Below are 144,179 nucleotides of genomic sequence, written 5' to 3' on the forward strand. Positions count from 1 at the left end.
TAATGGTTGTCTGTTATACTTTGTAATCGAATGTTGCTGTCGCAATAAACTTCTTTAACAAAGAATGAGCCTCCAGACTCGCCACATTGTGACCCCGACGTGATCCAGCCGATCACCTACCATGGGTGAACAAGACGCCTCGTCTTCGGTTCCTACGCCGCGTCTCCCGCCATTTCTCCAAAAGCCCGCCAAAAGGATCCGCACAAGCGCGGCTGGTGTCATTACCATCTATGATGGGGTGGAGAAGCCCGCAACTGCCGCTCACCTTGCACCTTCTCAGGAAATGCCTCGGCCGATTGTACATAGAGGCGGTCGCGATTGGCCAGAACCGATGCCTCTACGTCCGAGATCGATTCACGGACACGGAATTTTTGGTTGACACGGGAGCCATAGTCAGCATCGTGCCGCCGACCGACCTCGAAACCCGATCGGGTAAGAAAGGGTTAAAGGCAGCCCCATCCGCACGTACGGTACACGGACAATGTCTCTGGCTTTCGGCACCCGCACGTACGAATGGCCATTCATCATCGCGGAAGGCGGTCAGGCGATCCTGGGCGCAGAATTCCTCTGGGCCTTTTCACTAGTCCCCGATGTCCGCGGTAACGGCCTTCGACCCTCCGCCAGCAGCGATGAGCCCGCCGCTCCACCGGCCGCCACCCCGCCCAGCTCGACTGTCCAGGCCGTCGTCGCGGCCCCCGACCCGTATGCTGCAGTCCTGGCGGAGTTTCCGGAACTGCTCGTTCAGCGATTCGACGCCCCTTCTGCCCAGCACGACGTGGTCCACCACATCAGCACCAAGGGACCTCCCGTCTTCGCTCGGGCCAGGAGGTTACCGCCCGACAAACTGGTGGTGGCGCGGGCAGAATTCCGGAAAATGGAACAAATGGGCATTGTCCGTCAGTCCGACAGCCCGTGGGCCTCTCCGTTGCATATGGTCTCCAAAGCATCTGGGGGGTGGAGACCATGAGGCGATTACCGGCGCCTCAATGCCGTCACCACGGCCGACCGCTACCCCATACCGCACCTCCAAGACTTCTCGTCTGGGCTGGAAGGTGCCGTGGTTTTCTCCCAAATCGATTTGGTGCGGGGTACCACCAGATCCCTGTGCGCCCGGAGGACATACCAAAGACTGCCATGATCACTCCGTTCAGGTTGTTCGAATGGTTGCGTATGCCTTTCGGTTTGAAGAACGCGGCACAGGCTTTTCAGCGACTCATGGACCATGTTGGTCGAGATTTGCCTTTCGTTTTCATTTATTTAGATGATATCCTGGTCGCCAGCCGCTCGGAGCAGGAACACCTGGCCCATTTGCGGACCGTGTTCCGGCGGCTCCAAGACCACGGGCTCATCATCCAACCCTCCAAGTGTCAATTTGACCTCCATTCTATTGATTTCTTAGGACACCGAATCACCCCCACCGGCGCCACCCCTTTGCCCGAGAAGGTGGAGGCTGTCCGTGCATTCCCGCGGCCCACCACAGTGAAGGGGTTGCAGGAGTTCGTGGGCATGGTGAACTTCTACCATAGGTTCGTCCCGGCAGCGGCACGGGTCATGCGTCCGCTCTTCCAGTGTCTCGCGGGCAAACCTGTGGAGTTAGAATGGTCCGCGGCCGCTGAGACGGCCTTTGAGGCAGCTAAAGCGGCTCTGGCAGACGCCACCATGCTCGTCCACCCGAGCGCCTCCGCCCCCACGGCCGTGACGGTCGATGCGTCGAACGTGGCGGTGGGAGGGGTTTTGGAACAGCAGGTGGGTGGTCTTTGGCAGCCCTTGGCGTTTTTCAGCCGACAGCTGAGTTCGGCTGAGCTGAATTATAGCGCCTTTGACCGAGAACTTCTGGCTCTCTATTTAGCTGTCCGTCACTTTAGGTATTTCCTAGAAGGCCGCCCATTTGTGGCCTTTACGGACCACAAACCGTTGACTTTTGCTTCTTCCAAATTGTCCGACCCATGGTCGGCCCGCCAGCAGCGGCACCTGACTGCCATCTCAGAGTTTTCCACCAATGTCCGTCATGTCGCAGGTAAGCTTAATGCCGTTGCGACGCCCTGTCCCGGCCAGCCATTTCCCCCATTTCAGCTTGCGGAGGCACAGCGCCTGGCAGACACCGCCTCAGCATACCAGTCCGCCACTTCGGGGTTGAAGTTGGCCCAGGTGGCCTGCGGGCCTGCGAGTATAAAAGTCTGATGTGACGTTTCCCTTCCCCGCCCCAGGCCGGTGGTGCCGGCCTCCCTCCAGCGCCGGGTGTTTGATGCCATTCACGGGCTGGCGCACCCGTCCATCCGCTCCACCTCTGCCTTAGTGGCCGCTCGGTTTGTGTGGCATGGCCTGCGAAAGCAGGTAGCCGCTTGGGCCCGTTCCTGCGTTCCCTGCCAGACCGCTAAAGTTCACCGCCATGTTCAACCCCCGGTGCAAGAGTTCGCGGTTCCTGCGGTCCGTTTTTCCATATTCATGTTGATTTAGTTGGGCCTTTACCTTCCTCCCAGGCTACACTCATCTGCTCACGGTGGTTGACCGATTCACCCGGTGGCCGGAGGCTTTCCCGTTGTCCGATACCTCCGCTGCCTCTTGTGCCCGGGCCCTGGCCCTCCATTGGGTGGCCCGTTTCGGTGTTCCATCCGTCATTACCACAGACAGGGGATTCCAGTTCACCTCTACCCTTTGGGCCACGCTGGCGGAGCTGTACAGCTCCCAGTTGCAGCAGACTACGGCGTACCACCCACAGGGTAATGGGCTCGTGGAGAGGTTTCACCGGCAACTTAAGGCGGCCCTCAGTGCGCGGATGGAAGACCCGGACTGGGTAGACCAACTTCCCTGGGTCCTTTTGGGAATCCAGACTGCTCCTAAGCAGGATCTCGGTGCTTCGTCCGCGGAACTGGTATATGGCTCGCCACTTCGAGTGCCCGGGGATTTCCTGCCGGAGTCCTCTGGTCAGCAGCCCTCGGTTCTGTCGGTTTTGGCATCACTCCGGGCGCGAGTGGGTTCCTTGGCTCCGGTTCCTACTTCGCATCATGGGTGTTTCAGGGTGCATGAAAAGCCTGCCTTGAAGGACTGTGAGTTTGTGTTTCTGCGTAGGGATGCCCATCGTTCCCCGTTGCAGAGGGTCTATGAAGGCCCATTCCGCGTGTTGCGTAAAGGGACGGTCACCTTCATCTTGGATGTGGGCGGCAGGAGTGAGCTCGTCTCGGTGTCCAGGCTGTAAGGGGTTTCTGCGCCGAGCTTTCGCCCGACCTAAGGTCCCCGTGCCTTGCTCTGATCCCTTGACCAGGCCGCGCACACTGGTTCCCCGTGAGTGGTTCGACCCACTCACCCCCTACGGTTCTAGACACTGGACTTAGATGCAGGAGCGTTGATAGTGCAGAAAAAAACCTCAACCAGACCAGATTTGAAGACCAGGGTTTAAATGGAAAAGGCTTTTATTGAGCACTTGGGACTATTGTCCATGAATACTTATACACAGTTCTAAACGACATATGCATAACCACACGAATACTTAGACACAGTTCTAAACGACATATGCACAACCACACGAATACTTAGACACAGTTCTATCAGACATATTCTTGACTGTAAGATGGGGAACGTACGACACATCGCAAAATTGACCAACACATATTCCTTTAGACACCCACGTTTATTAAAGCCACCCTCCCCTCTACACTAAACTATGTCCAGGATATGCAGGATCGGGGTACATGCTCACCATGGGGCTATTACTGGGGTTACTGGCTGTTCGTGCTGCTTCTCCGCTGCTTTCCGTGAGGGTCGTGCTTGTCCCCTGAGTTTCTTCCTTCCGTTTCTTGCGTTCCTTGCAGGTTTTCTTGCAGTATTTCTTCTCGAGTTGCGTGCCGGTTCCTCTCTCTTGCACTTTGCTTCTTCTTGCCTGTCTTTTCTTCCTCCTGCATCCGTTTGACTTGCCAGGTTTTCTTGCAGTATTTCTTCTTGAGTTTAAAACCCAAAAGTCGTGGCCAGTTATACTATTCTGACCCGTCTTATCTCCCGCCAGATCTCGGGATCTCTTTGTTTAAAAGATATGTATTGAGTTTTCCCTTTGATCTGCGCTTATGTCCGGGGGTACCGGGGATGGCCAGACGGTGTTAATTGGTATTTCGTTGCGAGGTGATGGGTTTAACTGGTTTCCCATCACCTACCAGGTAGTTTTCTATGGGCTATTGTGCCCCCTTAACGAGATTAACTGTGTAGGTCGGCTTGGGGCATTGTGAGTATGCTGATGTCAGTGCCCCAGTGTCTGGACTTCGACCTGGTTTTGCAGGTTTCTGCATGGCCAATATCCATCCATTGTTCTGGCCGTGGCTTTGCAGAAACCTAGAGACTGGGCTGTAAGGTTTTTGCTCTTGTGGCTGGTCACGAGGTCCTGCGGCCATTTTAGGACCCACAGATTGTGACATCCCCTGGTAAACTGACCGCAGCCTTTCTCCGCTATCAGCCCCAGTCTCCCGTTTAAAATGTCCAAACTGCAGCTCTTTGGTTTGGTGTTGCTTTCAGAATGAGGGAAAACTTCTCAAATCTTACAGGCTCAAACCTGCGCACTTGGATCCGGACAGCCCTGTCCTGGTCGGCCAATCGCCTCGGCGGGGCCGTCCTCCTGCAGTTCCACCCGATCCAGGACCCCCCGCTCCTGTGGTTCCGGCAGCCCCTCTCCTTACTCGTTCTGGTCGTGAAATCCGGCTCCCTGCTAGGTTCCGTACCTCGGGTTCTGGGGGGGTCATGTAGCGACCATAGAGAGTAGTCCTGGGAGTCGAACCCTCAGATTGGCCAGCAAGGTCACGTGTGAGTGCGACCGTAGGGATTGGTCCAGGGAGTTGAGCCCGCTGATTGGACAGCGTCGTCACGTGTGGTTTTGGCGCCCAAAACCAGTGAGTTAGGAGAGTTCTTCGAAGTGAACAGTTAGAATTAATGGTTGTCTGTAATCTCGTTCGTTATACTTTGTAATCGAATGTTGCTGTCGCAATAAACTTCTTTAACAAAGAACAAGCCTCCAGACTCGCCATACTATTTAAGTTATATGAAAAATGAAATAAATTGACAAAAAGCGTGTTCACATTGTGAGCGGAGTGCGGGCGGTCTTGCCCGCCTCAGTCACCAGCATTTATTCACAAAATGCTGGAGTAACTCAGCAGGTCAGGCAGCATCTCAGGAGAGAAGGAATGGGCGACGTTTCGGGTCGAGACCCTTCTTCAGACTGATGTCAGGGGGGGGGTCGGGACAAAGGAAAGATATAGTGCCACAGTGAGTCCCACCGGAAATTGGAGGAACAGCACCTCATATTTCGCCTGGGCAGCTTGCAGCCCAGTGCTATTACTTCGACTTCAGTCACCAGCATGTGCAGAGTCAGTGGAACTCCGTCCATGGTTCTCATCAATCTTCATCTTGTGAGAACGGGTAGAGCTCTGGGATATTTCATTACTGCCATGTGGGGTTTGAGCCGCAACCTTCAAGGATTTTAATAAAATAGGCGCTGTTGGTTGCAAGATTCTTTCTGTTTGTACACATGATAAAGGCTTATTGCTACTGATTTCTGACAGCCAAACCCTTTTTTGCCATTGTAGGTTCCAAGATAGCCAAATACTATTACCCCCCCCCCCCCCCCCTCCCTTTAAATACACAACTGACACAGCGGGGAATGTGATCCATCGGCTGTCAGCTCAGCAGTGGTATGAGCTACATCAATAAACAACACTTGACTTCATCGCTCGCTCCTTGCAATTGTGCAAGTAAATCTGTTGGATGGAAACCAATTTAGGGTCAGGGTTAGATGAGCAGGGACTCCCCAGCTGTCTGAGTAGTTCATAGTGCAAATACACATCGAGACTTTAACAAATAGGTCTGTAGAAATATCGTGGCTGGTGCTTTGGTCAACAGTCGTTAATTATTGACTATTTGGACTATAAACGGAACTGTAGATGTTGGTTTAAACCGAAGATAGACACAAAAAGCTGGAGTAACTTAGCGGGTCAGACAGCAACTCTGGAGAAAAGGAATAGCTGACGTTTCAGATCGAGGAGGAGAATCACAACCCGAAACGTCACCTGTTCCTTTTCTCCAGAGATGCTGTTATTCCAGCTTTTCTTGTCTATCTTGAGAATAACAGTTACATGTTTAGAATTAAACCGAGTTGTAAGTTATTGTACCACATTATCCTGACGAATATACTTATGGAACAAAATGCCACTATTCCATTTATCCCCAAAATATAAAAGAGGGAGAAATATCAAGCAGGATTTCATTTATTCACTGAGCTATATATTTAAAGACATTTGATGCATTCTGATCTAATCACCAACTATTGTAGTTACAATCCAATGGTATGAACATTGATTTTTTTAAATTTGAGGTAATCTAGAACCCCATTCCTGACCTGGACTACTTGCACCAATTCTTTCCACTGGTTTCACAATTCTTCAATCCTTTTATCACACAACTTTTGTTTTTTCACCTCTGGCCTTTGTCCAACGATCTGATTCCCCCTCACCTGTGTCCACATATTACCTGGCACGCTTTATCCTGCCTCTTCTCTCTTCCACGTTTACCACCCGCCATAATCTGCTTGGAGGGTTCCGACGTGAAACATCATCTATCAATGTTCTCCAGAGATGCTGTCAGACCCACTGAGTTACTCCAGCACTTTGTGCGTCCTTTATTGTAAACCAGCATCTGCAGTTCCTTGTTTCTACATTGCACAAATTGACATTCTAGATGCACAGCCTGCACATTAGAATAAAATCATTCAGCCATGATTATGGATAGCAATGCAATGAGCAAGCTTATAGATAAATTATTTAGATTTATAAACCCAATGCCAATTGTGGTCAATGGATGTTTTAAGGCAGAGATCGACAGCTTCTTGATCAGTACAGGGGTTATGGGGTGAAGGTAGGAGAATGGGGTTGAGGGGGAGAGATAGATCAGTCATGATTGAATGGCAGAGTTGACTTGATGGGCTAAATGTCCTAATCCTGCTCCTAGAATTTATGAATTAGTCAAGAGCAGTGATTTGAAATTAGGAGACATTGGAAGCAGAGGAGGCAGTTCATTAGTTAGGAACAGTGGCAAGTACATTAATTTTGAACAGAAAGCAGAAGTGACTAAATTATATTTAAACATCCAAGAACAAAGTAGAAAAGTGTAGGAATCCAAGTATGATTCCGGAAAATTCTGCATTATCTTGCATCCAGCAGTGTGTGTCCGGTGCTTTAGCAGTACGCAAACCCAGAGAACATCGGACCCAGAGCACCTTGTTCCCTCTGAATTCTGATGGGACGAGTGGACCAATGTTCCATGGGTGCTGGGAAACGTTCAGCATCTTGCTAGTCATGTGTGAACTTCAATGGCAGCTTATCCACCACATTGGCAGGAAGGGAGCAGGAGTAGAGTTCTAGCTTTCATTTACCACTTGAAGTTGAATCACAATCACAATAATACTTTATTAAATTTTGGGGATAAATGGAATAGTGGCATTTTGTTCCCTAAGTATATTCGTCAGGATAATGTGGTACAATAACTTACAACTCGGTTTAATTCTAAATTACCAAGTACATTTTGTAATATAGGAGGAACTTCATTTACCATACAGTCATAACAATAAAAAGTAACAGGACACACAAAATACATTTGAACATGAACATTCACCACAGTGACTCCTCTGCATTCCCCACTGTGATGGAAGGCGGAAAAAAAGTTCAACCTCTCCCTTCTTTGTCCTCCAGCGATCGGGGGCCTCTAACCTTTCTGTTGACGGGACGATCTTGACTCCCGTAGCCGGCGGCAGGCTTACCTCATCGGGGCGATCAAGCTCCTGCATTGAGGGGGGGGAATCTCAGCTCCCCGCGCCGGGCGATCTACCCCGGGTCAGGGCTATCGAACCTCCTGCGGCTTTTGGAGCTCCCGACCGGTCTCACCCCAAGACGGCGAGCTCCGCGATGTTAAAGTCTGCAGGCCACGGTTGGAGCATTGATCCCAGGTAAGGGATCGCACACTCAGATTGTACGTCCGCGCCCCTTTGTAGTTGATTCACTACAAAGAGCGCAATGATAATTTTAGGATTTCATCTTCCCATCCCCATTCTGGACTTCCTTCACCTTCGCATTTTTTTCTATTCAGTAACATGATTGGTTAAATTGGTGCGATTTTAATATCTGCAATATGCAAAAGTACCATTTACGTGATGTTGAACCTTCTTTGGCATCGATCCCCCTCTGGGACACTGGGCGTCCCACGCTGACCCCAACAGGGACACTGGGCGTCCCACGCTGCCCCAGCAGGGACATCCCACACTGACCCCAGCAGGGACCTGGGACATCCCACGCTGACCCCAGCAGGGACATCCCACGCTGCCCCAGCAGGGACATCCCACGTTGACCTCAGCAGGGACATGGGACATCCCACGCTGACCCCAGCAGGGACATCCCACACTGACCCCAGCAGGGACATGGGACGTCCCACGCTGACCCCAGCAGGGACATCCCACGCTGACCCCCTCTGGGACACTGGGCGTCCCACTCTGACCCCAGCAGGGACATGGGTCGTCCCACGCAGTCCGCTGCAGGGGACAACGTTGGTGCATTTTGTTTTACAGGGGTACGCATCACAAATTCAGATTCTTTGAACTGTGCATTAAGTTTAAAAAGCAAGATATATACTTGTAGTTTTGTTTCGAGATACTTTAGAGATACAGCACGGAACAGGCCCTTCGTCTCACCGAGTCCACACCGACCAGCGATCCACGCACATTCACACTATCCTCGGGACAACTTTTCATTTATACCAAGCCAATTAACCTACAAACCTGTATGACTTGAGTGTGGGAAGAAACCAAAGATCCCGGAGAAAACCCACGCAGGTCACAGGGAGAACGTACAAACTCCGTACAGACAGCAGCCGTAGTCAGGATCGGGTCTCTGCCACTGTATATATTATTTACAATATATAAAACTTGCCTATATAAAATCCATTTGCCACAACTTTATCCAGTCATTTCATCCATTTCTATTTGATTGTATTTGTTTTACAATAGAAAGGTCATAAACCGGGAGAACCCAACACCACCTGTCAAGGACAACACCTGCAGTACATACACAGCTGTTATGTAACAAGGTGCGGCTAATTGAACTTGTGCTGTGGTCTTTCGAACCCATGTACTTTAGGGTGCTGACCCACAATGTTAACACGTTGTGGTTGAATCTTCATATTCTGAAACTGCATGCCGGCCCGTTCTTAACATGTTTTAAGGTAATTAAGAACACAGTAAAAGATGCATTCATACCAGGACTGCCCACATCCTAGGAACAAAAATCTCAATTTTGTCCTGATCTCATATTCGTACCAGCATCCTTGCAACCAAAATCGGCATTTGTTGGTTATTTAGTCTCCCTCCAGCTTAATGGTCCTTAATCCAGTTGACAAGTTGATTTCAACTGAGAATGCAGCTCAGGCAATGTATCTGGTAACCTCTTGTTTGTGCTTCTTTGGGTGAGACACCATCAATACAAGGCCCATTGTGCTGCAAGTGCAGCAGTCTGGGCCCCAAGCCTCGACCAGAGTTGGGCAGAGGACAGAGCCTCCGGGTTGTAAGATTTGAGAAGTTTTCCCTCATTCTGCAAGCAACACCAAACCAAAGAGCTGCAGTTTGGACATTTTAAACGGGAGACTGGGGCTGATAGCGGAGAAAGGCTGCGGTCAGTTTACCAGGGGATGTCACAATCCGTGGGGCCTAAGATGGCCGCAGGACCTCGTGACCAGCTAAGTCCAGTGTCTAGAACCGTAAGGGGTGAGTGGGTCTAACCACTCGCGGAGAACCAGTGTGCGCAGCCTGGTCGAGGGACCAGAGCAAGGCACGGGGACCTTAGGTCGGGCGAAAGCTCGGCGCAGAAAACCCCTTACAGATAATGGCGACCACGAAGGGACACTGGCAGCAGGATGATAGTGTACCAGAAAAAGATTTTAAAACTAGTGATGTAATGGACGAGCGCATTGCGGACTATGTTTTTAGCAAGGTGAATATCACCAAACAATGGATATGTGGTTTGTTAGAGGACAAGCGCCCACTAGATGCAGCGATCCGGTGGACGGCCAGTAAAGCCCACAAGAAATCTGTAGAGAAGGCGGTCTGGCTGACCTGCTATAAAAAGCAGGTCCCGCTTTTGGACCACGTGGTTGTGGCACAGGCAGCCCAGATCAAGGACCTTCAGGAGGAGGTAGAGGAGAAGGCTGCGGGTGGGAACCAATTGATCGAGGCTCTGGACTCTTTAAACATGGAGCGCTGGGTCGTGACCAACCGCCACGAAGCCAGGGTAGAGCTGATGGAGTGTCAGATCACTGAGGCTATCCTCAGTGAGGGCAGGCTCCGGGAGCAGTGCGCTTCCCTGAGCCACCAGCTGGAGACCCAGGAAGAGAACCTTAAGGGAGTTAGGGCAGCCTATAAAATGGTTTTGGAGGACAGGTCGGAAGGGGCCGACCACGCGGCCTGCCTGCAGGAGATAGAGGGTCTGCGGGGTGCTTTAAATAAAGCAAACGGGCTGGTCTGTTTGATGAACCCCCCCGCGGGCCAGTCACTAGCGGGTGCGAAGGTCCCGGTTCCGGTCCCTAGAAAAACCATGGTGGCTTCAGCCCCCAGACTCCGCGATCCCCCTAGCTACGAGGCATCCTGGAAAAGGGGTAGTGTAGGGGAGAGAGAGAGAGGGGAGCTCCCGGTCGAGGACTCGGCACCGGCGCCCATGTGCCCGGCGCTGAATGGGGACGCCGGACCCATTCAGAGCAAGATCGTGGTGCCCCACAGCTCCCAGCAGTTAAGAGCTATGATCGGGCATGTAATTAAATTGTCCGAATCAGGGGACCCTTCGCTGCATTTTAGGGAGATCGAGCAAACCGCCGCAATCAACGATTGCGACGAGGGAGAACGGGCAAAATTGTTGCTGTTCTCCCTGGACAGCTCGATCCTCCAATGCCTCTCAGATGAGAGTAAAAGAGGGACCAGGACCTACAATCTCCTGCGGGACGAGGTCCTGGAAGTCTTGGGGATGGGCGATGAGGGTCCATTTGCCTGATTAGGGAAGACCCTCCAGATGGAGGGAGAACCCACAAGGGTTTTTGCGGCGCGACTGTGGACAGTGTATCAGAGCAGTTGCCCGCACGTCCCCGCGCGGGATGTCCTGGTCGGGAATGGGAGAGCCCAGTGGCTCCGATGCTTGGTGTCAAACAGCATGGCAGCCATCAGGGAGCAGGCGAAAGCCTGGTTTGATCCCACAAATAGCACGGAGGAGGCAGTTTTAGACCGTCTCACGGTAGGGTATAGAAACACCCGGAGTACGTCTACCTGACAAGTAAAAGGGAAGGTGCACGTAGCGGAGGCTACTGCACCGGCCCAAAAGGGGTGGCGACAGGAGGGTAACCCTACCGCACAGATTAGGGAAGACCCCCCAGTTTTAGGTGCAGTAAGGTGGGGCACTGGCGGAAGGATTGCAGGGTCCACACCAAGGAAGATAGGGTTGGCACCACCCTGCGCGCCAATGTCCCAGTTAAGCCCGAGATCATCGAAACGATGATCGAGGTGATGCGGTCCCTCATGACCGCACAGGGGAAGGTGGCAGTCGCTACCGGCACCCCGGGTGCGGAGGGGGCACTGAACATTCCCCAATGACATCAGCCCGCGCAGCCCGCCTACCTGTGTCCTCTCCGCTACGATGCATGGAAGAGGCCGCTTGTGGAGATGGTGGTGGAGAGGCAAAGGAGCAATTATCTGTTGGACACGGGGGCTTCATGCACCGTGGTCCACACAGAGGAAACCTTTGACTCTCCCCTGTCCACAGGGGTCCCTTTCGCATTGGCGGGGTTCACAGGGAAGGAACAGGCTGGCGCACGTTCCATCCCGCTGTCCGTTCATTTGGGAGCACTCCGCACCACATGGGAGTGTATCCTGATGAAGTGGACAGAAGGGGGTGGAAAGGGGATCATTGGATCCGATTTTTTGGTAAGCCATGGGATCCTCATGGACTTACGGAACCACTGCCTTTGGGTGGACAAGGGCGGTAAGGGTGAGATAATAGTGATTAGGGGAAAGGAGGGGAAAGGGACTCTGTGCACCATGAAGCCGCCCGAGGGTTACGACCTCGAGTGCATGGTGGCAGAGGTCCCGGCCGAACTACAAGAGTGTGTGGGGAGCAACCTGAACGCGTTTGCGACCCACAAACACGATTGTGGTAGGGTAGTGGGGTTCGAGGTCAGCATAGACGGGGACCCCATGACCAGACCCCAGAGGCAGTACAATTTCCCCAAGGAGGCGGAACCCGATTTGGAGATAGCCATATCGTCATTGGTGCATTAGGGCGTGCTGAGGCCGATAGCCACACACTCTCCATTGTGGCCGGTTAGGAAACCGGATAACTCATGGAGGGCCACGGTGGACTACCGGGTCCTCAGCAGACGCCCTGGCCAAGGAGGGCGCCCGCAGTGGCATTTTCTGGGACCCCTATGGGCACAGGCAGATAGCAGCGATCCAGGGTAAGGAGGGTAACGTCGGGACCCCAAAGGTTACATTGCCTCTGGACCTGAGGATTGTCCAAGCTCAGGATCCTGCTTTAAAAGCCGTCCTCAGAGCTGTAAGTGAGGGCGAGCAGGTAGAGGGTCTCTACGGTAAGGTGGCTCTCTCCGTAAAAGAAGGCATGCTCTTCCATGCCGAACAGTGGGTTGTGCCACAGCAGCACAGGAGGGAGTTCCTCCAGCTGGCACATGAGGGTCCAGGGGCAGGACACCCCGGACCGGAGGTTACGTGGCAGCGGGTAGAGCAGGCGGGATGGTGGCCGGGGCGTAGGGACGAGGTCCGTGAGTTCTGTGCCAGCTGCCTCGTCTGTGCTGCCAATAACCCAGACCCCCAGAAAAGGAAAGCGCCCATGGGACACGTCAGGAGGGTGGAGGGACCATGGCAGTCGATCCAGATCGACTACATCGGGCCCTTGCCCACCACCCAAGGAGGCTATAAGTACTGCCTCGTCCTCATTGACGTGTTCACAAAGTGGGTGGAGGCTTTCCACCGGAAAAGCAGCTACGGCACTGGGTACTGCTAAGATCCTGGTCCGGGAGGTGTTCTCACGGTGGGGGCTCCCTCGTTTTGTGGAGTCCGACCAAGGGAGTCATTTCACTGGACAGGTAATGCAGAACACCCTCATGCTCCTGGGCATTGAGGGGAAGTGGCCCACAATCCCCAGTCATCAGGGATTGTGGAACGCATGAACCGGACACTGAAAGAAAGGTTGAGGAAGGAGGCTATGGGCTCGCCCCAAAAATGGGCGGAGGTCCTGCCCCTAGTCCTCATGGGGATCAGGGCCAGCCAGTCTAAGAGCACGGGATATTCCCCGTACGAGCTGATGACTGGCAGGGTTATGCGCACTCCCACCCATGTTCTGGCCCCGGTGTTCACGGAGGGTCAGCTCGAAGAGGTTAAGAGGGACAGGTTTGTCCAGAACCTCTTCGAGCATCTGAAGCAGGTCCACGGGCAGGCGGCTGGGAACATGGGAAGGCAGCACCTGGGCAACAAGCTGTTGCTGGAGCCGCGCAAGCTGCAGGAGTGGGAGGTAGAACTGGTAATGGTTCGGAACTACGCTAGGGTAGGTAGTTTCAAACCACTCTACACGGGGCCCTGCAGCATTGTAGATAAAGCCAGCCCCATGGTCTACGCCGTGAAGATGCCCCGGCGGATTAAGTGGTTCCATATCAATCAATGTAAATTGTACAGGCCGGGAGCACAGGAGTCAACCACAGGGGCCAGCCCTGTGAGTGGGGACTCACAGCCAAGGATGAGGCAGGTCACGCAGGCAGGCAAGGTTGCCTGCGTGAGGGGGAAGACATTCTCCAGGAATGGAGGGTCTCGCGTTTTGGGTGGGATTCAGATGAGGAAGGGCCTGATCAGCTCGACCAGGGGCTGGATCCCATTACGGAGGAAGAGGAGTCGGAGGGGGACGACAGTAACGTCCCCGACTCAAGCACCAGGAAGGCGAGGGTAGCGGGCGAAGGCTCACCACCTGTAGGTACAGGCAGGGTGAGGCCGGATGCCGCCAGTATACCCAGCACCAAGGGGACAGAGCTGGATGAGGAGGGGCCAGGGTCGGCAGCTGCGGGGGCTACCCGAGCTGCGGCACGGCAGGAACCGGTCCTCAGCCAGGCTGTCCAGGGGGCAGTGCCTAAGGTGATTCTCCGTAGGTCCAGCAGGAAACCCCAACGTAGAAACTTTGGCCAGAGGTTAATCACGCCCCGAGGTACGGGAGCCAAGTGAGGAGGAGGGAGCTAACGTTTCAAAGGAGGCCTAGCCCCCGCCAGGCAGCGACGGATCAAAGGTGGGAGACAGCGCGGTGCAGCCGCAGGAAACGACCCGCTGCAGCCCTGACAGGGATTGGCTGAGCCGCCCTGGGAAGGCGGCGCTGTATTATATTTTAGGTAATATAGATAAGGATTAGGTAATATAGATAAGGATAAGTAATTTAGATAAGGATAAGTATTTTAGATAAGTTTTGTGGGGATAGTTAGTTGTAAATAAAGTTGATGTGTCCAGGATGTGTGGGTGTGGGGTGCAGGCTGGGGGTCAAGAGACCCGCCCGCAGAGGCGTTAACACAGCCAAGCGCTCCCTAAGAGGCTGGCTATACCATTTTTCTTTATCTGTTTTCTGGAGTGGAAGGAGGCACTCGTATGGTGGATCGTTGCCACGGCGATCGGATGTGGGTGGGCCTATCGGGCCGCACCAAGGACATCATCATTTACGGCTGCTCCGGGGACACGGTTCCCATCGCGACCGATGGGACTGGAAGGAGAGAAGCGGAGGAGACCGGTGGCTGGGATCGAACTCTTCAGAGTATTCCAGCGCCCCAGGCTTTGCTTATCGGGACACTTCGTTATTGTGCCCGAGAGTCAAGATCATCGCCCAAAAGATCAGCGCCACCGTTGGCAAAAGGATCTGCCTGGTATGCACGGGGAAGGTCCCCGCGAGCAGGCGGTGTTGGCCGAGGAAAACGAGCAGGACAATGGCCAACTCCACTGTTGAGTGGGAGAGACTTGACAACAACACTCACAGAACTATTTCTGGGACTAATGAAGAGTGTGTGTTGGGACAAATGGTGGGAACCGGATGAGGGGATTTATATGTGTATGTGGGGTTCGAGGTATCGCTGCCCCACGGGCAACAGCGTATTTTTCCAGAGACAGTGGCAGGATGACGGTAAGGGGATGAGGTGGGATGTTAGCTCGCGGGCTTGTGGGGTCCCCCTTTCCCCGATCCCGGTAAACGCCACTGAACTCATCACACGACCACGCCTGACACCTCCCACAGTTCCGCTGGCAGTAGCACAGGAGGGTGAGTGCCCTAAAACCACTAAGGGACCCGGGAATGGCCTGGTACTGATACCGACTGACCAGGTATTGTACCAGGGGGTGCACTACGCGGTAGCCTCAGTGATTTTAAACCTCACCGAGGTGCGGTTGCCGGAGTGGTGCCCCAGGGAAACTGAAAGACTAACTGGGTATATCAAGGAGAATGGAGAGATCGTTACGTGCGGGTGGGCGAGCAGGACCCAGCCGCAAGCTGCTAGAAGGACGGGCCTCCTCCGCACCGAGTGAACTGTGTTTTGCATTGTCCTTTTTCAAAATTCTATATTAGTGATTATGAAGGAATGTACAAAATGTAAACGTTGTAATATAGTTTTGCCCGGGACACGGGCAGTAAAGGTCAGCCTAAAAGATGGGGACTGTACGTTCGCAATGGAACACTAGTTAGTTAAAACCTCAGGGGTCTGGATGTGGAGAATCGGGAAAACATTGCTCAACAACATTATTTAATTGATTCGATAAGCTGGGGTTATGCAAATCAACAGGAGGGACTGTAAGATTTGAGAAGTTTTCCCTCATTCTGCAAGCAACACCAAACCAAAGAGCTGCAGTTTGGACATTTTAAACGGGAGACTGGGGCTGATAGCGGAGAAAGGCTGCGGTCAGTTTACCAGGGGATGTCACAATCCGTGGGTCCTAAGATGGCCGCAGGACCTCGTGATAAGCCACAAAAAGCAAAAACCTTACAGCCCAGTCTCTAGGTTTCTGCAAAGCCACGGCCAGAACAATGGATGGATATTGGCCATGCAGAAACCTGCGAAACCAGGTCGAAGTCCAGACACTGGGGCACTGACATCAGCATACTCACAATGCCCCAAGCCGACCTACACAGTTAATCTCGTTAAGGGGGCACAATAGCCCATAGAAAACTACCTGGTAGGTGATGGGAAACCAGTTAAACCCATCACCTCGCAACGAAATACCAATTAACACCGTCTGGCCATCCCCGGTACCCCCGGACATAAGCGCAGATCAAAGGGAAAACTCAATACATATCTTTTAAACAAAGAGATCCCGAGATCTGGCGGGAGATAGGACGGGTCAGAATAGTATAACTGGCCACAACTTTTGGGTTTTAAACTCAAGAAGAAATACTGCAAGAAAACCTGGCAAGTCAAACGGATGCAGGAGGAAGAAAAGACAGGCAAGAAGAAGCGAAGTGCAAGAGAGAGGAACCGGCACGCAACTCGAGAAGAAATACTGCAAGAAAACCTGCAAGGAACGCAAGAAACGGAAGGAAGAAACTCAGGGGACAAGCACGACCCTCACGGAAAGCAGCGGAGAAACAGCCAGTAACCCCAGTAATAGCCCCATGGTGAGCATGTACCCCAATCCTGCATATCCTGGACATAGTTTAGTGTAGAGGGGAGGGTGGTTTGAATAAACGTGGGTGTCTAAAGGAATATGTGTTGGTCAATTTTGCGATGTGTCGTACGTTCGTGTATATGTCTTGTAGAACTGTGCGTTTTATGATTCATAGTCAAAAGTATTCATGTAATTCGATATGTGTCTTATAGATATGTCTTATAGAACTGTATAAGTATTCATGGACAATAGTCCCAAGCGCTCAATAAAAGCCTTTTCCATTTAAACCCTGGTCTTCAAATCTAGTCTGGTTGATGTTTTTTCTGCACTATAAACGCTCCTGCATCTAAGTCCAGTGTCTAGAACCGTAAGGGATGAGTGGGTTGAACCACTCACGGGGAACCAGTGTGCGCGGCCTGGTCGAGGGACCAGAGCAAGGCACGGGGACCTTAGGTCGGGCGAATGCTCGGCGCAGAAAACCCCTTACAGGGTCGAGACACGAGAATAAAGGGGGACCCAGACTGGAGGGGCCGCCGAGAATATAGGGGGACCAGGAGTAGGAGGCCGAAGAAGGGGCGAGTACTTTTTTCTAACTTTATTGGCGCTTCTTTTGTGTACTTTGTATGCAAAAACAAAGAATTTTACTGCACCTAGCGAGGTACAAGTGATAATAAAGTATCATCATCATCAAGAGGAACATCTGCATCAAATGAAAACAGTACTAGCAATGGTGCTGAGAAACTGGTTTTATTTACACATATCCATCGGGTGGAGAAGATTCACCTTTTCATTCCACAGGAACATTTTACATAACTGGTTGCCACAACACAGGTTTAAAATAAAGGGAAATGGCTATCAGCAGTCAAAATGCTTGATAATAAATAGATTTACATTTGTTATTTTACAAAGATCCAACAACCAAAGACATTAAAATAAGATGCCAATATAGGGTTCAGTTTGTGTGCATGCCCAAGAATAACTGTAGTTGACGAGCAAAAGTGCCTAAATGGTCATGAAACATTTCCACAGATGGCAATAATTTGTCCTTTTGTATACTACAAATGGAATAAAAGTGACTTCTGAAACATCAAATCTTTGGCAGCCCAGATTCATACTTCTAATAACACGTGGCCATGCATCCCATTGAGTTGATGCTGCTCTCAAGAGTATTCCCATCAGAAACACTCATCAACTTATTTCCCAACAACTTATTTTCTCTTACATGCCCATCAGCTCCCCTCTAATTTTCCACTACCTATTTACACTCGGGGTAATCTACAGGAGACATTTCACCTATGGCCCAGGATATTGTTGGGATGCAGGGGCCACAGGGAGAACATGCAAACCCCAGACAGGCAGCATCCATGTTCAGGTTTGAACCCAGGTTGCCAGGAGGTGCAAGCCAGCAGAGCTAATTGCTGCACCATTGCATTTGCCCCTCCTGTTGAACGCATCGCACAGCAAACACCAGATTGCACACTGCAGCTTCTTATTTTCCCAAGTGGACATTGTGGCCAAAAATATTCTAACCTGTGTAGGAAGGAACTGCAGATGCCGGTTTACACTGAAGGTAGACACAAAATGCTGGAGTAACTCAGGGGAAGAGGCAGCATCTCTGGATAGAAGGAGACCATCACCCGTCACACCTCTGCCTATCCCGCTGAGGTACACCAGCATTTTGTGTGAATATTCTAACCTCGTCTGCTTATTGCAATTCAATCAGTTGCTTCCTACACGGGATTCTCCAAGCAAAGCCTGTGACCTTTCCACCAATCATGACCGCCTGGATTGCATTTGGGAAACAAGGGGCAATAAGCACAGGACTGAGTGAGTTCTATAATATTCAGAGCAAAGAGATATATTGTAAATAACAATGACCTTGAATAGGATTTTTTTTTAAAACCACTATCAAAAGAATGCAAAGGATGAAATTCTTTTGAATTATCCCACTAAAATTCAGTGATGAATTAGTGTTGATGCAGTGTGAAGATGGTTAAAGTACAGTCTATACATAGAATTGACGGCGTCAAATATTGAAAAGCAGTCAGTGTCTTTGGTAGCAACAATCTGTTTTTGTAAACACAAAGTGGAACAATGGCATTGCACCCAGTTAAATATTTGGTAATTGTCAACTGGAAAACAGAGTTACAACCAACCTGAGAAGTGGTACGTTTGTTTTTTCTTCTGGAAACTCAGTAATGTTAGTGAGACTTCCCTATGGATGGGGTTTTAGTTACCAGCAGGTGGCTTCTGACAACAGCCCGAACAGTATATGAGCACGTTGCTCAACGTTTATCACCACTTGGCCTCTCGACGGTTTTCCAGAGGTGGCACTGAACGCAGAGGAGTGGTGCCACAGTGCGGGCAACCTGCGCTCAGTACCGGTGGTCAGTACAACCGCTGGGAAAAGCATCACAGCCGACACCAGGCCTCTCGTGCTCAGTACATCACTTCCAGCGGGGATCAGCAGGTAACATTCAAAAGCTGGTCATCTTTTTTTTTGCTTCTCAACCCAAAAGATACTTGTGTAACATAACAACCAGCTCAGAAATGCAACGCAATGAGCCGTTTAAAACCAGAAACTCAAAACATTCACTAGAACATCACAATGAATTGTCTACCTCATCCTCTCATTTACAAACATTAAATAAAGGACTAGGCATAATGTACAGCAGTTTACAGCAAGTGATTCACCACAAACATTTTGAAATAGATTGTATATATGGATGTTCAGAATGCCACTCTAAAGAATCAGCTTTCAGAAAGATACACCCTCACATACTTTATTTTATACCTGGATATATATATAAAAAAACATTGAATCATACTGCTGTTTTACTAGTCCCTGACCTATTTCATTCCAATGTGCAATTATAAATTTCCAACATTTAAATTTCATGAAACATTTTACATCAGCTACTCCTTAAAGAGGGTTAAAGACTCCTTAGAGGATGGGCAAAGAAGGGTTACATTCACTGATGAACCAAACAGCAATGGACAATGCCTGGGTGGGGTTTATAGTGGGCTCAATTACAATTAGTGGCTAAAATCTTATCAATGCTGTTCAGAAATGTGGCTCATTAAACGGATGCCAAATATTTAATTCTTGGCATGAATCGTCTCTGGAGCAATCTCAGTGAAAACCTACTGCTGGTGAATTGGCTTTAACATCACCCGAAGCAGAAAATTATATATTGAAGAATGCCAACCACAAAACCAGACGCCGGTAGTATTCTTTTAGAAATGTTAAAGGCAGCAAGGATATATTTGTAAAACACACAACTTTTATGGAGCTCACAACACTAAGAAACTATTTTGTAACTGGGGTTTTCCTCCCTTTCCCACATCGTTTCCCGCAAATCTACCATTGGAGAAACAATGGTTGTTGTGTCAAAGTTTCATTTCCTTAGTGTGTAACTAAAGGGAGGGGAGCAACGAATTTTCGTGACTATGTCTGACATGAATGGGAACAACAGATATAAAATTCACAGCATTGTGAGCAAACTGCCAGAGCATTTCAGGGGCAAAGCAGCAAGCCAGATGCAAGAAAGGACATTTGTTTTCACAAATGTTTTCCCATGTCACTACACTCTGCATAGCAAGGATATGCTAGCTTAGCAATGAAATGCGTTAATCACTTGACATAGGGGCGCTTCCTGAGGGATGACTTGTTCTCAGATAATGCTCCATGGATGCCAGTGGCTTCTTCAAGTGGGAACTGAAGATCGGGAAGCAGGCTGTATGAAAAGGGGGGAAGCATGGTGTGCACATGCAGCTTCCTCAGTGTCTACCAGTGCCGAACTATCAGCCAGCCAGCTTCTACTAATCCGCTCATTTTCTTTTAATAGGGGATTTTTTAAAACATAGAGAATCAATTGGTAATGTGTTGGTGCAAATCACATTTCTAAAGTAAACAATCGTGTGGCTCAAGTGACATAACTGAATCCAGAGATGGCATCAGATGCCAACAATGCGTTTTGTAGCTAGGTGACCTATGTATTCAAAGAATTATGTGCAAAAACATCCAGCAATGTTTTCTGTGGACCGGACGGATTGTGGTGCTGCAAGAACACAGGAAGATACCAAGGTAGTTGGGGCACAAATCTGCCAGATGAAGGAAGATCAGTGGGTATCTGGTTATTGCAGTGTTGTAAACTGCACCAGCAGAAATATCATGAAGGGAACTAAAGCCGTTGACTGTTTGAATAAATGTTTATCTGGGTCCTATTAAAAAAAAAATGCCTCTGGTTATTGACTGGCTTTTTTTTTTGTAGTCCTAACAAAAAAAATTACATTTCTTTTGTAGTTCTAAGTGAAATCCTTCTTCGGCAAAGTTCTATACATTCACACGATAGTTATAGTGCAAACATCACATCAAAATAAAACCATCTAACTAGGGGACTTCAGGAGATCAAGATGCAATCCAAAAAGTGTTTTGTCCGTCTTTGAGAATGTTTAAAAGGAAATGATTGAAGTTTTATTTTCACCCCAAAAATATATATTTACACCAATAATTATCTCAAAACTTGCCTCTGCCTCCAGCACACATGGTATAATCAGTGGTCCTTATTTAACGACAAGCACGAGAATGTAATAAATAAAAAGGTTCAAAAGCCAACACGCAAAAGGACAATGATCACCAGCAGAAGGCAGGTACAACCTGACCAATTGCTTGATAAGACTGAATACATTGGGGAATAACAATTAACTAGAGCATTGTCCTTTTGGTTCAATTAATGTTTAAAGTGGGTCATTTATTCACTGGCTTTTAAATTATAGGTACACTACTCGGCAGGCACCAGAAAAGGATCATCGAAGCGTTTGGAGGGTCTACTTCCCTCCATACATCCTCTCAATGTCATTGAGGTAGTGGTTCTTTAGTTCCTTCCGTTTTAGCTTGAAGGCATCCGTTACCAGCCCTGTTTCAGGTGTCCATGGCTCTGGGCTCAAACGCACCTTGATGGGGACTTCAAACTTCTCCAGTTTACCTGAGTGCAAAAAATTAGCAAAATCATGTTATTCCCTTATCGTGTATCATCTAGACACTGTTAATGGCTCGATTGTAATCATGTATTGTCTTTCCACTGACTGCATAGCATGCAACAAAAGCTTTTTGCTGTACCTCAGCACACATGACAATAAACTAAACTCAACTGACCTAAACTAATGGGTGTTTAATTCTCCATCCTTTCAAATTCTCCCCGAAACCGACAATCACCAACTTGCACTTGAAGCAAGGGTTGTCACACCACTGATCACCTTTCTCTTGCCCATCTTGAAATAACTCATGAAAAAGTTGCATCATCAGCAGTCATGTTTGCTGACATCCTTCCTCTATTTACATTCTGAGCATTTACATTTATATTCTGAGCAGGGCATTAAATGCCAAAAGGCCACAAAGTGGGCATCTTAATTTTGACGTAATTATTATCCCAATCACAATGACAGTCATGTAAAGTTAGACGTTCATGCTGGTTGTGCCACCTGCATCGTAGGAGGTGATGACCAAACATGTGGAACAATCACATTGCTGCTTCTTTTGAGTTCACTATAAAATATTGATTGCGAATTCAAATTAAAAGCAAGTTTAAAAAAACAGACCAATAACCAGAAGACATAGGATTAGACCACTCGGCCCATCATGTCTGCTCTGCCATTTGAGCACGGCGGATCTATTTTTTCCTCTCAACCCCATTCTGTTGCCTTCTTCCCGTAACCGTTCCCGGCTTTCACTGCACGGGCAGCACTGCGGCTTCTCCAGTAACCGAGAGCCCGGCAGCCGCTGTACTCACTGGATGCCGATGCCTCTTTGATCTCCCGGAGCACCTCCGCCTCCATCTTGCTGTCGTTACAAATATCCTCCCAGGTTCCCTGAACTCGTTTCTGCTCCGCCAGAGCAGTCAGTTTCTTCTGGTTGGGCACCACAAAACTGATCACGTAGGACTGCTCGCTGTGAGGGAAGCAAGAACGTGACTTTGCGTTCAATGATAAGGGCTGGAAATCAGAATTTGATTCCCACGACGCACTTTTAATGCCCCCCCCCCCCCCCCCCCCTTGATACTCTCTGTAAGAGTTATAGAGTGATACAGCATGGAAACAGGCCCTTTGGCCAACTTGCCCACACCGGCCAACAGGTCCCAGCTACACTAGTCCCACCTGCCCGCGTTTGGTCCATATCTCTCCAAACCTGTCCTATTCATGTAAGAGTGGCATGCTGTAGGTGGTGGAAGCAGATCCAAAGTGTAGGAGCAAAATGGAAAGGCCACGCGGAATTGGTGTTTGTGTTTCAAGTAATGGGGCGCAACCGGTTTAATAAATCGCCCGATACTTTAAACACCAACCGCATGGCCTTTCCATTTTGCCCCGACACATATCAACAGTTAAGAGGCACTAAAATAGACACATGACCAGGAAGGGAATCAAGGAATACAGATCACATGCATGCAGATGGAATTAGTTTGGATTGGCATCATGGTCAGTGCACAGGTGGACCTGTTGTAACAGTGTACTGTTCCATGTTCTAATGGAGTGATTGAGAGATTTACTAGCGGGTTAAAATTCCTACCAACTAGCATAAACATGGCCTCCTGTGTCTTGCGATTGCTAAAATCTTTACAACTTCAAAAGGATTCTTCCACTAACTGGTGATGGGAACATGTTGCTTTGAATCATCCTCAGGATAATGAATAACCAGGAAGCAGGCCTCATTCAACACCACTAAAAATAGGCAACCAGGTGGCAAAACTCTCCACCTCCTGCACTATTCTTAGGTGGTACAGCTTAAATTAAACATTTTGCAAATGTAAGCAGGTATTCTATTCTGGTTGTCAAAATTAATTGGACACTACAGAGATGCCAAAGACACAAATGACCCGAGGTAACCTTTCAAATCCTACTTAACCCAGCGATCAGGCAAAGTACTCCAACATAATACCGATAATATGTGCTAATTAAACAAAACTTTAATGATCCTGGCAAAAGTTGCAAAAACTCTCATTACATAGCGGGAGATGGCAAGAGTGTCAATGGTGCTTTAAAGTAATTCTAATGATGAAATCATAGACCTACACGAGTTGTGTATCTGAAGAAAAAGCTGGGGTAGACACAAACTGTTGGAATAACTCAGCGGGACAGGCAGCATCTCTGGAGAGAAGGAATAGGTGACGTTTCTGGTCGAGACCCTTCTTCAGACTGATGTCAGGGGAGAGGGAGATACGTAGATCAGGAAGTGTAAGGTGTGAAAATAGGACAAAGGTAATGGAGATCAAAGAAAAAGCTGAGCAGGTAGCATTCACTGGCTTCCATCTGTTTCCCTTTCCAGAGATACCATCGGACCTGCTAGCATTTCATGTAATTTTCTAAATTGATTTCATATTTCCAGTAGCTGTAAGTTTTTTGATTTTTATAGATTGTATATCCAACAGTAAAGGAAGCTGTCGGTATCCAGGTTAGATTCCGCCTGGTTACAGGAATGATTCAGCTGGAAGTTGCTGTGAAAAGCCACCAGAATTGCACAAAACTGACGGCATTTCTTAGCAAGTGGGCCATAGATCTCCACACCTCATAAAGTTGTTGCATGTTTTTAGGTCTGGCTCAGAGATACAGCGTGGAAACAGGCCCTTCGGTCCACCGAGTCCGTGCCAACCAGCAATCACCGAACACGAGCACTATCCTACACACACTAGGGATCATTTATAATTTTAACTACACCAATTAACCTACAGACCTGTATGTCTTTGGAGTGCGAGAGGAAACCAGAACTGGTTTACAAAAGACACAAAGTGCGCGAGTAACTCGGTGGGTCAGGCAGCATCTCTGGAGAACATGGATAAGTGATCTTTCAGATTAGGACCCTACAATCAGTCAGAAGGGCCCCGACCTGAAATGTCACCTATCCATGTTCCCCAGAGATGCTGCCTGACTCGCTGAGATACTCCAGCACTTTGTATCTTTTGAACGTTGTTGTTCTGATCACTTATTCCGAATGTCTATTCCCCTGTATGAACACTTTTATATGCCAGTTTGCTTCTGAAACCCATGTGTAGCTTGTCTCAAAATTTAGCACTTTCTTGATTTTCTCCCAAATTCATATCTATAACAATTCTTTCTTGCTTTCCACTTAAAAATTGTCATTAATTTTCCTGCAGTATACCATCCTTTTGTATCTCCTTACACTGGAATGAATTCCCAGAATCTACGTGGTTACTCTGGAAAACGTGGAGACTTGGTGAGGGTCCAGGAGAGGTTCTCCAGAACAGTGGTTGGATTGGAGACTATTAGTTGGAAGGAGGCTGGGCATACTTGGATTGCTTTAACTGGAACATCAGAGGCTAGGGGAGGCCTGATGGAAGCATGTTCGGTTGCAAGAGGCATAGATAAGGCAGATAGTCCGTCTTTCTACGGGTGGATTTATCATATCATATCATATATATACAGCCGGAAACAGGCCTTTTCGGCCCACCAAGTCCGTGCCGCCCAGCGATCCCCGCACATTAACACTATCCTACACCCACTAGGGACAATTTTTACATTTACCCAGCCAATTAACCTACATACCTGTACGTCTTTGGAGTGTGGGAGGAAACCGAAGATCTCGGAGAAAACCCACGCAGGTCACGGGGACAACGTACAAACTCCTTACAGTGCAGCACCCGTAGTCAGGATCGAACCTGAGTCTCCGGCGCTGCATTCGCTGTAAAGCAGCAACTCTACCGCTGCGCTACCGTGCCGCCCATTGCTAAATATTAGAGGGCATAACTTCAAGGTGAGATGGTGAAAGGTTTAAGGAGATATGAGAGGCAAATTTGATTTTTAAAAAATGTTTGGATGGGAGTGCACTGCCAGTAGAGGCGACAGATAAGACAGCAACATTTAAGAGGGTTTTAGACAGACACATGCACAGGCAGGGAATAGTGGGTTACAGATCATGTGCAGGCAGATGAGATTAGTTCTTGTATGTTCTGTATGAATGACCATATTTAACATTTCCCTTTATTTTCATTAAACCCATTTTATATTAACCCCTTAATTACATTTACTAATCAGTCAATCTTCAAAAATACAAACAAAATTATGGAAATCTTCATATCAATTTATTCACAAAATGCTGGAGTAACTCAGCAGGTCAGGCAGCATCTCGGGAGAGAAGGAATGGGTGACGTTTCGGGTCGAGACCCTTCTTCAGACCCTTCTTCAGCCCGCCCGAGGGAAAACAAAACATTCTACATTATCATTACAGACGATAGTTCGCACGGTTACTGATTGCAATGGAAATGTGACCCTACCTGTTTGCATATGCACATATATTGTCAATGAGGGAACAGCTCTTCAAGGCTGATTCAACTTTGCCCAAAGACACATATTCTCCAGCTTGTAGTTTCACTAAGTCTTTCTTTCGATCTAGAAAATAGTTACATTATCCAAGAATTAGTTCAAGTAATGAAAGAGTACAAAGTGATGGATTAGGATAATAGAAGTGGAAAGAAGATATCCAGGCAGTTATCTCTTACAGGAAGAAATATGATATTCAAACAGAAGAGCAAACATCAAATAGTCATACGGCATGGAAATAGGCCTTTCGGCCCAACTTGCCCATATGTCCCATCTACACTAGTCCCACCAGCCTGTTAGTTTGTTCCTGAACTACAGCCAAAACGGTACACAATAGCGTGACAATTTTAGGCCCACCTTACTCACCGTCGTCCCTTTGGTGCTAATGGAAGACGTTTCATTGAAATCGGTGTTATATTTTTTAAGTTATTCACATTTTAAAGTTTAAATCTATCTCCTAGGGAGGGAGGGAGGTGGAAGGATGATGGAGGGGGGAGGATAAGGGGGGGGGGGGGGGGGTTGAGGGTGATGGAGTGGGGGGCGGGGAAGGGGAGGGGAGAGGGGGGAGGTGAGAGGGGGGAGGAGAGGTTGCTGCACCAATACACCCACCACCCTTTGCAATAAAAAGTTACCCCTCAGGTTCCTATTAAATCTTTCCCCCCTCACTTTAAAACTATGTCCTCTGGTTCACGATTCCCCTACTCTGGGCAAGAGACTCTGCATCTACCCGATCTATTCCTCTCACGATTTTGTACACCTCTATAAGATCACCCCTCATCCTCTGAATTATCTGAATCTCGGGACAAGTTTACTGCTTTGGAAAGAAACCTTTTTAAATACTTCATTAAAAGATCAAATTGAACATCTCTTGATGGTGTCTTCTGTGGCTCAACTTGTGGTTCTGGGGATTCACGTCCCATTCCAGAGAATTGAGCACAATATTCTAGGAGGACATTTCACTACAGTTATCGAAACGTATAAGATTATTAAGGGGTTGGACACGTTAGAGGCAGGAAACATGTTCCCAATGTTGGGGGAGTCCAGAACAAGGGGCCACAGTTTAAGAATAAGGGGTAGGCCATTTAGAACTGAGATGAGGAAAAACTTTTTCAGTCAGAGAGTTGTGAATCTGTGGAATTCTCTGCCTCAGAAGGCAGTGGAGGCCAATTCTCTGAATGAATTCAAGAGAGAGCTAGATAGAGCTCTTAAGGACAGCGGAGTCAGGGGGTATGGGGAGAAGGCAGGAACAGGGTCCTGATTGAGAATGATCAGCCAGGATCACATTGAATGGAGGTGCTGGCTCGAAGGGCCGAATGGCCTCCTCCTGCACCTATTGTCTATTATCTATATTGTCTATTGTGCTGTCTGAATTATTTCAAATGTGCCATCTTTATCCTTATCTTTATATTTATTTATAATGAATGCCTCTTACTTTCAACTTTGCTGCTGTAACACTGCAAATTTCCCCGGTGTGGGACAAATAAAGGAATATATTATTATTATTATATTATCTTTCAGGCGTGACATTATACTGTGGCCCTTCCTATTCCCTCAGGCATATATAAAAGATCCAATTACAATATTGCAAATTAGGACAACGAAAATATGCTGAGTTTGGTGGCTACTATTTATCCTCCAACATCACTACATGTAAATCATCTGGTTTCAGTCACATTGCTGTTTATGGCCATCTGCTATGTGCTGACAGGTTGCAAAATGCCTGAATATACAAACTTGCAGCAATACACTTTGCGATATCCCAGTCAGTGAAAGACTCTTCTCAAATACAAAAATCTTTACTCTAACGAGCGACTGGTGTCAGAGCAACCACCTTGCTCTCAATGTCAGGAAAATCACAGAACTGATTGTTGACTTTGCAAGAGGAAGGCATAGGATCTACAAACCTGTCTTCAACGACAGGACAACAGAAGAGTGTCAAAAACGTCACATTCCTAGGCGTGTATTTCTCTGAAAGTCCTGTACCGTGCACATTAATGCAAAAGCAAAGAAAGCCCATCAATGCCTCTACTTCTGTTGAAGATTCAGATGTTAACAAATACTCTTGAACGTCTACAGGTGTACAGTGGAGAGCATATTGACTGGTTGCATCACGGCCTGCTTCAGCAACTCGAATGCCCAGGAATAACGAAGATTGTATAAAGTAGTGAACGCTGCCCGGTCCATCAGGGATACTGACCTCCCCACCATCCATGGGATCTACTGGAGTCGCAGCATCAAAAAGGCAGCCAGCATCATCAGAGCACAGACCACCCTGGCCACACACTCATTTCACTTCTGCCATCGGGCAGGTGGTATAGGAGCTTGAAAACTAACGTTCAGGTTCTGAAACAGCTTCTTCCCTACAACCATCATGCTCTTTATAAACTACAACCTCCAAATACGCTCTGAACTGCATCGAATTGAGGGAAATGTTTTTGTCTATGCATTACTGTTGTGCATTTTTATAGTATACTCGCCGGGCCCGGCAACCCTGCCCTAACTGACGACACTCACCCACTCCACCCCCCCTCAAAACTCCCTCGGGGCCGGGGGCGGGGGGGGAGAGGGAGCCACTCACCCCGGCCCCAGGTAGCCCTCACTGCGGCCAGCAGCAGGAGAGCTCTCCTCACCCACCCCTCATTGGCCGCCACTCCCGTCACTCGGGCAGGTCCCGCCCCCGACGGCCATCTTGGACACCCCCCTCCCCTCACTGGCCGCCACTCCCATCACCCGGGCAGGTCCCGCCCCCGGCGGCCATCTTGGACACCCCCCTCCCCTCACTGGCCGCCACACGGGCGGGTCCCGCCCCCGGCAGGGCAAGTGGAAAAGGGATTTTTTAAAGTTTAAAAAGTGATTTTTAAAGTTTAAAAAGTGATTTTTAAAGTTTAAAAAGTGATTTTTAAAGTTTAAAAAGTGATTTTTAAAGTTTAAAAAGTGAATAACTTTTAAAATATACCAACCATTTGAACCGCAGGCCAATGGTAAGTAAGGTTGGCCTAAAATTGTTGCACTATCATGTACCGTTTTGGTTGTATTTCGGGTACATACAATCAAACTAACAAAGTGAGTATAGGAGCAAAGAGGTCCTTCTACAGTTGTACCGGGCCCTGGTGAGACCGCACCTGGAGTACTGTGTGCAGTTTTGGTCTCCAAATTTGAGGAAGGATATTCTTGCTATTGAGGGCGTGCAGCGTAGGTTCACTAGGTTAATTCCCGGAATGGCGGGACTGTCGTATGTTGAAAGGCTGGAGCAATTAGGCTTGTATACACTGGAATTTAGAAGGATGAGGGGGGATCTTATTGAAACATATAAGATAATTAGGGGATTGGACACATTAGAGGCAGGAAACATGTTCCCAATGTTGGGGGAGTCCAGAACAAGGGGCCACAGTTTAAGAATAAGGGGTAGGCCATTTAGAACGGAGATGAGGAAGAACTTTTTCAGTCGGAGAGTGGTGAAGGTGTGGAATTCTCTGCCTCAGAAGGCAGTGGAGGCCAGTTCGTTGGATGCTTTCAAGAGAGAGCTGGATAGAGCTCTTAAGGATAGCGGAGTGAGGGGGTATGGGGAGAAGGCAGGAACGGGGTACTGATTGAGAGTGATCAGCCATGATCGCATTGAATGGCGGTGCTGGCTCGAAGGGCTGAATGGCCTATTGTCTATTGACAAACAAACAAGATGAGAGTTTTAGTAATATATAGATATTATGTGTTTATGATGGTATTTTCAGAGTACTATGTTTACATATCTGTTGTGCCGCTGCAAGTAAGAATTTCATTGTTCCATTTCAGGACATATAACAATAAAACACTCTGGAGTCCTGATAAGCACTTTACAGTATATGTGAAAATCCAACCAATATTTTTGCTCCTAAAGGTGGTTACTGAAAGGCTCCATGAGGGATTAACAACAAGTGCTCTCCTGAGTCATTTAGATAACAGCAGCAGGCAGGGATGCAATGGAGAGGGTATTGTGATCTCATGCAGATTGTGTGTTCACCAAGGGGCCAGAAATATGACACAGGTTATCGATCAACAGAAGACACTGCTGGCTGTTCTCCCTCCTGCTCCTATTGTAGCTCAGGGGAAACCAATTAATTAGCAAATAGCAAGGATTGAATTTGAAACCCTGACCTTCTGGGTGTTTCAGTTTCCACACACTGTGGACTAATCAAAAGGACCACAACAGATATCATCAGTTATTCTGTCAGAAGGTTGCCTGCATCAGTCTACATCTCACATTTCTTGGGACGCATAATGTGCACAAAGTGCTAAGAGTTTGAAGATGGACCTTGACCCAAAACCTCATTTACAGAAATGCTGCCTGACTGGTTGAGTTACTCCAGTGATGTGGGCCTTTTTAAAAATGAACCGGCATCTGCCATTCCTTGCACCTGCCTTTCTTCAGCACAACCCAAGTTCATTCTTTCAGATGATCCCTGACCAGCCTCACCTACTCTCTGCTACCAATTAATTCAAGTCTAGTGACTCAGTTGGTGCACAAAACTCAGGCCTGCAAAAGTGTGACCTGATCTGGACGTGGCTTTGCTCAGAGTGGAGACTTCAGTGCGCAAGGGGAACAGCGAAGTCAGGGCAATGGTAGGCAGAGAGGACTAGACAGTGGCATGGGATATAAAATGTGGGGGGGCCATGAAACAGAAGGCAAGGAACTGTTTGGAGAGCACCTGCTGGATCTACTTTATACGTTATTTATAAAGTGAGGCAGGGGAGGACAGCTCAGCCAAGCGAAACGTGCATCCTGTGGTATGTAGGTTAATTGGCTGAGTAAATGTAAAAAAAAATAAAAAAATTGTCCCTAGTGGGTGTAGGATAGTGTTAATGTACGGGGATCACTGGGCGGCACGGACTTGGTGGGCCGAAAAGGCCTGTTTCCGGCTGTATATATATGATATGATATGATGATACTTGAGGGGAGTGGTGGACGCTGCCACTATGTCTAATTGTCTCCAGCTCCCAGCATTGGCAATGGGGCCACTGGCTGGTGTCACGATGGTGCATCCACCAGGCTGAGGATTCTGATAGTCGTCCTTCAGGGAGGCAGCCACACCACAGATGAACTGGCGTGAATGGATGATCGATGGTCAGCGTTGACTCGGGTATGTAAAAGGGAAAAGACCGAGGGTACATGTGGGTTCTTTATAGACAGACATGGGAGAATTTATAAACGGAGAATAAGGAATTGCCAGAGAAACTAAACAATTACTGGGTGCCGAGGAAAGAACTGCAGATGCCGGTTTAAAGCGAAGGTGGACACAAAATGAGGAAAAACTTTTTCAGTCAGAGAGTTGTGAATCTGTGGAATTCTCTGCCTCAGAAGGCAGTGGAGGCCAATTCTCTGAATGCATTCAAGAGAGAGCTAGATAGAGCTCTTAAGGATAGCGGAGTCAGGGGGTATGGGGAGAAGGCAGGAACGGGGTACTGATTGAGAATGATCAGCCATGATCACATTGAATGGCGGTGCTGGCTCGAAGGGTCGAATGGCCTCCTCCTGCACCTATTGTCTATTGTCTAAAAAATGCTGGAGTAACTCAACGGGACAGGCAGCATCTCTGGAGAGAAGGAATGGGTGACAGATACTTGGTTCCCATCTTCACCAAAGTCCCAAACAAACCTAAGTATTGAAGAACCTGGGGTTCACTGCAAGAAAGGAAATAAAAATAAATTATCAGTAAAATATTAAAGATAAAAATATTAAATATTAAATATAAAAACTATTAAAGATATTAATGAGCCTGAAAAGTGGTAAATCCCATGGTCTCAATCTGCATTGCAGTTTCGAAAAAGTTGGCTGTGGCGATAAAGGATGCTGTGGTTATCAACTTGCTAAACAAAATGGATTCCAGAAGGATTCATGCTGTAGCAAGCACCCCACCATTAAACTAAAGGAGAAGGAGCAAAATTACCATGCTAACCTGGCACGGAAATCGATAAGACCTGGTGCCGACACGGAAAATACAGGCAGGCAGGCATGCTATAATGTGCAGTTCTATAATGCAAATTGGATGCAAAATAATGGATGAATGAGGGATCACTGTTTGTGCGATGTGGGCTAAATTGGTTATAACACAGTTAGTTTCCATTGGGAACTAAATAACCAATTAAGAGTTACTTTGGAAATTAACAGTTAAATGGAAAAAAGCTGTGATGGGGAAGAGTCTTCAAGGCAAAAATTAATCATGTGAATATAGCCATCCCTCAGTAAGGAGACATCATTCTCTCTGAAGAACTCAGGCTGCTAGTTACACCAGGGAAGGCCTTTGGAGATTGACAAGGAATTCCAGTCTGACGAAGGGTCTCAACCCAAATCATCACCCATTCTTTCTCTCCAGAGATGCTGCCTGTCCTGCTGAGTTACTCCAGCTTTTTGTGTCTATCTTCGTTTTAAACCAGCATCTGCAGTTCCTTCCTGAAACTGGCAACCCAGCTAGATAGGGCGGTGAAGAAAGCTTTGGCCACACAGTTCCTCATCTGTCAGGAAATTAAGAATAGCAGTTGGGGCATCATGTGATCATTGTACAGGATGTTGGAGGCACTGCATTCAGGCTGTAATGTTCAGGTTTTGTTTTTTACACATTACTATAGGAAAGATGTCTTTATGCTGTAAAGAGTGCAAAGATGATTTACAAGGATGTTGCCAGCACTCAAGGGCCAGAGCTCTATGGAGAGGTTGAGCAGGTGATCTAATAGAGGGTTATAAAATTGAGGGGAATAGATATGATGAATGTGCAGCCTTTTTCCCAGGGTAGGGGAATTGAGGAAACAGGTCACAGGTTTAAGATGGGAGTGGTATGGTTTAATAGGAACTCAAAGGGCAAGCTTTGCATGCCACTACGTAAACGGAAGTAGCTGCCCGAGGAGATAATTAAAGCAGGTACAATAACATTTAAAAGACATTTGGGAAAGTGCATGGACAGGAATATGGGACTAGCTCAGATGTGGCATCTTGGACAGTACGGGCAAGTTGGGCTGAAGGGGCCTTTTCCTATGCTTTATGACCCTATACCCCTAATTCATTCTGAAGAATGGTCCTGATCTGAAACATCGCCTCGCCATTTTCTTCCATGGACGCTGGCTGACAATGGAAGGAATTGCTTGGTAGACACAATGCTGGAGTAACTCAGCAGATCCGGCAGCATCTCTGGAGAGAAGGAATGGGTAACGTTCAGGGTCGAGACCCTTCTTCAGACTGAGTCAGGGGAGAGGGCCTACCATGTTGAATCGTAAAAGTCTTGCTGAAGTCCAAATCAACTTTGTCTACACCTACCCTGAACCTTTTTGGTTACTTCTTCAAATATCTCAAATTCGGGAGACACAATCTCCCACACACAAAACCATGCAGACTATCCCTAATCAACCAGTCTTTCTAAATGCATGCATATTGTATACCTCCGAATCTAAAGGGATTAGTCTCAGAATAATGGGTAGGTTATTTAGCTCAGAAATTAGGAAAGTTTCTTCCCTCAAAGGACAATAAATCATTGGAATTCTCTACCCTACAGGACTGAGTGACTGACTACATTCAAACTCGATGAAAGAATTCAAGATATTGAAGGAATCCAGGGAACAGTGCAAGAAAATGGCGTTGAGATAGTAGGTCAGCCGTGATCTTGTTGAATGATGAAGCAGGTTGAGGGCACCAAAATGGCCATCTCTTATTTCTAGTGTTCTTACCAATGATCTGTAGACAGCCATCCGAGTGGAATTCACCCACATCACCAGTGCAAAACCAATGCTGTCCACTGCTGTCCTTAAAAAAGTCATCATTGGCGGAATTTCCTTTGAAGTACCCCTCTGCCACATTTGGCCCACCGATCAGAATTTCACCTCTTGGATTTGGCTGGTCACGAGTGGTATATCCCCCTATGGTTGAACAATAAATAAGCATGTGTCAGGGTAGTAAAACCTGGAAATACGCCTTTTGGCCCATCAGATCTACACCAACCTATCCTACACCCATCACATTTTATTCTCCCCATATAACTCGTTAAACCCCATCCCTAAGCAGATTCTACCTCACTTACACACTCAGGCCAGTCTACAGAAGCCAATTAACCACCAGCCCGCTTGTCTTTGGAATGTGGAAGGAAACATGAGCACATGGCGACATGGTGGCGCAGCGGTAGAGTTGCTGCCTTACAGCGAATGCACCGCCGGAGACCCGGCTTCGATCCCGACTACGGGTGCTATATGTACGTTCTTCCCGTGACCTGCGTGGGTTTTCTCCGAGATCTTCGGTTTCCTTCCACACTCCAAAGACGTACAGGTTTGTAGGTTAATTGGCTTGGTGAATGTAAAAATTGTCCCTAGTAGGTGTAAGATAGTGTGAATGTGCAGGGATCGCTGGTCGACGCGGACCCGGTGGGCCGAAGCGCCTGTTTCCGCGCTGTATCTCTAAACTTAACTAAATCTAAACATGGTAGAAATCCATATAGCGACAGGGAGAATTTGGAGCAAGACAGCCGTGGCGACCAGAATCACCAGCTGTGAGGCAGCAGCTCTACCAGCCCACTGTGGCCTGACTCATTCTGAACGTTACAGGAAGTTTACAGTAGAGCATTCATGTAAAATAAATCCTGAGTACATGCAAGTTTCCTCGAAAGTGTCATAATCAGAATTTCTATAAATTGTATCTAATCAACTAAAAAGTCCATTTTATATTTAGCAGAAGCGATGAATCATTTGGCAAATACAGAATCAACCAAATTGCTGACTGCCCCACCTAGAATGACTCACTTTTATCCCAAGTTAGTTTGCTGAGCTCTTTTTCTTGGTGGAAGGGATCAAGAGAGGCTCACCATCCACAGACATAATGGTGGCGGTCTTTAGGATGTAAGCTCTCGCCAGAGAAGCAGGCGATGAGAGGGATCTGAAGCCACTGTTCTTTGATGGGATTGAAAAGCCACAGACCATTCAGGCAACTGTGCCGATCAGAGATTTTTGTAGAGAACACAAATTGCTGGAGTAACCCGGGAGGTCAGGCAGCATCTCAGGAGGACACGGATAGACAATGCTTCAGGTCAGGAAACATCGGAACAGACTTCAGACGCAACAAGGGTCCCTTCAATGCAAGAAATGGGCAGAGAAATGGTACATGGAGTTTAACTCGAGCACGTGTGACGTGTTGAATATGAGGAGAGTGCACAGTTAATGTCAAGACCCTAAACAGCATTGATGTGCAGAGGGATCTTGGAGCCCAAGATCATAGCTCACTGAAGATGGTAGCACAAGTAGATAGGGTGGTAAACGTGGTGTATGGTATGCTTGCTTTCAGAGCTTGGAGTATTGAGAAGATTCAGGAAGCCATGATGCAGCTTCATAGGACTTGGGTTAGGCCGCCGCACCTGGAGTTTTGTGTGCAGTTCTAGCCGCACCACTGCAGAAAGGTGAGGAGGCTTTGGAGAGGGAGCCGGACATGTTTACCAGATGCTGCCTGGATTAGGGGGTTTCCGCAAAAAGGGAAAGGTTGGATACACTTGGATTGTTTTCTCTGGAACAGAGGTTGAGGGTCGCATAGATAAGACACAAAATGCTGGAGTAACTCAGCAGGACATGCAACATCTCTGGATAGAAGGAATGGGTGACATTTCGGGTCAAGACCCTTCTTCAGACTGAGAGTCATGGGAGAGGGAAACAAGAGATATGGAAGGGTAAGGTGTGGGTGACGTTTCAGGTCGAGACCCCTTTTCAGACATTGAGGGTCAAATGATAGAAGTACATAAAATGATGAAAGGCATCAATAGAGTAGACAGTCAGAACCTTTCTCCCAGGATGGAAATGCCCAATGCTAGAAAGCGTAATTATAAAGGTGAGAGGGGGAAAGTTAAACAGAGATGTGCAGGATTATGTTTTTTTGTGGTGGCAGTCTGGAACACAATGTTAGGGGTGGGGATGGAGGCAGATACAATAGTGGTATTTAAGAGGCTTTCAGGTAAGCACTTGGAAGTAAGGGATATAGATCATGAACAGGTAGATGAGATCGGTTTAACTGGGCATCATGCTAGGCACACACATTGTAGGCCACAGGGCCCGTTTTTGGGCTGTATTGTTCTCTGTTCTATGTTCCAGCATCTGCAGTTCTTTGTGTCTAACGTTTGTTGTATGAGCTATGCAATTAATGACACTCCCTGTGAGTCTCATCACAGCCCATGCAACAATCACAGGGAAATGGCAGACAGACGCTTAGAAGCAGAGAGAGAGAGAGAGAGAGGAAAAAAGGGAGTTAATGAACTGTAGTTGTTGGAATCTTGAGTAAAATACAAAGTGCCGGAGTAACTCAGCAGGTCAGGCAGGATTTCTGGAGGGAATGGGCATACAATGTTTCGGGTTGGGACTCTTCAAATAAAAGAAGGGTCCCAATCCAAAACATCTCCTGTCCATTCCCTCCAGAGAGATTGTCTGACCCGCTGAGTTACTCCAGCACTTTGTGGAGAAAATAACAAACTCTGTTTTTAACTAAGTGTTCTACTCTACAATAGAGTCAGTCATTCATGGTAAAAACTGTCCATTTGGTGTTTAGTCATGTTGATCATTAAATAACTACTTATCCCAATTCCATGTTATTTTCCTCGTAGTTCCTTCAAGCAACCTCCCATCCTGGACTGCGTCACTCACTCACGCTCTGGGGGCTATGTTGTGGGGTCAATTAATCTCCACCAAATCGCATCTTTGGGACATGGGAGGAAACCAGTTCATCCGGGCATAGTCCACACAGTCACAGGGAGAACAATCAAATTTTCACAGCGGAGCAGAGGTCAGGATTGAGCCTGGGTCACTGAAGCTCTCGAAGCTGTGCCAGTCATCACTCTCTTTGTGGCAGAGTTCCCAGACTGCCCAAAACTATTTATCTTCTGCTCCTTTCACAAGCTCTTTATCCGACATGAAATGTTCGTGAGTTATAACAGCGGCACAGCTGCCAAACAGCGCCAGAGGGCCGGGTTCGATCCTGACTACGGGTGTTGTCTGCACAGAGTTTGTACGTTCTCCCCGTGACCTGCGTGGGTTTTCTCCGGGATCCCCGGTTTCCTCCCACACTCCAAAGACGTTCAGGTTTGCAGGCTAATTAGCTCGGTAAAACTGTAAATTATCCCTAGTGTGTAGAAAAGTGTTGGTGTGCGGGGATCACTGGTTGGCTTGGACTCATTGGGCTGATGGGCCTGTTTACAGGCCCTAAACAGGACCTGTAACTCTACCTGTTTAGAGATACAGATGGGCTGTATCTCTAAACTAAACTGAAACAAATTGAATGGGCCTTCAATTCTTACTGCCAAACCATTGGTACCTCTTCTAGACAAACAATACACCCTCTGTGCCAGCTCTTTTAAATGGTAATCCAATCAATCCCAGCACTCAAACTTTCCCCACAAGGATGTAGATTTTATACAAGCACCTTCTTCCCAGTCTCTCAGTTTGATTTCGCAGCAGATAAGTGGAGCTCCAACTCTGCCTGTGCTGTAGTCTGACACTGAAATCACAAATGTACCGTTAGATTTTGCAATTCAGAAATAAACAGCAATCAATTAAAAAGTGCTCATTACAGAGTTTACAGTGCACATAAACATAGTGCTTTGTGTATCAGAAAGTTTGTGCTAAAACACGCTAATAATTCACTGGAAAAATCTTGTATTTAACATCACAAAAAACGTGGAATGCAGAATTGAAAAATTTCTTCATGTTAACATAATTCTCGCATTCAGTACAGCTTGAAACATGTTTTTTTCCAGTTCACTGGAAAGAGCGAAGCTCTTGAGCAGTTATCAACAGAAGCAAAGCAGCAGAGGGGAGATAGCTGAGGCTACCTTCAAGTCAAGTCGAGTTTATTGCCACATGCACATCTACGGCAAGGTGCAATGAAAAATCTTGCTTGCAGCAAGATTCAATTATGACAATTTTGATTTTAATAATGTTAATTTTAAACTCTGTTCATTATGATTATAGGTTATAAAAGAATTAAACATAAAGTGTTACTGAAAAGATTCTGAAGTGCAGATTACTTTTCAGAGGCTGTGTCCTGTCATTCCATACCAGGGGGGAGGGGGGGAATTAACTTTAGGAAAGCTGATAAATACCCTCAGTTCCCTGAAAAGTCAGTGGAAATTCCAATACCACAAATCTCTCATAAGTTCATTATAATTGCTGTTCGTCTTAATCACTATGGAGCTTGAAAACACTAAATCCACGACTGAAACCTCTAATCAAATTGTTAAGATATTGTGGCATCATCAAAGGCCGTTCAAATGAATCTATCAGAATTTTAACCACCTGCATCTAAAGTTTTCTTCTTCGGACACTTGAGAGGTGGAAGCATGAGGGGAGAAACTGGTGTTTGCTTACTGGTGCTAAACGATTCCATGGAATCCAGTAGTTTAGTTGTGTTTAGACATACAGCGTGGAAACAAGCCCTTCGGCCCACCGAGTCTGCACCAATCAGCGTTCCCTGCACATCAACACTATCCTACACACACCAGGGATAACTATACATTCATACCAAGCCAATTAACCTACAAATCTGTATGTCTTTGGAGTGTGGGAGGAAACCGAAGATCTGGGAGAAAACCCATGCAGGTCACAGCGAGAACATGCAAACTCCGTTCGGACAAGCATTCGTAGTCAGGATCAAACCCGGGTCTCTGGCGCCGTAAGGCAGTACCTCTCCGACAGGCACCAGTTCATCTCCATTAATGACTGCAAATCCCCCACCGCTCCCCTCCCCCAAGGTGTCCCCCCAGGGGTTCAGTTCTCGGCCCCCTCCTCTTCATCCTGTACCTGTTCCCCCTTGGTCAATTAATCCGCCGTCATGGTCTCCAATTCCACTGCTTCGCCGATGATATCCAGCTCCTCATCTCCACCGCCACACACTCTATCCTGACAAACTGCATCACTCTATCCAGCTTTACCTCCCCCTGAAACCCAACAACCAGTCAAATTTAAACAGCCTCTCACACTGCCTTGAGGACATAAAATGTTGGATGGCACAGAACTTCCTCCAATTAAATGAGAGCAAGTCTGAGGTCATCCTATTCGGCCCCCCCGACTCCATCAAATTGATAACAGGCAGTCTTGGAAGCCTATCCTGCCTAGTCAAACCGCATGTCAAAAACCTCGGCATGATATTTGACTCTGCATTAAAATTTGATAAGCAAGTCAACGCTGTGGTAAAAGCCAGCTTCTTCCAACTTCGAACCATAGCTAAAATCAAACCTTTCCTCAAATTCGACGACACAGAAAAAATCATTCACGCTTTCATTTCCTCCCGCCTAGACTACTGCAACTCCCTATACACTGGGATCAGCCAATCTTCCCTGTCCCGCCTGCAACTGGTCCAAAACGCCGCAGCGAGACTCCTGACGGGTACCCGTAAAAGGGACCACATCACCCCGATTCTGGCCTCTCTCCACTGGCTCCCTGTACGGTACAGAATCAACTTCAAGCTCCTCCTATTCACGTATAAAGCCCTAAATGGACACTCCCCCCCCTACATCAAAAATCTTCTAACCCCCCTCTCTAACTCCAGGTCCCTCAGATCGGCCGACTTGGGGCTATTCACTATCCCACGGTCTAGGCTTAAACTCAGGGGTGACCGCGCTTTTGCGGTTGCAGCTCCTAGACTGTGGAACAGCATCCCTCTCCCGATCAGAACTGCCCCCTCCATCGACTCCTTTAAGTCCAGGCTCAAAACATATTTCTACTCCCTAGCGTTTGAGGCTCATTGAGGAGGCGCTGTGAACTGTTTGCGTGCTACTGTATGTTTTCATTTTTTTTTCTATTGGAACCTAATCAAATGTACAGCACTTTGGTCAACGTGGGTTGTTTTTAAATGTGCTATACAAATAAAATTGACTTGACTTGACTTGACTTGACAAACTGCTTCAAATCAATTTCCTCAAACTAAACTGTGACAAATCCAAAATCGTCATCATCGGACCAAAAACGCTCACCAAATCCACCCACAACTTCACCCTCAATATCGACGGTTTCTCAGTATCCACCACCCCTCACATCTGGAATCTTGGCATCATTTTTGATCAAACCCTCTCCTTTGACAAACACACTAAACACATCACCAAGACAGCCTTCTTCCACCTCAAAAACATCGCCCGTCTCCGTCCATCCCTCTCCTTCACAGCTGCAGAAACCTTCATCCACGCCTTCTTCACCTCCCGTCTGGACTACTGTAACAGCCTCCTTTATGGTTCACCCTCTAAAATCATCAATAAACTCCAACACATCCAGAACTCCGCTGCCCGTCTACTCACCCACTCCCCAACCCGTGACCATATCACCCCCGTCCTCTACAAGCTCCACTGGCTCCCCATCCCCCAGAGAATCCAGTACAAAATCCTCCTCATGACCTACAAAGCCCTCCATAACCTGGCCCCATCATACCTGACTGACCTCCTCCACAGACACACTCCCACCCGCACCCTCCGCTCTGCTGCTGCTAACCTCCTGTCCCCCCCCATCCGGACCAAACTCAGATCCTGGGGGGACAGGGCTTTCTCCATCGCTGCTCCCACCCTCTGGAACTCACTACCCCAAACCGTCAAGAGACTCCTCCTCACTCACCACATGGCGGCACCAAGATGGCGGCGGCACGGACGCAGCGGCTCACAGCTCTCCCTTTCGGTGCGTTTTATGTGTGTTATCTGTGTTATGTCTGTTAGTCAATTTTAGTCATGCAAACCAGGAAAACCAGGCAAATCCTACCTACAACCGAAAGGACCTTCTGATCATCGGATTCCAGTGCAATCGGGACCTTGTGCGCGAATTTCCACACCCGCGAAATATACCGGAAGAGATAGCCAGGACACCGAGCGCTCCGTGGATAGTTGTCGGCGCGAACAGGCGTCGCAGGCGGAGGAGAAACAGGAAGCAAAAGCGAGGATGCCGGTCCGGTATACTTGCCAAGCTAAAGAGACAGCCACACAAACCACCGCTACCCAGCATGTTTCTCACCAACGCCAGATCCATCATCAACAAAATGGACGAACTAAAACTACAGATATCAGCAAACAAACTCGTGGAGGACTGTTGCATTCTCTTAGTAACAGAGACATGGCTTCATCCACTTATCCCAGACGGAGCCATTGAGCTAGCCGGGCGTACAGCGTTTCGTTGGGACAGAAACATCGACTCCGGTAAGAGCAAGGGGGGGGGGTTATGCATTTACGTGCACAACAGCTGGTGCACTAACATCCAAATCATAGATAGCCACTGTTCTCCTGATCTGGAGTCCCTAACAGTTAAATGCAGGCCTTTTTACCTTCCTCGCGAATTTACAGGGGTTATAGTAACAGCAGTCTACATCCCACCGAATGCTAACGCTAGCACAGCTTTAGGCTACCTGCTCGGTGCAATAAACTCACAACAGAGCACATATCCAGAAGCAGCCCACATCATAGCCGGGGACTTCAACCATGCAGACCTAAAGTCAGTTCTCCCGAAACTTGAACAACACATAAGATGTGCTACCAGGGGGAAAAACACACTAGACAAGGTTTACTCAAATATTAAGAAGGGTTTCAGGTCAGCACCACTACCAAACCTGGGGCAGTCAGATCACCTGTCCATATTCCTAACTCCAGCATACACCCCACTCAGGAGGAAAGCTCCAGTCACCATAAAGACTGTTAAGACATGGCCTGAAGGAGCTTCCTCGCAGCTGCAGGATTGCTTCGAAAGGACCAACTGGGATATTTTTGAGGATCAGGACTTGGAGGAGTACACATCAACTGTACTTTGCTACATCCAAAACTGTGTTGACAATGTCACCGTCGACAAACGCATCCGGTTGTATCCCAATCAAAAACCCTGGATGACAAAGGATGTCAGGTCTCTCCTCAAGGACCGTAACACCGCCTTCAGGTCTAGTGATAGAGCTCTATACAGTGCTGCTAGAACCAACCTGAAGAGACGCATCAAGGATGCCAAAGCGTCCTACAAGAGGAAGATTGAGGACCACTTTTCCAACAATGACCCACGGCGGGTATGGCAAGGCATCCAGCACATCACCAACTACAAGACCAGCAACCGCACGACTGCCGACGGCGACGCCTCGCTGGCTGAGGAACTTAACTGTTTCTTTGCTCGTTTCGAGGTGAAAGCTACAGTGGCAGATATTACACCCTCTCCAGCACCTGACAGCAACACCTTCACTGTGCAGGAGTATGATGTTAAGCGCGTGCTCAGAGCAGTGAATCCCAGGAAAGCTGCAGGCCCCGATGGTGTGACGGGCAGAGTGCTGAGGGAATGTGCAGACCAATTATCTGAGGTCTTCACAAAAATCTTCAACCTGTCCCTTTTAAAATCCACCATCCCTCCCTGCCTGAAGTCCGCCATAATCATCCCACTGCCGAAAAAGTCTGTCATCAGCGGTCTTAACGACTACCGTCCGGTAGCACTCACACCGGTCATCACAAAGTGCTTCGAGAGACTGGTCCTGCAGCACATCAAAGCCAGCCTCCCACCCACCTTCGACCCACACCAGTTTGCCTACAGAGCAAATAGGTCTACAGGGGATGCCATCGACACTGCTCTTCACACTGCACTGACCCACCTTGAACACCAGGGGAGCTATGTGAGGATGCTCTTCCTCGACTTCAGCTCTGCCTTTAACACGGCCATCCCGAGCAGACTGGTCACCAAACTTTCCGACCTTGGATTTTCCCAAACCATCTGCCAATGGATCAAGGACTTCCTGACCAACCGCCCCCAGACCGTCAAAATAGGCCCTCACCTCTCCTCCACCATTACACTGAGCACCGGCTCACCACAGGGCTGTGTGTTGAGCCCCATCCTTTACTCCCTCTACACTCACGACTGCGCCCCCACCCATCCCACCAACACCATCATCAAGTTCGCGGATGACACGACTGTGGTTGGACTCATCTCAGAAGGAGATGAGACAGCCTATAGGGATGAAATCCAAAGGCTGGCAGCATGGTGTTCAGTGAACAATCTGGTCCTGAACTCCTCCAAAACAAAGGAACTTATAATTGACTTTAGAAAAACCAGTGGAGATTACGACCCACTCTACATCAATGGGGTCTGTGTGGAAAGGGTACCAGCTTTCAGGTTCCTGGGTACGCACATCGCAGAGGATCTTACCTGGTCTACCAACACCATCACCACAGTAAAGAAGGCACAGCAGAGACTCCACTTCCTGAGGATCCTCAGGAAAACCAACCTGCAGGAGAAGCTCATGTTGTCCTTCTATCGTTGCTCCATCGAGAGTGTGCTGGCATACTGTATAACCACATGGTATGCCAGCTGCTCAGAAAAGGACAGGAAGGCCCTTCAGAGGGTCATCACGACGGCCCAGAAGATCATCGGCTGCTCACTGCCCTCCCTGGAGCACCTGTTCAGCCTACGCTGCCTCAGTAGAGCAGGCAAAATAATAAAAGATCCATCCCACCCCGGCCACCGTCTGTTTGTTCATCTGCCCTCTGGTCGACGTTTCAGGTCGATCAAATCCCGAACAAACAGACTTAAGAACAGTTTTTACCCCAGGGCCATACGAGAACTGAACACTACCTTTGCACTAGGCAACACCGTTAAAAAATCTTGTTATTAATATAATTGTATTTAATTGTATTTATGTATTTATTTGTTTTTGCATTTATTGCATATATGTTTGTACGCACCGTCAGGATTGGCTATTTTTTTAATTTCGTTGTACTCGTTGCAATGACAATAAATGAATATTATTATTATTATTATTATTATTATTATTATCACTGAAGTCTCACTTGTTCAACACCGCCTTCAATCATTGACCGCCGCTCCACCTTATTCATCCTTTTCTGTTCGTTTATTTATTTATCTTTATGTTAGATCTAATATGTAAAGCGTCTTTGGGTTTCTAGAAAAGCGTTATATAAATGTAATGCATTATTATTATTATTACTGCCACACCACCTTGGAGTACATTTGGATAATGCGCACATACTTGGCATTAATTAAAGACAAATCTTCCCATTAGTTTCCAAAGCACATGACATCTTATTCCATGGATTAAGTCATATGAAACACGCCAAAGAATGAATATTTGTCCTCAGTGCTTCAGCAGGTGCGGAGAACACGCACGACTACACAAGAGCACGCAAACACGTGCGTGCGTGAACACACACAAATGGCCTCGCTATACAAGAGTGATACATTTTAAAAAATGATTACAAACAGCATCAATTATTATTAATAATTAAAATGAGCCATTTTCCTACAACCCCATTTTAGATTATACAATATATTAAGTCTCCCCAGTTAACTTCCTTCCCTGACTTTCTGGGCCCTGTGGAATTCATTGCCACAGAGGGCTGGGACACAATCAATGGACATTTTTAAGGCAGAGATAGATTCTCGATTAGGTAGACACAAAATGCTGGAGTAACTTAGTGGGTCAGGCAGCATCTCGGGAGAGAAGGAATGGGTGACGTTTCGGGTCGAGACTCTTCTTCAGACTTCTGAAAAGTCACCCATTCCTTCTCTCCCGAGATACTGCCTGACCCGCTGAGTTACTCCAGCATTTTGTGTCTGCCTTTGATTTTAACCAGCATCTGCATTTTTTTTTCCTACCTGGATTCTTGATTAGTACGGGTGTCAGGGGTTTTGGGGAGAAGGCAGGAGAGCGGGGTTGAGAGGGGAAGATAGATCAGCCATGATTGAATGGCGGAGTAGACTTGATGGGCCGAATGAACTTATGAACCTCCCAGGAGCAGTTACAGCCCTGCAACTGGCACTCTGTCCGTTGGCATTGCCAGTACTCACCCTCGGTGATGGAACCAGCCCCACAGGTTTCTGTCAAGCCATAACCTTGACCCACTGGACAGCAAAAGCACACGTTCATGAACCTCTGTGTTTGTGAAGACAGGGGAGCGCCTCCTGACAGCATCATTCGCACGTTTCCTCCCAACAGCGCTTTCACTTTCTTAAATAACAGCCTGTTAGAAAACATAAAATAAATCATTTTTAAAATGGATCTCGAAAGATACCCAATTTCAAATACTACAGATTATTAAAAAAACAGATCTATAATATCTATAACAACAAATCTATAATATTTAACGCAGTTGCTCTAACTACTTGTGGGAGCATGTGTTGATGGTATGTACATTTGGAACAGTTGGCTGGCAATATCTCAGCATGTTCACTTGGCTTGACACCCATCTTTATAATCATTGAACACGGCCTTATCAAAAACCCTGTTGTTGTTATACTGACATCGTTCCACTCCCCATTATCTGCGCTCCCTATCTACATCAGCTGCCTGCCTGGCAACAACCCAATTTTTTAAAAAAAATGAAGTGAACAACAAAAAGCTGGAGGAATTCAGTTGGTCACGCAAGGACTATGGAGGCAAGTACACATTTCAGCTCAGGGCCCTTCATAGATTGATAAAATGAAACCTGGTTTTCAAATATATTCATGGCCCCTCACCTAGCTTGCTCTGAAACTTCTCCCAGTTGCATTACCCTCAGATTTCATTTAGTTTTAGTTTTTTTAGAGAGGCAGTGCGGAAACAGGCCCTTCGGCCCAACGACCAGCAATCCCCGCACTTTAACACTACCCTACACACACTAGGGACAATTTACAATTATACCAAGCCAATTAACCTACAAACCTGTATGTCTTTGGACTGTGGGATGAAAACGAAGATCTCGGAGAAAACCCACGCAGGTCACGGAGAGAACGTACAAACTCCGTACAGACAACACCTGGAGTCGGGATCGAACCTGTGCCTCCGGTGCTGAAAGCGTTGTAAGGCAGCAACTTTACCGCTGCGCCACCGTGCCGCCCATATTTTCTACATTTTACACAAGCCTTTTTCCCCCCATTCTACCTGTGGTGGTTGCGGCCTTTACTGCTTTGCCATTAGCCACAACTACTGCCAATTCCTTCCCAAAACTCCACATTTCTCTACAAAATGCAGTAGTGAGATTCCATGCTCCACCACAAGTCGGTCATTTCAATCAGAATCTATTTCCATTAAAGATCTATGCAAATTATAAATGACTAAATTCATGATAGCCATACAGTGGATGGTCACCGTCTTTACTTCAGGGTAGGGAGGTTTAAAACTGGAGGCCATAGGTTTAGAGCTAGAGGGGTACAATACTGTACAATTCGCTGACTGGAGACCCAAATAATATCTGCATGATTCTATCCTAACGAATATAATCCTGTGCATGGAGGCACAGAGGTAGAGGTACTGCCTTATAGCGCCAGAGACCCGGGTTCGATCCTGACTAAGGGTGCTGTCTGTATGGAGTTTGTACGTTATCCCCGTGAGTTTTCTCCGAGATCTTTGGTTTCCTCCCATACGCCAAAGAAGTACAGATTAGTCGGTTAATTGGCTTGGTATAAATGTAAATTGTTCCTGGTGTGTGCAGGGTAGTGTTAGTGTGTGGGGAACGCTGGTCGGTGTGGACTCAGTGGACCGAAGGGCCTGTTTCAACACTGTATCTCTAAGCAAAACTAAGCCAAATGCAGTCATTAGAAACAAGTGACTGCAGATGCTAATTTACAAAATAAGTGTTGAGAAGATAATCAAACTCGACTATCTGGAGGAAATAAAAGGTATAACAAAGTTTCCGTAGGTGAACTTGCTGAAGGATCATGTAATGCAAGAAAATAACTGCAGATGCTGGTACAAATCGAAAGTATTTATTCACAAAATGCTGGAGTAACTCAGCAGGTCAGGCAGCATCTCAGGAGAGAAGGAATGGGTAACGTTTCAGTGTCTGAAGAAGGGTCTCGACCCAAAACGTTACCCATTCCTTCTCTCCCGAAATGCTGCCTGCCCCATTGAGTTACTACAGCATTTTGTGTCTACCTTTAGTGTTAACCAGCATCTGCAGTTCCTTCCTACGCATGAAGGGAAATAGAACTTGGTTCTGTTAAAGCTGGGCACTGAGATTGTGTACTTTAGGCTCTGGTCAACTGCCAAACTCTCTTTACTCTCTCCATACAAATGAAAACAAATGACTTGTGCCAACAAGGTCTGGCAGAATCAAATGTGCCTGCAGGCAGGACAGGAGTAGCACATGGCTAAACTGCCCTCGCATGAATACAAGTACGAGCCTCTCATCATCAGAATGTTTGTTTTCTGGCGGTATGGACTCGCTCACTAAATAGTGCCCCTAATGCATAGAAAGATCTGCGCGGAAACAGTCCCTTCGGCCCACCGAGTCCGCACCGACCAGCGATCCCCGCACATTAACACTATCCTACACACACTAGGGACAATTTACATTCACACCATGCCAATTAACCAACAAACCTGTACTCCTTTGGAGAGTGGGAGGAAACCGGAGATCTCGGAGAAAACCCACGTGGTCACGGGGAGAACGTACAAACTCCATACAGACAAGCACCCACAGTCAGGATGAAACTTGGGTCTTTGGCGCTGCAAGGCAGCAACCGTGCTGTCCAAAAGCACTCGTCAGACTGCGGTAAGGGTTTTCAAAATGGAGAAATGACTGAAGACCATTTACATCTCACTACTACCGACCACTACACTTTTTAAAAGCTTTCAAAATAAAAGACTGTGCTTGCTTATTAGTAATAAGCCAATACAGTACAATTAACATGGAGTTACAGTACAACGAATGTCCAGTTGAGATTTCAGTGACATGATTCGTGCAATTAGCCGGTTTTCTTACAGGTTGCAAAGTGGTGCATCGTAACCCCTTTGGATCTGTTCCAACTTGTAATCATAACCTAGTTTGAACAAGGTTCTCTGCAAATAGTTCATTTCCTGCACCTTGCTCATGAGATTCTTATAAATTCGGTCCATGATTTCCTGCAAAGACAAAAGCAGCCACCTTACCACAGTGAAACATTCCAAAAAATACTACATCGTGTTTCCCCTCTCCACCACCCATGGTCGGCAACTACAATGGCAGATTAATTTTCCTGGAGCAAAGCTTCAGCGTGGAAATGATTGCAGAACAATGATGCTATTAAGAATAGGCTCTTTAGATTATGATTTTGGCAGCCCAACGGTAATTTGGAGTCTACTTAAAATGAAAGTTCCGAAAGAACCGACATGGAGAAAGACACAAAAAGCTGGAGTAACTCAGCGGGGTCAGACAGCATCTCTGGAGAAAAGGGATAGGTGACGTTTTGTGTCGAGACCCTTCTTCATACTGAGAGTCAGGGGAAAGGGAAACGAGAGATACTGATGGTGGTATAAAGAGATATAGAACAAATGAATTAAAAATAAGCAAAAAATAACGATGAAAAATGAAACGGGCCATTTATTAGCTGAGGGCTATGTGAAAACGAGTTACAAAGAGACTCAATAAGACGGCTTTGATGCTCATTGTCATGTCCTCTCATTGTCTATAACTTGTTTTCACCTAGCCCTCAGCTAACAATGGGGTGTTTCCTTTGCCATCGTTACTTTTTTTGCATATTTTTCATTCATTTGTTCTATATCTCTCTACATCATCGTCTATATCTCCCGTTACCATTTCCGCTGACTCTCAGTCTGAAGAAGGGTCTCGACCTGAAATGTTACCTATTCCTTTTCTCCAGAGATGCTGCCTGCAGCCCCCTCGACTCCATTCAAGGACCCAAACAGTCTTTCCAGGTGAGACAGAGGTTCACCTGCACCTCCTCCAACCTCATCTATTGTATCCGCTGTTCCAGGTGTCAACCTCTCTACATCGGCGAGACCAAGCGCAGGCTCGGCGATCGTTTCGCTCAACACCTCCGCTCAAGTCCATCTTAACCTACCTGATCTCCCGGTGGCTCAGCACTTCAACTCCCCCTCCCATTCCCAATCTGACCTTTCTGTACTGGGCCTCCTCCATTGTCAGAGTGAGGCCCAGCACAAATTGGAGGAACAGCACCTCATATTTCGCTTGGACAGTTTGCACCCCAGCGGTATGAACATTGACTTCTCCAACTTCAGATAGTCCCTGCTTTCCCTCTCTATCCCCTCCCCTTTCCCAGTTCTCCCACGTCTTCCTGTCTCTGACTACATTCTTTGTCCCGCCCCCTCCCCTGACATCAGTCTGAAGAAGGGTCTCTGCTGCCTGACCCGCTGAGTTACTCCAGCTTTGTGTCTACCAGCATCTCCAGTTCCCAGGCATGTGAGTGAGGTAAAAAAAGGAGGGAAAGAGCCGAGTGCTTGTGCGAGGCGTAGTACGGGGGCCAAAAAATTGGAACGTTTTTGAAAATTTACACACAAAATTACCCGTTTCAAGCCTCTTTTAGTGCATTTCAAAGTAAAAACAGACATTACAAAATAATGTGAATATGTCACTGTACACTAATAACATTTTAAAGTAAATTCGCACATTAATTGATAATGAGCCCAAAAAGGTGGTAATTGGCTTTTCTGCTGTGTTTTATATTTTAACCCTGTCTTAATTAATTTAGTTAAATAATCTTGCACTTAAATTTAATATTTACTCACTACAGTTCCACCACTGATTTTCTGGCACTCTTGGTTCCAGAGCTTTGCTGGTTTATCCTGCAGGCCAAGGAAGTCGGCTATGGGGATAGATGTGCTGGCTCCAGCTGGGCTGGAGTTCCAGAGCCCCGGCCGCAGGTTGCAAATTCAACCCACCGATCGGCCGAGGAAGTCCCGATGAGGTCGGGATTGGCTGCCTTGCCCAGGCAAGGTGCCACATTTCCGGGGATACTTCCAGGGTGCGCGGGGGGTGGGAATTTCTCGCGGAACCCCTAGCGACCTCTAGCGGAACACTAGTGATCATTACAAGTCTATACATCGTTTATTTTTTTTCTTTGTTTTTTTCGATCCGATTTCTCCGTTTATTTGGCAAAGTGAAAAACGCAGAAACCATGCAAAAAGCGCGGAAAATGGATTTAAAAAACCCGGAAATCCGTGGAAACCACATGCCTGAGTTCCTTCCCACACATACTCCAACATAGATCTACATATGCCTCTCCAGTGGAGTTTCGGCTATTTTGTTGTGCATAAAAATCCAGTGCATCTTACTACACATCACACTCCAGCCTAAAAACAAATGCATATTGACATTCAGAGTCTATACTCACCGGGACCGCTGCCATCAGTGTTGGCTTCAGGACAGAACAATCCCCTTTACTGCCCCTCTTGATTTTAGTTGACTGTGAAACAATAGACAGAAAATAATCAGTAATGGTGTCACTTTTCCCTACATTACATGCAGCTAATGTGTGGCTTATAGACTGTACTGCACAAGCTCAAAAGTAGAGCAACAGAATTGGGAATGCAACTGCTCAGTGAAATGTAATCTCCTATTATAAAAACAAGCTATTTCCACTTGGCAACAGTTCATTCTGTTTATAATGTGCAAAGTAGTTTATTCCATTCTAATTCAAGTAGAAATAACTATAGTGATTGGAGATGCAAGGATCTGCAGATGCTGGTGTGCAAGAAACGGCAAAGTGCTGGAGTAACTCAGTCAGTCAGGCAGTGTAAGAAAATAACTGCAGAAGCTGGTACAAATCGAAGGTATTATTTATTCACAAAATGTTGGAGTAACTCAGTCAGGCAGCATCGCTGGAGAACATGAATAGGTGATGTTTCGGGTTGGGACCTTTCTTCAAACTGATTGTGGTGAGGGGAGAAGAAAGGTGGAGGAGAGGTGGTGCAGGAGAAAGCCTGACAAGTGATGGGTGGATACAGGTGAGGGGGCTTTTTGATAGGCAAATGGTTGGACAAAGGCCAGAGATGAAAAGATAAAATATGTAAGACAAGGATAGAAGAGTTCTGAATTGTGAAGCCAGAAGAAGGTTTACGGTGGAAGGGCAAAGGAGATTGTGATCAACTTCAGGAGGTGAAGCAGTGCACACATGATGGCGCCGAAGTAGAGACGGTCCAAAGCTTCAAGTTCTTAAGAGTAAATATCACCAGCAATTTTTTGTGGATCAGCCACAGCGAAGCAATGGCCAAAAATGCACACCAACACCTCCACTTCCTCAGCAGGCTTACGTCTGCCATGTGCCCAACAACCCTCACCAACATCTATGGATGCGCCGTGGAAAACCTATTATCGGCATACATCACAGCATGGGTTGGGAATAGCTCCATCCAAGACCACACAAAATCACAGAGAGGTGTGGACTTAGCCCAGCCAATCACGTAATGGAGGCTACATGCAACCCTCCCCACCTTCTCCTTATACCTATATTCATTCCCTTGGCTTCACAATTCGACACACCTTCTATCCTCATCCCACACTTTGTCTTTGTATCTCTGGCTTTTGTGCAATCATCTGCCTTTTAAAAACCCACCTCACCTGTAACCACCCATCAGCTGGCCAGGCTTTGTCCTGCTGCCACCTCAGTCCCCCCCCCCCCCCCCCCCCCAACCAGTCTATACACTGTACAGTGTGGAAGGCTTGATTGTAATCATGTACCGTGTTTCCGCTGACTGGTTAGCACGCAACTAAAGCTTTTCACTGTACCTTGCTACACGTGACAATACACAGAAACAGAAATGTCACCTATTCATGTCCTCCAGAGATGCTGCCCGACACACAGTTACTCCAGCACTTTGTTTTTTAGGTAAAGCAGTTTTACAATTAAACTCCTGCCACAGAACAATTTTATTAAGTCTTGCAGAAAACTTCCATCTCCTGTAAAGGTTGCAAAGCCTTTCAGAAAGTCCAAACATTGCTCACCTGATCAGACAGCGTCTGCGGGGATGAATAACCAATTCGACAGCCATAAGCAACACAAGAGATTTCTGCAGTAAGCTCCAACACATGAGCCAGTGGCAGATATCCAATATACGTATCTTTGGGTCTAGAAACAGACACATTGTGGCATGTATAAAAACTGCAAAAGACTGGTACTGAAACACACAAATTATTCAGGCCAAAAAGATTAAACTGGATGTCTACAATGCAAAAATGAGGCAACAGCTCATGAAATTTACCCAAACTCAGGAAACAAAGCTACATAAGACATTTTCTCTCTTGTAAAAGCATTCCTAAAACTTAATTAAATCTGGGACGTTTCTAGATACTCTGAATGAAAATACAAATGCTGTGGGCATTCTCAAAGCAGCCGTGGACAACTGTAAAAGACAAGTCCATAACCAAACAAAATAGAGGGATTGCTGTTATGAATGGTGTGAATAATCTCTTCCAGAATTCCATATGCAAAAGCCCTTTCACCATATGCTGAAGCACTTTCACCCAGTGCACTCACCCTCTCATCATTCAACCTGCCTAGAACATAGCACAGGATTGGATCAGCCTTTTGACACACAATGTCTGTCTTGAACATGATGCCAAGATAAACTAATCTCATCTGCCTGCACATGACCCATATCTTTCCATTTTCTGCAAAATCTAGATGCCCACGTAGAAGACTCTTAAACGTCACTTCCCGGGCCTCTCAAACCGTCACATAATTCCCCTTTAGTTCTGTGAAGGAAAGAACTGCAGATGCTGGTTTAAACCTTCAGATGCTGGTTCTTCAGACTGAAGAAGGGTCTCGACCCGAAACGTCACCTATCAGTTTTCTCCAGAGATGCTGTCTGACCCGCTGAGTTACTCCAGCTTTTTGTGCCTATATTCCCTTTAGTTCTCACTTGACCTCCACCCTCTACTTTGAATTCACCTCAAAAGTTGCTTTTATCAATAGCATTTCAGAGTTACTTTAAAAGGCTCTCAACTATAAACTTTAATCTTGCTTCTCTTCACAGATGCTGCCCATTTATGCACTGAACGCATTTACAACCCCAGAACGTGCCAAGTAATTTACAAATAAAATTCCTGACAACCGAGCCTTGGCCCATATTAGTTCCCGTAACTTTGACAAATGACAGCTTGCCCACTGAGACCAATAGATCTTGGGTCAACTTGCAATTTGGTCGGTGGGAATTAAGTAAAACAATGCTGCAGGAAAATAATTGCTTACCCCAGCTCGGGTATTCTCTGACATTGGCCCGTCATTCCCGCTATTAAGTTACTGTGAACCATCATCACTCCCTTTGGTCGGCCTGTTGAACCACTCGTGTACATGACCACTGCCAGGTCAGATGGGGCAGGCTGGGAAGAAGCTTTATCCGCTGTGCAGGAGACATTGTTAATCAGTGTTACCCAACTTATTAATACACAACATCACCAGTCAGAGTTCTCATTTCTAAGTGTGCATTCAACCAGTCAGTTTGCAAGGTGCAATTATGAATAGCGCACTTAAAAAAAAGACTTTCTAATCAAATATGAGAAGGCGAGAAACATTTCTAGAAGAATTGCAATTAAATAGGCAGTTAACCACAAGAGACATCATCTTTTAAAATCTCAGATTATTCAATTTAACCAAATCTAGATTCACGGAAGCTCGTTCCACAATCCGAACACTAACTCACAAGTATTTTTCCGAATTCCTGCTGGATATACTCAAGAGAGAGTTGGATTTAGCTCTTAGGACTAACAGAATCAAGGGATATGGGGAGAAAGCAGGAACGGGATACTGATTGTGGATGATCAGCCATGATCATATTGAATGGCGGTGCTGGCTCGAAGGGCCGAATGGCCTACTCCTGCACCTATTTTCTATGTTTCTATTTCTTGCTGATTCTCATATAAATAATATTTACGCTGAAATAACACATGTGGCATTAAAACGTGCTCTTGGTCATGACCAGGATTGTGAGTTCTGTTGTAGAGGACGGCAGAGCAGTAGATGGTTACAGCTCTGTGGTCTTACTGCCAGTGCCCTGCAGACAGGTGGTGCAGCACGCAGCCTGAAGATCAACAGTGACCACTTTCTCTATTTGACTGAACATCTCACCAGTTGCAAAAGACTTGTTTGAGGATAAAATTGTAGGAAGATATGCAATGCTGAACTGTGCATTTTATGCATGTTTCATTAGGAAAGCAGATTGAACACAAAACTCCTAATCCTAAATGCAACAATTTTCAATGTAACGGTCCTTAAAAATGTGCCTAATTTCCACAAGTATTAGAGAGTTGCAATGTTAACTTGCTCCAAAGCAGACAGAATGGGGCTCAACAGACATGCAGATAATAAAGCTGAAGTCTCGTGCTTCTAGAGGATGGGACATGGTTTCAAGGAGCTGGTCATTTTAAACAGAAGTACAGGGCTTTCTCCATCGCTGCTCCCACACTCTGGAACTCACTACCCCAAACCGTCAGAGACTCCTCCTCACTCACCACATTCAAAACATCACTGAAGTCTCACCTGTTCAGCACTGCCTTCAATCACTGACCGTTACCTCACCTTCTTTTTCCTTTTCTCTTCATTTACTTATTTATCTATTTATTTTCTTTTATGTTTTAGTAAACCTTGTAAAGCGTCTTTGAGTGTTTAGAAAAGCGCTATATAAATGTAATGCATTATTATTATTATGAAACTTTCTTCTCATCGAGGGTGGTAAATCTCAAGTTGAAACATAGAAAATAGGAGCAGGAGGAAGCCATTCGGCCCTTCAAGCCAGCACCGCCATTCAATATGATCATGGCTGATCATCCAAAATCAGTACCCCATTCCTGCCTTCTCCCCATATCCCTTGATTCCCTTAGCCCTAAGAGCTAGATCTAACTCTCTCTTGAAAACATCCAGTGAATTGGCCTCCGCTGCCTTCTGTGGCAGAGAATTCCACAGATTCACAACTCTCTGGATGAAAAAGTTTTTCCTCATCTCAGTCCTAAATGGCCTACCTCTTATTCTTAAACTGTGACCCCTGGTTCTGGACTCCCTCAACATCGGGAACATTTTTCCTACCCTATCCAATCATAGAAACATAGATAGAAACATAGAAAATAGGTGCAGAAGGAGGCCATTTGGCCCTTCAAGCCAGCACCGCCATTCATTGTGATCATGGCTGATCGTCCCCAATCAATAACCTTCTCCCCATATCCCTTGATTCCACTAACCCCTAGAGCTCTATCTAACTCTCTCTTAAATCCATCCAGTGATTTAACTTCCACTGCCCTCTGTGGCAGAGAATCCTCTGAGAATTTTATGTTTCTATAAGGTTCCCTCTCATCCTTCTAAATTCCAGCAAATACAAGCCCAGTCGACCCATTATTTCATCATACGTCAGTCCTGCCATCCCGGAAATTAACCTGGTGAACCTACGCTGCACTCCCTCAATAGCAATAATGTCCTTCCTCAAATTAGGAGACCAAAATTGTACACACTTCAAGTGCGGTCTCATCAGGGCCCTGTGCAACTGCAGTAGGACCTCCTTGCTCCTAAACTCAAATTATCTCGCAATGAAGGCCTTGCAGCTTGTCTTTCTTCACTGCCTGCTGTAGCTGCATGCTTGCCTTCAGTGACTGATGTACAAGCACACCCAAGTCTCGTTGCACCTCCACTTCTCCTAATCTGACACCATTCAGATAATAATCTGCCTTCCTGTTCTTGCCACCAAAGTGGATAACCTCACATTTATCCACATTATACCACATCTGCCATGCATTGGCCCACTCATCCAACCTATCCAAGTCACCCTGCAGCCTCATAGCATCCTCCTCGCAGCTCACACTGCCACCCAGCTTTGTGTCATCCTAGGCGGCTGGATCGTCAGATGTTTTTAAAATGGAGATAAATATTTTCATAAGATTGGGTGCTGTGGTGATTTGACACAGTGAAAGAGTGGAGGTCTGGGGTGGATCATATTGAATGGTCAGAGGGTCCAGGTGATCTATTCCTACTACTTTCTCTTATTCCATCAACCTGGGTTCAATCGTGACCTCTGGTGCATTCTCCATGGAGTTTGCATGTTCTTCCTATGAAGGTGTGGGTTTGCCTTGGTTACTACATCTGGAAGGGATGTGTGTGGTCAATTGGCCATTGTAAATTGCCCCGTGTGAGTAAATCAGTGGTAGCAAGCAGGAAGAGTTTATGACAATCTGGCACAAATGAAAATATGACCAGTGTAAAATGGATGGTTGCTGGTCGTATGGACTCAAGCGGGCCAAAGGACTTGTTTCTTTGACCCTCTCCTGAAGTGGCTATCCACTCTCTAAAGTAGATGAGAAGCAGCAATAGTCACTTCTAAACATAACTTTCGGCAACAAGTGGCAAGAAAGTAATTTTGCACGTACTCGTCTCTGACTTGACTCCCAGCTTTTCCACAGCAGCCATATTGTGAATCTGAAGAGCCTCTGGGTATCCTGAAGTATTGATGGTCTTCTTGTCCACATAAATTATGTGCTTTAGATTGCGAATTTTTGGTAGCACATTCTGTCAAAAGAAAAGTTTTAAAAATGCACGTAAAGGGATTGAAAATACATCAAACATTACACAAATGTTAAAGTCAGTTTTTTAGGCTAATTTCATAGCACTCGAGATCACGGATGTTTACAGCCTCAAAAGTCATTTGACCCATTGTGTCCATGCTAATCCTTTACTTGAGCAATCCAAAACTAATTTAATTGCCACGTTCTCTCAACTCAGCCTTGCAGCTTGCTTCACTTCAAACACGGATCCAACATTTCCCACAATGGCTGTCTTATCTATTGCAATGTGCGTGTTAATATACCATGCTGTGCGCTAAATCTCCCCTTCACCCATCTCCTCACAAGGGAATTGAAACTTGCAGCAGTTTTCCCCAGAAAAGCCCATTTCCATCAAAGATGTTTATATATTTTAAATCCCTCTGGTAAATTGCACACCTTCTCAGTAAATCATCTTTATCATTATTCATAATTGTAATTTCTATCCAATGTTGCTACGTTACTCTTGTGATTTATGTCATCGTAGATGGAAAGTGGAATAATGTAGCACTAATGTGAATGGGTGATAGTCATGGTGGGCCGAAGAGCCAGTTTCCATGCTGTATCTACACTAAAAACTTTATTTCCATCATCATCATCAAGGAGAGCATCAATTCCTCTGTCATCAAATCCAATTGCTTCAGCTCCTTCTCTACACTTCCACTTCCAGCCCCAGTTGCAAAAACTTGTACTAAATAATTCTGTAACAATTTCACCGACACGTTCCTAATTTAATCCCCCTGCTCATGCACACAAGTGTACCTTTTTTGTTTCACTTTTTGCATGACAATATTTTTTCCTCGTTTCTTTTTGGTCCAAATAATATCAGCACTGTGACATTGTGCATCAAGAAATGTTGGTAAAGTACAGAAAAGCACAACAACACACTTATTTTGTTTTATGAACATCGACTTCTCCAACTTTAGATAGTTCCTCTGTCCCTCTCTTCCCCTCCTCCTTCCCAGATCTCCCTCTATCTTCCTGTCTCCACCTATATCCTTCCTTTGTACCGCCCCCCCTGACATCAGTCTGAAGAAGGGTCTCGACCCGAAACGTCACCCATTCCTTCTCTCCTGAGATGCTGCCTGACCTGCTGAGTTACTCCAGCATTTTGTGAATAAATACTATCAGAACCTCATGTCACTTAACAGAAAAATGGGAATAATTTTAACCACTTAATTTCAAATGCATCCTTAAAATCAGAACTGAATTGCACGCTGAATGATCAAATCATGCAGTATTTTATTCACTTTAAAATGATTAATGTTTAATGATTGATGCTTTCCTGTGATGATGTTATTATTTTTTTTGTACATGCTTCGGCATAATCTTTGGGGCGGCACAGTGTCGCAGCGGTATAGTCGCCGCCTTACAGTGCCAGAGACCCGGGATCAATCCTGACTACGAGTGCTTGTCTGTAGTTTGTACGTTCTCCCCGTGACCTCATGGGTTTTCTCAGAGATCTTCGGTTTCCTCCCACACTCCAAAGACATATAGGTTTGTATTGGCTTGATATAAATTGTCCCTAGTGTGTGTCGGATAGCGTTTACGTGCGGGGATCACTGGTTTGCGTGGATTCGGTGGGCCAAAGGGCCCATTTCTGCATTGCACCTCTAAATTAAACATTAGAGAAAAATTCCACCTCAAACAGATAAACTTTTTTTTTTAAAGGCCATATTGAAAGTTAAATAGTGTTGCATAATTGTGTGATAAATTTCTAATCACGTTATTTTGCAATTCATAAAGGGCAATGGGATTGAAACCTTGAAGCCCACCTTCAGCTTGGTGTCCAGGAGTTCCATGCTGGTGACGAGATGGGTCACTTCAGATTCATTCAGTCCATAAACTACAGCATCTTCTCCAAGGGTGGCATAAATCGTCACAACTAAATGGAAGCAAAAATGAGAACAGGAACCAATTTCAGCATTCATGTTTCACAAAGAACAAAAGCAAACTAAGTTTTGATGGCAGATTCTTGATTGCTAAAATCAAGTATGACGGGTTGGTTGGTACATCAGTGCAGGAGAACGTGTGACATTGTTCAAAGCAGGCACTTCTTATGAACTTGACAAGTGTTTTTTTTTGAGGAGGTGACAAAGGTGAATGGTGAGAACAGGGCAGTGGATGTTGTCTATGTGGATTTCCGTAAAGCATTTGATAAAAGTCCCTCAAGGTAGGCTATTCCAGAAGATTAAGATTCATAGGACGCATTGGTCGTTTGGATTCAGAACTGATTGCTCAATAGACAGAGGGTTTTGGGGGAAGTGTGTTATTCTGGAGGTCTGTGACCACTGGAGTTCCCCGTATCACTGCATTGGGACCGCTGTTGTTTGTGATATATAGTCAGAGTCACACAGCACGGAAACAGGCCCTTCAGACCAACTTGCCAACCAAGATGCCCCATCTACACTAGTCCGACGTACCCACATTTGGCCCATGTCCCTCCAAACCTTTCCTATCCGCGTACCTGTCCAAAGGTTCTTTTAAGTATTATAGCACCTGCCTCAACTTTCTGCTCCTGCAGCTCATTCAAGATATCCACCACCCTCTGAGTGCTAAAAATATAAATGACTTGGATGTAAATGTGGATGGCTCAGTTAGTAAGCTTGCAGAGGACATCAAAATCAGTAGAGTTGCAGATAGTGAAGAAGACTGTCAAAGTATGCAGCAGGATACAGATCAGATACAGAAGCGGGCAAAGAAATGACAGATGGACTTTAATTCAAGGAATGTGAGGTGTTGCACTTTAGGATATTGAATGTTGCTCTGTAGGAGATTGAATGCAAGGGGAAGCATACAGTTAATGGCAAGACCTGTAACAGAATTCATCTACAAAAAGATCTTGGGGTCCAGGTCCATAGCTTCCTGAAAGTGGCAACATAAGTAGATAAGAGTGGCAAAGGCAGCATACGATAAGTTTTATGTTTACAGAGAGTGGCGAGTGCCTAGAAGGCATTGCCAGGACTGTGGTGGAGGCAGATATAACAGTGGCATTTAAGAGGCTTTTAGTTTGACACGTGGATGTGGATCACATGCAGGCAGAGGAGATTAGTTTAACTTGGCATCATGTTAGACAGACTCTGTGGGCTGAAGGGACTATCCCTTCCAACACTCAATTGTAATTGACCTTGAATGTCCTAAGCTGCTTCTGCTTGAGATGCTGCCTGACCTGCTAAATATGGCCAACATTACCTGCTCTTTTAATTTTTTTGTTATTTTGTTTAGACAATTTAATCAGACTGCTGCCACCCTTCCAAGGTTCCCTACTGCACCATCGGGTGACGACACATTAATGTCAATGCCAGCGCAAGGTCACATTGTAGTAGGTGCCATCTTTCAGGTGCCTGTTCGAATACAGACATAAAGCACCCGCTTGTAAAAGCAGAAGGCAATTTCTCTTTTGACTAACACTAATCCTCCAATCGAAAGGGACGAACGGATTTTCATCTGGAACGTTGGAGGTTGAGGGAAGACTCGGTAGAAGTACATAAAATTATGAGGCATAGATACCTCATAAGTTAGAACAGTTAGAACCGACTTCCCAGGCTGGAAATGTCCAGCACTAGAGGGCATAGCCATAAGGTGAGGGATTGCCAGGGCTGGAGGCATATATGATAGTGGCATTTAAGAGGCTTTTAGATAGGCAGATGGAAGTGCAGGGAATAGAGGATATGGACCATGTGCAGGCAGATCAGATCGGTTTAACATGGCATAATGTTTGGCACAAACATTGTGGGCCAGAGGGCCCGTTCCTGTCCTGCACTGTTCTATATTCAAAGTCTTAGATAAATGTTTAGATGAAGTAAAACCAGGACAAAGCCATAACACCCTGAATTAGTCGAGAGATACAGCATGGAAACAGGCCCTTCAGCCCACCGAGTCCATGCCAACCATGGAGTACCCATTCACACTCGTTCTACATTATCCCACTTGCCCTACACATTTGGGACAATTTACACACCCGCAAGTATTTGAGATGTGGGAGGAAACCGGAGCACCCGGAGGAAACCCACGTGGTCATGGGGAGAATGTGCAAACTCCACTGACAGCTCCCAAGCTCAGAATCCAACCAGGCCTTCGGGTGCTGTTGGGTAGTGGCTCCAGCAGCTGCACCATTGTGCCAATTCTAGTGAAGAAACGTGAAAAACTGTGCAGAAAATCTTTTTAAATCAATCTGAACTACACCGACCAGTTGTTGACCAGCGGCGAAAAACATTCCAGAAGAAGGAAACCTTCAGAGATGGTTTGATGTTTAATTTATAGATCACACTTCCTCCAAGATAGATGACCTAGGACTGAAATATTTAACACTCCTAAACTGTGACTGGTACTGCAGCATTTGCAACTTAATCCCACAGGGCTTAATGGGACATATTGGAAGATTATTCAATATCAGTGAACTCAAGTTTCTCCTCATTTATCATCCATGTATCTGCAATGATTTGAGAAAATATAGGGTGTGAGGACGACTGAAAAGGTTATTACTGGGAAGGGCCTTAAATTAGTTCTAGGATTTAAGGCGGCACAGTGGCGCAGCTGCCTTACAGCGCTTACAGTGCCAGAGACCCGGGTTCCATCACGACTACGGGTGCTGTCTGTACGGAGTTTGTACATTCTCCCCGTGACCGCGTGGGTTTTCTCCGAGACCTTCGGTTTCCTCCCATACTTCAAAGACGTACAGGTTTGTACGTTAATTGGCCTAGTATAAATGTAAATTGTCCCGAGGGTGTGTCGGCTAGTGTTAATGTGCGGGAATCACTGGTCATTAGGCCCAGTGCAAATTGGACCGGTTGTTCAACACTTTAGATAACGCCCCCCTCCCATCCCCACACTGACCTTTCTGTCCTGTGCCTCCTCCAATGTCAGAGTGAGACCCAGAGCAAATTGGAGGAACAGCACCTCATATTTCGCTTGGGTAGCTTACACCTCAGCGGTATGAACATTGACTTCTCTAACTTCAAGTAGCCCTTGCTTTCCTTCTCTCTCCATCCCCTCCCCAGTTCTCCTACCAGCCTTACTGTCTCAGACTCCATTTTACCTCTGTACCGCCCACTCCCCTGACATTGGTCTGATGAAGGGTCTCGACCCGAAACGTCACCCATTCCTTCTCTTCAGAGATGCTGCCTGTCCCGCAGAGTTACTCCAGCATTTTGTGTCTTTCTTCGATCACTGGTCATTGCGGACTCAGTGGGCCAAAGGGCCTGTTTCTGCGCTGCATCCCTAAGCTTAAAAACTGAACTAATCTGTCCCTAAATGACACCATTACAGAGATGTTAAAAGTTGTGCCCCTTGGAAAAAGAGCAGAGATGTGAGTCATTGCCACACGTCCTATTCACATATGACCCACTTGGCAAATAAACGTGCAAGGCTTGAATCTCCCAGTCTATTCAGCTGTGGGACATGCCAGCAAACAATGTGCTCCTTTCTATCTTGTCAGGAAATGGAAGCGGCACTGATTGGCTTGCATGGTGAATGTTGGTGCTGTCAAATGCACATCCATTAGAAATTAGAAAGAGTTGAGGAAAAACAGTCAGTGGAAAATGTCTCAGAATTAAATCTGTTCTTAACAAAATTGCTGGTGGGCTGTAATATCTTAGTGGCAGAACGGGCAACGTATTTTGTTTCAACATTAAAACAACGGGAATGGGTTACTGAATTCCAAGTGCGGGAAGCTAACAGAATTGCAGCACACTGAAATCTAACGTCATGGAAAGACAGAGAAACTATGATCTTCACAGTTTACTCAGCAATTCCCCTGTGCTTTGTTTCTCTTTAAAGGTTATGGCTCAACAAATATTTAACTTAACACTCAGTGGAACGAAATGAGTATATTTTGTGGTCATCTGATTTCCGCCGGGAGAAATGCTGTGTATGATTGGGACGGCTATATTATAACAGCAGCAACATATCAAATTGCAGATTAGCTGCAAATAAACTACCATCAAGGCGTCCGAAAGGCTGTAAATACGTGCAAATCCCTTCAAGCTTGTAGACAACATTCAAAGCTCCTTCCAAAACTTCACCATTAACCCTTCCTCCTCCAAGGAATTTTGCGTGGATTGATGGTTCTCCTCTTTGAGTGGCAAAGAGTCATGTAAATGTTTGACTCATTCGGCCCTTCCCAAATAGGCATGAAATTACCTCCAATCCCAGCCCTGAACACAGAACAGAAATGCAATCACAACCCCGGGTAATGAGCTTGCCCCCATTTCTCTGGTGATGGAGTTTTGCCCCCAGTCTGTCCCCCCAGCCTGGTGCGTCAGGCAGAGTACTGGGCGAATGTGGGCGCATATACTAACCACTCCTCAGATTTTCCTCATTGAACAGCATGCGCACACTCTCTGTAATTCTTTCACGCCAATAGCCATCTTATGCTACCCGGCGGCACGGTGGCGCAGCGGTAGAGTTGCTGCCTTGCAGCGAATGCAGCGCCGGAGACTCAGGTTCGATCCTGACTACGGGCGCCTTCTGTACGGAGTTTGTACGTTCTCCCCGTGACCTGCGTGGGTTATCTTCGAGATCTTCGGTTTCCTCCCACACTCCAAATATGTACAGGTATGTAGGTTAATTGGCTGGGCAAATGTAAAAATTATCCCTAGTGGGTGTAGGATAGTGTGAGTGTGCGGGGATCGCTGGGCGGTGCGGACCCGGTGGGCCGAAGGGCCTGTTTCTGCGCTGTATCTCTAAATCTAAAATCTAAAAATAAATCCCAGATATCAAAGCAAATGTTCTCTTGAAATGCCTCTAATTCCCGAGAAGATTTTCGAGATTCTGCATGTCAGAGGAGACTTTTGAACTTCTACAGGTGTACAGCGGAGAGCATTTTGACTGGTTGCATCACGGCCTGGTTCGGCAACCTGAAAGCCAAGGAGCGAAGAAGATTGCAAAAGGTTGTGAACACTGCCCGGTCGGTCCATCACAGGCTGTGACCTCCCCACCATCAAAGGGATTTACAGCAGTCGCTGCCTCAAAAAGGCAGCCAGCGTCATCAGAGACCACACACACATTTCACCCCTGCCATCGGGAAGAAGATATAGGAGCCTGAAAACTGTAATGTCCAGGTTCAGGAGCAGCTTCTTCCCGACAGCCATCAGGCTATTAAACACTATAACCTCCAAATAAGCTCTGAACAACATATCTACTTGGGGGCATTGGTTTTGTCTTTTTGCACTATTATTGTATACACACATTTACATATATACACACAACGTTTTTTCTTGTTTATTATATTGTTTACAGTGCACTATGTTTACCTATTCTGTTCTACTGCAAGAATGTCATTGTTCTATCTGGGACATATGGCAATAAAACAGTCTTGAACCGCTCAGACTGCTGTGACCTTAATAAAATCACCTGCACAGCCACCTCAGGCTCATGCTAATTAGTTGTTATCACAGTAAATCTCAGAGATACCTGTCACCTTGCAGTGAATCGGCCAAATACCTACGTGGAAAATTAAACTTGAAGCAGGCTTGTGCTGCAATCATCCACTCAGCCCTGGTTTCGCAGAAGATGCCAATCTTATCCTTTGGCTTCAGTCCCAGGGCAGAGAGACCTTTGCCAAAGAGGTCCACGCGTTGACCGACTTCTTCATAACTTAGCCATTTGTAGTCCCCGAGAATTAGCTGCAAGAAAGTCAAAATACTCGAGTTGTCAACAAGGAGGCAGAAGGCAGGAGATACTTCTTCCAAGTGTTATCACAGGGGGCGAGACAAAATGCAGGAGTAACTCAGTGCGTCAGGCCGCATCTCTGGATAGAAGGTCTATCCAGCGGGTCAGGCAGCATCTCGGGAGAGAAGGAATGAGTGACGTTTCTGGACCCGAAACGTCACCCATTCCCTCTCTCCCGAGATGCTGCCTGATCCGCTGAGTTACTCCAGCATTTTGTGTCTACTCTGGATAGAAGGAATGGGTGACGTTTCGGGTCGAGACCCTTCTTCGGTCTGAAAAAGGGTCACGACCTGAAATGTCACCCATTCCTTCTATCCAGGGATGCTGCCTGCCCCCCTGAGTTACTCCAGCATTTTGTGTCTATCTTCAGTGTACACCAGCATCTGTAGTTCCCTCCTACACCTTATCACAGAGGTATTTGGTAATCTCAATCTCATTCCACAATCTGTAGCCCGCTAGGTGAGGCATGTGGCACTCAGCCAAGTAAACTGCCAGGCTCTTAGGAATTGTGGCTTTTAGATGAATCCATACAATGAAAGGTAGAATAATGAAAGGCACCTTGTCCAATACACAACCTTTCCCTGACAAAAGTCACAGCTGGATTAACATACACAAGATCAATTGCATGGAGGTAATTTCTAGGAATTGCTCCTTCCTCCTCGGCAGACCTCAATCAGTGCCGATTGGCAACACCTTCATCTTGCTGACCAGCAGCACAGGGGTACCTCAGATCCCTGCTCCACTCTCTACCTGGGACTATGTAGACACACAGCTCTAAGGCTGCTCTAAATCACCGTCGTTTGGGGCATTGATAAATGTATAGGAAAGAGATTGATAATCTAGTTGAATGGTGCCAGAACAACAACCTCACTCAACGTTAGCAAAACCAAGCAGCTGATTGTCGACTTTAGGAAGGGCAAAGAAACATGCACCAGTCTTCATTGGCAGTACCATAGTGCAGAGAGTCATCAGCTTCAAGTTCCTGAGTGCACATCTCTGATAATCTGTCCTGGGCCCACCACACCTCCCTCAGAAGTTTGATGTTGCCGAATGCTCTATCTATCGAGCTTCTACAGGCATTGAGTGCAGCGCAGACTGACTGGCTGCATCGTAGCCTGCTTCAGACATTTGTATGCTCAAGAAGCCACGAAGCTTCAGAACATGGTGGACATTGGCCGGTCCACCACGCACCACGACATTCCCACCACTGAATGGATTCACAGCAAGTGCTGCCTCATGAAAGCAGCTAATCTTAATTATTGCCCTGGCCAAGCTCTCTTCCTTTTGCTAACATTGGCAAGGTGGCACTAGAGCCATAGATTCAGGTTCAAGAACAGTTTCTTCCCATCAACCATCAAGTTCTTGAACCACCCGGCAGAACGCCAACCACAAACCCATTTCAACCCTACTGAACCAATAGACAATAGGTGCAGGCCATTCAGCCCTTCGAGCCACTGTGATCATGGCTGATCATCCACAATCACGTTCCTGCCCTCTCCCCATATCCCTTGACTCTGCTATCTTTAAGAGCTCTATCTAACTCTCTCATGAGAGCATCCAGAGAATTGGCCTCCACTGTCTTCTGAGGCAGAGAATTCCACAGATTCACAACTCTGAATTAAATTGCACTACTATGGTTGCTCTATCTGCTTTGGTTTTCACACTTTTTCTCCAGTATACAGGTAATTTATTGCATGTTTATTGTTGCTGCTGGGGCATTTAGTGCATCTGTAAGGCTACAGCAGGGACAAATTTCATTGTTCTGGTTCATATCCTGTGCATACGACAAACACTTGACTCCCGAGTCAAATTAGACTGCATGACATTTAAGGGGAGGTGGGGAAAATCTCAGTTTCTCGTCGAGGAGTTTATGGGAGAGACGAAAAGTGAAAGCATGGGAAAAGATGCAGGGGGGGGGGGGGGGGGAAATACAAAAAATAATGGAATCTTTTAAGAATTTTTGATGCTGCATTTTAATCTCACGATAGAGGATAAAGCTGTGGAAAACCAAAAGGCTGAAACTCTTAAAGAGATGGGGGGGGGGGGGGGAGGAAGAAACATTCAGAACTAAAACTGGGTCTCTACACAGTCTGCTTGCTTGGGGAGAGTGAAAGGGGTGTTGGCTCTACCTTCACTCTGGTAGGAAAGTAGAGGCACGGTCAACATGAACAAACCAACATGCTTAAACATAGATCATAGGAGAGAAAACTGCAGATGCTGGTTTAAATCGAAGGTAGACACAAAATTCTGGAGTAACTCAGCGGGTCAGGCAGCATCTCTGGAGAGAAACTCAGTGGGTCAGGCAGCATCTCTGGAGAGAAACTCAGTGGGTCAGGCAGCATCTCTCTCGGGACCGCCCCCTCCCCTGACATCAGTCTGAAGAAGGGTCTCGACCCCGAAACGTCACCCATTCCTTCTCTCCAGAGATGCTGCCTGTCCTACTGAGACCCAAGCATTTGTGTCTCTCTTGGGTCTAAACCAGCATCTGCAGTTTTTTCCTACACATTCGATTACACCCAATCTGACCCAGGATCGATATTCACTATAAACCCACAGATCTAGACAAGAGTGATTATTCCAAAACTCCAGCCTCTCTACACAAAGTTGTACAGGGAGACAAACCACTGCTGCAGCTGAAAGCCCTTCTGCTCTGGATACTGCTTGCGCAATTGTAACTCGGCATCGCCTCGGGTTTCTTACCTTTTTAAACACTTTGCCATTGGCCTGGACTTCGTTTTCTTCATTCAACATCTCCCGTGTACCCAGACAATCATGTTCCTGAAATTTCTTCACAGCAGCGTCAAAGAGTTTGTCCAGTGTATCCAGTCCAGGGAAGTCCACGCTGGCAAGCATGTCAAAGTGGTCGACAGAGCGGAACGGGCTGCCGGGCTTGTCGGATGTGGCCTTTGCCTTGATTCGTTTTGCCATGGCCTTTTTATTCTTTGCATCAGAGAGGAAATACCATGGGACAAAGGTGAGGGTTGTATACAGCCACATCAGCAAGTAGATAGGAAGCAAGAAAACATGGGGCACCTCTTGTTTAAGTGGCATGGCGGGTTTGTTTGTCCTCTCTAATCAGCAGGAGGCCCAGAGGCAAGAGGCTTTCTAGAATCCACTTGATGTCTTTCACTCTCGACTGACTATGGTTTTGGGCCGTGGCGACAAAACATAGATCAGTTCCCAGAAGTTGCCAAAAGAGTTTGCAGTGTGACTAAAGCAAGGCCGGAGTGTGACGTGATCAGGAAAGAGAGAAGGCTAAAGCGAGTTACCCCGGCGATTTACAAGCCAACAGAAGACACTGGTCAGTTCACAGTGAATGATGTGCAGGAAAAAGAGAGAACAGAAATTAGACGTTAGTACCATGGATAACACACTATCCTAAATACAAATATATTTAGCAATGAAAAGATTAAAGCACAGCTACACAGCAAATTAGGAGGCATGAGCAGGAAGGGCGAGCAGGGGCAAAACCCCCCTTATAATTGATAAATAAATTGAGAGAGCATGCATGTATAAAAAAAGGTCTCTTTAACGTGCCCATTCAAAATCAGTCAGATATAAAATTCCTGCGCATGTTCCCAACGTGAATCAATCCATCAGTTCAGCATCTATGCTGATGGAGACTACCTAGGCATTAAATCACAACACACAATGCAGCTGAAACACACGAGTTCTTATCTCATGTTAACAAGCAGAAGCGCCTCTAACGGAGTTTTAAATGCACAGACATGTAGGACTGTGGCCTTTCCTTTAAAAATCAGTTCCGCAGTTTTCTCTTCATGCCCCCTCCATTGTTATGGCAAAACAAAGTACAGGTGAAAATGTTTAAGATCCAGGATAATTTACTCAACATGTTTGGAATGTTCCTTTGTAAAATAAAGTTTTAAACTCTCACCGTGACCCTATTGCAGTACAGTTGTGAGAAGTGCAAAAACCAAAAGATGGCACATTTTGGAATCAACCAGTTCCCTGGCACAAAGAAAGGGGAGCATGGGGTGTGGGCAAGGCACACAAAGAACATCCAAGTGTAGACACTAAAAGCTGGAGGAACTCAGTGGGTCAGGCAGCATCTCTGGAGAAAGGGAATAGTTGACGTTTTGGGTCGAGACCCTTTTTCAGATCGAGAATCAGGGGAGAGGGAAACTAGAGATATGAAAAGGTACAAAGAACAAATGAAAGAAAGGTATGAAATGGACAAATCAAAGTGTGCCAGTTAAATGGTGCCTGCCCAAAATCCAGGCAGAAACACAATTTAAACTGCATTCCTTAAAATCGCAAGGAGAAATTTGAAATGCATTCAGATAAGAAAAAATTCTTAACGTAGTTTGAGAGAACAATCGCCTGGGCTAAAACCACGACGATCAGCCATATTCACCTCCAAATCACACAGGAGCTACATCAAAATTATCCTGGAGGTGCTTCACAAGATTCATACACAAACCACTGTATATATTCTGGACTTGAGCATACAATGCAAGTTTGTGCACCAGCATGGCGACATACAGATTCCACAGGCAGCTGAATTAGTGCTTATGGAGTTGGAGCAACAGTAAATCGCATCCTCTTCTGGTAGTCTTACATTTGGGCATTTAAAATTAACTTATTATTCAACAAAATTACATCTTAATTTCAATTAAATGCTTATTTTGAAAGAGTTAAACATGCGATCTACATCAGAGGTGAGGATTATCCGGGTTCAGCTCACCAACAGTTCACTCTCTCCCGGGGAACGAGTTGTACTGGTGCACGGGGAGTGGGAACCAGTTTCAGGTACTTACAGCAGTTCCTACTTTGGTGAGACTTCAGGTCCTTGTAGAGTTCCTATTCTTTTGGATCTGTTTAAACCTGCCAAAAAAACAGAAGTAAAACAAACAGTTCACATTAACAGGGCCAAAAAATGTATGCATGATCTACACTTTATTCATTTAGCTCTTTCTTCCAAATTAAAGCCTGTGACTCGGTGATATCAGTTTCATCCGAGCTTGAAGGCTTTGGGTTCCATTCTAGGGACTGGGGCAAAAAATACACCATTTTGTGAATGTCAACAGCATCTTCAACCATCTCGCTTGCACTTCACACATTTCAGCTCTCATCTCTTCCTGCCCAGAATTAGTAATAGTGTTAGCCTTCTCCACCCATGAAACCTTCATAATCCCCAAGACCCACAGCATGATATCACCACCAGGCATGTCTTCTCATCCACTCTTACCAACAGTTTAAAAAGTATCTACTCCCTTTACAATGTTCTGCTCAACAATTCCTTCTTCACCAATCCCCTCACACCTTCTCAACCTTTTGACTTCTCTCTTCCCACTGTACACGTTGTGAACACTTTCCAAGTGAAGTCGCAAGATATTTTAGTATAGTTTAGAGGTACAGCGCCGAAACAGGTCCTTCGGCCCACTGAGTCCGTGCTGACGAACGATCCCCACACACACTAATGCCATCCTACACACTGGGAACAATTTACAATTAGACCACGCCAATTTACCTACAAACCTGTAAGTCTTTGGAGTATGGGAGGAAACTGGAGAGCGCGGAGAAAACCCACGAAGGTCACGGAGAGAACGTACAAACTCTGTACAGACAGCACCCGTAGTCAGGATCGAACCAGTGTTTGGGGTAGGGCATTGACATGGATAGAGAACTGGTTGGCAGACAGGAAGCAAAGAGTAAGAATTAACAGGTCCTTTTCAGAATGGCAGGCCGTGACTAGCGGGGGGCCGCAAGGCTCGGAGCTGGGACCCCAGTTGTTTACAATATATATTAACGATTTAGACGAGGGAATTAAATATGACATCTCCAAGTTTGCGGATGACACAAAGCTGGGTGGCATTGTGAGCTGCGAGGAGGATGCTATGAGGCTGCAGGGTGACTTGGATAGGTTGGGTGAGTGGGCAGATGCATGGCAGATGCAGTATAATGTGGATAAATGTGAGGTTATCCACTTTGGTGGCAAGAACAGGAAGGCAGATTATTATCTGAATTGTGTCAGATTAGGAAAAGGGGATGTGCAACGAGATCTGGGTGTGCTTGTACATCAGTCACTGAAAGTAAGCATGCAGGTACAGCAGGCAGTGAAGAAAGCTAATGGCATGTTGGCCTTTATAGCGAGAGGATTTGAGTTTAGGTGCAAGGAGGTCCTACTGCAGTTGTGCAGGACCCTGGTGAGATCGGTACGTACCTGGAGTATTGTGTGCAACTTTGGCCTCCTAATTTGAGGAGGGACATTATTGCTATTGAGGGAGTGCAGCCTAGGTTCACCAGGTTAATTCTCTGGATGGCGGGACTGACATATGATGAAGGAATGGGTCGACCTGGTTTGTATTCACTGGAATTTAGAAGGATGAGAGGGGATCTTACAGAAACATATAAAATTCTTAAAGGATTGGACAGGTTAGATGCAGGAAATATGTTCCTGATGTTGAGGGAGTCCAGAACCAGGGGTCATGGTTTAAGACTAAGGGGAGGCCATTTAGGACTGAGATGAGGAAAAACCTCTTCACCCAGAGAGTTGTGAATCTCTGCCACAGAAGGCAGTGGAGGCCAATTTACTGGATGTTTTCAAGAGAGAGTTAGAGTTAGCTCTTAGGGCTAAAGGAATCAAGGGATATGGGGGGAAAAAACAGGAACGGGGTACTGATTTCAGATGATCAGCCATGATCATATTGAATGCTGGCTGGCTCGAAGGGCCGAATGGCCTGCACCTGCATCTATTTTCCTGGCGCTGTAAGGCAGTAGCTCTACTGCTGTGCTGCTAATTCTTCCCAAGTCTTCTAATTCAGTATATTGTACATACTGCGCACAGTGGCATCTCCTCTATATTGGCGGTACAATAATGAAATCAGCTGACTGCAAAAGTCACCTCTTGTTGTCATGTGCCTTTCTTTCAACTCCCACTCTGACCTCCGCCTTTGACTTCGGAATAGCCCTGACTGGGCACCATGCAACCTTTGACCTCAAAACTGGATTCGAGAACTAAAGGTTCAAAGGTCTGTTTAATGTCAATTAAAAAGCAGTTCCAGCCTTTGTTTCAAATTTCTAAAACTTCATACTTTTCTTCTGATTAATTTAGATAATTAATCTACCTCCCTTTTAAAAAACTAGTTTCTTTAGCTGCCCCATCACCATTTATCACTTCATCTCTCCTGCCATTGTGCCCTCACGCTCCATTCTCCCCACCCTCCCTCCTCGGCATGACAGTCTGGTCTCCACCTCTACTGTTCGCATAGTTCTAACAATAGCACTTTATCCTGAAACGTTAACGGTTTGTCTCGGATGACAAACAGTTAACGTTCGCCTAATGACCTCACTATTTCCAGAATGTCTATTTCTAGTGGCGGATAATTACAGCCGACACTTGGCCCAACTTTTTGCCAGTATCCCACTGTTAAAGGTCGGCCGATAATACATTGTGCTACAAAGTGGTGCAGCAGTATAACTACCGCCTCACAGTGCCAGAGACCCGGGATCAATGCTAACCTGGGGCGCTGTCGGTGACAGATTTGCTCATTCTCCTTGTGACCGTATGGGTTTTCTATGATACTAGTGACTTATATGTGAACAATCACAATGAAAGATTCCCAACAGGAAGTAGGACTATTTAAATGTTACAGTAAGCAGATCTCTTTATCTAGTCACCCGCAGGGCCCGATACATAACCCCTCCGTAAATGCTTCATGTCTTTTCATTCCCAACCCATTTTGGGTTGCACTGCAAAGTGTTCACTCTTGATAATTGCCCTTTGTCAAATGCCTTGCTCATCTCCCAACAGCTCAGGCAATGCAGCAAATGACTGCCACAAATACACAGCTGTAGTGAGTCGCCACCCAGTACAGGTGCTCCTCCACTTACAACGAGGTTACGTTCCGATAAACCCATCGTAAATATTGTAAGTGGAAAATGCATTTAATACAGCTAACCTACCAAACACCATAGCTGTGGCAGCTCCCAGTCGTGGCTGACTGGGAGCTGCGGCTCGCTGCCGTTGCCCAGCACATTGAGAGAGTATCGTACTGCATAAGACGCTGCCACTCTGAGCAGCGGACAGGTCTGCGAGTCAAGGAAAATATCAAAATTCAAAGTACGGTTTCTACTGAATGTGTATAGCTTTTGCACCGATTTATCGTAGGTTGAAGCATCGCAAGTTGAGGAGCATCTGTACAAAGAAAATGTTTAGCTTGCATTGGGTGAACACACACAGCTGACACAGGGAAGTCAAGGGAAGGATCTGTTGGAGAATGAGGATACATGCTGGCATTCATCCAAAGTGTTGGTGAGGAACTCAACAGCACTGCCCAAAGGTGGGGGGAGGCAGAACCCAAGGCCATTATTATTTATCGAGGACAGGTTGAGCACTTGCCGAGCCATAACCTACAAGGCAACGAGTTAGCACATGGAAACAGCCTAAAGATTATTTCCAAGATAAACACAAAATGCTGGAGTTACTCAGCGGGACAAGCAACATCTCTGGAGACAAGGAATGGGTGACGTTCTGGCTCAAGACCCTTCTTCAGACTGTGTCAGGGGAGAGATATGGAACGGCAAGGTGTGAAAATGACAGATCAAAGCAGATGGTGATAAGGAAATCTAGAATGGTTCATTGTTAGCTGAGGGGAAGGTGACAATGCGGCATACAATCAGTAATATTTAATCAGGAGGACAGTAGAATTAGTCGGAGAACTAGGATAGTTAGAGAAATCAATATTCATACCGCTACTTTATAAGAAAATAACTGCAGGTGCTGGTACAAATCGAAGGTGTTTATTCACAAAATGCTGGAGTAACTCAGGCAGCATCTCAGGAGAGAAGGAATGGGTGGCGTTTCGGGTCGAGACCCTTCTTCAGACTGTGTCTGGGGAGAGATATGGAACGGCAAGGTGTGAAAACGACAGATCAAAGCAGATGGTGAAGCTGCCCAAGTGAAATATGAGTTGCTGTTCCTCCAATTTGCATTTGGCCTCACTCCAACGTTTTTAGCAATCGGGTGATCACATAGGCCTAGGCGGACTGAGTTGCTAAACACTAACTCCCCCTCCCATTCTCAAACCAACCTTTCCGTCCTGGGTCTCCTCCACTGTCAGATTTCCTCTCCCCTGACTCTTAGTCTGAAGGGTCTCAACCCAAAATGTCACCCATTCCTTTTCCCCAGCGATGCTGCCTGTCCCACTAAGTTACTCCAGCTTTTTGTGTCTTTCTTCGGTGTAAACCTGTTCCTCCCGACAATGATTACTTCTGCCAAGCAGGGATTGTGATGGGCCCAGTGTTCACATCCATCACCAAGCTTGCGTTTCTATGACCGATGTAATGACCACTATCAGGTCATCATTTTCAACAAAAAGACCACCTTGACTAAGACCAAGAGGCCTTTTGAAGAAACTGATTTGTTTATCTGCATTCCACGCCAACTTGCTGATTTAGCAAAGTTTACTTTTGTATTCTGGAAGAGCTTGTTTATCAACACAGATCAAATTCAAATACTTTAGAACCCGTTTAGAAACAGGTAATGGTGAGTGAACATGAATATGTAGAGCAATGCGCGAAACAGTCGAATTAATACAATGGATGCCACACGTCTTGTGCTTACATAATTTTTACTAACTTGAAACATTAGACAGAGTGGAAAAAGCAGATGTGCAGGATCGGAAAACAAGAACAAGAGTTCTCATTGTCTTATGGCGTTTGTAACAAAGAGCAAATTGCTTAACATTTTCATCACATGGTATGCCACTTTCTGTTGGCCTGAACAGAGCTGGGGTTATGAATAGGTTAAGACAAGAAAGTCACACTTCAACAGCTCCTTCTCAGCCCAATATTTCAACTCTATTCATTGCCAAAGGTTCCAGGATTCAAGCCAATTGTACACAACTGAAGGGTCAGCATTAGATTAGGGAGCAATGCCACAGAGTATCAGGAGTTAAATCTGCAGTCCACATCCTTCATCCAACCCCTCCCTGTTGTGGTAACCCTTAAATCAACATGTTTACATCAAATACAGCTGTCATAACAGACAGCAGCAACTCTTTCAAAGCTAAACGCCATGTCTCCTGTACACTGTCGGCAGGGCAGCAAGTTATAGGCCCAAAATGTGCCCTGTAATCACACCAGACACCATGTTCGACAGGTTCTCCTGTTTCTGCCTGAAAGATGGCCGGTCCATCATGGCATCCCAGTTAAACTATTGGGATTTATGGTTGCAAGGCCAAGGTTAGTGACAGCACAAAAACAGAAGAATTTTTACATCAATTCATGACAGAGTTTACTTCAATTAAGGTTGCCGGGAGCTCAATGAACACTGGAGAGATGGGCTGCACTGGAGAGATTGGCTGCACTGGAGAGATGGGCTGCACTGGAGAGATGGGCTGCACTGGAGAGATGGGCTGCACTGGAGAGATGGGCTGCACTCGAGAGATGGGCTGCACTCAAACGATGTGCAGTTCTCCGACTTCGCCTCAGTTTAGTTGATAGGATCATCAGTGGTTTAGCTTTCTCAGAAGCATCATTATTTCTTGTAAAAAAAAAGTTATTCCAATTTCAACGCAAAGTTAAAAATATCTTCACGCCTCAATGAAAGGGGAACGTTTTGAAGATGTTATTTGAGGAGCTGGCTGTGGCAGTCGAATCTTCATTTTAAAAAATGTAAATGGTTAACATGAGTACCAAAGCATTCCCCTTAGCAGGGCACGGACATCAGGTTATATTATGATTCACTTCTAATGAAAGGTCATTGACCAGAGAAATGTTAGTTTCAGAGATACAGCATGGTCACAGGCTCTATGGCCCACTGAATCCACCACACCAACTTTGATCACCCATTCACACGAGTTCTATGTTATCCCATTTTCACATCCACTCCCTGCACACAAGGGGCATTTAAAAAAAAACTGAGTCTAATTAACCTACAAACCCGCACGTCTTTGGGATGTGGGAGGAAACCGGAGCACCCAGAGGAAGCCCACAGGGAGAAAGTGCAAACTGCACACAGAAAGCAACGTAGGTCAGGATCAAACCCAGATCTCAGGTCCTGTGAGGCAGCAGCTCGACTAGTCGCACCACTGTGTCATTAATTGTTTCTGACCCTTCTAGGTATTTCCTGCACATCTGCTATTTCAGATATGCAGCAACTCCAGTATTTTCAATGTTGTATTAATTAATGTTTTATTCACATTTTGATTACATTCCTGGATATCAAATCTACCCAAATTCCTCAGTTACACTTTAACAATTTCAACTTTATTCTTCAAGCCTGCATTTCATCCATTTCCCTTTTTGTTGGCCAACTCATTCTGTTCCCTCTTGACTGCATAAGCATTTCCTCCTAGATCAATGAAATTGAAACGAGTTTATAAATCTACGTCACTGGTATCACACAAAACTCAGCGAAAACTAAACACAAAAAAGTGAAGACTTCATGTGGCTGGTGCATGTTAGCCAGAGCTCCCTCCTCAGGCTGGTGCTGGGCTGTTGCCTTGACCTGCTGTGTAGGAAGGAACTGCACATGCAGGTTTAAACCGAAGATAGACACAAAATGCTGGAGTAACTCAGTGGGTCAGACAGCAACTCTGGAGATAAGGAATAGGCCGAGACTCTTCTTCAGACTGATAGCCAGGGGAAAGGGAAACGAGCGAGACAGACGGTGATAGGAGACCTAGAACAAATGAATGAAAGATGTGTAAAAAAGCAACGATGATAAAGGAAACAGGCCATTGTTAGCTGTGGGCTAGGAGAAACGAGTTACAGACAATGAGACTCAACAAGATGACTGAAACTCGTACGACATGAATGGGGGAGGGATGGAGAGAGGGGGGATGCAAAGATTACTTGAAGGTAGAAAAATCAATATACATGCCACTGGGTTGTAAGCAGTCCAAGCGGAATATGAGCTGCTGTTCCTCCAATTTGCGTTTGGCCTTACTCTGACAAGGGAAGTGGCCTAGAATAGAGAGTGTAAGAAAATAACTGCAGATGCTGGTACAAATCGAAGGTATTTATTCACAAAATGCTGGAGTAACTCAGCAGGTCAGGCAGCATCTCAGGAGAGAAGGAATGGGTGACGTTTCGGGTCGAGACCCTTCTTCAGACTGATGTCAGGGGGGCGGGACAAAGGAAGGATATAGGTGGAGACAGGAAGACAGTGGGAGAACTGGGAAGGGGGAGGCAAAGAGAGGGACAGAGGAACTATCTAAAGTTGGAGAAGTCAATGTTTATACCGCTGGGCTGCAAGCTGCCCAAGGGAAATATGAGGTGCTGTTCCTCCAATTTCCGGTGGGCCTCACTATGACACTGGAGGAGGCCCATGACAGAAAAGTCAGACTGGGAGTGGGAGGGGGAGTTGAAGTGCTCAGCCACTGCTCAGCCATCAGTACACTTTGCCCTGCGACTGCAGGAGATGCAACATCTGTCCCTTTACCTCCCCCTCGACTCCATCCAAGGACCCAAACAGTCTTTCCAGGTGAGACAGAGGTTCACCTGCACCTCCTCCAACCTCATCTCTTGTATCCGCTGCTCCAGATGTCAACTTCTCTACATCGGCGAGACCAAACACAGGCTCGGCGATCGTTTCGCTCAACACCTTCGCTTAGTCCGCTTTCACCAACCTGATCTCCCGGTGGCTCAGCACTTCAACTCCCCCTCCCACTCCCATTCTCCTAGATGCTGCCTGACCTGCTGAGTTACTCCAGCATTTGGTGAATCCTTCGATTTGTACCAGCATCTACAGTACTACCAGGTGTTGCACCATTCACAAGTTAAAAAATTGGAGCTTGCACCAACCTGGTTATTCAAGCTGGACTCGATCAAGCACGTTGCAAATATTGCTTCACACTCCTGGTTCAGGCCTTGCAGATGATGTAGAGTTTTGGAAGGCAGGGGGATGAGTCACTTTGATGAGGAATACCTAGCCTCTGGCCTGTTCAAGTGTCTGTGACTCTGCAGTGTGTGCACTGTTGAAGCAGCTCATGCTTATCCACCAGCCTGCCCCCCCTTCATCCCCCCTCCCCCCCCCTTCTGCACAGCCACCCCCACGACCTCACCTACAATGCTGACAGTGAAGGTCAGACCCTGATGGAGACATGTGTCATGCTGGCAAATATTAAGGAGAGGCGGCTGAAGGCTCATGTTGCAGGCAGCACTTCCCAGTCTCCAGTGAATGGAGCATCACCTGTCTTCACATGCCGAGGAGGTTATCGTCTGGGGCAAAACGGCCTTTACTCCAGTGCTTGAACAAAGACAGCTTTTTTTTGTGAAGTTTGAAAGGCAAAATGATTCTCAGAACTTGACGCCAGAACTGTGTGGCACGGTGGTGCAGCAGTAGAGCTACTGCCTGACAGAGTCAGAGACCCAGGTTCAATCCTGACTACGGGTGCTGTCGGTACAGAGTTTGTACGTTCTCCCCGTGACCTGCGTGGGTTTTCTGAGATCTTCGGTTCCCTCCCACACTCCAAAGACCTACAGGTTTGTAGGTTAATTGGCTTGGTATAAATGTAAAATTGTCCATAGCGTGTGTTGGACAGTTTTAGTGTGCGGGGATCGCTGGTCGGTGCGGACCCAGTGGGCCGAAGGACCTGTTTCTGCATTGCATCTCTAAACTAAACTGTAAGCTCGCTGCCTAGCATCTTCCGCATGCACTATTCTCCTGCAGACAGCTGGATTCTAAGCACTGCGAACAGCAAATCACAGACTAGGATCTCAGCTACATTTCCAACAGCGAATTAACTTCAGCCAAAAGATCAGCACTTTCTAGCTCATTCCCACCATTTGTTTGTGACATTCATGAACTCCCACAATTTGTTCAAATAAGTTTCAGCTTCCATTTGCTTCCGCCTACAGCTTCATACAAGAAGCTGATGGACAAGAATCCAGTCTGGTAACTTTAGGAAATTAGAACTGCAGAAGAGAATTAATTACATTTGCACTCTCGTTTCACAACATTAATGGCCTCACTTGAAGCAAAAAAACAACTCAATCCTATTGCACCTGCCAGAAATAGAGTTTTGGTTGCCAGGGAGAATCAGGCCAACAAGATAAACGATGACCATGATATATTTGTCCTTGCAATTGGGACGGCTACACAAGGTAATATGCAATGAGGTCAAGGGAATTAGATTGTCGTGACCGCACAAAGCACCGGAGTGAACTCTGAATGGATGGGAGCAAGGTAGATACAAACAGACCAAGCAAACAAGGCCAGCAAGCTCGGGTGATGACCGAGTGAGTGGATGGCTACAAATGGGTCAAAGATCAACTCTCCCATTCTCCAGGGTGTCTCCACTGCAGATGCGGTGGCATTGTGGTCAGGGTTACGGAACTAACATCTAAATGCCTGCACAATCTGGAGGCTCGAGTTCAAATGCCATTATTGGAAGCCTGAAGTGCAAAATTCAATTAAATAAACATGGGGGTGTCATTAAGAGCCCATTCAGTTCGTTCAATTGCTTCAGGCAAGTACATCTGCTCCTGTTGCCACACTGAATTGAACTTCCTTACTAACCCCACTTCCTACTAAATTCCAACAAATATGTTTAATCTTTCCTTGTATTTGGACTCTTCCGGTTTAGATTTCACCACTAAATTTACAGCATTTGCCCTCCCAGGAGTCATCGTCGCCAAGGAGTGGTGCCTGATTCACTGACCAGGGTCTTGAGGAGGCCGTGTTAAAGCTATATCCTCTTGCACTGGACTCCCACGTATGATGGCCCACATCTGGACTCCCACGTATGGTGGCCAACATCTTTAATGTAAAGATCACCAAATCCGCTTGGATCTTCATTTCTTGCAACCTTCCAGCATGCACTCTTAGAATCATAGTGAGTGGATACAAGGCCCTGCAGCCCAGCTTGCCCACAGCGGCCAACATGTCCCAGCTACACTAGTCCCACCTGCCCGTGTTTGATCCATATCCCTCCAAACCTGTCATATCCATGTACCTGTTTAACTGTTTCTTAAATGTTGGGAACTGCCTCAACTACCTCCTCCGGCAGCTTGTTCCATACACCCACCACCCTTTGTGCGAAAAAATGCTACCCCTCAGATTAATATTAAATCTTTTCCCCTTCACCTAAAACCTATGTCCTCTATTCCCCTACTCTGGGCAAGAGACTGTGCATCTACCCGATCTATTCCTCTCATGATTTTATACACCTCTATAAGATCACCCCTCATCTTCCTGCGCTCCATGGAATAGAGTCCCAGCCGACTCAACCTCTCCCTGTAGCTCACACCCTCTAATCCTGGCAACAACCTCGTAAATCTTCTCTGTACCCATTCCAGTTTGACAACATCCTTCCTCTAACATGGTGCCCAGATATCCTTATCAGGTTCCAATTGGGTCAATGTATTTGCTCAAATCTAGCTGGCATTCTGCTCTTTCACTCAATGAACAGCAATGTGCAATATATAACCATATAACAATTACAGCACGGAAACAGGCCCGTTCGGCCCTACCAGTCCACGCCGACCACTTTCTCTGACCTAGTCTCATCTACCTGCTCTCAGACCATAACCCTCCAATCCCCACCCATCCATATAGCTATCCAATTTACTCTTAAATAATAAAATCGAGCCTGCCTCCACCACTTCCACCGGAAGTTCATTCCACACAGCCACCACCCTCTGAGTAAAGAAGTTACCCCTCATGTTACCCCTAAACTTTTGTCCCTTAATTCTGAAGTTATGTCCCCTTGTTGGAATCTTCCCCACTCTCAAAGGGAAAAGCCTACCCACGTCAACTCTGTCCGTCCCTCTCAAAATTTTAAAAACCTCTATCAAGTCCCCCTTCAACCTTCTACGCTCCAAAGAATAAAGACCCAACCTGTTCAACCTCTCTCTGTAGCTTAAGTGCTGAAACCCAGGCAACATTCTAGTAAATCTCCTCTGTACCCTCTCCATTTTGTCGACATCCTTCCTATAATTTGGCGACCAGAACTGCACACCATACTCCAGATTCGGCCTCACCAATGCCCTGTACAATTTCAACATTACATCCCAACTTCTATACTCGATGCTCTAATTTATAAAGGGAAGCATACCAAATGCCTTCTTCACCACCCTATCCACATGAGATTCCACCTTCAGGGAACAATGCACAGTTATTCCCAGATCCCTCTGTTCCACTGCATTCCTCAATTCCCTACCATTTACCCTGTACGTCCTATTTTGATTTGTCCTACCAAAATGCAGCACTTCACACTTATCAGCATTAAACTCCATCTGCCATCTTTCAGCCCACCCTTCCAAAAGGCCCAAGTCTCTCTGTAGACTTTGAAAATCTACTTCATTATTAACTACACCACCTATCTTAGTATCATCTGCATACTTACTAATCCAATTTGCCACACCATCATCCAGATCATTAATGTAAATGACAAACAACAGTGGACCCAACACAGATCCTTGGGGTACTCCACTAGACACTGGCCTCCAACCTGACATACAGTTGTCAACCATTACCCTCTGGTATCTCCCATTCAGCCATTGTTGAATCCATCTTGCAACCTCACTATTAATACTCAACGATTTAACCTTCTTAATCAACCTTCCATGTGGAACCTTGTCAAATGCCTTACTGAAGTCCATATAGACAACATCCACAGCCTATATAATGCCATCACGACCTGAAACGTCACCCATTCCTTCTCTCCAGAGATGCTGCCTGACCCGCCGAGTTACTCCAACATTTTGTGTCTATCTTCGGTGTAAACCATCATCTGCAGTTCCTTCCAATACGAAATGCCGCCATCCCCATATCATACAAAACTGTTTTGTATCAACAGCACACTAGCAGATTCACATTCAGGACAATCTCCACATTATTTCAGAAGTTTAGTTTAGAGATACAGCGGAAAACAGGCCATTCGTCCCATCGAGTCTGTACTGACCAGCGATCCTTGCACATTACCACTATCCCACACACACGAGGGACAATTTTTAAAAACATTTATACCAAACCAATTAATCTACAGACCTGTATGTCTTTGGAGTGTGGGAGGAAACCAACGTGGTCACAGGGAGAATGTACAAACTCCAAAGAAACAGCGCCCATTGTCAGGATCAAACCTGGGTCCCTGGCACAAAAAGGCAGTGGCTCTACCGCTACGCCACTCTGCTGCCCACCGGTTAACACGCCCATTTTGTAATGCACCCCGCATGCCCGATACTTTCAGCAACATCCCTGACCAAAGTATTCAGGACTGCATTGGAAGATGGACAAGCTCTACACTAATCAGATAGCACTGCATTAAGACCAAGGCAGCAAGCAAGCTGCCAATATGGAATCTTTTCTGCCAAACTCAACTCTTGCCTACTCCCCAATGGAAATTTTCACAGCTGAATACGATTAAGGAATCCAGTTGGAAGAGCTCGTGTCTAATCAAAACCACACAGAACCAATGGAAGAAAGCAGTCAGCCTGAAGGATCGGGGACTATAGTATTCTTAGATCAATAGTAGCAATTTTCAATTCTCATATATACCTACCCATCAATAATTGAAGGAACTTCTAGCCGAAACATTTAACCATTTCTCTTGCCACAGGCATTGCCTGGGCTGCAGAGGAGTTGTAGCATTTCTGATTTTCTTTACTTCAGATCAGCAGCATCTATAGTTTGATATTTACCAGGCTACATTGGATTACGTAAACTTTAAAGTTTACCCCCCTCCCCTCTCCATCCTCCCCTCCCTCCCTCCCCCTCCCTTATCCTCCCCCCCTCGCTCCACTCCTCCCCTTATTCTCCCTCCTCTCCCTCCCACTCTCCCTCCCTCCCCCCTCCTTCCCTAGGAGATAGATTTAAACTTTAAAATGTGAATAACTTTAAAAATATAACACCGATTTAAATGAAACTTCTTCCATTAGCACCAACGGGACGACGGTGAGTAAGGTGGGCCTAAAATTGTCGCGCTATCATGTACCGTTTTGGCTGTAGTTCAGGAACAAACAAACAAACGAGAGTTTTAGTATATAGATAACCCGGTCATAAATCTAGCATAAAGTTACCGCGTTAACCGATTTCCATTGACAGAAGCACTTTTTAAAGTGAGAGCAATAGCTCAAGATATACTCAACAGGACGCCACATCGTCCTGGAGTAATCTTACACAAATTCTTAAAATCTCACAAAGTAAATACCCCAAGGAAAATAAAAAATGAAACCAGTGCCCTTACCAACAGGATAGAAGTGCTGTTCACTGACTGAGAGACTTCCAGCCACTGCCGTCAGCCAGCTGAGAGGGTCTGGAATGCAGCATGTGGAGGCAGAGCTGATCTTTTTATAAGCAGCATGTTTGCTACACCCTCCAAACTAGCTCACTATCCTCAGAAGTGGGTGAAAGGGGAGAGCACTTGGGCAAGAGGTGATTCAGAATTGTGACTGGAACATTTTATCATGGTAGAAATCTTAACAAAATAAAAAAGGAAAACAGCAATCACATTGCAGTCACATTAAGACAGGCCCGGCGAGTGGCAACGACCCAACAGTTAAGTCACACGGATTGGATGTAAACAGGATTGACGCAAGATAAAGAAAACATTTAGCGTGACGACAAGCTGGCAAAGAACTGCCTTTTCACTCATCATCTTTGGTTGTGCGTAATGCACCCCTTCAGAATCTGCAGCTTCCAAAATCAAGATAACTTCAGAAATAAACAGGAAAAGCTGGAGTAACTCAGACAGCATCTCTGGAGAAAGAATTATATGCAGAACTCGGAGGAGAAAGTAGGAGAACTTCTTCAAAGTAGGCGTACCTTGAGGAGATTTTGCAGTTGAGCAGATGAAGTGTGCAGGAAGGAACTGCAGATGCTGGATTAAACCAAAGATAGACGCAAAAAGCTGGAGTAACTCTGGGTCTCTGGAAAAAAAATCCACACCAGGAATCTATGCAGGTATTCCATTAGAGGTCAGACATTTTAAACTCATTCATTAATGCATGATGACAGTGGAGGTCAGATCTGGGGCATCTTTCAATTCCCTTGGAAAAAGTGATGCTGAACTCCCTCCTTGAACTGATTTCATTTTATGTGGCAAATGTATTGCCACTGAGCTGTCCAGCAGGGAAGTCCAGTTTGTGGGACTAGTGGTGATGAAGGGATGCCAGTATGTGGCCATGCTGATCGGCAACAAGATGGCACCCAAGCCAGGCGGCTGTTTGTGGGCTTGTCACAGAAGTGGATCTGCAATCACACACTACAATCATGCCACACTTTTAAATCTCAATTCCCTTACCACGTAGCTGTGCACTGCGAATGGCTCGATTGTAATCATGTATTATCTTTCCGCTGACTGGTTAGCATGCACCAAGAACCTTTCACTGTACCTCAGTACACGTGACAATAAACTAAACTGATTGAAACTGTGCAACTTGCAGAAGTGGCATTGTCATATGACAGCTTCCCTTGTCCTTCAAGAGACAGGAGGGACAGTGGTTTGGGATCTGGTCTTGAAGTAAAAGAAAATAACTGCCGATGCTGGTACAAATCGAAGGTATTTATTCACAAAATGCTGGAGTAACTCAGCAGGTCAGGCAGCATCTCAGGAGAGAAGGAATGGGTGATGTTTCGTTACCCATTCCTTCTCTCCTGAGATGCTGCCTGAACTGCTGAGTTACTCCAACATTTTGTGAATAAATACCTTGGTCTTGAAGTAACTTCAGAGTTAACGGGACCTGCAGGGAGGATACCAGCCATTTTTACTTAGTTCTGTCTACATGTAATTCCAGGACCATGGCAATGTAAAAGGACCTCTGTGATAGCCAATAAAGACTTTTGGTTCAAGGATAATCAGAAATCCACAATAAATTATTTTTCTCGCCTCCATTCGTTTTTTTCGGTACAAACCAGCATCTGCAGCTCCTTCCTAAATGTGACCGAGGCTTAACTGCATTACCAGCTGGGATGCCAGAAATGGAATTGAATAATCATCTGCTGTGAACACCTTTATGTCTGACATTAGCTGGAGAGAAGGTCAGTACTGCAGCAGCCAAAGATGTTTGGAGTGAGGAGTCAAGACCCTTATTCAGATGAGAGTCAGCGGAGAGGGGGAAACTGAGATAAGTGTACGGTGTGAAAACAAGACATCAAAGGGGATGAGGCTCAAGGAAAACGTAGAATAGATCATTGTTAGCTCGGAGAAGGTGACAACAATGCATACACAGAGTTCCTTTTTAAAACCTGCCCATGTATGGCAATATAGCATTACCATATGTATTACATTATTAAAATCACAAAGCAGAAAATACAAAATGTAGGCTCAAATTTAGCCAAATTCGGCCTATATCCATGCAGGCCAACGTTCCAAAATGTGTTGAAATTAACAATTTGTCTGAAAAAATGTCACAGAGCACAAATTGTGTGTTCAGGTATATTCTGGATTAAATTGAATAAACCGAAAACTTAGTGAAATAATTTTATACAATCCCCACATTTCCCTGAACCCAGCTATTCTTGGTGAAGACAACAGCATTGGAGTGGTGTTTCCACTGGTACCGGGAATAATCCGTGTGGAGTTACACTTTGAGGTATTGTACTCATATTAGAAGCCTAGTTACTGCTCGTCATATTTTTAAATTATTCAAACAGCTTCCAGTACCTCGTGCTAGTGAAGGTAAGAATAGGAAGATCGGGGAAATGAATGTGTGGCTGAGGAGTTGGTGCAGGGATTTAGATTTCTGGATAATTTGGATCTCTTCCGGGGCTGGGGTGAGCTGTATAAAAGGGACCTAAACTGGAGGGGGACCCACATCCTAGCGGGAAGGTTTGCTAATGCTACACCGGAGGGTTTAAACTAGATTGGCAGGGGGATGGGATCTCGTGCAGGACAGAGGCACGTGAGAGGCTGGAAGGTGGTATGGAGGATGGTGTGGGAAAGGTTAGTGGACAGAATAGGCAGGTGAAAGGCGGAGAGCGAGGAAGGAGGGTTGGTTTAAACTGCACATGTTTTAATGCAAGGGGCCTGACGAGTAAGGCAGATGAGCTTAGGGCATGGATAGGTCGGATACCCGGGAGCGGGATACTTTGTCAGCGCCCTTTATGTGGCAACCATTTACATACCTTGGGTATGCAATCAAAGAATTTCACTGCGACTTGTCACGTGACAATAAAGCATTCATTCATAAAGATATCTTACCCCAAAAATTGTTTTAGGGTACATCTATGGCAATATCAGAAGAGAATAGGATATATACACACACACACACATATATATACATATACATATACTTATAATTGTAAAATCACATTGTCTGGATGACCAATTTGTGCATTTGACGAGCTTGCTTTTTTTTATTAACTTAGTCTGCGGCGATGCTGGTAAACTTCATGAGTTAAATAATTTGAAATCAGGCTTGCCAAGAATTCACTTAAGCCCCAGATCAATGCTGCTTAACGCAACATGCATCTGGCAAAGAGTTTAAGAATTGAATTTTAATTTATAGCATTCAAAGCTTTTCAGCCAGATTGTGGAGATTCCCAGGCTTTGTAAATTACCTCGGATTCCTCCACGGCAGAAACTGAAGGTCCAGGACCTGGGAGAGGGCTGGTTGGACCCAGCATTATCACAGTGCAGCATGCCATTGGGAGAAGGCTATCCCACATTTACTGCTCAGGGTACGTTTGCATTAGTTGCTGCATTACGGAAATTTGCAACAGGAGGCCACAGTTTCATCAAAACCCTCAATCCCTAATCATTTAATTTAGTTTTAGCTTAGACATACAGCGCAGAAACAGGCCCTTCGGCCCACCGAGTCTGCACCGACCAGTGATCCCCGCACATTAACACTATCCTACACACACCAAGGATAATTTACATTTATAGCAAGCCAATTAACTTACAAACCTGTACATCTTTGGATTGTGGGGAGAAACCAAAGATCTAGGAGAGAAACCCACGCAGGTCATGGGGCGAATGTACAAACTCCGTACAGACAAGCACATGTAGTCGGGATTGAACCCGGGTCTCCAGCGCTGTAGGCACTGGAAGGCAGCAACTCTACCGCTGCGCCACCGTGCCGCCCCACTTTTGAAAGTTAGGAGACAGTTAGCAGGCAGTTAGGAGACAAGCGCACAAGTGTTGCACGATATCCTTCCATGAAAGATTTCAGGTAACAAGATACAGGGCAGAAAACCGTCACAAATGAACGGTTTGTAATCCCTTGCACTCAGTTTGTAATCTCCAGAACCCAGAGCAGAAATAACATTTTGCAAAGACAAATGACAACTCCATTTAGTCTTTTTTCCCATGACCGGGCTAATTTTGGACATTCACGATGACTACTAGCAAAGAGCATAAAAGTGGGATTGGTCCAAATTGGAATGCAAAGAGATTTAAGATGAAAATAGACGGCTGTCACTAATGACACTCTTGAAGCAGTCTCATTTACAACTTAAGAATTTTTGTCTTCTTGGCACCGTGGATATGAAACAATTCAATCTTTGGGAAAGAGAATAAATTCTGGAGAACATTCTCCAGAAAGCTATAACTCCACCTCCTTCCTGCACGCAGCAAGCTGAAGAACGGTTTAAAGTTTAGCTGGCCCGTGTACAAGACAGAGCGTTGCTTAAATGCACATCCTGCAGTTTGAATGGGGAGTGGAGTAGGAAAGCTAAATGAGGAGGTAGAAATATGACCACGTCAGAAGCGTTAGGCAGAAGCAAACACGTGGCATTGTACAACGATCTTGCTGCAGCACCAGGGATGGAATGAAAGAGGAAACTCAAAACGGGAACAAGAACTACTCTTTGTGGTATGAACCACCTACAATAAACAACGCAGCAGTATTAATATAGACTTCTCCACCCTCAAGTAACCTTTGCTTTCCCACTCTCCCCATCCTAGTACTCCGACCAGTTTAACTGTCTTCCTGGTTTAATTGTATCTTTGTATGCTTGGTATTTATTCACAAAATGCTGGAGTAACTCAGCAGGTCAGGCAGCATCTCGGGAGAGAAGGAATGGGCGACGTTTCGGGTCGAGACCCTTCTTCAGACTGATGTCAGGGGGGGCGGGACAAAGGAAGGATATAGGTGGAGACAGGAAGATAGAGGGAAATCTGGGAATGGGGAGGGGAAGACAGGGACAGAGGAACTATCTATAGTTGGAGAAGTCAATGTTCATACCACTGGGCTGCAAGCTGCCCAAGCGAAATATGAGGTGCTGTTCCTCCAATTTCCAGTGGGCCTCACTATGGCACTGGAGGAGGCCCATGACAGAAAGGTCAGACTGGGACTGGGAGGGGGAGTTGAAGTGCTCAGCCACCAGGAGATCAGATTGGTTAACGCGGACCGAGCGCAGGTGTTGAGCGAAGCGATCGCCGAGCCTGCGTTTGGTATGCTTGGTAGTCATCTTCCCCTCGCTAACAATGATCTATTCTACATTTTCCTTGACCTTCGTCCCCTTTGAAGTCTCATTTTCACACCTTACCCTTCCATATCTGTGTCTCCCTCTCCCCAGACTCTTGGTCAGATGAAGGGTCTCGACCCGAAACATCACCCATTCCTTCTATTCAGAGATACTGCCTGTCCCGCTGAGTTACTCCAGCACTTTGTGTCAATTCACAATAGAAAAAAAGGTGACTATTCAAAGGCTCTTTAACAATGAGGACCATGCATGGGAGTTTCTAAGCCAGGTTACACCGCCAAACACCTGGCGCAGGGGGTTTGCAGCCTTATAATTTTATTACCCTTTTATTTCATTCTAGTTCTTCAAATATACTGCAATGCATTCAACAGTCACTGCATTGCCTTCAGTTTATAGAGACCAGAGTGACTTTGCTCTGCTGCCACAGCAACAATGTGATGCATTTCTTTAGAGTAATACAGACACAGACACACACACACAGACAGAGACACACACACAGACAGACACACACACAGACAGACACACACACAGACAGACACACACACACAGACACACACAGACACACACACAGACAGACACACACACAGACACACAGACAGACACACACCTTTGACATAGACTGCAGTTAGAGGGTTGAGGGAGGAAAGAGAAGGATTCAACACGCACAAAACACAGTTTCTAGTCAAACAAAGATGTGGTGGTTGGCTGTCCTTGTCAGTAAATGTCGGTGCCAGTGCCTCAAGACACCTTGGATCAGTTACAGGCTGCAACAGGGGCCTTTCATGGTTGTGCTGAAGACAGGGAAGAGCTTTATTTTGCACCATTAATCTGCCTAATGCTGCTGACAGCTGGTTCACGGTGGCGAGGCCGGTCCGTTTTAGTATTTCACTTCCCTGTGTTGGGTTGGGGCTGATCCCTCCCTCCACCTGGCCAGCCAATCGACAGGGCGCTCAGCGCTCACCCCACCGTGTACGTACGCACGCACCACCCCCCTAGCCAGCCACTACCAGCAGGTGCACTCCTTCCACTCACTAATAATATCAAAGAGCCAACTGATCCAATTCACAATAGTCGCAGCAAACACTTCCAACCCCCCTCAAATATTTTTAAGTACAAGACAAGGTCTGAGACAAGCTTTTGCTGCATTACTTTTAACCCTTCCTTCATGACTTCTGTTTTTTAGAGATGCAATGTGGAAGCAGGCCCTTCAGCCCACACCGACCACCCGTTCCATGTTATCCCACTTTCTCATCCATTCCCTGCACACGAGGGGCAACTTACAGAAGCTATTCACCTACAAACCCACTTGTCTGGGATGCGAGAGGAACCCAGAGCACCCGGAGAAAACTCGCAGTCACAGGGTGAGCGAGCAAACTCCACACAGACAGTACCCAAGGTCAGGATCAAACCCGGGTCTCTGGCGCTGTGAGGCAGCAACTCTACCACCGTCTAGTGTATCCTCTTCAATGCAAACTATCCTTTGATCAAATTGTTTAGACAGTCCTTAAAAAAACATTCGTCGTTGCACAAAATAATAGCTAAAGGATGGAAAATGGCAGGAGTAAACCGACAGGTGACAGCCTCTTGTAGGTGAGGTGCCAAGTAGTACAAACCGCAGAGTTCTGTGGTGATGGCAACAGGGAGGGTTGAACGTTTGCAGAGGTAGAGTTGGATTTTGGCCAAGCTTTGGTCAACATCCCATGGAACAGACTGAACAAGGGGCAACGGAAAGGAGCAATTTGGATTAGAAGCTTGGGGTTGGGAGAGTGGTCTGAAATCCAGGGTGGATTACTGGATTTGGGTTACTGGAGGGCTGTGAATGAGCAGTGCCACAGGATTCAGCTGCTGGCCCCCTGCTTTGTGTAGTCTACATGGGTGTTGCGGATTCATACACAGGACGATTGCTGATAATGCCAATTTGGGCAGTGGGATGGGGACATCAGGGTTCGGGGTTGCAGGCAGAGTTTGGTGGGTTGGTTAGCAGACAGGAAAGGTAGACAGAACACAGTCTAGAGAAACATAAAGTAACCACGCAGGCAGGGCCATGGAATACATGAGGGGTGTTGCGCAGGAACAGAGGGATCCTGTTGCACACGTCCAAAGGTCCATGAAGGTAGCAGGGCAGGCAGATGCGATGTGTGGACGGGTGTGCATGGTACATGCCCTGTAACAGCCAAGGTGCAGGACACAGGAGCAGGGAGATCCTACTCTAGCAGTGCGTATTGTTTGGTGTACACATACATAGTTCCAGTCATTGCATTGTGTGAAGGCCATAGCAGTGGTTTATGAGATTGTTGGAGTGTCATTGTCAGGGGAGGCCGAGGCCTGGATAGCAATGGTTGGAGGGAACCAGCATGCCTTGGCGGACGGCACTGAGAGGGATGGAGCTGTGCAGACTGATGGAGGGGAAAGAAGAAATACAGACCATTTGAACAAGGGTCTAGACCCAAAACATCACCTATTCCTTTTCTCCAGAGATGCAGTTGGACCCACCGAGTTACTCCAGATCCAACAAGTGATGCCGATCTGGAGAAAATGGCCGGAGGGGAAATAGTGGGAGCGGCAGCAGAGGTCCTTTAAATGAAGGATACCTGGATGAGCTCTTGAAGGGGCTGTGGGGAAGTACCAGGAGTAGGGAAGAGGAATGACCTCACGCAAGGTCTAATTTTGACAGGCATGGAAACAGTGAGCCAAATGGCCTCTTCCTGCACCACGAGTATCAATGATTCTATGAGCTCAGAAGCATAATGATTGCAAAAGTACAAATGCTGAATAGCTATCTTCCTTGCTTTGTTTCTCTACTAGATGTACGAGGAGTAAACTAGAATACGGCAGTCCCAGGTGGGAAAGGCAGCCTCCCCTGGGCACAAGCGGCGAAGGCAGAACACTGTTGCATTCCTAAACAAATTGGAAACATGTTGAGGAACGTGAATACCTTGAATCTTGAAATGTCGTTTCCATTGGAAGATAAGGAGAGGCCAGTTATCTCAAGAGCAGACAGACAAAATTCAACCAGACAGATAACAAATATCAACGGTTAACTGATACAATGTCGGGACTGAAGATTTAAGGATAGGGGAACTATTTGCGTGGCCCAGACCATCTACTGCACTCTTTTGCATTGTCCGGCAACAACCACCAGATTACATTGATCAGCAATTAAGCCTCAAGAATATCATAAAAACCCAAGCAACAGAAGCCACCCTTGTCCTCCAGAAGCCCACCCTTCCCATGGTTCTGCAGTCCATAACGGTGGCACGGTGGCGCAGCAGTAGAGTTGCTGCCTGACAGCGAATGCAGCGTCAGAGACTCAGGTTCGATCCTGACTACGGGCGCCATCTGTACGGAGTTTGTACGTTCCCCCCTTGACCTGCGTGGGGTTTCTCCGAGATCTTCGGTTTCCTCCCACACTCCAAAGACGTACAGGTATGTAGGTTAATTGGCTGGGCAAATATAAAAATTGTCCCTGGTGGGTGTAGGATAGCGTTAGTGTGCGGGGATCGCTGGGCGGCGCGGACCCGGTGGGCCGAAGGGCCTGTTTCTGTGCTGTATCTCTAAATAAATCTAAAAATCCACTTTGCCCATTCTATTGCCATATCCTCAAACTAGTTTAATTTTCAAAAATCTATCAGCATCAGCATTCGCACCCAAAGACTCATTCTCCAAGTGGAGGAATTTCTCCTCATACGAGTACTAAAATAGTCAAACACACATATACTATTACCATCTCCCCGGTTCCAAACTCATCAACTGGATCAAAGCGTGTCTCAACATCATTGTATTAAAAACAACAATAATTAACCTTGTAGATCAAATAGCCTTTGCCAGAATTCATTCCGCAGATGCTGCCGGACCTGGACTGTATCATTTTACAAAGGGGACGAGGAGAACAAAAGGAACGCTGGCAACATGAACCTTGTGTTCTGGTGAGGAGACAACAACCTTTCTCTCAATATCAGCAAGAGAAAGGAGATAGCGACCGACTTCAGGAAGCAAAGTGTTATTCCACATAACCCAATTTGCATTGACAGCACCGAAGTAGAGATGGCTGAAAACTTCAAATCCCTAGGAATATCACCAACAACCTCTCCTGGACCACCCATATTGAAGCAACAACCAAGAGAGCACACCAACATCTCTACTCCCTTAGAAGGCTTAGGAACTTCAGCATGTCCACAGCAACCCCTTGAGAATTCTTCTTCACAAGCAAAGAATTTCACTGTGACTTGTCACATGTGACAATAAAGCGTTCATTCAACTTCTGCAGATGCACTGTGGAAAGCGTTTAATCAGGATGCGTCACAGCTTGGGTTTAGAACAGCTCCATCCATGACCGCAAGAAATTGCAGCAAATTGCAGACACAGCCCAGACCATCACGCAAACCAACCTCCCTTCCATTGACTCCAATTACACCTCACGCTGCCTCGGCAAGGCCAGCAGCATAATCAAGAACGAGTCGCAACCTGGCCACTCCCTCTTCTCCCCTCTCCCATCGGGCAAAAGATATGCAAGTGTGAAAACACACACCTCTCGATTCAGGGACAGTTTCTTCCCAGCTGTTATCAGGCAACTGAATCATCCTACCACAACAGAGAATAGTCCTGAACTACTATCTACCTCATTGGAGACCATCGGACTATATTTGATCAGACTTTGCTGGCTTTATCTTGCACTAAATGTTATTCACAATAGTCGCTTTATCATGTATCTGTACACTGTGAATGGCTTGATTGTAATCGTGTATTGTCTTCCACTAACTGGTTAGCACGCAACAAAAGCTTTTCACTGTACCTCGGGTACACATGACAATAAACAAACTAAGCCAAATAATTAGAAGTTAACATTCATTGGATTTGCAGTTTGTACCTTACATGACCAGAAAACCTATAGGTTTGAACAGCTTTTCATCGACCAATATAAAAAATTATCGTTTTGTTTTATTAAAAAAGTGAATCCTTAAACAATATTAGCTGCACACCTTGCCTTCAAGGTCACCACCTCCCCTCCATACCAATCAAATCCATCAAAATTGTACAGAAATGCTCAATACATCACATTTCATTTTGTGTGGCGCCACCATGTCTGGTTGCCCTTAGTAGAGCAATCTTGTCATTCCCATTGCCCTGTTCCTTCCCCAGGCACTGCAAATTAATCTCCCTTCATCCCACTCAATTCCCATCTCAAGCCACTGATTGATGCTGCTTTTACCACTCCTGGGGGGGGGGTTGGATTCCAGACCATAAGTACTCCCTGCAGAAAAAGGTTCTTCCTCATTTGTTCCCTGATCCATCAGCAGATGTAAAGTTGTGTAGATGATTGCAATCAGTTTCAGCAACGATGGAATATGGTTGCAAAGCACAAACATTCAATGGTGGCGCAGTGGTAGAGTTGCTGCCTTACAGTGTTTGCAGCGCCAGAGACCCGGGTTCGATCCCAACTATTTGCACGGAGTTTGTACATTCTTCCCGTGACTTCGTGGGTTTTCTCCGAGATCTGCGGTTTCTTCCCACACTCCAAAGCTGTACAGGTTTGTAGGTTAATTGGCTTGGTATAAATGTAAATGGTTCCTCGTGTGTGTAGGATAGTGTTAATGTGCAGGGATCTCTGGTCGGCGCAGACTCGATGGGCCGAAGGGCCCGTTTCCGTGTTGTATCTCGAAACTACAGGTTCTCCCCGGCTTACGATGCTTCGACTTGCAATATCTCAACTTTGCGATGGTGCAAACGGCAGCGACCCGCAGCTCGCTTCCGGCCACGTGATCGCATGTACTACGATATTTTTTGTTTCTGATGGGTTTCTAGGAACGGAACCCCATGGTAAGCTGAGGAGCCCCTGTAAACTGAAATTTCAGCAAATACACCAGTCAAAAGGTTAACGCACATTTCTCAACATTTCACTGAGCAATCGCGTGAGTCAGACAGCTACTTTGCGATTTGCATCTCAAGATTAAAACTGGCTGAGGTGCTCAAATTATTAACTCAATCAAGACCGCCCATAACCACAGGCACACACACTTCTTTACTCACAACTCCCGTGCAGTGCAAAGATCTGGAAACATGGCACATGCAAGCCCAGTGAGCCTTCAGAAGCTAGACTCTTTCCGATGGTTTACACAGCTTGATTAAAACAGCAGCAAACTGCAAGCAGATAGCAGAAATATAAGCAATAAGCAATCCTTCCCGCTTCCTAATGTACTGTTCATCGGCTGGTAATTTAAGCATTAACACTTTTGCAGATTATCAACACAGTATAAAGTGAGAATTGTGCAAAGACGTTAGCACTTCCTTGTACTGCTCCATTAGCTGCTTTTTTTAATAAAGCAAAACTTTCCTAAGATTGATCTCTTAAAAATATTATTTGAGGTAAAACACAAAGAAACAAGAGCGAACAAGGGTTTTCCAAAATTGATATAAGAGCACAGGAACAATGGAAAAAACATTGTTCTGGAAATGTGTAGGAAGATACTGGTTTACACTGTGGATAGATGCAAAAGGGTCTCAACCCGAAACATCACCCATTCTTTCTCTCCAGAGTTACTCCAGCTTTTTGTGTCTTAATCCAGATAACAACTACATTTCTTTCACCAGGGCGGCGCAATGGCGCAGTGGTAGAGTTGCTGCCTTACAGCGAATGCAGCGCCGGAAACCCACGTTCCATCCCGACTACGGGCGCCGTCTGTACGGAGTTTGTACGTTCTCCCCGTGACCTGCGTGGGTTTTCTCTGAGATCTTCCATTTCCTCCCACACTCCAAAGAAGTACAGGTATGTAGGTTAATTGGCTTGGTAAATGTAAAAATTGTCCCTAGTGGGTATAGGCTAGTGTGAATGTGCGGGGATCGCTGGTCGGTGCGGCCCCGGTGAGCCGAAAGGGCCTGTTTCCGAGCTGTATCTTTAAACTAAAGAAAGCAACCTTTTGGAATGCAGTTTGTGCTCCAGTTATTCAGCTGTGGGGAGGCATCAGTTAATCCTGCTCCTACCTGTTCCAAGCGAGTCGAAACCACAACTTCTCCTCTCCTCACCTAGTCCACGGTGTCCAATGGCACTCCTCCACAATTGATCAAAACTCAGTACAGGCAGAAGAATCACGTGCTGCCCTTCACTAATCTGTTTGCCCAACAACCAAGTGCTTGATTTACAGACACTGGGCGCACAAAAGGTAATGGAATTTGAGAACTGCAAGTAAACAAAGGTTACCGTATGTGCACAGCTCTGCGCAACATACAATCAAGAACCAAGTCCAGAATGACAACAATTATCACAAAGAGCACTCAGAGGGCACTAGGCAAAAAGTAAACGTGATTCAAGGCATCCGATCCTGATCTTGTGGCAGTTCAATTCAAGCTACCACCACCGTTGCTGGACAATATTTCAAAGGAACACGTGTACAACATCAGCTGAAATGACACTGCTTGGTAAAGATAATCAAATGTTCAGACACCTTGGAATGGATGAGGCAGTGCAGAGGCAGTAAAGACCAAGTGTTCCAAACAACGTTATTGTCCGGTTGAATTACTCAGCAGTCTCAGTAACTCGAGCCTCTAATGCACTCTCCATTGAAATCTCCCCGGCACACCCTTTCCCTAAATCTTTCTTCCATTGTCAAAATCAAATCTTTCTGAAAGACAATTTTCACCAATTATTTGGGTCAGCCCAGCCCAGAGACAAGATTCCAGCATGATCACGCCACTTAAAGCCACTCACCACTTGGCACAAACTGCAATTTTTTTTTTACAAGCCTGCTTCATATCTTGTCACACGCGATAGAGGAAAAAAAACAGAAGATGCTGGAGGTCCTTGGCAGGTCAGTCAGCATCCAGAGAGAGAAAGTTAATACCGCCTCCAGAATTGGAAAATTGAGAAAACACGCATTAAGTTATACAGGGGGAGGAGTTGAGCGAGTTAAAAGGATTTCAACAACAAAAATGCCACCTGATCTTTGGTGATCCGGCACTGATAAGACATTCAACAGGTGCTGACCTTCCAGTGCTAAGTCTATTAGCAGCCAGGCAGTTCTCTGTACCACCATGATCAATACTGCCAAAACAAAACATTGACACAAAATGCTGGAGTAACTCAGCGGGATAGGCAGCATCTATGGAGAGAAGGGATGAGTTACGTTTCGGGTCGAGACCCTTCTTCAGACTGAGCGTCAGGGGAGAGGGAGTAACAGAGATAAGGAAGCGCAAGAGATAGCAGGAGGAGCAGCGAGAGAGGATGTTGCAGAACTCTCGTCAGAGAGAGGGGAACTTCTTCAAAGTAGGCACCGTTTGAGGAGATTTTGCAGTGGAATTCTCCTCACTTATTAGAGTGCTGCCAATTGGATCTTGCTGTGCACAATCTGACCGCCACATTTCCCCCGCCCTCCACGATGACTTCACTTGAGGAGCTCTGCAGAGCACTTGGGAGTCTTGTGCAGGGGCCAACAAAAGCCTGGCATCAAAGGCAAGTTCCTTTATATTCATTATTAATTATAAACAGAAGAGCAAGATCAATAGTCACCAACTTTGTCGTTGGCAAGATGCCAACAGCCGACAAATACAAGATTGGTCAAAATTTCCTGCATCCTCATCAAGTAATCAATGCTGTTCCCCCTTGGTCACGCTATGCAGCCTTTCCCTAAATGTGTAATTGTTTAGTTCAGAATGGATGAATGCAATTTATCACAGTTAAAAACACACAGATCTCAAGTGGTTGCAAACTGATGCACAGGCTGCTCTTTTCAGCTTGGAACCACACCTTGTCCGTGTGAAGACAGCAAGGCGACTACCCAGAAATGACCGTAGCTCCCCTCGAGATATTTATATGGCTGATTGATGCAATTTATCAGTTGAAAATACAAAAAGATATGGTGTCAAGTTTGCAGCTAGGCTACATACACAAGCTGGAAACCCGAAATAAAAGAGGAAAAGTTGAAACGATTCACCAGTTAAGAAAACATGTGTGCTGAGAGAAATAAGGTTAGCAATTCAGTTCTGCAGATAGGTCACCACTTGCAAATATTTAACTCGACTTATCTCTCCCCAGATCCGCTGAGCATGCATTATGGTTCAAAATGGCTCGATACTCAGTTGGGGTTACCCCTAAACCTGCAGAGTCTAGAATTTAGCAAAATAGTCCAGTTAAAGGCTCATCTGTTTCGGGGCAGCGCAGTGCTCGTGCAAGTAATGTACCGTTCCAGTGACCCGGGTTCAATTCCAACCTCCGACGCGATCCGTGTGGAGTATGCACGCTTTGCCAGTGAGCACATGGGTTTCCTCCGGTTGCCCTGGTTTCTCCCGACACCCCAAAGACCTGCTGGTTGGTAGGTGCATTGCCACTGTAAATGATCTCTAGTGCAGGATGTAGGAGAAACAGAACCAATGTTATTGGGTGAACAAAATAGCTCAAAGAAAAATAAGTGAAGGACTGGGGCTGACGGGAATGGTTGAGAGCCAAAACAGACTCAAAGAGATGAATGGTCTCCTTTTACGTCACAAGGAAATAAAGAGTCAGTTGATCAGCACAGTTGATCAGTCCAACCCACTGAGATGGAAATATGAGAAATTAAAAAAGATCTGTGCAGCAGATTTCTTAATTCTGAGAATTTTTAAATTTTAGATTTCCTTGCTTCAAAAAAGCCGAGGATGTTTAGTCTTGGCTACATGCAAGGCTGAGATAGCTAGATCTGGATACAAAAGAAAAGAGAATCATTCAACATGAGATTGGAGACGGTTGAAGAATGGCCACATTTTACTAAATGGCAGATAGACACAAAAAGCTGGAGTAACTCAGCGGGTCAGACAACATCTCTGGAGAAAAGGAACGGGTGACGTTTTGGGTCGAGATCCTTCTTCAGGTCCTTTTCTCCAGAGATTCTTTCTGATGCTAAGCTGAGTTACTCCAGCTTTTTACTTCTATTTTCGGTTTAAACCAGCATCTGCAGTTCCTTCCTACACATTTTACTAAGTGGCATGCAGGTTTGAGGAGGTGTAGAAACAAATCTTAGAAGGATCCTTGCAATCAGTTAATCTCCCATTCAAGCCTTTTAACATCTTGCTTAATGAACCTTTCAAAACAATGGTTCCATTAGGTAAATATCCCCATTTTACCCATTAATCCACCACAGCAGAACACATCCGAGTCTGAGGACGTCTGTGGTTCATACTCCACTTGTAACTCCGCATGCAAAAATAGAGGACAGCCTACTGGGTTATCACAAACAAGTAAATTCTTCAAATTCTCACTGGATGCCGCCACTATCCTACATTAGGGACGATTTACAGAGATCAATTAATTTACTAGCCATCACATGTTTGACTGCAATTGACATCTTATCATTTAAACAACAAGTATGATATGAAGATAGACAAAACGCTGGAGTAACTCAGTGGGTCAGACAGCATCTCTGACAAAAAGGAATAGGTGACGTTTCAGGTCGAGACCCTTCTTCAGACCTGAACAAAACGTCACCTATTCCTTCTCTCTAGAGTTTAAACCAGCATCTCTAGTTCCTTCCTACACAACTATGATATGAAATTGCCAAATGGACACAATCACTTGTGTCCGCTTGAACTAGATGAAGTACCTTTTCTCATTCTGGCTCATAAATTGTACAGAGTTAAACTGAACACCTCTAATAATACGTTAATGTTGATGAACAAAGTGAAATTCACTCATAAGATAAAATTAAAATGGAGAAAAAAACAGCCCAGGAACTGGCCCTTCAGCCCACAAGGTCTGTGCCGAACATGATGCTATCCTAAACTAATCTCATCTGCCTGCACATGATCCACTTCCCTCCATTCCAAGCACATCCATTTTCTATTTGGTGAAAACATGCACATGATTACTGCACGCATAAAACAAAATTAAACCTTGAAGCTCCAAAAGGGTACATGGTGAAGAATTTGACTTTTCTTAGATTTTTGAGATCACTGTGCCTTGAATTCTGAAGTCTTTCGTTACAAGGTGGCGAATCTGTGGAATTCACTGCCACAGACGGCTGTGGAGGCCAAGTCAATAATTAATTCTACGGTAGAAATTAGCAGATTTTTCATTAGTAAGGGTACAGGGGTTATGGGGAGAAGGCAGGAGAATGGGGCTGAGAGGGAAAGATAGATCAGCCATGATTGAATGGGGGAGTAGACTTGATGGGCCGAAAGGCCTTATTCTGCTCCTGGAACTTATAAACAAATGTAAAAAGATGATAACTTTAATTGTAAGCCTATCTGCCATAGTGACAGACAAACTGAACATCTTCCATTAGCTTTTAACAGCCCAACTTGAGTGTGAATAGCAACTGGCCTTGATAGTATAACATGCCAAAGTTCAGCTCGCACCAACTCTGAAACGTTGGAATTGTAAATTTATTGATTTAATGTGGATTACATTGCGAATGCCAACATTTTGCTTACTATGAATACTTACATTTTCTTCGAGGGTTTAGAGATGCTTTAACACAAGTTGCTGCAGAGCCAATCTTGAAGTAATGCCTGGGGCACTGAAGTAGAGTGCGTGTAAAGATTTGAAAGTAGATAACATTTATGTTCACTTCATTGACCACCAATTTCCACTCACTTTGCAAGAATTTGGAGATGTAACGAACTATAAAAATCTCTATTAATGATTGCAGATCTGAGAGCTGAGTCCTGTGTCATAAGTGACAGCTACGCAAAGCTTGCTTGCCCTATTCGAGAAGACATTCCAAGTCAGATAAAAGGCAAGGAGGAGGAGCGGGCAATGGAAGCTAAATTGCTTTCAGGAAAAGTTGCTAACAGTAACAGAACCAGTCATTTTGTAACAGTATAAAATCTCTCAGAACAGTGGGATAACATGCAAAGGAAGAATCATGTAGGAAGGAACTGCAGATGCTGGTTTAAACTGGAGAGCACCTGAGGAACACCTTCGCTTAGTCCCCCTGGACCCACCTGGTTTCCCGTTGCCAACCACTTTAATTCCCCTTCCCATTCCCACACTGACCTTTCTGTCCTCATCCTCCTCCATTGTCAGAGTGAGGCCAAACGCAAATTGGAGGAACAGCACCTCGTATTTCGCTGGGGCAGCTTACTACACAGTGGTATGAATACTGATTTCTCCAACTTCAAGTAACTCCTGCATTCCCTGTCTCTTTATCCCTCCCCCATCCAAATCGCACCAACTTCAAAGTCGTCTTGTCGAGTCTCATTGTCAACATTGTCGTTTTCACCTAGCCCACAGCTAAAAATGGCCTGTTTCCTTTATCATCGTTACCTTTTTTGCATAGGTTTCATTCATTTGTTCTACATGTCTCTACGTCACCATCATCACATATCTCTCGTTTCCCTTTCCCCTGACTCTTAGTTTGAAGACGGGTCTCGAAACATCACCTATTCCTTTTCCCCAAAGATGCCTTCTGACCTGCTGAGTTACTCGAGCTTTTTGTGTCTATCTGAGGAAGAGGAAAGGCCAGCACTTGAATCATTTATAAATAAATACATTCTGCAACCCTCATGCATCACAATCCCAAAGTCTGCAGGTCTTTGGAATATTCAATGTCCAAGCCTCATTGAATTAAAAAGCAGTAACCTTTGTTGCACCTGTTTAACATTCCACAATTATCGGTCTTCATGTGTGAATCACCTCAAGTCAGATCTAAACTAAACTCCTGTGGAAATCCAGTGTAAATGCCAACTGTGGCAAAGTTCAACCTGTTCAAAGCAAATCAGGAGTTAACAAATCAAGTCAGGTTAAAAATATCAGCAGCTAAAATTCTGTTTTCAGCTATATTCAACTCTCGATAGTAGTGGATGGTCAAAGCTAAACAAAGGGGGAGGGGGGAAGTCAGCAAATTCAACTAGTATCTGGTCAAAAAGCAAGTGCCACTAAATGTATTTTCTATTACATCACAACTCATGAAAAACAGCTGCTTATAAACAGAATATTGATCTTAAAATTACAGGTGGGTTATTCTTTTAAGCAACCAATGAACTTGAAGACTTTTGACAAGACTCAAAATAACCTCATTTTTTTATGGGCAATGCAACTGTAAAAATCTTTCTACGGGTAATTATCGGTTATCGTGCAATTGCAATTTACAACCACACTTCTTTTACCATAAGCATTACTTACATTTAAAAACTGACGTTTCAAGTGTGTACAAAGTGAAACCCCCAAATTAGTGACAACTTGGAGTGATTGAAATAAGACAAAACTCTGACTGTGGATCGTGTAATTTTAGGATAGGTTTGGCTAAGCATTCTTCAGAATCCTTCAAGCTTATCAATTTGATGAGTGTCAGCCCAGTCTTGCTCCATCTTTTCGTCTCCTTCATCTTCTGAGCAAATCAAATCTTGAACTGGGAAAACAGCCCCTCATATTCTGCTTGGGAGCTTGCATTGAACTTTGAACACCAATTTTAGGTAACACTTCTCCCTTTATGCCCTTCTCTCTGTTCCCTGTGCCCCATCCTGGTGTGCATTCATTTTTTCTCTTCCACCTATATTCATCCATTCATCCCCTTCCACCTATATTCCTCCCTCTGGCTTCACAATTCACTCCTCTTCTCTCCGTATCTTCTACCCATTTGTCTCCTTTTCATTTCCAGCCTTTATCCACCAATCTTGGAATCAAACTCCCCTTCACCTGTATCCACCTATCACTTGCTAGATAGACTTTGTCCCATCCCACCTCTTTTACAGCTTTCATTCCCCTTATAGCAATCAGTCTAAAGAAAGATTCTCGACCTGAAATGTCACCTATCCATGTTAATAGACAATAGGTGCAGGAGGCGGCCATTCGGCCCTTCGAGCCAGCACCGCCATTCAATGTGATCATGGCTAATTATTCTCAATCAGTACCCCGTTCCTGCCTTCTTCCCATAGCCCCTGACTCCACTATTCTTAAGAGCTCTATCCAGCCCTCTCTTGAATGCATTCAGAAAATTGGCCTCCACTGCCTTCAGAGGCAGAGAATTCCACAGATTCACAACTCTCTGACTGAAATAGTTTTTCCTCATCTCAGTTCTAAATGGCCTACCCCTTATTCTTAAATTGTTCTCCAGAGATGTCGCCTGACCTGCTGAGTTACTTCAGCACTTTGTGTTTATTTGTTTGGTAAACCAGCATCTGTTGGCTCCAGCCTTGAATGTTGGCGGCTTGCATCACATTGAACCAGGATATGAATACCACAACTCCAGACATCTTGACAAATATCTGAGGCCCCATGTTCCAGACTACACTCCACTGCACCTGGAACCAGTCCAATAGCTCCGATCAATTATTTTAGAATTTGTAATACATACTTTCATTTCACAAGTTTTCCAACATTTTGTTCATACCAGGCAAACAGATTATGATCTACAGTTACAGATTAAAGGGGAGGCCATTTTGGGCTGAGACAAGGAGAAACTTCATCAAACTGAGGATGTTGGTTCTTTGGAATTCTATATCTCACAGGGATTTGGTAGACACTAACTCTTGGAATTCATTTAAAAATAACATAAGTAGATGTCTGGAGATTCAAGTAATCAAGAGACATTTGGATACTGCAGAAAATTGCCATTAAGGCTTAAGATCAGTTACAATTTTAATAAATGGCAGAGCAGGCTCACAGGCTAATTAGCTTACTCTTGTTCCTAACACGTGTTCTTTCGTATGTGTGCAGTTCTGTCCACCTAGCTATGGGAAGGTCATTGAGCTGGAAAGGATGCAGAAAAAGTTCACAACAATGTTGGGGACTGGAGTTATCAGGAGAGACTGGGGCTTTTTTTCCCCTTGGAGTGCAGGAGGCAGAGGAGTGACTTGAAAGTGGTATATAAAATCATGAGGGGGCAGATAAGGTGAATGATCATAGTTTTATTTCTCCCAAGGTAGGGGAGTCTAGAATTCGAAGAAATAAAATTAAGATGCAACGGGAAGGATTTAAAGGGGACCTGGGGAGCAACATTTGCCACACAGAGGGTGGTGGATATGTAAATCTAGCTGCCAAGGGTACATTTAAAAGACAACATTTGGGCAGATACATGGATAGGAAGATTGAGAGGGACATGAGCCAAAAGCAAGAAAATGGAACTAGCTCAGGTGGGGGGAAATTTGGACATCATGGTCAGTTTTGGTTGAAAGGCCGGTTTCCATGCTGTATGATTCAAATAAAGAGTCACGCAGAGTTTCAAAAGGCCATCAGATATGTACTCAATTATCTTTAATAGTGATTCAAAATCCATTCAAAATTAAAAATTAAAAATTTCTTTGATGGAAATTATTTCAGTCCAATGTGTGATCCAAAATTCCATAATAATTTGGACAAAGAACTAATTAGCAAGTTTTTTTTCAGGAAAAGTTTGATCATGACTAAAATAGGCAGCCCTTATGAAAAGATGCCACAAGTCCAATGAGTATAAAGATATCTCTGCCGCAAGTTTATCTAATTCTGAAGGCTAACGTTCATTCTGTTAAATTTTGAAACAGGTCCATCAATACCACCAGATTTTTGCTGAAAATTATTTTAAAAAACAATGCCTTCTAAATTGTGACAACTAATCGACACCTGATAAGAAACAACCACCATACATATAATCAAATGTTCCCAATATCAAAAAAATAAAAGTGGACAGACTTGGTGGGAGGTGAAAAGCATTATCATTTAGTTTCTTTCAATTCACAGTGACTTTTAAAAACCTTCAACTGGAAAAGCTGCAGAGGAAAGGAAACGATGAACAATTCTCAAAAATGTCAAATAATGAGTTCGTCATCCACTGATTCAGTTCAAGAGTAATGTCTTCAGCAGGGAACGTTGGCCAAAGATAGGCCGGTAATGCGATGGATGCAAAGCTTTAACTATCTGTTGCCTTGAGCAAGGGGCTTGTAGAGCATATTCAAGGGCAGATTGCTGCTTACTGCTGACCACCGCTTACACAGTATGGGAACGTGGCTCGGATTGTGTTGGTGACAGCAGTGGAACAGTGTTCCACTTTAGAACGTGGCCCGGACAGTCAGCGTTGCTCGGCGGCAGTGCAGTCCCAGTGGAACAGTGTTCCACTTTAGACCGTGGCCCGGACAGTCAGCGTTGCTCGGCGGCAGTGCAGTCCCAGTGGCACAGTGTTCCACTTTGGAACGTGGCCCGGACAGTCAGCGTTGCTCGGCGGCAGTGCAGTCCCAGTGGCACAGTGTTCCACTTTGGAACGTGGCCCGGACAGTCAGCGTTGCTCGGCGGCAGTGCAGTCCCAGTGGCACAGTGTTCCACTTTGGAACGTGGCCCGGACAGTCAGCGTTGCTCGGCGGCAGTGCAGTCCCAGTGGCACAGTGTTCCACTTTGGAACGTGGCCCGGACAGTCAGCGTTGCTCGGCGGCAGTGCAGTCCCAGTGGCACAGTGTTCCACTTTGGAACGTGGCCCGGACAGTCAGCGTTGCTCGGCGGCAGTGCAGTCCCAGTGGCACAGTGTTCCACTTTGGAACGTGGCCCGGACAGTCAGCGTTGCTCGGCGGCAGTGCCAGTGGCCCGGTCGGACGAGTTCACTTCACCGCGGGCGTTCGAGAGTCTGCAACCGTTTAACCAGAGTTAGCAGAGATTAGTGAAAGCGGCTTTCTGAAGTCTGACTGGACAAGTCTTCCAGGATCAAACTCAGCTTAAACAGGTCTCGGCCAAAGGATGACGTGATTATGGGTATCATATTTCCCCTTGATCTTGACGATCTTTATACACGTTTCTGAAAACATGCAGCTTAAATGGGGCGCTCGTGCATCTGTCGCTCCAAAAGACCCCACGATTGCACAGAGAGAGGTAGCTCGCTTCTTCAGTCTGAAGAAGGGTCTCGACCCGCAACGCCCCCCATCCCTTCCCTTCCCTTCCCTCCAGAGATGCTGCCTGCCTGACCCGCTGAGTTTGTGTCTGTCTGATGTAAACCAGCATCTCCAGTTCCTTCCTACACTAGTACTGCACTCGCTGATGTCTCCTTTCAATCTGCATCGCCGGGCTTTTTAAACATAAAAATGAATTTACAATAAGAAAGCGGTTGGTGAAGTTGATTTTTTTTTCCCCTGAGGGAGTGATGCACGGCTGGTGTACCACTTACCCTGAGTGTGCTGCCCGCTACCCGCCGCTCCGACACTGAGCCTGCCCGTTGCCCGCCACCGCTCGGTGTCAATGCCCGCCAGTAACCTCTCACCCCAGAGGAGGGAAGCCCGGGACGGAAACATGGCGCACGTCATCTGATTCCACTCCCCGCGCCCAATGGCGGCGCCGGAGCTCGCAGCGCCGCCCCCTCGTTGCAATGCAGATAGACTCAGTCACACGCTGCTCACCCACCACTTGCCCACTCACTGAACGACCTGCCTTCCTTCACCGCTGCACTTTGTGGGCAATGCAGAGATGGGCTCAGTCACACACTGTTCACCGCTTGCTCACTTACTGTGGGCAATGCAGATGGACTCAGTCATACACAGCTCACCACTTACTCACTCACTGAAGGACCTGCCTTCACCACTGCATTCTGTGGGCAATGCAGACATGGGCTCAGTCATACACAGTTCACCACTTGCTCTCTTACTGTGGGCAATGCAGATAGACTCATTCACACACTGCTCACCCACCACTTGCCCACTCACTGAACGACCTGCCTTCACCGCTGCACTCTGTGGGCAATGCAGATGGGCTCAGTCGTACACTGCTCACCACTTGCTCACTTACTGTGGGCAATCCAGATGGGCTCAGTTGTACACTGCTCACCACTTGCTCACTCACTGAAGGACCTGCCTTCACCACTGCATTCTGTGGGCAATGCAGATGGGCTCAGTCGTACACTGCTCACCACTTGCTCACTCACTGAAGACCTGCCTTCACCACTGCATTCTGTGGGCATTACAGAGACGGGCTCAGTCACACACTGTTCACCGCTTGCTCACTTACTGTGGGCAATGCAGATGGGCTCAGTCACACACTGCTCACCCCTTGCTCACTCACTGAAGGACCTGCCTTCACCGCTGTTCACAATTAAGCACAGACCATGCACTTCAACGGATAGACACAAATCACTGATGAAGTTGTCACCTTCCCGATAATTTTCCCCACAATAAATTTCTCGATTGTAATCATGTATTGTCTTTCCGCTATAGATAGAAACAAAATGCTGGAGTAACTCAGCGGGACAGGCAGCATCTCTGGATAGAAGGAATGGGTGACGTTTCGGGTCGAGACCCTTCTTCAGACTTGACTGGTTAGCATGCAACAAAAAAATTTCACTGTACTTCGCCCGCCCTGGACCGTGGGGCTTGGGTCGGCCCGCTGTGGACCTTTCATCGTCCGGCGCGGCCTGGAACGTGGCAACGACAACAGCCTGACCCGTGGGAGAAGACAGCAGGGGAAGGGAAAAGACATTCTGGCCTTCCATCACAGTGAGGAGGGGACTGGAGGAGACTCACTGTGATGGATGGTTCTTTTTTTTGTGTGTTGGTTGGGGTTGTGTAATTTGCTTATTTTATTGCTTTTATTGTTGGACTGTGGGTGACTAAATTTCGTCAAAAAAACTTGTTTTTTGGATGACAAATAAAGATATCCTGAATCCTACACATGACCATAAACTAAACTTTAACTGTAGCTAACAATGAACCATTCTACATACCTCATCCCCTTTGATCTCTCGTTTTCACATCTTACCCTTCCATATCTCTATGTCTTTCTCACCCCTGACTCCCAGTATGAAGAAGGGTGTTGACCCGAAACATCACCTTTCCTTCTCAGTGTAAACCAGCATCTGCAGTTCCTTCCTACACATGTACTTCAACCGGTTTCTTGATTTGCAATCCTCAGTGACTTCCCAGTGTGTGCATTCCACATTTCCCACTCCTATTTAAATAGAGTATTAGATAGGGCTGGATCGAGTGAATGTGAAGAGGATGTTTCCACTGGTGGGAGAGACTTGGACCAGAGGTCACAGCTTCAAAATAAAGGGACGTTCCTTTAGGAAGGAGATGAGGAGGAATTTGTTTAGTCAGAGGTTGGTGAATCTGTGGAATTCATTGCCAAGGAAGGCTGTGGAGGCCAAGTCAATGGATATTTTTAAGGCAGAGATAGATGAATTCTTGATTAGTACAGGTGTTAGGAGAAGGCAGGAGAATGGGATTGAGAGGGAAAGATAGATCAGCCATGATTGAATGGCAGAGTAGACTTGATGGGCTGAATAGCCTAATTCTACTCCTATCACTTATGAACATTATTTATTTCTGGAGAGAAGGAATGGGTGATGTTTCGGGATGAGACCCTTCTTTCTCGACCTGAATGGTCACCCATTCCTTCTCTCCACAGATGCTGCCTGTTCTGTTGAGTTACTCCAGCATTTTGTGTCTATCTTTGGTGCAAACCAGCATCTGCAGTTCATGACCCAAAACGTCACCTATCCATGTTCTCCACAGATGCTGCCCGACCCGCTGAGTTACTCCAGCCTTTGTGTCATCAATAATTTCCTCTGCAAAACATAAAGTGATGGAAGAACTCAACAGGTCAGGCAGCATCTGTGGAGAGAATGGACAAATGACGTTTCAGATTGGGACCCTTTTGTAGACTGATCAGAGTGGGGGGGGGGAGAAAGGTGGAAAGGAGAGATGGTGTGGAGCAAAGGCTGGCAGTGATAGGTGGATACAGGTGAGGGGGGGAGAGTAATTGGTAGATGAGTGGAGTAAGTGATAAAGGTGAAACATCCCACCTCTCTTCTATCTCTTGGTCTACCCTACTCCAATCAGTTTGATGCAGGCTCACAGCTGCAATATTCCGTACACTTATGCTGCCTGGCCCATTGAGTTTTCCAGCACTTTGTGTTTTGCTCAAGATTCCAGCATCTGCAGTTTCTTGTGTCTCGAATAATTATCCTCTGTTTCCTGTCACTGAGCTAATGTTGGATCCAATTTACCATTATAGTAGCTAGGAAGTAAGATACAAATTACATCAGGAGATACAATTGGCATGTAAGAAAGGCAAAGTTACAGTGGTCATGGGGGATTTCAGTATGGAGGTTGACTTGGAAAATCAGGTTGGTATTGGAACCCAAGAGATAGGCAAGATGGCATAGCAGTCGAGCTACTGCCTCACAGCGCCAGAGACCCGAGTTCGATCCTGACTACAGGTGCTGTCTGTATGGAGTTTATACATTCTACCCGTGACCTGCATGGGTTTTCTCTGAGATCTTCGGTTTCCTCCCACACTCCAAAGGTTTGTAGGTTAATTGGCTTGGTGTAAACATAATATTGTCCCTAGTGTGTTAGGTAGTGTTAATGTGCGGGATCACTGGTCGGTGCGGACTCGGTGGGCCGAAGGGCCTAGTTCCGCGCTGTATCTCAAAAAAACAAGGGAATTTGTAGAGTGCCTATGAGATGGTTTCTTAGAGCAGCTTGTGGTTGAGCTTACGGGGAAAAAGGCAATTCTGGGTTTTGGTATTGTGTAATGATTTGGTTAGGGAGCTTAAGATATTAGACTGCTGGAAAATGATGCTGGAAAAGTGAAAATGGGGAATAAAGAAATGGCGGATGAATTAAATACGTTTTTTGCATCAGTCTTCACAGTGGAAGACACACATGCCTGAAATTCAAGAGAGTCAGGGGGTGGAAGTTAGAGGAGTGGCTACTACCAAGGAGTAGGTGAGTGGGAAGCTGAAAGGGCTGAAGGTGGATGTCACCTGAACCAGATGGACTGCACCCCAGTGTTCTAAAAAAGGTGGTTTTAGAGATTGTGGAGTGATTAGTAGTAATCTTTCAAGAATCATTAGAGTCAGGAGTGGTTCCAGACAAATGAAAAATTGCACTATTACTCAGCTGTTCACGAAGGGAGTGAGGCAGAAGAATGGAAACTATACATAGAAACATAGATAGAAACATAGAAAATAGGCGCAGGAGGAGGACATTTGGCCCTTCGAGCCAGCACCACCATTCATTGTGATCATGGCTGATCATCCACAATCAGTAACCCTCACCTACCTTCTCCCCATATCCCTTAATTCTGCTAGCCCCTATATGCCGATTAGCTTGACTTCGGTGGTTGGTAAGATTTTAGGTCCACTATAAAGGATGAGGTTTCTGAGTACTTCCCACAGCCTGGTGACTTATCCAATTTAAAACGTGCTAGATCCCTTTATATTTCCTCTTTCACTATCCCATCCTTTTGAATATTTCATATAATTTCTTTTTAAGAACAACATTGGCATTGATGTCCCTCTTTTGTACAGGTGGTAGCTATGTTTTCATTAAAAACCCTAACCACCTCCTACACTTCCTATACAGTTAATTTATTGGTTCATTCTTTTATCCCTACTATCTCCTTAGTTTTCCCTTTGCTTGTAAAACGTAATTTAAAAAAGACTTGTATCTTTAAAAATAGATCCCCAATTGTTTTTAGGAAATGGCAAAAGGCAAATTAGCTTTCATTTTCCATCATTGTGACTTAATTAACTGTATGTTTCTTGACGATATGATAACCGAGTTCATGAATTAGTCCATAATTTATTTAGACAAATATAATTACGTTATTTAGTTGCCTTTTGATTTAGATGTCTTAAAATTACTTCCTTCATACTTTATCTTATCTTCTAGTTTAGCTGTGCAATATTTGAGACTGATAATGGAATGGGTGACCCAATTTACTCTGAACTACTCTCTGGTAGATTTGTCATATTTTCCAGTAAATGAATTTCTGTTACTTCCCTTTCTTTGTTCACATGAATCCTCCTTTTAGACCTTCCATAGCAACGCAGCCAAGACAAATAAATTGGAGTCAGTATTTACATCTCGTTACTCTATGTCACCTGAGATCCATCATGCATTTGTGGTACAAAAGGTATGTTTCATAACTCTTAAATTTGCTTTGTTTAAATTCGTTTTTTTCTGCATTTCAGATTTACTGTGCAATTGCTCTGATGTGAATTTAATTTGTTGCTTGAAAAATTATTTCTCAGACTTTTAAGTTTAAATAAACTTCAAATAGAGAAAGATTAGTGTTAGTGTTATATTTTCCGAGATACCCTAGCAAGGTCATCCACACTCTAGATGATTCCACTAAATATTACTATGCTGTTGTCCTTTAGTTGTGACATGCTGCAGGAGTTCAAAATGATACCAGCATCCATGTGTGGCTCTGTGAAGGTTGTGCTATAAATACATTGTTGTTAGCTGCTGTTGAGCATGCCGTCTCACCCTGCAAAGTCCAACTAAAGGCAAACAGGAAGACCTCCTGTTATTTCCTTCTCCTATCCCCATATTCAAGGACGTGTTTTCATCTTTCATTTTGAATAATCTTGGACTAAATCGTTGATTAATTAAAAGTCACTGATATAATTTTACCTCAAGTGCTTGCATATATTTATGAGCATTGAGTGCAATTTATTGGGCACTGCACAAAATTTCAGGCTCGCTTCCCAGGAATATGCAATAACATGGTGCATTTGGTTCTGCAGTACACAAGTAAAGCATTATGCAGGAAACAGGGCTTAAGGATGTGTAGGAAGAAACTGCAGATGCAGATAGACACAACATGCTGGAGTAACTCAGCGGGACAGGCAGCATCTCTGGAGAGAAGGAATGGGTGACATTTCGGGTCGAGACCCTTCTTCGATCTCGACCCAAAATGTCACACACTCCTTCTCTCCAGAGATGTTGCCTGTTAGAAACATAGAAACATAGAAAATAGGTGCAGGAGTAGGCCATTCGGCCCTTCGAGCCTGCATCGCCATTCAATATGATCATGGCTGATCATCCAGCTCAGTAACCTGTACCTGCCTTCTCTCCATACCCCCTGATCCCTTTAGCAAAAAGGGCCAAATCTAACTCACTCTTAAATATAGCCAATGAACTGGCCTCAACTACCTTCTGCGGCAGAGAATTCCACAGACTCACCACTCTCTGTGTGAAGAAATGTTTTCTCATCTACTCTCTGTGTGAAGAAATGTTTTCTCATCTGTTCCGTTGTTACTCCAGCATGTTGGGTCTATCCAGAGATGTTGCCTGTCCTGCTGAGTTACTCCAGCATGTTGTGTCTATCCAGAGATGCTGCCTGTCCCGCTGAGTTACTCCAGCAGGTTGGGTCTCTCCAGGGCTTAAGGATGATCCACCGCAAAACTGGGTGAATTTCCAGTCTGACAAGATATAACCTCAAAATGAAAATGTTGCCTTTCATACTGTTTGGGGTAAAAGAATATTTAAATTTAATAATAGTAACTAAACTCTTAATTAAAGCAAGTGAAGTTCAAGGGAATAATCTAGTCATCACCATATTATTATTATGGAGCTTTGATGTGTACAAGTTGGAGTCACAGAATCATAGAGTGTGGAAACAGTCCCTTTGCCCCGACTTGCCCACACCGACCAACATGTTCCATCTAGTATAAGAAAATAACTGCAGATGCTGGTACAAATTGAAGGTATTTATTCACAAAATGCTGGAGTAACTCAGCAGGTCAGGCAGCATCTCAGGAGAGAAGGAATGGGTGACGTTTCGGGTCGAGACCCTTCTTCAGACTGATGTCAGGGGGGTGGGACAAAGGATGGATATAGGTGCAGACAGGAAGATAGAGGGAGATCTGGGAAGGAGGAGGGGAAGAGAGGGACAGAGGAACTATCTAAAGTTGGAGAAGTCAATGTTCATACCACTGGGCTGCAAGCTGCCCAGGCGAAATATGAGGTGCTGTTCCTCCAATTTGAGAAATATGAGGTGCTGTTCCTCCGCTCGGTCCGCATTGACCAAACTGATCTCCCGGTGGCCGAGCACTTCAACTCCCCCTCCCATTCCCAGTCTGACCTTTCTGTCATGGGCCTCCTCCAGTGCCATAGTGAGGCCCACCGGATATTGGAGGAACAGCACCTCATATTTCGCCTGGGCAGCTTGCAGCCCAGTGGTATGAACACCCATTCCTTCTCCCCTGAGATGCTGCCTGACCTGCTGAGTTACTCCAGCATTTTGTGAATAAAAACATGTTTACATCTACACTAGTCCCACCTGCCTGCGTTTGGCCCCTATCCCTCCAAACCTGTCCTATCCATGTACTTGTCTAAATGCTGCTTAAATGTTGCGATAGTCAATGCCTCAACAACCTCTACCGGCAGCTCATTCCATACACCCACCAACTTTTGTGTGAAAAAGTTACCCCTCAGATTCCTGTACGATCATTGCCTCTTCACCTTAAACCTATGTCCTCTGGTTCTCAGTTCCCCTACTCTGGGCAAGAGCCCCTGTGCTTCTACTGATCTATTCCTCTCATGATATTATATACCTCTATGCAATCACCCCTCATCCTCCTGCACTGCAGAGAATACAGCCCCAGCCGACTCAGCCTCTGCCTATAGCTCAGACCCTTGAGTCCTGGCAACATCCTTGTAAAACTCCCCTGCACCCTTTCCAACTTAACAACATATTTCCCATTACATGGTGCCCATGCCACCACCAGGTGGCGCCGTGCAACGGCAGCCTCGCCAACAGTCTGTCTCGGCCTTTTCTTCTTTTGTTGTTGTTAGTCTGTTGTTAAATATATGTTTTAGTTTACCTTTAGTTTTGTATTATGTGGGGGGTGGGGGAAACTTTTTTAATCTCGTTCCTCGACGGAGATGTGACTTTTCTATCGTATCTCCGTCCCCACTGCGGCCTAACATTGTGGAGCTGGCGGTCCCTTTGCTGGGGACCGACTTCGGGAGCTCCAACCGCGGGAGCCTGCAGACTTAACATCGTGGGATCGACTTCGGGAGCCCCAACTGCAGGAGCTTCTACCGCTCTGATCGCAGGAGCGCCGATCGCCGGCTGCGGGAGCTTCGATCACCCCGACTGCGGACGATTCGACTGCCCCCACTGCAGCAGAAAAGGAGGGAAGAAGATAATAAGTTATTGCCTTCCAACACAGTGCGCTGTGGTGGATGTTTATGTTAATTTTTATGTAGTTGTGCGTCTTGTTGCTTTTATGATTTGACTGTATGGCAAATGAAATTTCCTGTATGTTTTTACATACTTGGCTAATAAATTAATTACAATTACAATTACAATTACAATACAGAACTGAACACAATACTCTCAATGTGGCCTCACCAACATCTTTTATAAATGTAACATGACCTCCCAACCTCTATACTCAATATGCTGACTGGTGAAGTCCAATGTGCCAAAAGCCATTTTGACCACCCCATCTACCTGTGATACCACCTGCAAGGAACGATGTACTTGCTCTACAACACTGCCCAGAGCCCTACCATTCACTGTGCAGGTCCTCACATTTCTCTGTATTAACATTATTCCATTAACCATTCCTCAGCCCACCTGGCCAACCGAGCAAGATCCAGCTGCAATTTTAGACAACCATCTTCACTATCTGCAATACCACTCACTTTTGTATCATCTGCAAATTGCTAATCTTGCCATGTATATATATATATATTTTTTTTAAAAAAAAATAAAATTCTGCTTGTGGCACTGACGATGGCTGCCACGGTGTACTGCTTCTAACTGTTTGGCATGTATTTGTTCGTTTGTGTTGTCTGCGGTAATCCCACAAAGATCACTTTCACGAGAGAGGTACTCCTTAACTTCAGACATACGGTACCTTCAAACATTGTTCCGGATTTCTCTCACTCGCTGGGTTATTTGGGCATCCTCGTCGGCGGGGCTTTGGCTGCGTTCAAGGTCTTGAAACGGAGGAGGACCCGTGGGAAGTGCTCTGGAGCACTCACCCGACTCCGGCGACGAGGATTACGCACACCGCTCCCGAGTATATTCCTCGCAAATCTACGTTCTCTCAATAACAAAGTGGACGAACTAAAACTCCTGTGCCACACTAACAAGGACTTCTCTCGAGCCGCTGCCCTGTGCATCACTGAGACCTGGCTGTGTGAGTCGACCCCGGACAACGCACTGCAACTGGCTGGCTTTCGACTACACAGAGCGGACCGCGACGCAGAGGCAGCGGGAAAATCAAGAGGAGGTGGAATATGCTCTTACACGAATCAGCACAGGCGCAGCGACATCACGGTACTGTCTAACGTCTGTTCCCCCAATCTAGAATCTTTCTTTATCAACTGCAAACCCTTTTATTCTCCGAGGGAATTTACCTGTTTTATTCTCGCTGGAGTTTACATCCCTCCCAAGCCTGCGTACGTGAGGCGCAAACGCAACTCACTGACCAGGTATTGAGGGTAGAGAGTGACTTCCCGGACTCCATGGTCATTGTTTTGGGGGACTTTAACAAGGCCAACCTCAGTCGTGAGCTCCCAAAGTACGGACTTCATGTTACCTGCCCCACCAGAGGGGAGAGGACACTTGATCACTGCTACTCTTCAATCAAGAACGCATATCACTCTGTTCACACCATGGTATTCCCAGTCAATATTGGGAAAGTTAAAATCCCCAACTTTGAGAACCTTATCTGACCGGTAGATGTCTGCAATCTCCTTGCATATTGAATTGCTGTTTTTCCTACACTACAATATGGCTGTAGTTCTTCTTTTCTTCTTTTGTTGTTGTTAGTCTGTTGTTAAATGTATGTTTTAGTGTACCTTTAGTTTTGTATTATGTTGGGGGTGGGGGAAACTTTTAAAACTCTGCACATCATTGATTCCAAAGTATTTGCAGATGCCAGGAAAAGGGAATTTACATGCCTCTCTTTCCTTCCATCAAATAGGAAGCATGCCATGTAGCCACTCTCTGGGGTTATATCTGTCTTGACCTGAACTAAATGCCTCCTCCATCATCCCCATGCTTTGCTGCAGCATAGATCACGGCAATCTTTTATTTTAACAACCCTGATTGCTAATATGTGAGCTGATGTGCCAAATGGCAGAATTAGGCCATTTGGCACATCAAGTCGACGCCATTCAAACATGGCTGATCTACCTCTCCCTACCTAACCCATTCTCCTGCCTTCTCTCCATAATCCCTGACATCCGTACTAATCAAGAATCAGCTCCCTTCTTTTCTCATTGGGTCTGCTCTCTGGGAATTGAAGCAATCAAAACTTGAAAACGCATCCTACGCTTGTGATCCATCTGCTTGTGATACTCCACAGGTGGATACGTTCCATTACCTGTGCTTGATGGGAAGCCAGTGCAAGGCATTATTGCACCTGAGCATGCTGTGTTCCAGCACATTCCACTGCTTTTATATTCTGCTATGCCATTTATTTTGGTCTTTTCACTTTAAATCCGTGCTGATTCCAAATGATAAGAAAAATAGATACAAAAAGCTGGAATAACTCAGTGGGACAGGCAGCATCTCTGGAGAGAAGGAATGGGTGACATTTCAGGTCGAGACCCTTCTTCAGACTGGAATCAGATTTCAGATAAGAAAGATGTTTATGTGACTCTGTCGATTCCGAGCTGGAGAAACGATTTGTTACAAATGTAGGAAAATTGATGGAAACTATTAAATGGAATAGAGATAATGTTTTTTAAAGATTTAATCTATCATTTGGCATTTCAAAGACAGCCTCAGAAAATGGAGATCTTCTTTCTTTATGCTGACTCAGTTCTTCAAGGAAATGACCAGAACTGATAAGTAAATTTTCAGATGCCACTAAACTAAGTTATGAAGTTTACAGATGACATAGATACAGATGAAATAGATGATATCATAGACAGGGAAGATGGTAATAAAGAATTAAAGTGGGATTATGATCAGTCGGGCAAGTGGGTCGAGGAATGGCCACAGGAATTTAATTCAGATGAGTATGTGGTATTGTATATTGGGAAATCAAGCAATGGCAGGGCCTTCACGGTGAATGGTAGGTAGGGTCCTGGGGACTGTAGGAAAAAAAACTGCAGATGCTGGTTTAAATCGAATGTAGACACAAAATGCTGGAGTAACTCAGCGTGTCAGGCAGCATCTCGGGAGAGAAGGAATGGGTGACATTTCGGGTCGAGACCCTTCTTCAAACTGATGTCAGGGGAGGGGGCGGGGCAAAGATAGGATGTAGTTGGAGACAGGAAGAATAGTGGGGGAACTGGGAAGGGGGAGGGGATAAAGAGGGGAAGCAGGGACTAACTGAAGTGGGAGAAGTCAATGTTCATATCGTTGGGGTGTAAACTGTCCAAGCGAAATACGAGGTGCTGTTCCTCCAATTTGTGCTGGGCCTTACTCTGACAATGGAGGAGGCCCAGGACAGAAAGGTCAGATTGGAGGGAGAGTTGAAGTGCTGAGCCACCAGGAGATCACGTTGGTTGAGTTGGACTGAGCAGAGGTGTTAGGCGAAACGATCGCCAAACCTGCGTTTGGTCTCGCCGATGTAGAGAAGTTGACATCTGGAACAGCGGATACAATAGATGAGGTTGGAGGAGGTGCAGGTGAACCTCTGCCTCACCAAGAAAGACTGTTTGGGTCTTTGGATGGAGTCGAGGTGGGAGGTAAAGGGACAGGTGTTGCATCTCCTGCGGCTGCAGGGGAAAGTACCTGGGGAGGGGGTGGTTTGGGTAAGAAGGGATGAGTGGGAATATACGGAGGGAATAGTCTCTGTGGAAAGCAGAAAGGGGTGGAGATGGGAAGATGTGGGGCTGCCCCCACCCCTGACATCAGTCTGAAGAAGGGTCTCGACCCGAAACGTCACCCATTCCTTCTCTCCCGAGATGCTGCCTGACCCGCTGAGTTACTCCAGCATTTTGGGTCCTGGGAAGTGTTGTAGAACAGAAGGTTCTTGGAGTACATAGCTTTGTTTAGTTTAATTTAGTTTTGTTTATTGTCACGATACCAAGGTAGTGAAAAGCTTTTTCGTTGATGCTATCCAGGTACGGAAATACTAAACGTGATTACAATCAAGCTGTCCACAGTGTACAGATACAGGATAAAGGGAATAATGTTCAGTGAAAGATAAAGTGCAGTAAAGTCTTATTAAAGATAGTCTGTGGGTCTCCAATGAGGTAGATGGTTGCTCAGAACCGCGCTCTGGTTGGTGATAGTATGGTTCAGTTGCCAGACAACAGCTGGGAAAAAGCTGTGCCTAAATTTGGAGATATGCGTTTTTATGCTTCTGTACCTCTTGCCTGATGGAAAAGGGGAGGAGGAAGTGTCTAGAGTGAGACTCGTCCTTGATTATGCTGCTGGCCTTGCTGCTGCAGCAAGAGGTATAAATGGAGTCAATAAAAGAGAGGTTGGTTTGTGTGATGGTCTGGGCTGCGTCTGCAACTCTCTGCAATTTCTTCTGATCTTGGATGGAGCTGTTCCCAAATCACGCTGTGATGCATCCCTATAAAATGCTTTCCATGACGCATCTGTGGAAGTTGGTGAGAGTTGCTGAGGACATGCTGAACTTCCTGAACCTTCTAAGGAAGTGGAGGTGTTGGTGTATTTTCTTGGCCATTGTGTGGTTATGGCTAGTCCAGGACAAGTTGCGGGTGATATTTACTCCTGGAACTTGAAGCTTTCAACCATTTGTACAAGCCATTTATGTGGGAAAAAGCTGTCCCTGAATTTGGAGATGTGCGTTTCTATACTTCTGTACCTCTTGCTTAATGGGAGAGGGGAGAAGAGGGGGTGTCTGGAGTGGAATCATCCTTGATTATGTTGCTGCTGGCATGTGTATGTGTACCGCTACGCTTCCTGAAGTCGATCACTATCTTCTTCATCTTGCTGACAATGAAAGAAAGGTTGTTGTCTTGACACCAGGTCACGAGATACTCACTCTCCTTCCTGTACTCTGTCTCGTCGTCTACCAATGTATAAACTGAGTTAGATGTGTACATGGTTGCACAGTTGTGGGTGTGCGAAGAGTAAAGAAGGGGCTGAACGCATCCTTGCTGATCTCGACTGTTTAGGCTTATCATATGGGGGGTCTGTTGATCAGGGAGTGGAGGATCCAGTTTCAGAGATGAGTGCTGACTCCAAGTTCCATGAGTTTGGAGATGAAATTGGATGGGATAATGTTATTGAAAGTAGAGCTGTAGTCCATGAATAGAAGTCAGATGTAGGAATCCCTCTTGTCCAGGTGTACCAGGGATGAGCATAGGGCCAGGGAGATGGCATCAGCCGTGGACCTGTTGTGGCCATACAAGCTGAAAAGAGTTGTGTCCAGAGACTGAGGGAGGCAAAGGTTTATCTGAATGCAGCTGAATGGAGAGATGGGGGAGCTGATCTCCTAATCAGCCAGTAAACCATCAGCAGTTTAGTACAAGTCTGTGTGCACTAACAAGAAAACTATCAGCAGTTTAGTACAAGACAGTGTGCACTAACTAAAGGTTGCTTCAGGTATATGTTCATTCCTTCAGGAGAGTCGGGAGAAGTCATTGGCTTTTTCAATTGCTGATCTCTGCATTGTTTGCTGGTGAAGAGAGTCACATTCTTAAGGCAGTGATAGATAGATTCTTGAATAGGAAGGGCTTCAGGGGTTATGGGGAGAAGGCAGGAGAATGGGGTTAGGAGGGAGAGAGAGATGAGCCATGATTGAATGGCGGAGTAGACTTGATGGGCCGAGTGGCCTAATTCTGCCCCTCTCACCTATGACCTTATGTTCTGTACCTGCGAGCAGAGTCTGGGAGAATTTGCGTACGTTACGTCTTCCGTCGGCTGGAGCCCCCTGTACCGCCACTAATTAAATGAGAGGAAACAATTAAGTAGGGATGCTGTGAAACAGACCCTTTTGTCTGAAGCACAATGTTGGTAAGCCAAGGGACATGCTATGATTCTATTTGCAAAAATAAATTACTTTTGTGCCAACACTATCACCCATTGCCATAGCAACTCTTGCCAAACTGCAGGACGTTATATTGATTTTAGTCTGCATGTTTTTCTAACATACAGTAGATCTGGGTAAAAAGGAATCCAGAAAGCCAAGATAGACAATAGACAATAGGTGCAGGAGTAGGCCATTCAGCCCTTCGAGCCAGCACCGCCATTCAATGCGATCATGGCTGATCACTCTCGATCAGTACCCCGTTCCTGCCTTCTCCCCATACCCCCTCACTCCGCTATCCTTAAGAGCTCTATCCAGCTCTCTCTTGAAAGCATCCAACGAACTGGCCTCCACTGCCTTCTGAGGCAGAGAATTCCACACCTTCACCACCCTCTGACTGAAAAAGTTCTTCCTCATCTCCGTTCTAAATGGCCTACCCCTTATTCTTAAACTGTGGCCCCTTGTTCTGGACTCCCCCAACATTGGGAACATGTTATCTGCCTCTAATGTGTCCAATCCCCTAATTATCTTATATGTTTCAATAAGATCCCCCCTCATCCTTCTAAATTCCAGTGTATACAAGCCCAATCGCTCCAGCCTTTCAACATACGACAGTCCCGCCATTCCGGGAATTAACCTAGTGAACCTACGCTGCACGCCCTCCATAGCAAGAATATCCTTCCTCAAATTTGGAGACCAAAACTGCACACAGTACTCCAGGTGCGGTCTCACCAGGGCCCGGTACAACTGTAGAAGGACCTCTTTGCTCCTATACTCAACTCCTCTTGTTACGAAGGCCAACATTCCATTGGCTTTCTTCACTGCCTGCTGTACCTGCATGCTTCCTTTCATTGACTGATGCACTAGGACACCCAGATCTCGTTGAACTCCCCCTCCTCCTAACTTGACACCATTCAGATAATAATCTGCCTTTCTATTCTTACTTCCAAAGTGAATAACCTCACACTTATCTACATTAAACTGCATCTGCCATGTATCCGCCCACTCACACAACCTGTCCAAGTCACCCTGCAGCCTTATTGCATCTTCCTCACAATTCACACTACCCCCCAACTTAGTATCATCTGCAAATTTGCTAATGGTACTTTTAATCCCTTCGTCTAAGTCATTAATGTATATCATAAATAGCTGGGGTCCCAGCACCGAACCTTGCGGTACCCCACTGGTCACTGCCTGCCATTCCGAAAGGGACCCATTTATCCCCACTCTTTGCTTTCTGTCTGTCAACCAATTTTCTATCCATGTCAGTACCCTACCCCCAATACCATGTGCCCTAATTTTGCCCACTAATCTCCTATGTGGGACCTTGTCGAAGGCTTTCTGAAAGTCGAGGTGCACCACATCCACTGACTCTCCCTTGTCAATTTTCCTAGTTACATCCTCAAAAAATTCCAGTAGATTTGTCAAGCATGATTTCCCCTTCGTAAATCCATGCTGACTCGGAATGATCCCGTTACTGCTATCCAAATGCTCAGCAATTTCGTCTTTTATAATTGACTCCAGCATCTTCCCCACCACTGATGTCAGACTAACTGGTCTATAATTACCTGTTTTCTCTCTCCCTCCTTTCTTAAAAAGTGGGATAACATTTGCTATCCTCCAATCCACAGGAACTGATCCTGAATCTATAGAACATTGAAAAATGATCTCCAATGCTTCCACTATTTCTAGAGCCACCTCCTTAAGTACTCTGGGATGCAGACCATCAGGCCCTGGGGATTTATCAGCCTTCAGTCCCATCAGTCTACCCAAAACCATTTCCTGCCTAATGTGGATTTCCTTCAGTTCCTCCATCACCCTAGGTTCTCCGGCCCCTAGAACATTTGGGAGATTGTGTGTATCTTCCTCAGTGAAGACAGATCCAAAGTAACGGTTTAACTCGTCTGCCATTTCTTTGTTCCCCATAATAAATTCCCCTGCTCCTGTCTTCAAGGGACCCACATTTGCCTTGACTATTTTTTTCCTCTTCACGTACCTAAAAAAACTTTTGCTATCCTCCTTTATATTATTGGCTAGTTTACCCTCGTACCTCATCTTTTCTCCCCGTATTGCCTTTTTAGTTAACTTTTGTTGCTCTTTAAAAGAGTCCCAATCCTCTGTCTTCCCACTCTTCTTTGCTATGTTATACTTCCTCTCCTTAATTTTTATGCTGTCCCTGACTTCCCTTGTCAGCCACAGGTGTCTCTTACTCCCCTTAGAGTCTTTCCACCTCTTTGGAATAAATTGATCCTGCAACCTCTGCATTATTCCCAGGAATACCTGCCATTGCTGTTCTACCGTCTTCCCTGCTAGGGCCTCCTTCCAATCAATTTTGGCCAGCTCCTGCCACATGCCTCTGTAATCCCCTTTGCTATACTGTAATACCGACACTTCCGATTTTCCCTTCTGCCTTTCCATTTGCAGAGTAAAACTTATCATGTTGTGATCACTGCCTCCTAATGGCTCTTTTACCTCTAGTCCCCTTATCAGATCAGGATCATTACACAACACTAAATCCAGAATTGCCTTCTCCCTGGTAGGCTCCAGTACAAGCTGTTCTAAGAATCCATCTCGAAGGCACTCTACAAACTCTCTTTCCTGGGGTGCATTTCCAACCTGATTTTCCCAGTCTACGTGCATGTTGAAATCTCCCATAACCACCGTAGCATTACATTTTTGACACACCAATTTTATCTCCTGATTCAACTTGCACCCTATGTCGAGGCTACTGTTTGGGGGCCTATAGATAACTCCCATTAGGGTCTTTTTACCCTTACAATTTCTCATTTCTATCCATACTGATTCAACATCTCCTGATTCTATGTCACCCCTTGCAAGGGAATGAATATCATTCCTTACCATCAGAGCAACCCCACCCCCTCTGCCCACCTGTCTGTCTTTTCTATACGTTGTGTACCCCTGAATATTCAGTTCCCAGCCCTGGTCCTCTTGTAGCCATGTCTCAGTGATCCCTACAACATCATACTTGCCCATGACTAACTGAGCCTCAAGCTCATCCACTTTATTTTTTATACTACGCGCATTTAAGTACAACACTTTAACTTCTGTATTTACCTCCCCTCTCACATCGTTCACAATTGGCCCTGCCCTTAATTTCTTTTCCCCTCTAGAACTTCTGTTCCCATTCTTCCGAGAGACTTTTGCAATATCTCCTGTATTCCCTTTTACCTCATCTTCATATTCACAATTTGTTAACCCCTCCCCCCCACTACTTAGTTTAAAGCCACAGGTGTCACACTAGCAAACCTGCCTGCCAGAATGATTGTCCCCCTGCTGTTAAGATGCAACCCGTCCCTTTTGTACAAGTCACCCCTAGCCCAGAAGAGATCCCAGTGGTCCAGAAATCTAAATCCCTGCTCTCTGCACCAGTCCCTCAGCCTTAAATTCATACCCTCTATCTCTCTGTTCCTGGCCTCACCAGCACGAGGTACCGGTAGCAGTCCAGAGATAACCACCTTCGACGTCCTACTTCTCAGTGTTTTTCCCAACTCTCTAAACTCCCGCTGTAGCACCTCCTTCCTCTTCCGCCCGACGTCATTCGTGCCCACGTGTACAACGACTTCAGCTTGATCGCCTTCCCTCACTAGGATTTTCTGAAGCCGGTCTGTGATGTGTTGAACCCTGGCACCAGGGAGGCAACAGACCATCCTCAAGTCCCTCCTGCTGCCACAGAATCTTCTGTCCGTCCCTCGGACTATGGAGTCACCGACCACTACGGCTCTTCCAGACTTCGGTCTCCCCTGTCGAGTATCCTTGCCAACAGGTCCGCCACTCGGACTGGAAACATCTTCTGCCCCGACAGTTCTCAAGAGGGTATACCTATTTGCAATAGGCACAGCCACTGGGGTCTCCTGTAGTCCACGTCCACTCCCCCCTGAAACAGTCTCCCACCTTCGCTCGACCTGGACCCTTGGCGTGACAGCCTCACAATAGGTCCTATCGAGGAAACTCTCGCATTCCCGGATGGCCCTGAGGTCATCCAACTGCCTCTCCAACTCCACCACACGTCCCTTCAGGAGCTGCACCTGGACACAGTTCTTGCAGGTGTAGCTCCCAGAAGCTCCAGCGACGTCCCTGTCTTCCCACATCCTGCAGGAAACACACTGCCTGTTCAACTGTAATTAGCACTTACTTTTCTGCTCAGCCAACGGGCGTCCTTGCTCTGCTCCCGGACTTTTCAAATTGACTACTAGCTTCCTTTTGGCGCTCTTTTGCAGAGAGAATGATGCGAAAATAAACTTAAAGAGAAGGAGAAGAAAAAGACAGACCTGGCTAGCAAAGGGAGAGTTATTGTTTGGGAAGGCAAGGTGGAAAGCAACTACAATAAAACAGTTACTTATTTTCCTTTGGCCATGCGTAATCCCACAGGAACAATTATTTTCAATTTATAAATGCAACACTTCGGTTGGAACTGAACAATGCAAGCAGGAAAGACTCAATTCCCAGAAAATACTTTGACAGCAATCTCCACTTGGATGGCTGGGACCCCAACTCCACTTGGATGGCAGGGTCCAATCTCCACTTGGATGGCTGGGACCCAACTCCACTTGGATGGCAGGGTCCAATCTCCACTTGGATGGCTGGGACCCCAACTCCACTTGGATGGCAGGGTCCAATCTCCACTTGGATGGCAGGGTCCAATCTCCACTTGGATGGCTGGGACCCCAACTCCCTCCAGCAGCCATGTCCCTGCTTCTATTATATGCACAGTGAACATAACTACAAGTAAATATAGTAGAACAACATTTGATTTGGCCATGAATAACAATAGTCTTACAATTGCAGGACAACCTCTGGCCAGGCACCTTTGTGATTATCCAGTGCCTGTGGTACTGCACATCCTCAAGTGGAAAAGAGAGAAAAACTGAGGTGAAATTTCCTTACCAAATAATAACCATGCAACTTGTCTCTTACATGGAGCCAGACATAATGATTAAATACTTCCACAAGTTTCTTTGCATTTAAATCGACCAGCATGTGCTCCAGTGAAGGCAGCCAGAATGGCATAAAGGTGCAGTAATGATCTCAGATACACACAAAATGCTGGAGTAACACAGGGAGTCAGACTCCAGCTTATTGTGTCTCCTTTCGGTTTAAACCAACATCTGCAATTCCTTCCTGCACAGTAATGATTTTACTGTACGCTAATGTAATAGGTAAAAAGAACAGTGACAATTGAAAAGTGAGATTTTCCTGGATTTGCCTGGAGAGGGTCATAAGGGAATCAAAAATATCTCAGCAAACATTAGCAATGCAAAACATTCAGATTTTAACTGTTTTAATTTCTTCTAATTAAATTAACTACCCATTTCAGTTTTTCTTCACATTTATTTACACATGTCTGTAATCATGTATTGTCTTTCTGCTGGCTAGTTAGCGCACAACAAAAGCTTTTCACTGTACCTCAGCACACATGACAATAAACTAAACTGAACAACACAATAATCCTGGAAAGGCCAATAGATCTGGTGTGAAATTATTATGATTATATTTTTCTTGGAACGGTTCTTAAAAGGTGCTTGCATCAATAATAGTTCTGGCTAAGGTGAGTATATTATCAATGTAAGTCTACATGCTCTGCGTCTCCATTCCTTATTATTGATCAGGAACAATTAGGAATGATCATAAATGCTGAACTTCCCAGCAACATCCACCACTGTGTATTGCAGCACCAGAGACTCGGGTTCAACTCTGACCTCGGGGACTGTCCGTGTGGAGTTTGCATGTTCTCCCTGGGACCTTGTGGGATTCTTTTGGGTTCTCCGGTTTCCTCCCACATCCCAAAGAAGTGCGGGTTTGTAGGTTGATTGGCCACTGTGAATTGCCACTAGAATGTAGGGAACGGATGAGAAAGTGTGATGACATGAGCTAATGTGAACGGGTGACCAATGGTCAGCACACCTCTCAAACTGAACTAAACTTACTGTAGCCGGCCACTTGATACAGTTGAATGGAGCACCAACCAGCAAGATGGGATATACTGTAGGTAATATGTATCAAGGGATTGATTGAAGGTTGTTCATCTCTGCCAACGCATACCCCTTTTATTCTGCTAAAGATTATCTGTCTGAAACTGATAAGACAAACTTTATTTCCAATTTGGTAATAATTTTATGGAAAATAAAGAGAAAGGATGATTTAGTGACAAGTGCTGTTACTGGTTCATATGAGTCATATCGATGAATATTCCCTGAAACTCTAAACATTCAGTATAAGGTTAAATGGTTAGGCATATTAGCCAAATAAATATGCAATCAACTCTTGGAGGAGTTACAGAGAGTTAAAGACATTAATTTGACTGGATACACAGAGGATAGGATGCAAAACCCGTCTGTATATCACCAGATAGGCAAAGAGGAATTTAAAATACTGCTTTTGATTGTTTAAATGCCCATGATTGGAGGCTGCGAAGGACAGTGATAACATATCACACAACGTAATGGTAAAGCCATGGATCTTTCAAGTCCAAATGTGAAGGCATTTTCACAGCAGGGAGAGGTAAACCAGCTTGCTAGGGCAGCACAGTGCCACAGCTGGCAGCGATGCTGCCTCGCAGTGCTGGAAATCCAGGTTCAATCCTGACCTCGGGCCCACACTGTGTGGAGTTTCCATGTTCTCCCCGTGACCAGGAGGCTTTCCCCTGGGTGCTCCAGTTTCCTCCCATATCCCAAGGATGAGCTGGACGGTAGGTTAATTGTGGGTGAATGTTGGAATCTAGGGGCAGAGTTGATGAGAATGAAATGAAGGATTATTGTACATGCGTGATTGATAATCTGCACAGACTCGGTGGACTGAAGTGCCTGTTTCTGCTCTGTATGGTCCTAACTCTACATCCCAGTGTTTTGCGCAGGCGAATAAATGTTTTGTTTTTTAATTTCAAAGCCTTGAAATATTATTTATTTTATCAGAAAAATAATATATCTGTATTTATGGAAACTAACATAGTTAAGCAAACATTACTGATACTAAGGCACATAACCGGATGAATGACAAGGAAGGAATCCCACTTAATCGAGATGTAAGAAGTACAAATATTTATCAGAGTATAGCTAATCCTTTGATATAAAAAGTCTTTGCAGGAACACTGCGGACATTATTCTGTGACATGTTCCTTGCCAGCAGTAACTAGTTCCACTTAATTTGAATGATGTGCTATATTCTTTGAAATATGTTTGCGAACTTTAAATGTCATTATCGATTACACGGGCAGAACACATTCCATAATCTGACCCAAATGTGCAGATGTCAATGCTGAACAATGAATCTTCCCACATATTTCATGAGGAAAGTCAGCTGAGCAGTTGGTTGATTTGAGAGAATTGTAAAACCAGTTTTCCTGCTGGAAGTGCCATGGCTTATCCATCCCAGGAGTTTGCTGAAATTCCCTTTGGGAATTCTACAGTAAATAATTTCCCATAATTTCCAGCAGCCACTTAAATGCTTACAATTCTTATAGCAGGACACTGTTGTTTAGCTTGGTAAAGCTCCACAGAGGATGTGGAGACGTATTGGAATAGTTCCATTCATTATTAATGCCAGAGTTGACAAAAAAATGAAGACATTTCAGGGTCAAAAGCAGGAATTTAAGTCTGCCTACTGTTGGAGAGGGCAAGTGCATTTACATTCTTCGCCTCGTGCTGTACATATTTTAAAAAGAAGTTTGATTTTCCTGTGATCCAATATGGTGGCTGTTGGTTCAACTTGATAAAGATAGAAACATAGAAAATAGGTGCAGGAGTAGGCCATTCGATCCTTCGAGCCAGCACTGCCATTCAATATGATCATGGCGGATCATCCAAAATTGTTCCTGCTTTCTCCCCATATCCCAACTGTCAGATCAAAATAATGAACTTCAACTGATTGACTGTGTCAGGGAGGCCTCAGGTTGTGTTCATTTTCTTAGAGAAACAGGTAATTTATGGACTTCTGAAGAAGGGTCTCGACCCGAAACATCACCCATTCCTTTTCTCCAGAGATGCTGTCTAACCCGCAGAGTTACTCCAGCTTTTTGTGTCTGTCTTAGGGAATTTATGGAAATATTTAAAAGCCTCAGACAAAAAGATACTTTTGTGCACTACCATCGGCTCTTTACAATGACTTTTTTGACATTTACAGTATCAGGTGTTTGATGCTCCAGTTACATGCTTCCTGAATTTAGACAAGGATCTTGTACAGTCATTGTGTGTGAAAACCACTAGGCATGGCCTGTTAATGCCCACTTTCAACACAAATATAGGTCTCAGCTGGAAGGCTGATGACTGGTTCAGTGTTATTTAGAAAGTCTATTCTTACAAAGGCAGTTTCAAGGGAATCTGAGACATTCTCCCTCCTGTAGGTGGACCTCAACCCCCTGCCATTGCTCTAGACTCTTTCCTGAAACGTGCTCAAGCATTTCTTTGAATAGCTGCGGAACATTTCCCAAACTACCCACCCGAACTGCACATCAACTCTTGGACAACACCTACGTTTCACCAACCTGATTATCTACAAAACAGAACACTCAGAACCTCAACATTAGTAGGTCATAAGGTCATAAATGATAGGAGCAGAATTAGGCCATTCGGCTACTCTGAATCAAGTCTACTCTGCCATTCAATCATGGCTGATCTATCTCTCCCTCCTAACCCCATTCTCCTGCCCTCTCCCCATAACCCATGACACTCGTATTAATCAAGAATCAATCTATCTTTGCCTTAAAAATATCCATTAACTTGGCCTCCAGAGCCTTCTGTGGCAAAGAATTCCACAGATTGACCACCTTCTGACTAAATAAATTCCTCCTCATCTCCTTCCTAAAGGAACGTCCTTTAATTTTGAGGCTATGACCTCTGGTCCTAGACTCTCCCACTAGTGGAAACATACTGTCCACATCCACTCTATCCAAGTAGGAGTTTGGGCTTGAGATTCAGTTGTGTTTGGCCATTCCTCAGGTTCATGATACTTTGGGTCCTTGGTATATTAGAATCTCTGAGCCTGGTGACCCTGCTCAAGAGTGATGTCCTGATAACACAGCAGATTTTACATGAGTTACCATTTCTCAACTTCATGAAAGAAAGTATTTAATATTCTTAGAAGTGTACACTAACAAAACCATTAAATGGTTCATCGTTGTTTTCTTAAACTCATAGAGTCATAGTCATACAGTTATAGAGTGATACAGAGTGGAAACAGGCCCTTCGGCCCAACTTGCCCACACCAGCTAACATGTTCCAGCTACACTAGTCCCCACTAGTACACGAGTCCCACCTGCCTGCACTTGGTCCATATTCCTCCAAACATGTCCTATCCATGTACCTGTCCAACTGTTTCTTAAACGTTGGGATAGTCCTAGACTCAACTACCTCCTCTGGCAGCTTGTTGCATACACCCACCACCCTTTGTGTGAAATTTTCAGTGATTTTATATCAGTCCATTCACAACTGGTAGAGCTACTTCCCTACGTCTCCACCACCTGTGTTCAGCCCTAGCCTCCTGTGTAGCATTTGCATAACTGTCCTGTGATTGTGTGGGATTTTTCCAGGTACTCCATTTTCCTTTCACATCCCAAAGAAGTGCAGGTTGTTAGGTTAATTGGCTACTGCAAATTCCTCCTGTGGTATAGGTGAGGAGTAGAATCCGGTGGAATGGATGGGAAAGTACAAAAAGTACGATGAGATCGGTCATCTTGGTCAAGTGTATTCTGCTGTTGGCATGAGTCAGTGACCCAAAGGGCATGTTTCCATGCTGTATGATTCTGTGACAGATTATCAACATCTGTTGTTGGCCCATGTTCAGCTAAATTAATAAAATATTGCCAGGGTTATAAATAGATTTCAAGATTTCAAGATCAATTTGTTATTACATGTACCAATTAAGGTACAGTGAAATGTGAGTTATCATACAGCCATACTAAGCAAAAAGCAACAAGACACACAGCCACATAAAATAAAATGTAACATAAACATCCACCACAGCGGATTCCACATTCCTCACTGTGATGGAAGGTAATAAAGTTCAATCATCTTCCTCTTTGTGTTCACCTGCAGTCGGGGCTGTTCAACCATCTGACCAACCAACCAAATATTAAATGTACCAAGAAATAGAATTACTGTAAAGATAGAAAAAACAATTATGCTCTTTTATACTGGGCAGTTATGCTGATTCCTGAAATATTTTACAACTCTATTAATGCAAATGGGTTCAGCAGGAAATTGAAACTTGATTTTATCAGCACAGTGAAAGATATATTCTCCCATTTGTGTCTAACATGGATTTAATATTCATGGACTTCAATATATTTGTTATACAACAGATCCACTCAGTTCATGACCTGGAGAGGGCAAAAGCCACTTTACAGCTAATCATATATTTTTAAAGTACAGTCACTTCTGCAGTAGAGAAACTATGACATGCAGTCTGCACACCTCAAACTCATGCAAACAGCAGTGTGGTGCAGCCTCAGATCTTTAGATAATCTATCTGCAGTTGTCTCTGTTTGTGCAAACATTCCCCGCCCCATAAATTTCAAAGTTGCTGTCAGTTGCTCATGGTATTTTTCAAGAATGCTGAATTTTCTGAAATGCTTAGAAGTGTTCACATTGGTCAGACAGTTTGACAGCTGCCAATGTATAATGACACAAGTCATTTGACTGTCAAACACTTTTTATCCCAGAATCTTGCTCTACCCCCTCCATCTGATGGGTTAATGGGTGCAGGGTCTCTCACTGAGAATCCTGTCAGGGTCATGAGGCGATTGTGGCCTTTCTTGGCAAGCTCACCATTGACCTGATCTCAAAATTCAGGCCAATGTTTTTGAGCAGTGCAGGGTCAGAAGACAGTCCTGTTTCCTCTAAGTTAAGAGTTATTGGTTCAAACACAGAAAATGCTGCAAACACTCAGCAGGTTAGGCAGTAGACTCATGGGGTCATTGAAACATACAGGCACGGAAACAGGCTCTTCAGCCCACAGTGCATGCACCGACCAATTCGACCAATTGAGCCAGTCCTATTTGCCGGCATTTGGCATATATCCATCTAAATCTTTTCTGCACCTATTTTCTATATTTCTATGTTTCTAAAATAATGATTCCTTCAGATGAATGAGGAAGATTATGCTCTGATTGAATTCTGGCGTGGTGAATAGGGTGTGTAAGCAATTAAGACACAAAAAGCTGGAGTAACTCAGTGTCCCAGTATCTCTGGAGAGAAGGAATAGGTGACGTTTCGGGTCGAGATTCTTCTTCAGACTGAGAGTCAGGGGAGAGGGATACACAGAGATAAGGAAGTGCAAGGTGTGAAATCAAAACATCAAAGGGGATGTGGTTCAAGGAAGAAGCTGTCTGACCCGCTGAGTTACTCCAGCTTTTTGTGTCTATCTTTGGTTTAAACAGACATCTGCAGTTCCTTCCTACACATGTAAGCAATTAAGTTGGCTGAGACCAAGAGGAAAATAGATCAGCATTAGCAGCTGCAACCTGTTAGACATGAGACTTTCCACTTATGGAAAACGGATGCTGAATAAAATTCAATACTCAGCTGTTTTTAAAGGTAAGTTTCCAATTTATCGCAACGACTTCAATATGGAGGAGCTACATCAGACTTTCTACACCAGTTAAGTGATAATTGAGCATCATCTCGAGCAGACCTCTATAATTTTTTTTAAAATCCCTAAATCTGCTGTTAATCATCTGCATATTCTTCAGTGAGGCTTTAATTAACGTGACATTTCGCAGCCGAAGTGCATCTATTGCAATCAGTGATCTGCATTAGCGTTTGAGGGAGTGAAGATGGTACAGCAGATGATTTAGTTTTGCTATTTTATGATCACTGTGTCAAATAGGGGGAGTGTGATGCTGAGCTAAACTATCTGGCATTCACCAATTTCCATTGTGTACTGATCCTGGAGTTATGAGGTATCCCATTGTAGAAGCCAATCAGTATTCAACTTCCTAAAGAGGCTTTATATTCCCACTGTTGTAGGTTCAGATACAAACCCGTGATGGTAGCTGCAGACTTTGTAGTTTTGAAAAGAAAAGTTTGTACTTCCAGGAGCTATCATCCCAGGGTTCCAGTGCAGGATGAGCTGAGGCAACCTAATGTCATATTCACTTGCTGGTGAAGGTTTGAATGTGACCCTCCCATTCCTGCACATTTGTTACAACGCTGTGTCACTTGTCTGTATATGGAATGGACGAGACTTTGGATCTGGTGATGGAAATGAGATTATGCTACTTTTAACAGTATGATTATTTTCTCTCCAATATTACTGACAGTATTGATTAGCATCGCTTTATGTTGGGGAATGGCTGAAGGAAGGCTGCCAATTTAATTGGAGAATCCAACAAACCAGAACTGCGGGGATTTTGCAGGCCTGGCATTGGGAGTTCACATAGATTTTGAAGGCAGGGGTTAAGTTGGAGACTAAAGAATACTCAATTATCTCAAAACTATTTTGGCTGCTATGCATACGTGGCTATCAATCAATCTGAACGTCCAAACCTTTGCTGCCAGTGTTCAAACTCAACCAAATCTGACATATTGGGCCTTGGATGAGGGTTTCAGCAGAGGATGAGTAGAGGCAACCTAATGTCATAAGGTCATAAGGGATAGGAGCAGAATTAGGCCATTCAGCCCATCGTCTACTCCACCATTCAATCATAGCTGATCTATCTCTCCCTCCTAACCCCATTCTCCTGCCTTCTCCCCATAACCCTCGATGCCCATCAATGTCATATTCTTTATTTATATTCTACAAGTGAACACAAACTTTTCAGGAGGGCAGTTTTCCTTGTTTTATGCCCCAACCAACTCAAAAGACAAATTATGGATGCACAAGGAACTACAGGTGCTGGAATCTTGATTAAAACATAAAATGCTGGAGTAACTCAGCGGGACAGGCAGCATCTCTGGAGAGAGGGAATGGGTGACGTTTCGGGTCGAGACCCTTCTTCAGACTGATTGTAACTCAGTGGGTCAGGCTGCATTGGAGGAATCGATAAGCCATGTTTCGGGTCAGGATCCGTCTTTAGATTGATTGCGGTCGGGGAGAGAAAGCTGAAAAGGAGGTGAGGACAGGATAAAGACTGGCAAGTGATAGGTGGGGGGGTTAATTAGCAGATGCGTAGGCAAAGGCAAGAGATGAAATCCAGACAAACGAGTGTCAGATAAGGAGAGAAGACGAAAGAAAAGTACATCCAAGGGAGGGATATAGGAGAAGGAGGTGGGGGGAGGGGAAAGCAGGAGAAAGAGGGGCTGAATAGTGAGAGAAATGGTTGTGTATTGGGGTGGGGGCATAGGAAACGGAGGGGGGAATGGGAGTATCACTTAAAATTGGAAATTCAATGTACATAATGTTAAGTTGTAAGCTACCCAAACATAATACGAGGTGCCTTACCTCCATTTTGCGTTTGGCTTCATTCTGACAATGGAGAAGGCCCAGGACAGTTGGGGAGTTAAAATGGATAGCAGCTGGATGATCCAGCAGGGCTTGATGGACAGAGTGCAAGTGTTGGGTGATACGTCCGCCTAGTCTACTCTTAGAGTCACCAATGTAAAGGCAGCCACGACTGCAGTTGATGATGTTAGGAGGGGTGCGAGTGAACCCCTGTCTCACCTGGAAGGTCAGCTGTGGTCCCTGCAGGAAAGTGAGGGAGGAGGTAAAGGGACAGCTATTACATCTCCTGTGGTCGCAGAGGGAAGTCGCTGGGAAGGGGGCGGTGTGGGTGGGAAGGGATAAATGAACCAAGGAGATGTGGAGGAAGTGACGTCTGCAGAAAGCAGAGGGGGAGGGATGATATGGCTGGAGGTGGGATCACATTGAATGCAGCAGATATTTCGGAGTATTGGATGCAAAGGCTGGTGGGATGAAAGGTGAGGCCCAGGGTACTCTATCCTGCTTCATCTGGGAGGTGTGCAAGCAGGAGCAAAAACCGCAAGGCACAAATGAGACCTGCAGTGAGGGTCAGGCAATACTCTGGAGAACATGGAGAGGTGATGCTTCTGGATAGGACCTTTCTTCAGTGGAGGAGAACTTCTTCAAAGTAAGCATACCTTGAGGAGATTTTGGACGAGGAGAACTTCATAATAACTTCTTCGATCTGATATTAATGAAGAGAACGATGAATCTGCCAGATTTTGGGGAAAATTCAAAAGTTGCTTTCTAATGTGCTTAAACAAAGGAAATCTGTTGTTCCTGACCTGGCTAAATGAAGAAGGGTCTCGACCCGAAACGTCACCCATTCCTCTATCCAGAGATGCTGCCTGTCCCGCTGAGTTACTCCAGCATTTTGTGTCTATCTAAATGTGACTCTTGTCTCTTACCAGAGTTGTTCTCTTGATCAGGTTTGTTATGATGAAAAGTCAATATCCTAAAGCATTAACCCAATCTTACCACAGATATGCTGACTAACCAACTGAACATTTCCAGTGTGTCAGTTTTCAAGTATCTGCAGTTTTTTGCTTTGTGATTAAGTTTTGACTGTCTTCTGAAGTGACCTAATTAATCATCTCGTTGTTTCAAACCACAAAAACATAAAGAACTACCACCACCATCTTTTCAAAAGCAACAAGGAGGAAGGAAAAAATACTGGTCCTGCAAGAAACAGTACATCCTAAAACAGTACATCCTAAGTCTGAAGAAGGGTCTCGACCCAAAACGTCACCCATTCCTTCTCTCCATAGATGCTGCCTGTCCCGCTGAGTTACTCCAGCTGATTGTGCCTATCTTCATCCTGAAACTAACTGACTTTGAGGGTTAGTTATACCAAGTAAACCTGATCTAGCCATAGTACTGTATGTAGTGCAGCTTTAATAATGCAAACTCCACAGTAGTTCAGCAATGAGACAGTGTTGTGGGTAGGAGTGTGCAGGGTGATTCAAGAGCCTGATGGTTGATAACTTCATGTTAATGATATATTATAAAGTGTACTGTCATATGCATTGAGAAATGGTATTGGGGGTAGGGTGTTGACATGGATAGAAAATTGGTTGGCAGACAGGAAGCAAAGAGTAGGAGTAAACGAGTCCTTTTCAGAATAGCTGGCAGTGGCGAGTGGAGTGCCGCAAGGCTCGGTGTTGGGGCCGCAACTGTTTACCATATATATTAATGATTTGGAAGAGGGAATTAGAAGCAACACCAGCAAGTTTGCGGATGACACAAAGCTGGGTGGCAGTATAAACTGTGAAGAGGATGTTAGGAGGTTGCAGGGTCACCTGGACAGGTTGTGTTAGTGGGCAGATGCGTGGCAGATGCAGTATAATATAGATAAATGTGAGGTTATCCACTTTGGCGGCAAAAACAAGGAGGCAGATTATTATCTCAATGGAGTTATGTTAGGTAAGGGGGAGGTGCAGCGAGACCTGGGTGTCCTTGTACACCAGTCACTGAAAGTTGGCGTGCAGGTACAGCAGGCAGTGAAGAAAGCTAATGAAATGATGGCCTTCATAACAAGAGGATTTCAGTAGAGGAGTAAAGAGGTTCCTCTGCAGTTGTATAGGGCCCTGGTAAGACCACATCTGGAGTATTGTGTACAGTTTTGGTCTCCTAATTTGAGGAAGGACATCCTTGTAATTGAGGCAGTGCAGCGTAGGTTCACGAGATTGATCCCTGGGATGGCAGGACTGTCATATGAGGAAAGACTGAAAAGACTAGGCTGTATTCACTGGATGAGAGGGGATCTTATAGAAACATATAAAATTATAAAAGGACTGGACAAGCTAGATGCCGGAAAAATGTTCCCAATGTTGGGCGAGTCCAGAACCAGGGGCCACAGTCTTAGAATAAAGGGGAGGCCATTTAAAACTGAGGTGAGAAAAAACATTTTCACCCAGAGCGTTGTGAATTTGTGGAATTCTCTTCCACAGAGGGCAGTGGAGGCCAAATCACTGGATGGATTTAAGAGAGAGTTAGATCGAGCTGTAGGGGGCTAGTGGAATCAAAGGGTATGGGGAGAAGGCAGGCACGGGTTATTGATTGGGGAAGATCAGCCATGATCACAATGAATGGCGGTGCTGGCTCGAAGGGCTGAATGGCCTCCTCCTGCACCTATTTTCTATGTTTCTGAATCCCCAGTGAACCATCTTGGTAGACAGGACAGTTGAGTGAAGCTAATTGTAATTATGTGCCTCTGACCACTCGAAGTGGAGGAAGATGCAAAATAATATGGAGCATCTTGAGTTCATGCATCGGAAGCACAGACACCCCATGGACACAGCAGACAGCGTGCACCACCTCATCATGCCTGCCTGCCTGCCCAACCTGGGGAAATGCTAGTAATCCACACATGGGGCTCATCAATCCCATCAGGATCCTGCACCCTGCACTGTCCTAACCTGTCAATCCTGCCTCCTCACTGAACTACGAGGGATTACCAGCTGACATTGTGCATTTTTTCAAGAAGGCTTTGAGCACATTCACTGTCCCCCACCCTGGTGTACACACGTCCCCCACACCTCAGTCACTGCTCCTCCCCTTCTACGCTCATCTCCCATCCCCGAGTCCTATATTTTCCTCCTTCCCCTTGCACCCATATCCATCCCTCTGGCTTTACATTTCATTGCTCTCATCTCCTTATATGACAACCTTTGTCTCCTTTTCACCTCTCGCCTTTTGTCACTTACTCCATCCATCTGCCAACCCCCCCTCACCTGTATCCACCTCTCACTCGCAAGGCTTTGTACTGCTCCCATCTCTCTCTCCCCTCTTTCTCTGCCCTAATCCATCAATCTGAAGAAGATTCCTAACCCAAAATGTCTGTCCATCCCCTTTGTGTTCAGACAGATGGTGCCTGACCCACTGAGTACCTCCAGCAATGTTTAGACCTAGTTATATTCCCTGGTTAAATTAGTGCTAAAGTTAGAGTTTAATATTCATGGCCTTTTTTAAGGCAATTAAAATGTATTAATCCAGTCCAGTCTCTAGTTTGGAGAGACAGCATGGAAATGGGCCCTTCGGCCCACCGAGTCAATGCTGACCAGCAATTACCCATTCCCTAACCTACACTAGGGACAATTTACAGAAGCAACTAACTTACAAACCTGCAAGTCTTTGGAATGTGGGAGGAAAGCAGAGCACCCGGAGAATATCTCTGTGGTCACAGAGAGAGCATACAAACTCTGTACAGACAGCACCAGAGATCAGGATCAAACCCAGGTCTCTGCGACTGTAAGACAGCAACTCTACTACTGTGCCAACCATATTTTAGTTGGTCTTAATGTATTTCTTTTAGTACAATGTGAAGAAGGGTCCTGACCCGAAACATCACCTGTCCATGTTCTCCAGAGATGCTGCCTGACCCACCGAGTTACTCCAGCACTGTCTATTTTTTGTAAAGCAGCATCTGCAGTTCCTTGATTTTCATCGCAAATCTTCCCTGGTCTCGGGGCTTTTACAAACTTTGGCATCTGGGCAATGGGTGCATTACGGGGAAAGGAAACAGGTCACAGAGCAATAAAGAACCATTTTGCTGTAAAGAGCACAATTATATCTAATTTGTAGACAGTTCTCCCAATGTGCAGTGAATTAATATATGTGGTGATCCGCGGCATTGCAGGCTCGTCCAATTTGTGGTCAACACTCCCACCGTGTGGTGATCCGCGGCGCTGCAGGCCCGTCCAATGTGTGGTCAACACTCCCACCGTGTGGTGATCCGCTGCACTGCAGGCTCGTCCAGTTTGTGGTCAACACTCCCACCGTGTGGTGATCCGCTGCACTGCAGGCTCATCTGATATGTGGACAAAGTACTGGTTTGACTCAGATGGTCAGGCAGCATCTCTGGAGAACGTAGAAAGGAGTGTCTTTTTGGCCACACGCCTGCATTGCACCGCACACAGCACAGTGAGGAATTTCTTTAGTCAGAGTGTGGTAAATCTGTGAAATTCTTTGCTACTGAAGGCTGTGGAGGTTGTCAATGGATATTTTTAAGGCGGAGGTAGATTCTTGATACTATATTAGGCCCGGGGGGCGTTGTATGCCCGGACGCTGTTGGCCCCGACGCTGTAGGTCCCAACGGTTTAGGTCCCGACGGTCTAGGTTTCCGACATTTTAGCTCAGGACAGTCAAGGTCCGGAGGCCCGGGCGCCGCCTAACAGAGGTTGCATAGCAACCCACCTCCTGGCCCAGGCGGCCGCCATTGGTGGAGTGGGAGCATGTGGCCATTGGCTGGGTGATGTCACCCTTTGTCCCTTATTTGGGAGTGAGGAAGTTGGCAACACTACTAATACGGGACAAGGGTACAGGACAAACCAATTTAGCCCAAAATACGGGATGTCCCGGCTAATACGGGACAGTTGGCAACCCTACTGGCCACCTGGTAATCTCTTCGTTTAATTTTATTTAGTTTAGAGATACAGCGCGGAAACAGGCCCTTTGGCCTACCAAGTCTGCACTGACAAGAGATCCCAGCACACTAACGCTATCCTACACTATGGACAATTTTTACATTTATACCAAGCCAATTAACCAACAAACCTGTATGTCTTTGGAGTGTGGATGGAAACCAAAGTTTACGGAGAAAACCCACGCGGTCATGAGGAGAACGTACAAACTCCATATAGACAGCACCCCTAAGGATCGAACCCGGGTCTCTGGCGCTGTAAAGCAGGCACTCTACCGCTACGCCACCATGCCCCCCTATGTCATGTGACATAGTTTGAAATACAGTGTCTGATTCTCAAGTAACTACCTTCTGACTACTGCTTGTTTGATGTAGCAAAAACAGACAGTACCTGAACTTAGCGTTTCACATGACCCGTTCTAAAAGCATTAAGTAATCAATGAGATAGTGTTGATCAAAGGCAGAATACTAAACAAAATTTATGCAATGTCAAATTGCTAAAGAAACTGATAATCGTAAATAAAAATAATACATGCTGTTTTATTTTCTGGTTTCCAGATCGCCAGGTAACGTGTAAGTTAGAGAAATTGTAGGGAAAGACAGAGAAAGAGAGAGGCGGGCCGGGATCAATGATAGCAGGGTGGAAACGGCCAGCAAAGGCAACTAAACTTTCTGATTATGTGGCAAGAGCTGGAGATGGAACTGATTATCAGGTGATGGAGGAAACTTAAGTAGAATGCACTGAACATCGCAGAAAGAAACAGGTATAACTGGGTACAGAATCTGCTCACTCACCCTCCCCCTCCCCATCCCCATCCCCCCCCAGAATCACACAGTTCTGCTCTGGCCTCTATCCAATTACTCCATCACTGTGTCTATCATTGGTATATCTGGGGCCACTATTAGTTCCTGTTACTATGTAGAGAAAGTGAGTGGAGTCAAAGAAGTTATTTGAGTTGAGATCAAGCACAGCCAGGCACTCGTGTGTGTATAGGGGGGGGTTATGTGTTTGCAAGTGAGAGTATGTGTGTGCATGTGTGGGTCTCTGTCAGCTTGTAGTAAAGAGACTTATGATCAAATAGACAATAGACAATAGACAATAGGTGCAGGAGTACAATAGGGAGGGGAAGGGGGGAGGGGAAGGGGAGGGGGGTGGTGGGAGGGGGGGAGGAGGGGAGGGGGGAGGGAAGGGGAGGAGGGAAGGAGGGGAGGGGAGAGGAGGAGAGGGTGCTGCACCAATGCAGGAGAGGTTTGGGCCCAACTGGTCCACTTGGTCCCATAGAATTCTAAGGTCACGTATTGGATCTTAGGTCAGCAGACGGTAGGTTTGGTCATTCCTGAGCTCAGGATTTTAGGGGAATCCAACAAATGTACTGGCAGTGGTGGAAGAGAGATATGTAAGACTGTGCAAACATGCATGGACTGTGCACTTGGATAGGCTAAATGGCTTTTATTCACGACCCCCCTTTCGATGTTTTTACACATGTCTAAATGCTTTGTCCTTGTGCTAACTTGCTGCTGAACCTTATGCTATGCTGCAGACTAGTGGTCACTTCAGGATAATACACGGCATTATTTATCTTCCGTTATCTGTTCACCACTGTTAACTCAACGATTGAAATCACACCAGAATGTGTCATTAGGGACAAAATAACTTACAACAATTCTCTGCAGTTGTACTTATTATTACAAGGTGGAGGATGGAGAATTTGAGACATTCTTTCATCTGTTGAAGTTGGGGTTTATTTCCCTCAGCACCTCCTGCTCTGAATCTCTCCCCTTGTCGAATGCCTTCCTTAAGCCCTGCCTCTTTAACTCAGTCTTTGGGACTCAATTAAGACATCATCTTATGAGCTTAGTGTTAAATCTTACTTGAAAATGTCACTGGACATTTTGCCACGTCGCAGCGAGGTGAAAGGTGTACACAGCCCACCCCTTTTTTCAATTTTTCTTCAAATGAATGTTTTCATATTTCAATTCTTCCCTTTGCATTATGATTTTTAACTAGCATTGAATATTTCTGTCATAACATGCAGGTCTCCTCATAATCATAACGTTACTAAAAATGCTCCTCAAAACAATGCACTCTTGCAGAAATTGGAAGAAGAGAGTAAGAGAGCTGTACATCTTATAAACAAGCCCATCAGCCCACCACATCTATGCAAAAAAAAGCCAATATCATAGACTGAGAATCTAAGGCGGAACATTATAATTTTATTTCATTTATAAATTAACATAAAAATAATTTAATTTATTAATAAAAAATAATAATAATTTAATGCAAATAATTAAGTGTTACAAGTACCGTCTCTATAGGAAGATTATACTGTTTCATCTATAATTCAAAGACTACTTTACTTAATAACTTGGTCTCTTCTTCTGTAGGGGTTTAGCTGTCAATAATTCTCACCCCTCCCGACCAAGGAGGTGACACTTCCAGTTAATGAAGCTGTTTAAAGCAGTTTATTATTTTAAAATGACGCATGTTTAATTATGAGGGATTATTTTCTACAAAAGTTATGGTTTACGAAGGTTTTTATTTACCAAGGATGTTCAAAAATGCAAGTGCAATTCTTACAATACTAATAAAGCTTAGCAGTGAGTTGCAGATGAACAAGTTGTCCAACAAAGACAGTGGACGAGGGATGCGTTCTGTGGCTTTCTCTGGAACTACTTCTTCTCCTCAAACACCCACGATTCTTCCCATTTTCACCCTGTTCTTCTAATGACATCATCTTTACGTAACGGTTACATTGACCAGACCAAGTGGATGACATGACTTGATTAGGTCAACAAGGACAACTTTTTCTTTTACTAATAACATTTCATGTCAGTGATCTTAATTAGAACATTGAGCTGAATTTTTAACACCTATTTGCTCTGTGCAGTCACTATCTGATCTGCCAAGCATTTTCTATTTTTATTTCAGATTTTCAGCTTTTCCAGTATTATTGTGTTTGCACTTTGTTATTTGCTATCAATATTTTGTATAGAATTACGTATGAAATACATTCCCAAAACTGTCCATTCAGCCCAAGTGGTCTGTTATTGATGATGGCCTAGATAGAATGAATGAATGAATGAATTAATAAATGAATGAATGAATGGCCCACTACATTCCTTAAAAGGTTACTGGATATGTTCAAGTTTTTTTTCTTCCATTGGTCCTTATGTTCCATCCTTAATAACATTATGTTTCTTTCAGGACAGTGTGTCCTGAGGGTAAAATGTTGGTGAACATATCTGGTTAAGGTCATGAGGCCAGTTGGAAAGAGAGTGGACATAAATGAAGGAATTAAAAAGCTGAAAAATTCAGAGCAGTAGAAAATACCAATAAAAGTGGAGAGTAAAAAAAGACAATATTATAGACAGAATCCAAGGCGGAACATTATAATTTTATTTCATTTATAAATTTAATATGAAAATAATTAAATTAATTACTAAAAAATATTAACAATTTAATGTAAATAATTAAGTGTTACAAGTACCGTCTCTATAGGAGGATTATACTGTTTCATCTATAATTCAAAGACTACTTTACTTAATAACTTGGTCTCTTCTTCTGTAGGGGTTTAGCTGTCAATAATTCTCCCCCCTGCCCGACCAAGGAGGTGACACTTCCAGTTAATGAAGCTGTTTAACACAGTTTATTATTTTTAAATGACACATGTTTAATTATGAGGGATAATTTCTACAGAAGTTATAGTTTACAAAGGATTTTCAAAAATGCAAGTCCAATTCTTACAATACTAATAAAGCTTACCAGTGAGTTGCAGATGAACAAGTTGTCCAACAAGAACAGTGGATGAGGGATGCATTCTGTGGTTTTCTCTGGAACTTCTTCTCCTCAAACACCCACGATTCCTCGCATTTTCACCCCGTTTTTCTTCAAATGACATCATCTATACATAACGGTTACATTGACCAGACCATGTGGATGACATGACTTAATTAGGTCAACGAGGATAACGTTTTCTTTTACTAATAACATTTCATGTCAGTGATCTTAATTAGAACATTGAGCTGAATTTTTAACACCTATTCGCTCTATGCAGTCACTATCTGATCTGCCAAGCATTTTCTATTTTCATTTCAGATTTTCAGCTTTTCCAGTATTAATGTTTGCACATTGTTATTTGCTATCAATATTTTGCATAGAATTACATGTGAAGGTAGACACAAACTGCTGGAGTAACTCAGCGGGTCAGGCAGCATCTCAGGAGAGAAGGAATGGGTGACGTTTCGGATCGAGACCCTTCAGTCTGAAGAAGGGTCTCGACCCGAAACGTCACCCATTCCTTCTCTCCCGAGATGCTGCCTGACCCGTTGAGTTACTGCAGCATTTTGTGTCTACCTTCAATTTGAACCAACATCTGCAGTTATTTTCCTACACGAATTACATATGAAATACATTCCCAAAACTGACCATTCAGCCCAAGTGGCCTGTTATTGATGAATGCAGATGGCCTAGATAGAATGAATGAATGGCCCACTACATTCCTTAAAAGGTTACTGGATCTGTTCAGGCTTTTTTCTTCCATCTGTCCTTATGTTCCATCCTTAATAACATTATGTTTCTTTCAGGACAGTGTGAGAAAAGAAAAGTACTTGTATTAATCCGCAATAAGCCTTCAGTTGTCATGTCAAAACCTTAGAAAACTAAGATTTAGCAAAAAAGCCTTTAAGGTTTTTGTGTTTGAAAACTGAGATTAGCAAAAAATATTTTCTTCATGGATATTGATTACCTGTCACACATCAGTTACATACTGTTTAGTTTCTGATGGATGTAAGTGGGTCTGAGTTCCATGTCTTTCTGAAGAGTTTTATTTAGTCTGCAGATAAAATGACAACAGATCATTAAAAAATAAGCATGATGTATACTAATAGATGAATGATACCTTTAATGGTATAGATGATAATGTAGATTTTACTAAGGAATGGCTTTGTTGTACTTACAGTACAGTATCATGCATTCAGTTTACATCCAGGAAAAACACATTTAGGAATATATTTTAAATGCCGTATTATAAATAAACAGCTTGGATTACATTGAAAACTCTGAGCCCAAGTGATTACAGAGATGGTCAGAATATAGTCGTAAAGATAACAGCATGGAAACTTGCCCTCCTGACCAATGTCCATACCAACCTATTTGCCTACTTGAGCTAGTCCCATTTGCCTGTGTTGGCCTATATCTCCCTAAATCTCTCTAGCCATGTACCTTTCCAGGTAACTTTTAACCATTGTAATTGTAACTGTCTGTTGTAGTCGTTCCATACATTTGCCATCTTCTGTGTGGGGAAAAAAGATGCTCCTCAGGTCCACCTTAAATCTTTCCTTGTTCACCTAAAAACTATGACCTCAGATGCCCCTAGAGTCATAGATTTTTACAGCATGGAAACGGGCCCTTCGGCTCAACTTGCTCACACCGGACAACATGTCCCCAGCTGCATTAGTCCCACCTGCCCGCGTTTGGCACATATCCTTCCAAACTTGTCCCATCCATGTACCTGTCTAACTGTTTCTTAAATGTTGGGATAGTCCCTGCCTTAACTATCTCCTCTGGCATCTCGTTCCATACCTTTGTGTGAAATCCTAGAGAAAAACTTTGTGACCATCACCTTATCTATGGCCCTCAAGATTTAATGTACATGGTCACCCCTCATCCTACATTCCAGAGGAAAGGGAAAAGTTCATGGATTATTTGGTGTTCCTATGTCATTAACAAACCTATTGATGCATGAGGAAACAAGGAAGTGCAGATACTGGTTTGTTATTACATGATATAATAAATGTAATATTATACAATATAATATTAGTTTATATATTTAATATGCATATATTAATTATATTGACATATTGCTAATACAATATAATCTAGTTTATTATTGGTGATGATCTCTGGAGAACATGGACAGGTGACCCTTCTTCAGACACATCGTACCCAGCTGGGAGTCAGGGCTGTTTGCTTTTCATTTGTAACTCATCTGAAATGCCAAGAGATAGCTTGCAGGCATTAGGGTTAGGAAGACTTTGAATATTAAAAAAAATAACATTCAGATAAATAAGAAGACAAGTTTAAAAACAACTATTTAATTAACCCATTGCTCCCCCAGTGTTTCACCCCCTCCTTATCTCAAAGAATACTTTGGGGAGATGTGATTTATTGAGTCTTCAGTGAATCTTATCACAGCAGTGTTCAGCAGCCAGAAAAAGAGAATTAACCTGAAGGAGAAATATTCTTGGGAAGTGAGTGACACTGAGATATTTAGATGTACACCAAAACAAGAGAAGGAACATGAACTGAGGAGCTGGACTTCATGTATCTGTCCCTTTCTCAGCATTTCTTATTTGAATAGAAAATGATATTTGAACCTTAATATGCAATTTGTTTGCCTTTTCATTTGCATTCATTTTCTTTCCTTATGTACTTTCTACAACGGACTATTGTTCGAACTGTCAGATATTCTAAACTATGGACAGGTACACGGATAGGAAAGGTTTTGGTGGGATATGGACTGTCATCTTGTCTCTTGTCCCACCAGGGACCAGAACACCCTCGACCACTGCTACGCATCCATTAACAATTGCCTATCACTCCATTCCTGGGCCACATTTCGGGAAATCTGACCATCAGGCTGTGCTTCCACTCCCTGCCGACAAACAATAAGTGAAGGAGGAAGATCCTATACAGAAAGATGTCCAACGCTGCTCTGCAAACATGGATGACATCCTATGCAACTGCTCCGAGTCAGTGGACTGGTCCATATTCAAGGATTCTGCAGCCAACTTGGATGAGTTTGTCACTGTCTGCTTCATCAGCAAGTGCATAGAGGAGTGCGGGCCGACAAAGACAATCCGAGTGTTCCCCATGGATGATCCGTGGGGTATATTCTCAGGTAAAAGGCAGGTCCACTGCATACGTCCAACGATCCCGAGAAGTACAAGAAAGCTCACTATGACCTTCGCGAAGCAATCAAGAATGCCAAGAGATAATATGGGGACAAGCTTGAGTCCCCAGTATATTCATTCCAGACATCCACAGTCAGTGGTAAGGACTAAATACAATAGCTGGCTGTAAAGTCAAGCAACATTGCTGGTGATGGTGCAGCCCTACCTGATGAACTTAATGCATTCTGTGCTTGCTTTGAGCAGAAGGCCAACTTTGAGCAGATACCACCCGTCCCATCAGACTCCAGTGTGTCTTTTCCGAGGCTCACTGTGGCAGACATTAGATCGGCCTTCCTGAGAAGAGCAGGATCTCATGCCTTAATGACTACCGTCCAGTGGCTTTTGACATCCACCATTATGAAGTGCTTTGAGGGGCTGGTTATGGAACGCATTAAATCCAGCCTGTGAAACAACCTTAACCCACTGCAGTTCACCTACAGTCACAACAGACCCACAGCTGATGCCATCTCCCTGGCCCTACACTCATCCCTGGAACACCTGGAAAAGTGAGACCTACGTCAGACTTCTATTCATCGACTACAGCTCTGCTTTCAATACCATTATCCCATCCAAACTCACATTCAAACTTGTGGAACTTGGACTCAGCACTCACCTCTGCAACTGGATCCTCGACTTCCTGTCCAACAGACCACAAGCAGTGAGGATAGTTAACAAATCATCCTCTACGATAATCCTCAACACTGTGTAAGATTTGAGAAGTTTTCCCTCATCCTGCAATCAACACCAAACCAAAGAGCTGCAGTTTGGACATTTTACTCGGGAGACTGGGGCTGATAGCGGAGAAAGGCTGCGGTCAGTTTTTTAACAAGGGATGTCACAATCAGTGGGTCCCAAGATGGCCGCGGGACCTCGTGACCAGCCACAAAAGCAAAAACCCCACAGCCCAGTCTCTAGGTTTCTGCAAAGCCACGGCCAGAACAATGGATGGATATTGGCCATGCAGAAACCTGCGAAACCAGGTCGAAGTCCAGACACTGGGGCGCTGACATCAGCATACTCACAATGCCCCAAGCCGACCTACACAGTTAATCTAGTTAAGGGGGCACAGTAGCCCATAGAA

At 45.4% G+C, this 144,179-nt stretch overlaps 1 protein-coding gene across 2 annotated transcripts; it reads right to left on the reverse strand.

The window, feature by feature from the left end:
- Window positions 1–17,423: 17,423 nt before the first annotated feature.
- acsl4a (acyl-CoA synthetase long chain family member 4a) lies at window positions 17,424–104,377 on the reverse strand. 2 transcript variants are annotated; one of them, XM_078412135.1, is made up of 16 exons: window positions 104,281–104,377; window positions 68,694–68,760; window positions 66,616–67,213; window positions 63,692–63,869; window positions 58,020–58,129; window positions 56,074–56,212; window positions 52,916–53,066; window positions 51,670–51,793; window positions 50,060–50,131; window positions 47,692–47,831; window positions 44,798–44,970; window positions 37,422–37,496; window positions 33,707–33,895; window positions 25,972–26,086; window positions 22,480–22,637; window positions 17,424–21,675 (listed from the first exon to the last, which is right to left on the reverse strand). In XM_078412135.1, exons 3-16 carry the CDS (start codon window positions 66,964–66,966, stop codon window positions 21,518–21,520), a joined length of 2,133 nt encoding a protein of 710 aa, XP_078268261.1. In that variant the 5' UTR covers window positions 66,967–67,213; window positions 68,694–68,760; window positions 104,281–104,377; the 3' UTR covers window positions 17,424–21,517. The 2 variants fall into 2 exon arrangements, with proteins under 2 accessions (XP_078268261.1, XP_078268262.1); XM_078412136.1 differs by lacking the exon at window positions 104,281–104,377 and adding an exon at window positions 94,232–94,250.
- Between the last annotated feature and the right edge of the window lie 39,802 nt (window positions 104,378–144,179).

Source organism: Rhinoraja longicauda, chromosome 15 (genome assembly GCF_053455715.1).
Source record: "Rhinoraja longicauda isolate Sanriku21f chromosome 15, sRhiLon1.1, whole genome shotgun sequence".
In the NCBI taxonomy this organism is placed as follows: Eukaryota; Metazoa; Chordata; class Chondrichthyes; order Rajiformes; family Arhynchobatidae; genus Rhinoraja; species Rhinoraja longicauda.

Coding starts and splice junctions, on each gene's coding strand:
- acsl4a (XM_078412135.1), bottom strand. CDS start 66,966: ATGCCACTTAAACAAGAGGTGCCCCATGTTTTCTTGCTTCCTATCTAC. Junction 58,130..63,691: donor CTTCAAGTTTAATTTTCCAC/GTAGGTATTTGG, acceptor GCTTCCATTTAG/TTGTGACGATTTATGCCACC. Junction 47,832..50,059: donor CACTGATGGCAGCGGTCCCG/GTGAGTATAGAC, acceptor TTGTCTTTGCAG/GAAATCATGGACCGAATTTA.